Source organism: Salvia splendens, chromosome 4, assembly GCF_004379255.2.
Source record: "Salvia splendens isolate huo1 chromosome 4, SspV2, whole genome shotgun sequence".
Taxonomy (NCBI): domain Eukaryota; kingdom Viridiplantae; phylum Streptophyta; class Magnoliopsida; order Lamiales; family Lamiaceae; genus Salvia; species Salvia splendens.
This window is the reverse complement of record NC_056035.1, coordinates 3,293,135-3,435,190: the sequence shown is the minus strand read 5'-3', so window position 1 is coordinate 3,435,190 and position 142,056 is coordinate 3,293,135. Positions and strand designations below refer to the sequence as shown.

Sequence of the window (142,056 nt, the reverse complement as noted above, 5' to 3'; positions counted from 1 at the left end):
GGCACACAATTTAAGAAAAATGTGTGAAGTGAGTTAAACACAGGAAGAGTAAAGTAGGAAAGGAAGAATAAAGTAGCAAATGAAAAAAGTAGACAGATGAAGAGATAGTAAAGTAAGTGAGAAGAAATGTTTGACTTTTACTAAAAGGGGAAATGACTCCACTATTATGGAATGTACCAAAATGGTAAAATGACTCAACTACTATGGAACGGAGGGAGTACTATTTAGTTATTCCTATCATCCACATTCAAGAAAACAAATTAACTGTTCAACAAGACGAGACAAGAAGCTTCTTCATAGATCAAAATGCAAAATAGAATCATCTTAAATATGATGGAGATGAGACTTTTGTGAATATTGTTGACATCCAAGGTAATAATGCCACGAAGAAGAAGCATTTCACCTGCAAATGTTAGATAATTCGCACTATAATAATTGACATAGACAATGGAGATAAAATGCTGATCAGTTTACTCAAAATGCAATATTTTCCTAAATGTTAGTATAAGAACTGAAAGTAGCCAATACAGTAGGGGAACTATTAGGAAGCCTAATGGCATAAACTATGGGTGTCTGGCTAGCAAGATAATTTTCCTACCTTATTACCTTTATGCAAAAATGGCAACGATTTATAGCTGTGTGGTTGTCAGCTTAGGCTGAGGGACAAGATTTGCATCTTGTTTGAGATCATTCATGGCTTTTGTGGTTTTTTCAACTCTTTCAAATTATTAAAACTAGCTCTATCAGTATCAACCGAAAGTATTGGTGCAAGGAAGGAAGGAAGGAAGGAGTTTATGCTATATAAGACCATATGAACATTTTAAAGTATCAATATCCTTCACTACTAACATTTTAAAGTATCAATATCCTTCACTACTATGGTAGAATAGAGCTTCTCCTGGTTGGTTCATACTTCATCGGAGGACACAGCTAACAAAGAAATACAATTACGGAAGTCCTTGTAAAGTATCAGATGATAGTGGAGTAGACGAGTAGTGAGGACAGCCAAATAAGAGGATTAAAAGGGTATGATCTTTCAAACTTCAAAGGTCAATTTTTTATTTTCTAGTCTTAGGGACAACACTAGTTTTCTGGTAGACCACGAAGATAAAGATACAAAAGGAACCAAAACCTGGACAGTCAACTCAAGCCGCAAGAAGAAACTAAGGGGAATAAATTGGGTTAGTATAATAATTTAGGAGATCTTATTACCATGATATTGGGATCTTTCATTAGTTGAATAGTAAGATTTTAATAAGCATGAGGCATGGCCTCATGGATCTGTGGTAAGCAATACTTATACAGTCATACCCTGAATGCACAAGGTGACATATAGTTATTTATATCTCTGTGATTATTAGCTTAGTGGAGAGTGTACTTTGCAGCTCTTATCCAACTCCTTCAAAATATCAATACAATCTTTCATATACTCTCTCTTGACTCCAAACTCTACCCGTCTTAACACGATACCACAACTTAACATAGTATAAACATTGTTACAGAACATAGACTTGTAAGAAGATGGAAATCAATCAAGAAAATGAAATGGTGAATCCTCAAATCCTAAAGGAAGATAGTTTTTTACTGTTAATTCATGGAAGGACAGTAAAACAGGAAGGCATTTCTACACAGTCCAACTCTCAAGGTGCAATTCACCAAATGCAGTGGAATTCACACATAGAATCATGTAATGTGCCTTTTGTATTAGGCCTCGTTTTTGTTTATGGCTAAACACAACCATCAATGTATGGGAAAAAGCTACTATGAACAGATGGAATTGAATTCCGCTTCACGAATTCAGAGCCAAAATGGGCATAATACGAAATGAGCCGTCATTATCAGAACAAAAACAACTTCAACTCATCCCTCGATCCAAGGCAGGTTCATTCCAGAAAAATTAACAAGATTGCAAATTTACAGCTTTAAAAATTTAACACTCCCAAACCTCTCGAACAGTAGTAATCAACTCATGTAAAAAGTACTCGCCAGTGAACATGAAACAGAGTAGAATTTTGCCATACTACCTCAGAGGGCGGGGAGTGATCAAGCTCGTACTGGATTTCGTTCCGAATGAGGCGAACTATGTTGCCCTCAAACGCCGATTTTCGCATATCGGTGGCGTAATTTCTGGTTGAAGATGTGAGAAATTGGTTGAGGGGTTTTGGGAATTGGTGAAAGACAAGAGTTCTCACGGCCCCTCGCAATCCGCGAACAATGCGATGAGCCATTTTCGTATAGATTGATGCAGAAGATGTGAACTGCAAATTCCTCTAGGGTTTATGGAGGGTTTTGGGGAAAATCGGGTTTATGGGGCACTTTACACTAAAGATTACGTAAATGTACCCATTTTGTTATCTATTCCAAAAATGGGAAAAACGCCAACCACATTGGCGTTTCTATTAGTAAAAACGCCAACCTCATTGGCGTTTATCTTCGCGTCGTATTGGAGGTGTATTTTCGCCAAATACAGCGGCGGGAAAAAACGCCAATGAAGTTGGCGTGTTTTAAGGTAAAACGCCAGTGTAGTTGGCGTGTTTAATTAATAAAAACGCCACTGAGGTTGGCGTGTTATGCTTAAAAACGCCAATTTGAGCGGCGTGTTTCTGTTGAACCATATCCTTATCAGATCTCCCCCAACATCGCGACCCTAAACACTTTCCCTCCCCAAAACGCGAAAACCCTTCCCAAACGCATAAAAACCTTTCGCTCGGGTCGACCCGGTGGTGGATTTAAGCGTGGATATTTTGAATTTGGCTAATTCTTTCAACCATTAGTCCTTCTAATCGGTTAGTATATCAAATTTTAGACTCATTCTTCTAAACATTAGTCTTCCAATATTTGATTGATTGTTGTGATAATATATATTGTAGTGTAATTAATATAATAGTTTGACCAATTATTATGGGTACACTAATATTTTGATGGATTATTATGATAGTATATATTTTAATGGAAATATTTTGACCAATTGTTATGCTATTATATGTTATAGTATATTTTATGGATTGTTATGATAATACATATTGTAGTGTATTTAATAGAATTATTTTGTCAATTTTTTGGCTGACTCTACATAATGATGAATGTAAAAATAATACATATTTATTTGTGTTTTACATTATTGCAGATAGTATGACGTGGTGTGTCAATTTATATTGGGGTGGAAAGATAATTCCCGGAGCAGTTATTTCGTATGATCCTCCTTTTGCTAAAGGATTCATTATGTTGGATGAAACAATTTCGTACGATGACCTTGTGGAAAAAATTTGTGAAAGGATGGGGATAAGCATATATGAAAACAATATTCAAATAATATGGAAACGTACTATATGCTTTGGATCCGGAGTCACGTTTATAGGTGTTCAACTAGAAGAAGTATGCATGCAACTAATGTTTAGTGAGAGTATGGTTATTGGAGGTGTAATTGAATTATATGTTGAGTATTCGGCAATTACTCAACATCATAGTCATCATGTCATAAGTTATGATGCTGGTACGTCAACGAGAGCCCAAGAACCATATTTTGCTGCAACACAAGATTTTGATGTTGGTACGTCTACGAGAGCCGAAGAACCATATTTAGCTGCAACACAAGATTTTGAAGCTGGAGGCGTGCATTTAGGGGATCGTGACAATTGTGATGTGGTGGAGGACATAATAGGTCCTGATAAAGCCGACTTTCTTGATCCACAATCACCTTATAATTCTGAAGATTCCGACACGGTTAGTACAGACTCAGATGGTGATCCGTCGGATGATGAACAATTTGTTGCTTCAAGACCATCCATTCCACTTGGAGAAACAGCAGTTGGAGAAACATCAGTTGGTGGAAGGGCAGTTGGAGGAAGAGTAGTTCCACAGTTCCCACAGCCTGGAATCAACTACTTTCGCACCTTACCATGTCCATATGATAGTTTTGATCCCAAAAACTTTGAGCGTGATGATCCCAGTGTGCATTATTGGAGTGAAAAGGATCCTACCAATGTCGGTTTGCATACTAAATTTAGAACGAAGTTGGAATTGAAGGCAGCTGTGACTCATTGGCATTTGGAAAAAATCCGACAATATACAGTTGTTGAAAGTAAAGGAAAGAGATGGCATGCAGTTTGTAAGTGGCCACAGGGAAATCCGAAAGATAAGTCCTTACCGCCATGTTTGTGGGAGTGCCGAGCAACACTGAGGAAGCATGATGAACACTGGCAAATTAGAGTGTTCAGCACTGCTCATACTTGCATGGGGGATCGTAACTATAATGGCCACGCTAATCTTTCGTCGGGTATGATAGCGTTGAGTGTTCGCCATCAGATAGAAAACGATCCTTGCTACAAGGTAAAAGCAATTGTGGCGGATATTGAAAATAGATTTCATGTCAAAGTTAGTTACAAGAAAGCATGGTATGCTCGGAGGACAGCGATTGAGCTTGTATACGGTGGATGGGAGTGGTCGTTCAAAGTTTTACCAGCTTATTTGAATGAAGTGCAAAGACAAAATCCTGGCACAATTGTGGAATGGATGCACGATGACATATTAAGCAATGGTATGAACAAGGTATTCAAGTACGTATTCTGGGCTTTTGGACCAGCTGTGGAGGCTTTTCAACTATGCAAACCAGTTTTAACGGTTGATGGAACTCATCTACGTGGACGATGTCGAGGTAAAATTCTTATTGCCGTTGGATTTGATGCTAATAAGAAATGTTTGCCTGTTGCATATGCCATTGTTGATGAGGAAACCAAAGAAAGTTGGAATTGGTTTATGGAACGCATTAGACTTCATGTAGCAAAGCATGAAATATGTGTCATATCTGATAGGCATGTGGGAATCATAGATGCAATGAATTCTCCCATATGGAAAGAAGAACCCAATGTGGGTCATCACCGATTTTGCTTGGTACATGTTAGAAAGAATGTTTTGCAGAATCACAAAGGTATCATGGTCAAAAGACTTGTTTGGAAAATTGGTATTGCTACCAAGAAGCGCAAGTTTAAGATCAGACGTCGTTTACTTCGAAACGTCAACAACGAGGCTTTGCAGTACCTTGATGCCGTGGAGTTAGAAAAATGGAATCTGGCGTATGACAAACACAAAAGATGGGGTGAGGTTTCCACTAATATGGTGGAATCTTACAACAATGTGTTGAGAGGCGCAAGACAACTCCCAATTAAAGCTTGCATTGATATGATATTCTGGAGGACAATAGAATGGTTCAATGACCGGTCAATTGCATCAACACAGTGTGCCACACCACTTACCCCGTGGGCACATGAAAAGGTGTGCAAAAATGATGCAAAAGGTCAATTGCATAATGTGAGAGCACCCAACACAATTGCAGGGCATTATGTGGTTCGAACAAAGCGTCGAATTGGTGGAAAGGGCGCTAATAAGTGGAAGGTAAAGTACTTGGACTCGCACTGCAAATGTCAAAAGTGGCAGATGTGGAGACTTCCATGTTCACATGCAGCGGCAGTTGCGCGTTTTAGAAACGACAACATGCTGTCGCTTGTTGATCCCGTATACCGCACAAGTGTTTGGGTACACCAATATTCTACGGTGTTCAATCCACCCAGACACCAAGATTATTGGGCCGTGCCTGAATGGACTTTGCAATGTTCACGAGCTCAGTTAATGCCTAAAAGTCGCGGTCGATACCGTACTACTAGGATTCCTAATCAGATGGATGTCCGTGAAGCTGACCAGCCACGAGCCCGACGCCGATGTAAACATTGCCGTCAACCAGGTCACGACAGGCGCAACTGCCCGAATGCTCATTCAAGGATGGATACTCAGTTGGTAGATGATGCCGCTGACGATTTTTTGCATCCACCTCCACCAAGGATGGATACTCAGTTGATAGATGATGCCGCTGACGATTCTTTGCCTCCACCTCCACCAAGATATGCAGTTCGAGGTCGTCATTCTGTCAGTCACACTGATGATGTCGATCACGATTTTATGCCTCCACCTCCACCAAGATCTGCAGTTCGAGGTCGTCACTCTGTCAGCCACACTGGTGGTACAGGCGAACACATCGGTCTCAGTGATGTCCCACATTCTCCACCTCGGTCTTCTGTGCGAGACGAATATTTTGGGGTTGATTTAGAGAATGTCGTTGTGCGAGAGACTCCTCCGTCTAGACTCTCAACCGCCAGAATCGGGAAGGGGATCCGTAGCTTTTTTACGCGGAAAAGGCGAGACAATTGAACGTATGCATTGTGTAATATTGGATTTCTGTATTTAGCAAGATTTGGACTAATGTATAGGGTAATATTTGTATGTACTTATATATTGAATAATGATGAAATGATTAAAAACTCTTAACTGTGGGAGCGTTTTTTTATAGGACACGCCGATGTGAGTGGCGTGTTTAAAGAGACGCCTACTTAATTGGCGTCTTTTCACTTTAAAACGCCAACGTGAATGGCGTGTTATTACTGAAACACGCCAACGGGACTGGCGTGTTTGTTCAGAATGTCCGCTTTCGGCGTAGAAAAAACGAGCAACGAAAAAACTAACTTAAAAACGCCAATGGCGTTGGCGTTTTTAAATAACACGCCAACGGGAATGGCGTCTTATTAAAAACGCCAACGGGAATGGCGTGTTTGTTCAGAATGTCCGCATTCGTCGTAGACAAAACGGGCAAAATATAAACTAACTTAAAAACGCCAATAGCGTTGGCGTTTTTAAATAACACGCCAACGGGAATGGCGTCTTATTAAAAACGCCAACGGGAATGGCGTGTTTGTTCAGAATGTCCGCATTCGTTGTAGAAAAAACGGGCAAAATATAAACTAACTTAAAAACGCCAATAGCATTGGCGTTTTTCACAAAGACTTACATTCACAAAAACGCCAATATCTCTTTATTTGCCTGTTTTCATTTTCATTTCTACTAGGAAATAATAATTCAGACATCCAAATACTTAATCATAAAGACTTAAAATCAATGAGTTCAAATCAAATGAAAAACATCAATATCAAATTACAGTAATATCAAGAGTTCAAATTAGTTCAATCGTCACGACGTTTCCGCATAAACAGACGCCGTATCCCCTTCCCAATAGTAGATGTAGATCTAGGGATCCTTGAGGGAGGAGTATCTTGAACAACAGCGTTCTCAAGATCCTCCTGCACAGACGACCGCGGTGGAGAAGCGGGGACATCACTGAGGCCAATATCTTCTCCGGTACCACCGGTATGGCTAATAGAATGACGGCCTCGAAGTGCAGAGCTCGGTGGAGGTGGGTCCTCAAAATCGTCATCGGAGTCGTGTACGAACTGAGATGACGACTCTCCGCGGACGGTTTTCTGCTTGGTTCGTCGTTTTGCCTTTTGCCTTATGGGTACGTCCACGTCCATTGCAGAGCGCTGCGAAGGAGGGTAGTCCATCAGCTGAGGCTCCCCGGATATCTGCAGTCCTTCTTCAACCATCCTCGAAATGGTTTCCATATCCGGACAGAAATGTCCTGTCGCAGCTCGGCCACTTAGATAGTGACGTATTTTGTGAAGCGTCTCCACCTACAATTTTTCAAAGTTAAGTACATATCATAATATGAATTTGAATAAGTAATCAGGGTTTAGTTAAGTATAAATAATGTACCGTAAAGTTATGAGAAGATGCGGTTTCGTGGAATCCCTCTTCAGCATGCACGCCGGGTTTGGTTAAATACACCACAGTGATCTGGCGAAACCAATTCATATATTCTTCCGTTGCAACAGGCTCAGTACTGTCCTCCAGATCAGTCCATATCGTAAAGTGTCTGTTGTCCCACTCCTGTATATAATTGGCGTGCCATTGAACCCAATTCCGACCAGCTTTTCCACGGCGATCCTGTTTCAAAAAATCAGAACCGTGGAACCGGGGGAGATCCGGGATATACGGTTGGACAATCCCGAATTGGCGCAACACTCGGTGTGGCAGGTGTGGCTCAGCCAGATTCCAACAAATAAGCGTTGTGATCGACATCCATATAGGACGACCGGCATCACAACTTTCCGGCAACTCCCGGTGGAGATAAGGCCTCCAAATAAACTACATGTGATACAAATTTTTCAAAATAATTTCCATAAAAACAAAAAACAAAAAACCAAAAACATTTTATAAATATATGAAGTACCTGATTAGGATGCATCATGGAGAACTGATCTCGGAAATTTTCAACACAATGTCCGGGTGCTTTTACATATGACGCCGGGCCATTCCATCTAAAAAATTTAAATTATGAGCGAAGAACACGAAAATTGATGAACATTAAGTTTAAAAACGCAATTAATGAACAACTTACGCGCTTGCACATGGTAGATAGTCTGTATGCACGGGATCTAGCATCCTCGGTCTAATATTTGGGATTCTCTCCCAAGCCCAAAGTTGTAATAGAGTTAAGGCTCCCCCTACATCCGTCCTCTGACCAACGGCCGCTTCACACAAATTGTGGTACAAGCAAGCAAGCGTCGCCCCACCCCAGCTATATGTAGAACACCGTTCTATATCCATGAAAAAGTGTAGGTAGAAGAACGGAATTTTATTTCCGGTGGCGTTGGGGATCATCAGACCACCAAGTAATAGCAGACAATAGATACGAGCCCGCTGAGCATATATGTAGTGTTCGTGGTCATTAGACAGCTCAATCCTCAATTGGCGCGATAAGCTCGTCTGCTTAAAAGCCATTTCCTTCAACTCGGATGCTTCCGGTATGAATCCTAGAAAATCCATACACCTGTCCGTCCAATATCCCGCGTCCGTCGGGGGGATGTAAGTTGTCAGAGCCTCTCCATCAACTTTCAGGCCCCATAAGACCTCCACGTCTTCCAGTGTCACAGTCGCTTCACCGACTGGAAAGTGAAACGTGTGAGTCTCTGGCCTCCAACGTTCAATCAGAGCTGTGATAAGATGGTGGTCAATTTCTTTTGGTTTACCACACCTTAACATACCCCCAAACCCCATCTGGTCCACTATTGTCAAGACATGTTGCTGGATGGGAACATCCCAAATTTTTCCTTCAAATCGTCGGCAGCGTACATCTTCGGATGGAACTCCTGCCCATATGTTGTTAGAGACGTGTTGTCTCTGAAAATATAATACAGATGGATCCGCAGGACCACATGCAAGCCGACGACGAGAGGTTGAAGATGATGCCATAATTTACCTACATAATTCAAATTCAACAATAACCAACCATAACATTTAATCCAATTTCATAAACCAAATTCAACAATAACCAACCATAAACCATTTCAATAATTAGATACAATTTAATCCAATATCACAAAATTGAACACCAACATCAAATAAGCAAGTTACACAACATTGCACATTCAAAATCATAAACCAATTCACCTACACAAAATTAACAATTTCAATTAACAATTCGCCCAACCTACCAATTTCAATTTTGCCTAACCTAAACAAATTTAACAATCTAAACTAATCAACCAAAACCCACATAAATCAAAACAATTTGCCCAATTTTTTAGCTATAAAAACCCTAGGGTTTAGGCTTATAATCAAATTTATACACAAATTAACTTAAACCCAACACAATCCAACATAATAATCAACAATAATATCATTCAACCAATCCAAAATGCATAATATTTCTACTCAATTCACAACCCATTACAAACCCTAGCTATCCACCAATTACTATAATTATGTAAAAGGTAAGCATACTAACCGAATAAAATAGATGAATTTGGGGGAGAATAGCACCGATTGATGAATGTAGGCCGAAATCACGGAGAGAAGGCGCGCAGCTGGAGAAATCGCGAAGGCTGTGTGTTGTGAGGTTTTCGCGATTTGGGGGAGGAACGCCTGGTATATCAGTCTGATTAAACACGCCACTCAGAATGGCGTTTTTCATGATTAAGTAAATACGCCACTCCGGTTGGCGTCTTTTACAAAACGTCAATATGTTCGGCGTTTCAACAAAGAAAACACGCCATTTACAAATGCGTTTTTTTATTTATACACGCCAACCAAGTTGGCGTGTTTAATCGTAATTACAATCCGAGAGCATACACCCAAAATACGGCACAAGTATAAAACGCCATCATCGTTGGCGTATTTACCTTAAAACACGCCAATGACGTTGGCGTATTTACTAATAAAAACGCCAATGTGGTTGGCGTTTTTCCCATTTGTGGAATAGATAACAAAATGGGTACATTTACGTAATATTTAGTGTAAACTCCCCCATAAACCCGATTTTCCCTCTTATTTTTACCATTCTAATATTTTCTATTTCATTTTTTTATCAAAATTAAAAACACAAACTTTCCCACCCCAAAATATGACTCCACCCATTTCGCCACAAAATCTAAGCAAACAAATATTTTTATTAATTTACTTTGTTTAACAATTGTCTCTTAATAATTTTATATTCGTATAAACAAATTTGTAATATATATAAGTATCACTTCAACTTGGATTTATTTAACACTCTCAAGCTCAAGACAGAAATGTTAAAAAAGTATTAATACTTTATATAAATAATAAGTTATATTGGGAATAATATAGCTAGGGAATAAATATATGGTGTGGCTAAACTGTTGTAATTAACATTTAAATCCATTTTTAAAGAAGAAAGGAATTAATGTGACAATATTTGGTGACGACTTTTCATCAAGGTATATATGCAATTATTGTAAATTTTCTCATTCCTACCCTCAATTTTTTGTCGGGCAAATTTGCAGCGATTCACAGCTTCATCAATCACAGTTCCACCCAAATAAAACCTTTCAGTTTTAAAGAAGAGTTGATCACAACCATCGTTGCTAACCCTAATCGGAGCATATCTACATAATATTCCTATGATTTAGTATACTATTGATTTACAATATCTTTATATTTCTTGATCGACGAGGCTTGGTTTCCTCGTGACTTTCTTCTATCTTTCGACTTGATAAGGGGTTCGACCTTTATCAATTGATGCTCTCAGTGGCGCTACCTGGTAGCAACTGGCGCAAAACTGGTCCTTCGACCATCTAGAATGTTCCACCTGACTGGGTGATTTATGGTTCAACATCCACCCGGTCGTGTGAGTTCAACTAACTATGGATTCGGTCATTTTTAGTCCACTTTAGGCCTCTTATGCTTTTTTTCATTTAAGTATAAATAATAATTTTGGCTAATTCTAGAATAACCTCGAGTTTAGTAAAATTACATGTATTCGCACCTTTCAAAAATTGTTGTTAGTTCTTGTCAAGCTAGAAATTTCCATTTTTATAAGTTCTTGTCAAGCTAGAGTTTTCAATTTTTACATGTTTCAACTTTATTGTAAATTAATTATAATTTTAGTTTTTCTAGTTTTATATCAGCTTTAAGTTTTGAATAATTTGAACTACATAGTTTAGGAAATATTACTCAAACTAACTCTTATAAGTTCGATTTTAACTGTTATTTTAATATTGTTTTTTGCGGTTAATAATATTTTTAGGGTAATCTGAATATTTGTGTATTGATTCTTGTTCAACAACCAACTGAAAAAGAAATATTCAATACTGCTTCTATAATTAATTATTGAGACAACATTGTACTCCTCACGTTCCCAAAAAGTATGAACATTTAGTTTGACACAGATTTTAATGCATAATTGGTAAAGCAAGAGAAAAATAAATAAAAAAGGTTTTTAAAGTATTGTTAATGAAGAATGAATCTCACCTCATTAGAGAGAAAATAGTTTCTAAAATTAGAATGTTCATATTTTTAAGGGACGGACTATAATAAAAGGAGTTCATACTTTTCAATGACATAAAGGGTAGGCTAAGAGCATCTCCAATGGCGGACGTCCGGTCGGACGTCGCGACGGGCGACTGGGACGTCCGCCATTGTGGCGTTTAGGGTCGGATACGGACGTCCCGTGAGGACGTCGGGTGTCCTCGGACGTCGGCGCGACGGGCGGGCGGACGTCCGCCATTGTGGCGTCCGGTCGGACGTCCCGTTTTTTAATTTTTTTTTTTTTTTTAAACTCTATATATACGGCTCGTCGAATTTTATTTCATTCGCACCACTTGGACCAACGAAGATGATACGGGTGCAGGTCCAAGTCACGGCGTGGCCACCGCGAATGTGAATATGGGGGTACCTCATGGAGAGGTCGCGCGGCTGCGTGCATTTTCCGACATGCGGCAAACAGATGCCCATGTTCGACTTCAGCAGGATATCATCGAAGAGGTTTGGACTCGGAGGGGTTGACGTGATAATGTATGAAGTTTTTTTTATTAGTATGCAATTTTTTTTTTCGAATCATATATGTTTTTTCCGATGAAGTTGTTAATTTTTCCGATGAAGTTGTTAATTTTTCCCGTAATTTTTTTGAATAATGTATGAGGTTTGGACTCGGAGGGGTTGACGTCAAATTTTATTTCCGTAAATGTAAATTGTTTTATTTGTAAATGTATGATTTTTTTTATTGCGGGATGTCCTAGTGGGAAGGGCGATGGGAAGGGCGGACATAGGAGGGGATGTCCTAGTGACGTGGCAGTGGGATGGGAAGTCCTAGTGACGTGGCAGGAGGTGTTTTTGGGATGTCCTAGTGGATGTCCTAGTGGGATGTCTGCCCACTGGAGATGCTCTAAAATGTAATTATCATTCCGTTATTCAATGGAAAAGAAATTAATAGTAACTAATCATAGAGACCATCAACGCAGTCAGCGCCGGTCCTGAGGTTCCAAAGACCCGGGGCGAGACTAAAAGTTGAGGCCCTATTTATATATTTTTTCCTTCCATTTTATAATAAGTTTCATCCAGCAAAAAACTAATAGCATATCAAAAGAAATTCACTTCCAATAATTATTACATATTACCTTCAAAAATTTCTTCTAACATTTCTTGATGCGAAGTCGTTGATGATGGTGTTGCTGTCAACCTCGTCTAATAATTTCTTCTCAATACATAAAGTGGCAAGCCCGTTCAGCCGTTGTTGAGACATCGTAGATCTTAAATAATTCTTCAACAGTTTCAACTTTGAAAAGCTTCTTTCTGCCGATGCCACAGTCACAGGCATAGTAAATAATATGCGATAAGCAATTGAGATATTTGGATAAGAATCCATTTTTCTAACATACTCAAAAATGTCCATAGAAGACATTGGCCTTTCCGGCACACTTAGCTTCAAAACCTTCAACTCAGATATTAGATCATTTACCTCCACATCAGATGTGTCATGCGAAGAGAATGTTTTCGCAAATTTGGTGCAACAATCTTCTAATTCAGTATCATTTAGTGACTTCAAAGTTGTTGAGCTAAGTAAAAACCCAAATATACTTTTGAATGTTTGTAGTTCTTCAAATCTACTTTTCAATGAGGTGTTTGCCATATCAACCACGACCAAGAAGTAATTGACCTCAAAAGCCTTCTCAGCTTGTAGAATTTCTTCATTGGTGTCAATTTCATCAAAATGTTTCTTCCTTTGAGCCTTGCGCTTCACTGAAAATGATGGCTCTACACCCATTTCAGATGCAATACTTTTGGCAATGGTCATACTAGAAGCAAATCCTTCATTCCTGTAATTGTTGGTGATCGATCAAACAAATCAAAATACAACAAAAAAGAAGAGTTTTGCTGGTGCAAATAACGGGGGAAAGGACCACAATTCCACAAACGAGCTCAAATAAATCAAAAGAGAATCGAATGAAGAAAAAATCGAATTTCAATTGCATACCGACGACATGGCGACATGACTCTTGAGCGAGAGATATTCCAAAGCATAAAATTAGTTGAGGAGCGAATTGTAGAGAGAGAAAGGTAGAAAAGGATATATGGGTTTAAATATAATATATATATATATATATATATATATATATATATATATATATATATATATATATATATATATATATATATATATACACCTGAGGCTAGGGAGGGCCCCTGCAAATTTGGGGGCCCAGGGGGGCCGCTCCACTTGCCCCCCCTCAGGTCCGGCCCTGAACGCAGTGTAAGTAAATTCGCCGAGCCCTGAACCGAACTTCTTCTTGATCAATTTTGCAGATTCGTTAATCATATCAATATTGAAACAAATGCCTGCCTGGAAGATGATACTGAATTTGATCACAACAGTCAATGCTCATTTTTATTTTATGTACAGATACATGGAAAATATTGGTAACCTTTATAGTACATTGATAAAGGTTACATAAATAAATATCACGCATTCAATACATTAGTTAAAACCCATTAAATACGATGTCTTAATAGAATAAAGATACAATAAATTTATTCAAGCCGTTACGATATTACATAACAAGATATTAACTTAATCACTCCAAATAAAGGACGGTGTTATAATTAAAATACATGCATAACTTGGTGTTCATTTTATTCTTTAATTTTTTTCCCAGGAAATCTCTCACGATCTATTTTTTTTATTAAAAAGGGAATTTAATTATTAGAATTACGTAGTCCAGAAAACTAATTACATTGAATTAACCATTCAGGAAATTATTCAATCCTGAAAGCAATTAATTAGTTGGTCCGGAAATTAATTAATCAGGCTCGTTAATTAATTAACTCTGTCCTAAATCTTTAAAACAGGGCCATCCAAAGTAAGCTGGCCTAAGTCAAATTTTAATACAATTAGCCCAAATTCCCATTATTGAATCGAAAACCATTCTTCATCAACCATTGTTGTACTTAAGCAGTGGGGTGGGTCCAACTTCTTTTCGAACCTCCTCACACAAACTTTCATCTTGACACTCTCGTTCCATAGGTCTATAACATTTCTCACCAAATTCAAATTTAAGAATAAGACTTCATTCACTAACACAAAAAACTTAATCTTAATCATCATCTTTGATTTAGAGTCTCTACTCATTTTTTTTTTTGTGGTGAGTACTTAGTTTGAAGCTTGGTAACCTTTGTTTTTTTTTTGGTTAAATGAACATAAATTTAAAGGCCGCGACATGTAGGACTCGAAACTGAGACTTTTGGCCTCAGACATAAATATTGATGAAGGTTACATAAATAAAATTGTGATGGTATTATATATACATGGATGTCAATCCAACCCTAAACTCTTGTGTTGAGCCAAGTAACCTGATAATATTGTAGGGTGACAAACACAGATTTTGCATGTTTTTAAGGACTAGATTTGACTTGTTTTAAATGTCAAGCATGCAAATTATGTTCTTAAATTGCATATGTTATACATTTTGTATTTTTGACGTGTTTGTTGATAAATGATAGAAAAAGATAGAAAAAGGTGAAAAAATGCCAAAGTGCAGCAGCCTCTGTTCGAGCCCATTCTGCCAGCGATTTTGAAGTCCAGTCAGTGCTTACTACATTCATTCTCTTCTTCTTCGAAAGAGCTTCGCGTGGATATCTTGCATGTCTCAATCGAAGTTCTGTGGAGAAAGTTATGACAATTCTACGAACGTTACGCAGTGTAGTCAAAGCTGGCGGGAATTTATGCGGAAATTCACGGAAGAAAAGAAATTATTATATTTTGAAGCCAAATCTCTCCTATTTCTTGTAGGGCACGAAATTTATCAAAAATAAACCTTTTTCCAGCCTATAAATACCTCTAAACCTAATTCATAATCTTTATCTCAGAACCTCCAATCCTTCTCCCTCTCTACACTTCTTCCATTCCATATTCCACCCTTAAATTCATCCATCTTCCATTGGAGCGGAGTTCTGCAGATCCAGGCAAGAGAAGACTGAAGATTGAAGATTCAGCCTTGGGTTTTATCAATTTCTTTCATGTCTCGTACTTTATTTGTAGTTTTTACTTGTCTATGAGTTAAACATCAATTGTGGAATTTTTGGTGAAGATATTCGATTGATTTTCCTTGTTAGCTCTTGTAGTTATTTGATTTATCCTTGCGCTTTCTATATTCAATTGATTAGCTACCTCTTGAATACATGTTAGAGTTGATTAGAGTACTCGGGAGACGAAATAGTTGACTTGAAAAATGGATAATTCACACTTTAATTCAATAGAACTCGGGAGAGTTGAGGTTTCACGTGAGGTCATTGGTCTTAACGATCTTTTAGGGGTTCGATGTTAGAGATTTAAAGGGGACTTTGATTTCAACACCTAATCTACGGATTTCTCACCTCGGGAGAGGGTTTAATCCAATTAAGTGACCGACTTAATAACTCTAGAGACTGTAATTCAAGAAAGTCGATTGTGTTTTGAATCCTAATATTCTACATTCCTATGCCGACTTTGTATCATTGTTTATATGCTTTCTTTTTATTTGTTTATTTATTTTTCAGTCTAGTTTAATAAAATCAAACCAAAAAAAACATATGTGTCTTTAAATAGTATATGATAGTCAATTGCAATCTTATTCCTTGTGTTCGATATCCTGGTACTGACCTTTAGCTATACTAAATCTACCCTGTAAACTTGCAAGTATTTTTTTTAAAAAATATAAGGTTTCTTATGCACTTCAAATTTATACTATTTCTTTGTTATAATATATGCTTAATTTGTCTATGTAACTACTATATTATTTAGCTTCTTATCAAAATTGTTACCTATCCAGATATTATAGGTTAACTTAGTACGTAGCATGAATTTAAAAATGAAAGTTCGTGTTATTTTAAAATAAATCGATTAATTTACAAAATTTATAACATGAAAAATAATTTTAAAATATCAAAATAAAATAAAAATACTAATAATATTAGAATGATGCTTAATTACGAATTAAGTTTATTAGAAAATGTAAATTATTTGCATGTTAAAAATTTGTTATAGTTCAATGAATTTTTTATTTTTTTTATTATAATAACTTCTCGGTTGAGGCCCACTACATAAATTCTCCTGGGCCAGACCGGCCTGATCAGGCCCAATTTAAGGTCACTAATAAAATAAAATTTTGGAACACTAAATATGTCTAGAACATCCTTTTTTTCTAAGTTTGAGTAATACTAATTTTTTTCTTTTGAAGAAAATAGCGATAGTTACTCTTTCCTTTAAAACCAAAACAAATAATTATGATTAATATGAAATAGATAATTAAGAAAACTATGGCATGTGCTTATATAGTAGTAATTTATTAAATTTATTGTTAGATAACTTAGAGCATCCACAACCGTGCTCTTGCCAGCGGCACGGTTGTGGGCCCGACCCCACTTTTTCTGCATGCTCTCTGGCAAGAGCACAACACCCACAGCTGTGCTCTTCCGCAAGGACGAACACAATTAATTTAAAATTCAATTACACAAAAACATTTCCATAATACTAAAATTCATTAAAAACACAATAAATATTACAAATAAAATAAAAAAGACATAATTAAAATCCTAAAAATTAAAAATTACATAATTAAAATCATAAAAATTAAAATTACATAATTAAAAAACTAAAAATTAAAAATTACATAATTAAACTCCTAAAAATTAAAAATTACATGATTATTGGCAAATCTTGGGTGAGAGGAGGGGCCGAATAGTCCGTTTCCGGACTAGGAAACGGTTGTGAACCGAACCATTCGGGGTTCCAACCGTGGGAGCCCGTAGGATTATCGTCTTGGCCGGACATAGTGATTTGTAGTGTATGAGAGAATGAAGATGAAAATGGATATGAGAGATTGAAGATGAAAATGGATATGAGAGAATGAAGATGAGAATTGTGTAGTTTGATGTGAATTTTTGGGAGTGAAATTAGGGGTATTTATTGATGAAAGTGTGTATTTTTGGGGTAAAAAATGAAAAAAAAATAAAAAGTGGAAAAAAAACGGTTATAAACAGATATATTTTTTTTGGGAAGTGAATTTTTTTTTTATTTTTATCGGTTTTTTTTAATTAAAAACCGATTTTTTAATTAAAAAAAATTTAAACACAACGGCTATGCCGTTGACGAATCCCAGCGCGCCACGTCAGCTGCTCGCTGGCACGGCGCTGCTCGATGCATCGAGCAGCGCCGTGCCAGCGGTGCGAGCGCAGCGACGGCGGGTAGCGTCCGTGCCAGCGGCGGACGGCGGTGGCGACGGACGCCACCGTTGTGGATTCGAGCAGCGCCGTGCCAGCGGTGCGAGCGCAGCGACGGCGGGTAGCGTCCGTGCCAGCGGCGGACGGCGGTGGCGACGGACGCCACCGTTGTGGATGCTCTTAGGTTGGTAATTTTGAAAATATGAAAGTTAAGATAAATAGAGAGATTAGGTCCACCAAATAACAATGCACCCTAGCAATATTCATCCCTCTTTTTCAACCTAATCACAAATCATTATTCCATGAGACACTATTTTAATCAACTTAATAATTAAAGTGGCCCATCAGAATCACAGGCTCCAACACACTATACCATAAAGTTATGCTATGCACAAAAGAAGCATTATAATTGTACCATATATTAAAAAAATGCATTCTCTTATTCCAATAAACCAACCCACTTCACCTCATCATGAGCTTTTAATGTTATCCCCTTCTCCCCATTCTTTGCCAAAAAATCAAAATAAAATACTCCAATAATCTCAATAATGAATAACACAAGTTTTAATATAAAATTGATAAATATATAAATTAAAAATTATTAATGAAATTGTTAATAAAGGATTAAATATAAAAAATGACTAGGATGATATAAAATCGAAAAACAAGACTAGCAGCCGGTACACCTCATGACTTTCCCCCACGCATTTAAATATAAAAATTGATTATCTCTCTTTCTTTCTTTCTTTCTTTCTTGATTATCAACTCTTTCAAATTTGAATTAATTCCATCATCTCTGTCTGTCTGTGGCAATGTTATGCCGGAAAAGTTCAGTGAAAAGTAGGAGTGGATCGGTGGCTGTGAATCTAAATGTGTATGATCTGACCTCAATGAATGGCTATGGCTATGGCTATGGCTATGGCTATTGGCTTGGACTTGGGGTCTACCATTCTGGTGTTCAAGGTCAGTTCATTTATTAGCATCAATTTAGTTAATTAAGAGATATGAAATAAAAGTGTGGCAGTTGATGGAGTGGAGTGGAGAGCTCATGAATATCCAACAACAGGGAGGAGATGTGAAGGCTTCACATTTAGGAAATCTATTTTGATAGGTTACACTAAGATGAGTCATGGGAAGGTGAGATCAGTGATTGAGGATGATTTCTCTTCCAAATACAAAGGCAATGCTTACAATCTCATCTCCATGAATTGCAACCATTTTTGCAACCACGCTTGTCGAAGAAGAAGAAGAAGCCGGTCGAATAGGTTCTCTCTAATTCCTCCTCCAATTCGAATTCTTCCTCATCGTCGTCTTCGCCGGCCCAGAAGCTCTCTGAGCTGAAGAAGAAGAAGGAGGAGGTTCAATCATTTCAATTCCTCAACAAAATTAAATACAGTACTGTAATAAAATATGCCAAAACACCAAAACTCATAAATAAAGGAAATTCCCCCATCTAATTATAATAAAATAGATTTATATACTATATACTCTCTTTGTTCTTAAAAACAATTTCCTTTTTGGTCCGTCCCCTGAAAATAGAAATTTTCAATTTTAAAAAAAAATCTTTCTATTGAAGTGTGACTCATTTTTCACTAATATATTAGTTTTATCTCTCTCTATTACTTTACCAAGTTTTTACTCTCTCCATCCCACTGAAGATGACTCACTTTTCTTTTTAGTTTGTCTCAATCAAGATGATCCGCTACTAAAAAAAGAATCTCTTTTATCTCTACTTTATTTCATCTCTCTTACTTTACTCTCTCCACTTAACACACAAAATAAAGATGTATAAAATCTCATACCACCCAAGGAAGAGGTCATCTTTCTTGGGACGGAGGGAGTATTTAAAGAGACGGAGAGCGCAAATAGTATAGAAAATGAAATTTTGTTCCTATTTCTAGCTAGTCTGTATTAATCCCGTGAAGTGCGGCTAAATTATTAATTTTCCCAAATGACAATCCTTCTATTTGTTTAAAGAGTGAACTACATCAAAAGTCCCTAAGTTTTCGGTTGGAGACACTGCAGGTCCCAAACAAAAAAAAATATCGTCAGATGAACCTAACGTTAAACATAATCACGAATCATGTTTTTTAGCCACTTTTCGGATGAAAATGCTCAAATGGCTTGAAGGGCATTTTTGACAATCCCTAAATTTGCTGACATATGAATTCTGTCACATTTATGTCAGCAACTTCTTATGTGATATTCTAATAAGTTATGATACTTTATACGTGATTAAAGTTTTGTCAATATGATTTACTAATGACTTCCACCTCTATTCACAAAAGGAAAAGATTAAAAGAAAAAGTTTTATTATTACGAAACAGTCCATAAAAAACGAAATGGTACTCATTGATAAAGGGGAAATTTATAAAGTCACCTTTTACCTTTCTTGCAGCTGTAACGTTGTCCATCATTCCTCTTTTGCTATAACCTATTCAAAAGCAACAACTTTTTTCTTTTTACAATGAAAAATGGGTTCCTTTCATTTCCAAGAAAGGCACATAACACATAATCGGTTTATTACACCACTATATAATTTAAAATTTGAAGTTTTCAGTAATTTCAACAAAAAGGAAGGAGTATTACAGAAAAGTTCAAAAAAATATAAAACTGAAGAGGCTAATCTACAAACAGGATACTTCAATTGTCATGTCAAAGCTATTAATCAAGGATTCTGGAAAACAAAGAAACAGCCCAGATGCCCGAGTAAAAGCAAGAACATACACTGAGGCTTGAAGAGCTTAGAATCGTCGAGTTGCAGAAGTTGAATCAGAAAGAAATGCTTCCAGTGGGGAAATTATTGTGCTAGTTCAGAAAGATGACAAGTGAAAAGTGAAACAGCATCCTGTAAATGATATGAGCGGAGGTCTTCCGGCATGGGTGCCCTAAAAACAGTTTCGAAGCAGATCAGCTGATCCTCGCCTGTCGAACCCTCGCCGCTATCAGAAAGAAGCAGACTGGAGATCTCTTCTGCCATCTTTGAGAACACGACTCTGCAAGATAAAACCATAGAAAAATCCAGGCCTTAGGAAACATGTATGCTAGATTTTGAAAATACAGCAAGGCATTAATAATATGCTTCTTATAATAGTGAAATTCATATGTAGAAATAAATAAACAGAAGAGTTGAGAAGACCAAGCCATGGACTAGCCTAAGGTGTCCAATGGGATAGATATGAGTACCTTGCTTCAACTGATAATTTATTTGCCCGAACTGCCAGAGACTTGTTCAAACGGCTAATAAAGTCAGCACATGCATCATTCTTCTTCTCAAGAGTGTCCTGCCAAATGATCCATCAATATGATTGTGTTAGAAACAATGTCTACTGAATATCGGAATAGATATATGTAACCCATCATTCTTTTGGTCACCTATACAGTTTCTCAAACAAAGAAATATCATTTTCATTGGGATCCACAAAAACATAAGGAACAAGACGAAGAAAATAGAAAAACAGAACAAAGAAAGCCCGTTTCCATTTTTCAATCTTGCTTTCAATAGTTTAAGAAGCATAAGAAATCCATTTTATTCATCAAGGAGTGCCATAGTCGGGAAACACCGTAACAGTGGCTCATATATAACTTCAAGAAACTTCACATAACACCTATTAGTCACCTTCTACACGCTGTTTGTTGATATTACACACGAAAAGTACTAAAAATCAGCACTTTGAGCATGTTTGGAAAGTGAAGCTAAAAATTGCAGGAAAGACAACCAACTCTTTGAATAATGCAAGTGCTCTTTGAACAAAGCAGAACTAAGGAACATCCATTCCAAGCTCAATCAGTATTACGACAGATTAATCAAGCAGAATAAGTATTGAGTATTACAATTATTGCGCAATTCCATAACTGGACCAGTGATCAAGCCAGTCTTTTTAATAGTCATTCAACTAGTGCAGCCAAAACTGTTTATATCTCTTATCACCTAAAGTGATATGTAGCTACTAACTGGCCACTTACTATAACCTAGATCTTGAATTTCGGAGAAAAAGACAAGTAATAAACCAAATAAAGTCCAACTCTAACACAAAGTTAAATATAATCAAATGTCATTTTAAACTTCCTGTAAACAAAATCGATAGAAATGAAATGAGAAGTAGAGTAAAAACTCGTCAAACCATATCTAACATAGTATTTGATCATTCCAGCTAGGTCAATCCAATTTTAAACAATGCATGCAGCCCTGCAGTCATAGACATAGACATAGACATAGACATTACCAGTTCAGTCATGGTGCTATTGTCTTCCTGCATGGAATTCTTCAATATATAGAATGAAATATAAATTCCTCCCCCAAGGTCCCAATCTTCAATCTCCGACTTGTAGTCCTCCATGGATGTTGCTAGCTCCCATATTTCTGCATGCTTTGCTGCATCAAAAAAATAAAAATTACTACTACTTATGGCAAAAGGAAGACCAGAAGAATCACTTTGTTAAATTTTCAAACTAAAAATCCAAAAGAAAAGAATTCCATAGACGAAATCAATGCTCAGGAGTCAGGATAGTTGTTTCATTGTTTGTTAAACAACAGGATGCTAGAGAGCTGCGATCTCTAGCCCGGAAAGAGAGTCTCACCAGAAACATACATATTAATTAAACCAAACTTAAATGGATTCAATCAGATTATACACCAAAAAAACAATCTTTACCTGACAAAAACAAAGACGGAGCAACTGAAGTTAAGAAAATAGAGTGTGCTTTCTGCCAGTTTGCACATGCAAGATAGTGACCTAGAGCCTTTGGAAGGTCCCCAGTGTAACTGTGAAATATTGCCTGTATGAAAAGAAGTGGAGGATATGAGCAGTGAGAAAGAAAGAAACACAGAGTTGCTAACATCAAGGGAAGCTATATAGAGCTACTGCAGTTTTTCTCACAATTAACTACCCATAGCCTACAGAACCCATGATCCAATGGAGACATATGGTCTCATAAGGTACCAGAAACAATGTGAGAGAAAAATTCCAGAACAGGATCATAGAGAGATAAGGCAAAGGCCAAACTTGAATGATCAATATGTGCAAAATAACAGGTTGAAGGAGGGAAAAAACTCACCAAAGCTTCATGCAACCATGCTAAAGGAATGCCTAGACTTTCAATGAATTTCCATTGTGAGTCACTAGTACTCCAAACTTCACAATATTGAAAGAGGATTTCCCTGATAACTGTAGCTTGAAGATAAGGATAATCTTCACGGTGAGGCATATGAAGTACCACATAGATGGCCCAATGACATTGCCCAAGGCAGAGCAACTGAGAAACATATGCCATGTCAAGGACATGTAGATCATTAGAACTAAAAGTGCCAATGGCCTCTAAAACTGCACGCTGATGCCAAATCATGTGATAGTCAAGAGGGTCATATGATGAAGCGGAGGCACTGAACATGGTCTTTAAAGCACCAAAATCATTTTCTTCTCGGGCGTGAAGAAGCATAAGATAATAAGCTAGGTCAAAACGGTTATTCAAAATCCATTTGCTCACATCTTCTATAGGTCCTTCATCTATGTAAACTGGAACAGGGTATGGAGCATCTCCCTCATTCAGAAGCTTCTGGTAAGTGTTAAAAACAACAGGTAATGAAATGTCGGGTGGAAGTTTATACCACATCAACAGTCCTAGGAACCTTTTCCAGTCAATTTTTACACCATGTAAGGCCCTATGAATGTTGCCAGCGAGCAATTCAAGAAGCCTCACCCTATCATCCTCGATAAAACTAAAATCCAGTCCATTCTTTCTCCAAAGATCAAGCTGATGAGCAATATCAGCACGATTGGTTGTGGACCCACCAGCCTGGCTTAAGAGACAAGATAGTCGTACATCCCCTCTAGAAGCAGCAAGCTCTACAGCAGCATCCATCTGTCTTCCAGAAAGAAGCAAAAATATGTGTTCTAGACCACTCAGCTCATATAGCGAACTGATATCTTCTTGTACACGGTGGTGAACGCTCTCTTGCAGCCAATAGCTGAAAGCAGCTCTTCTAATAAGTGGAAGTGCTTCCTGGTCAACATCTGGATAACTTTCCCTCACATCTGGAATCATATCCTCCTCATCCTCTTCAATGAGCTTCAGTTGCCCACCCATTTTCCTTGTTGAAAAGAGAACTTTAATTAATTCCCAAACCAACACTTGGTGCATCAGTAGGACACGAGTATCAGATGATAAGCTTGGAACCTCTAGTTGCTTCTCAATTATGTCTATATAACTCCGACAAATATCTGGAAGAGTCAAGCGGTCGCAAATGAGCTTTTGAAGTTTGAGACTAAAGGTTCCTAGTTCAACTTTTTTTGTTTCACGACTCAAATCCTTGTGAATATTGAGGGGGGAGCTGAAACAAAAGTCAGTAAGTTCCTCCTTAACTCTGTTGCTGTCATCTCTTGTCACTTTGTCAAGTGCAACCTTTTCAATATTTATCACAGAGGATAATACAGCTCGGGAATTTTCACTACCAACAGGCATACCAGAATGCACAAGTATGCCATTTGGGCCCCAACCTACTCGAAAGGATCTTCCCATAAATAGTGCTGCATCAACTATATTACAAGAATGACTGCCAGTTACTGGTGTTTTCTTTGTAAGCTCCAGCTCGAAGCCTTCAGATTTTCTCGTGGTTAGATGCAAACCTTTATTTTGTTGGGACAATAAAATGGCTCCAGAGGAAGTAGAGCTAAAACCACCAGGGTTAAACTCTTTTAAAGCTAATGGAGTCTTGCGAAAGGAAGGGGTATTTGAATTGTGAACTGTCTTCCTCGATGAATGATGCAAAGGAGATCTTGAGGAATCTTTAGCAATAGGTGGATTTTCATATGGATGCCTGCTAGTAAGAGCCTCTACCTCATCTTCCTTGGCAGGAAACCACAACATCCTCATGTCTTGCATTCTGACAGGATCAAGACCAAGATGAGCAGGAAGAGAATGTGAAAGAAGACTCATGTCTGGTGAACCATTGTCCTCATCATCTGATACCTCATCACCATTCATATCTTCAGGATCTTGAGCTCCAGGGGACACATCATCCATTGGAACATCATCTTCATCTTCATCTTCATCAACCAGGCCAAATCTGCTAAAATGTTGTACCAAAAATTTCCATTCACGGTTATCGGGATTAAATGAAATGAATTGTGCCCCTTGACTTTCTGTCTTGCACTTCAATTTTTCCACAATTTTTGCTAACTGCGCCTCATTTAGATTACTCAATGGCTTTGTTTGAACTAGTAGAGTTACTTCAGCTGGCTTGTTAAGACCATGCCCAACCAACGGCTTAGAACTGTCATCTTCGTATATAACAATCTCGCAGTTTCTGAACTTGACAATGGAGTCCAAATCCAAGCGTCTAACATCTGTTTCCCCGATAAACTTAACACATCCATAACCAATTCTTCCAATGACAAAATCTTCAACTCTACTGCAATAACCAGGGTTTGAGAGCTCACGAATAGCCAACTCACTTAAGCATGGTTTTGTGTAGTAATCAGAACAACGGAGGGTTGGTAATGAATTTTTAGCATCATGTAAGACCTGACAGGAGAGAGAAGTATCTGAACCATTTAAAGAAACTCTTCTTCTTTTGTACTGAGACTCATGAATCGAAGTAGGCTTTAGCACAGCTAAATTAACTTCCATATTTAAGCTCAAAAGAATTTCAGCAGCTGAGCTGCAATCCTTGAAACTGTGCTCCAAGCCACTGGTTACAGCACATACTAGTCAAGTTAGCAAGATGGACATACGATCAACATAGTAAAGACACGCCTATACTCCGCACAAGCTAATATAAAACAGAGAAGTTCAATTGACAGAAACAACTTGAAAATTTATTGATACGAACTTTCGATTCAAGAATAATTCACCACACAACAACATATTCAAATCAAGAGGTCAATCTACAAACCCCAATTAAGAAATCGGAGCCCTTTTCAGGAAAACCCTAAAATTAGATCACCAACAATAGCATTCATGCTTTTAAATATTCACAACACACATTGCCAGCAATAACAAAATGAAAAGAAGCAAAATCCGAAAAAAATACCGGAGCTGTATCTAAGAGTTGAAATTGAAGAGGACCTACCGATTTGAACTGGAGCTGTGATTTAGCAAAGTGCAGGAAAATAGCAGTGAGCAACTCTCACTGGGCGGGAGGGGAAATGGGAAAAGAGGGTTTTAGTTTTTGGGTTTTGACAGTAAAGGCGCGGTTTAGGTTGTGAATTTCTCCTGCAGATTCCATGGAAAACGTTTTTACCCCCATTTTTTTTCTTTTTCTTTCTCTCTTTACAAATATAGTTTGATTGGACTTTATTTCTTTCTCCTTTTGAAGTATTTGTTAATTGCAGCAAAAAAGGCAATTTCCCTAGCGGCCCCTATACTCCGGCCCGACATCATATGAAGGGGTTAAATCAGGGCATGCAGTAGCCCGTTAAGGAGGAGGCATTAACTCACTGGTTGTCAGAAGCTCATGTCCCAAACCCTCACACTTGTGCCGAATACTCAGGCCCGACATCATGTGAGGGGTTAAATCAGTGTACGCAGTAGCCCTTTAAGGGGGCCTTAACCTACTGACTGGGAGAAGCCCATCTTCCAAGGCCTCACACTTGTGAGGACATCATGTGAGGGGTTAAATCAAGGTACACAGTAGCCCATTAAGGGGAAAGCCTTTGTGAAATTTAAACTCAGTCTCATTGCAGCAAGATCTGCCCCTCCGTTGCGCTAAGCCTATGCGGGCGAAGTATTTGATAATTTATAATAATTCTAACCGCCTTCAAAATATTGGGCCACCTACCAGATGATTTATGGGCCTTGGGCCTTGGGCCTTTTAAGAATGAAAATATTAGAACTTCAATTTTTAATCCCCAATAACAGATACTCCCATCAGACAACCCATTTTTGTCATCTCAGTTCATACGCCAAATGTGTCTCATTTCATGTTTGTTATAAATATAAGTATATCTCACAATTGAATAACTAATTGCACTCACATTTATTATAAAATTAATACATTAAGATAATATTCATATTTTATCAACTTTTCAACTCATATTTTTTTATATTTCTTAATCTATATCGAAAAAAGATAGACTCCTACTTGTGAATAGAGGAAGGGTACATGCTTAGGAATAGTGAAATAAGGAAGATAGAAGAAATACGTAACGAAAAATAAAAAATAGTAAAAGAAGGAATAAAGATTAAATAATTAAATATATTATTCCTATAATAGATTATTAATGCAATTTAAATTATTTTAGTGGATATCAATTCGGTTTATTATATGGTGAAGTTCAGTAAATGATTTGGAAAATATTGGATTTCCATCTGTTCGAACAAAAATAAAGATGTTGAAGATCTAATGATATCAATAGGCCCTCTTCAAATTGAGTAAATATGGAATAAGGGAACACATTTATTTATTCATCTTATCTTTGTAATTTGCCTCGCACGCGCAATCATCCTTTTACCTTTTTTATGTCGCATACATTTAATTTCTTGAGCCGTGCGTGCTCCGGTGCGAGCTCACGCACAGTGTGCACGGTTGAATTGGTTGGATCCAGTCTGATCCTGTTCTATATATCTTTATTCGGGTTTTCTTTAAATATTAGTATAACTTTTATTAAGAACAATCATCATTTTGCAACAATTATTTGTAATCACAATGAGAATAAAGACAAATCAATCATGATTTTTATTCATACAAGGAATCAATTGTATTCACAAGAGTCAGTTCAGCTGTATAACCTTTTGACATGGGTCAGTAATTGTTAAAAAATACTTGTAAAATTATAGCAACACATTGGACATCACATGACACCAGTCAATTTATTTGTTTTAGCAGTACGAATATGCTATTATTTGCATTATGTTATACTCCTATAATCGAGAGCAACGTAGTATAAATGTATAATACAACATTTACTAATAATTAAGTAGCAACAAATAATTTCCTTGTGGTGGGGTATTCTGGTGCTTTAATAATTATAATACGAAAAAATAAATGAGCAAATTATTTTGCACGAATCTTGTCACGTATTTACTGATGAACAATCATTTCTAATAGAACGAAAAACAATTAATTACATGGTCTACCTTAAAGAAACAAGATTGCTAGCCCCTTTTTTGAAAACAAACTGCGCAAATTTTAGAATAAATTAACTTATATTCATTCGCAAGTATGGTCAGTTAATTAGTGAAAATAACCGGTTTACCGAGTTTAAACAGAATTATAAGAAATACATAATTTTAGAAAAAAGGCTAGGAAATGAACTTTATTAAAGGGAAGACCATTTTTACAAAACATGGCCCCGAGATTCATTTTAGGGTCATATTTATTTGATAGAACAAGATTCATAGTATTCAATCTTATCAAATTTATTACACGAACATCACCTTAGTTCATGAGCAAATTTTAGATTATTTCATTATCTTGCAATCCTGATCAATACCTTAGACGCAGCACAATAATTTACTATATTTCTATTTTAATTTGATATAAATCAGATACATACTAATAATAGAAAACATTTTAATGATTTTAGGAAGGAAACATTTGTTATTGGTTCCTCAAAGTGACACATGAATTTCCTCAATCACGCAGTACTTGTTCAAGTTTCCAAGACTTGATGATATATCAAAGCTCCAACGTCATGCTTTACCAAGATATAATAGTTTTTTTTTGGAGTATAATTTAGTTAATCGATCTAAATCTAATTAAGTCTTCGAGGGTCACATACCTACAGTTAAGATATATATATTTATATACCGCATATACGTATGTCGGTATGTAGATGATTAGTTCTATTAATAGAGTTAATTGTATTTACTTCACATATACTACATGACATGACACCACAATATATGGTATATATATTATTGTACGTTTAAATTATTTTCAGTTCAAGATCTGCTGGTCATGCTGGAAACATATAATATTTGAGGAATTAATCTATAAGTTTGATGTTTATAATACCAAATTGAAATTACTTATATGAGATAAAATTGGATGGAGGATGATGTTTAAGAGTTGACCAAATAATGTTAACTAAAACAAATATTTCACTTCCGCACTCATCAAAAATCTAGAATCACCCACTATAAAGGCAAGTGGAAATTAATAAGAGATGCATATGACCAATCCCAGAACCAGGTGAGGTCGGGTGATCGACCGCCCCCGACCCACTATAAAACAAATATGCATAGAGATGCATATTTGCTAGAAAACTCCACTAAATTCAGCATTTGAAAATGCAACACACCTCATGGTGTGACAACTTACGGGATTAGGGTTCGATTCCATTCTTCGTCTGCCATCCATTATTGTAGACAACGTTGTCGCACCACTTTAGCCTTCCGGCCAATGACATTCTTCTTCAATTGTGTCCAACCTCATGAATTATGTTTTATGGATCTATGATCATATGTGACTAGATACATATGCTCTACGAAGTTCAATATTTTGAATTAGATATATATAGGAAACATGTTAGGGTGACATAATCTTAGGAGTGAATGAAGGGTGGGCGAAGAATCAATATGTTTTGTCGCACTCTTGGATTTTGTGCAATCTAGCATCGAAATAACGGTCAAAAATAGCAGCCATAACCCAACAAACCCACCATTCTGTGAATTCTAGAGAGAGAGGGGCACATGGGCAAGCCCTTTCCTATGTTTAGCATTTTTTATGTGATCTATCACATATGGATTGTCTTCACTTTTTCCTATTCACACTTAAATATCTCACTTATTTAACTCTTTTGTTCCATATACAAATGGAAAGGCCATTCCCCCTTGTTAATGTAATTAGTTAGGAAAAAATACATTTCATCTAATCTTCATTGAAAATCATTGTCATATGCATGTCACCTACTAAATGAACTATCTTCCTAATTATGGAGTATATTCAATGTTACACACTCCAATTTGCCTCCTAACATTGGCCCATGTCGTCATTTTCGAAGAAATTGACACTTATACAAAAGATTGACTCTTCAACGGTAATTTTACTTTTTATTTAAACACATTAAATATTAAAGTAACTTCCTAAAATCTCACGTGATTCAACTTATCATTTCGTGCTATTCAACATATGGTATGTAAAAAACAGATTTTACTAGACACCACAATAGCAAATATTATGTAACTAGAATCCTCTATATCCGAGAAAGACGTGGGATTTCCACAACATAGAAGTATCCTTAAACAAATTAAAGATTCAGAATAATTGTGTAACTATATTCCATTGGAAAAATGAAAGATGAAGATCGAAGAGTGTGGAAAGTCTTGTAGGCCCTACTCCCCTATTTATCTCTCTCTGAAGGCCGCAAAGTTTCCCTACAAAAACACACCACACCCTACACACTCTTCCCCTGCCTCCCCTTCTCCTCTGCTGCTGCTCTCTCTCTCTCTCCCGACACTCCACCAGCCACCTCTTGCTCCACAAAGCCATGGCTCGACCGCAGCAGCGCTTCCGCGGCGTCCGCCAGCGCCACTGGGGATCTTGGGTCTCCGAAATCCGCCACCCATTGCTGTAAGCTCTCATTTCTCCTCATTTTTCTCACTACGTCAGTCCACTTCTAATAATTCTATAAACGATACGAGCTTTAATACAAAATTAAAATAATAGTAAGAAAAACTCAAATATGATGTAAAACAGAACTATTGAGTGTGGACCGAGTTAGAAATGCATGCTACATTCATTTATTAAATATAAATATACAGAAGGGATAATTGTCATTTAAACCAATTTTTTTTGTTGACTTCGGGTAAATATTTATCCTTCCATTTATGACGTCACTGACCATGCAAAAAACTAAAATATTTATTTCAGAAAGACTCGAATATGGCTAGGCACGTTCGAGACGGCAGAGGACGCGGCGAGGGCGTACGACGCCGCAGCCAGGATGATGTGCGGGTCGCGCGCCCGCACGAACTTCGAGTACGGCCCTAGCGAGCCGTACTCGAAGCTGCTGTCGGCGACGCTGATGGCGAAGCTGCAGAAGTGCCACATGACGTCACTCAAGATGTCTAGCAACAAAGCGGTTGGCAGCAAAACAGAGCAACATCAGCAGCAGCCCCACAATCGGACGGCGCAGAATTGTTTGGATGAGAATGGACGGCAGCAGATGATGATCAAGACCGTTGAAGATGATCAGATAGAGCAGATGATTCAAGAGCTGCTTGATTATAGCTCGATTGAGTTATCCTCTGTTATGGACAGCTAATTGCGTCACATTAATTGTAATTTTAGTTTTTCTTTTTTACTTTTTTTTCTACTATGTTATTTACTTCCACATATTTCTTGGCTGTCACTTGTTGTTCAACCCGACATGGCTCTATGTAATTAGATGTGCCCCAAAATGTTAGCAATAAAATTATTTTGTCTAAGCACTCTCTTGAGCACTTACCGACATGCTCGATGGCTGAAGCATGGCATTGCGGGTTGTTGAGCACGCCGTGCTCTCACCCTGCAGTCTATAAGAGCACAACACTCCTTTACCGGCCATCAAAGTTCAGAGTTTGACATTATTTTATTTCTTTCATTTTTTAATAATACTAACTATATTTTTTATTTTATGACAATCAACAAACTTAATTTCCGATTTAGTCGTTCACAAAAATTATTATCTTTCTATTTCGGTAAGTTCCTATTTATATTAAAGCGAGCCACAATCTGCTCTAATAAACTTCAAATCCATTTTTTTCATTCTTTACCAATTCTTTAATCATATACATATTTTAATACGCAAGAATTGCTAGTACTATTCAAAATAGGTGAATGCTGTGTTTTTAATACTCAACATTGCCCTCTACATAATAGTGATACTAACATCTAAATTTTAAAAAAAAACATCTAACTATAGTGGTAGTTTTCTTTCACGTGAATGACACTAGAAAATGTCATGTCAAATTAAAACGGAGCAAGAAATTAATGTCATTTTCTCCTCTTTGGGTTGAGTAGTAATTGATGACATTCCAAATTTAATGATATTGTTATGATAATAAACACCAATTATAAATTAATTATATATGTGAGAATGTATAGACTTATTGTGAAGTCCCACTTATAACTGAAAGCATTTGTAATAACACCTGAAAACAGCTGCTCCTCACTATCAATGCTTTACTAGTTTATTTTTCTCACTTTTTGACTCTTACACAGAGACGAGACGGCAATATTATTATGAATCTAAACCTTTGTGTTTTTCCAAAATGAGACAATATATTATATCTAGGTTTGATATTGTCGCAAAAGCCAAATAAGGTGGAACCTTAATCACGCGCATTCATAATTCATTTTGACTATTTTTAATCCCTACAACTTCGTTTTTGCTTTACCTCGCCATTAATTTCAAGTTTATGTCTCATCAATGTTCCCTAATTCTCTCCACACCACAAAGGGATCGAATTTTAATATTCCATGTTTTCCCCTCTCTATACAGCAATCAGGGGCAAACACACAGTTTTTTTATAGAGACTTTATTTTTTTTTTTTAATTTGGTAGTAGTATTTAAAATGTCAAAGAAGAATTTTCATATGATTTGTATTATTTTATTCGGTAACAGGATTTTTTGCACGATATATATAATATAAAATATTTATTAATACCCCTATTAAAAAAAATTGAAAAAAAGGCAGAGTCCCCCTTGAGGCTTCCATTTGCGCCTGCAAATACTATCTTAATTACTTGTACATAAATATTCAAAATCCAAACAATGTTCACACAATAAACAACACAATCATCTACAAAACCAAGCAACCGAAGAAAAGTACGATAATGATAAATAACAAAAATCTCTACGAAAATAAATAAGTTATTAAAGCCTTGAATGGGATATTATTATTTTGATCTTTTTGTTGGGTATCGGTGGTGCACACCCGAACTCCACATTAATATGATATTGTCCGCTTTGGGCAAAGCCCTCACGGTTTTGCTCTTGGGGTACTCCCCAAAAGGCCTCATACTAATGGAGTTGGGATAGCCCATTTATATGCTTGCAACTCTTGTCTATTCTCCGATGTGGGATATGGTTTGCTTCACCACAATCCTCCCCTCAAACCAAGACCACCAAACCAAGACCACCAGACCAAGACCACATGTTACAGGTCACCAGGTCACCACAAGTCTTGGTCGAGCTCACGGAGAGACATCGGAGAACTTGCAAGCGCAACCCACCGAACCCCGAGCCACACAGGCCCAGCCCCTGAACCAGGGCTCTGATACCACTGTTGGGTCCCGGTGGTGCACACCCGAACTTCACATTAGTATGATATTGTCCCCTTTGGGCAAAGCCCTCACGGTTTTGCTCTTGGGGTACTCCCCAAAAGGCCTCATACTAATGGAGTTGGGATAGCCCATTTATATGCTTGCAACTCTTGTTCATTCTCCGATGTGGGATATGGTTTGCTTCACCACAATCCTCCCCTCAAACCAAGACTACCAGACCAAGACCATATGTCTGTGCCCCCATGTTATAGGTCACCAGGTCACCACAAGTCTTGGTCGAGCTCACGGAGAGACATCGGAGAACTTACAAGCGCAACCCACCGAACCCCGAGCCACACAGGCCCAGCCCCTGAACCAGGGCTCTGATACCACTGTTGGGTTCCCGGTGGTGCACACCCGAACTCCACATTAGTATGATATTGTCCGCTTTGGGCAAAGCCCTCACGGTTTTGCTCTTGAGGTACTCCCCAAAAGGCCTCATACTAATGGAGTTGGGGTTAGCCCATTTATATGCTTGCAACTCTTGTCCATTCTCCGATGTGGGATATGGTTTGCTTCACCACAATCCTCCTCTCAAACCAAGACCACATGTCTGTGCCCCATGTTACAGGTCACCAGGTCACCATAGGTCTTGGTCGAGCTCACGGAGAGACACCTGGTGACCTGTAACATGGGGGCACAGACATGTGGTCTTGGTCTGGTGGTCTTGGTTTGAGTGGAGGATTGTGGTGAATCAAACCATATCCCACATCGGAGAATGAACAAGAGTTGCAAGCATATAAATGGGCTATCCCAACTCCATTAGTATGAGGCCTTTTGGGGAGTACCCCAAGAGCAAAACCGTGAGGGCTTTGCCCAAAGCGGACAATATCATACTAATGTGGAGTTCGGGTGTGCACCACCGGGAGCCAACAGTGGTATCAGAGCCCTGGTTCAGGGGCTGGGCCTGTGTGGCTCGGGGTTCGGTGGGTTGCGCTTGCAAGTTCTCCGATGTCTCTCCGTGAGCTCGACCAAGACTTGTGGTGACCTGTAACATGTGGTCTTGGTCTGGTGGTCTTGGTTTGAGAGGAGGATTGTGGTGAAGCAAACCATATCCCACATCGGAGAATGAACAAGAGGTGCAAGCATATAAATGGGCTATCCCAACTCCATTAGTATGAGGCCTTTTGGGGAGTACCCCAAGAACAAAACCGTGAAGGCTTTGCCCAAAGCGGACAATATCATACTAATGTGGAGTTCGGGTGTGCACCACCGATACCCAACACTTTTCATATCCTCTAGAGAAACATTCATCAAATCTACATGACTACAACTGTAATTATACCATAATTACTAATTCAAACCTCGATATAATATTTTCACATGATAGCACTGTTTTCAATGATTTAAATCTCACACGCTATTTTCTGTAATGTAAATTGGGACTTCACGTAGACTATATTTTCATCCTATCAATATCACAACTCCAGCTTCCCACCGTGAAATTTTCCCCAAAATAGATACAGGGTGCTTGACTTTTACAACTATGATTTTGACTAAAGATGATACATAGCCGCAATTTTAGGATTTTTGACTGGTTTTAGTTTTAGCTGCTTCAGTTATCGGTCTTTCGATCGCTCAAGATTAAATTATCTCGAGACTGAATTGATTCGAAATCATTCGAAATTAGTATTGTTATATGAGAAAAATCAAAACTTATTAGTCAAGATTAGTTTCGAGATTAAGTACAAATCATATTTAATCAATCTAACTGTCAAATTTTCGTAATGAGTAGTAGTAAATATTTTTTTTAATTATTATTATTTTTTTATTTTTATTATATACAATACTCCGTATATATATAATAAAAATAATTTTATTTTATAACAAGTAATATTAAAACTCCCCAGAAGCATATTGCCAACTTGATTGGACTAAGTTGAATTTAAAATCGTGAGTCCATAATAAATGGATTACATTTTAAATTTAAAGTGTACAATACGTCCAAATTGAACATGAAGCAATTAATAGATACTACTACAATACTTATTTATTGGTGGGCGCCTTTATTAATAATTTAATATATTCCTCGCTAGAGACATGCCAAATTGCCAATACCACTTGAATTGCAAAAAAATTACCATGTCCTGAATTGGAAAGGGGTCCTTGGTCACCTGTATAAAAAATAAAAAACTAATTGATTAATGTAGTATTATTACTCATTAAAATAAATAATAGTATATTTATGTGTTTACTTGGAGTAGGTGACAGTTTACTTTATAACTCTATAGTCAGGGGCGTAGCTAGCCTATGTCTAGATGGTGCAATTGCCCCTCCTCACCCCCACTCATCCTTCTATATTTTGGTACAAATTTCCAAATATATATCAACTTCTTCACTAAATATCCCTTATTAAAATTCATAAAATTACATTGGATATAATTTTGCCCCCTATGGCATGATATTCTGGCTACGCCCTTGTCTATAGTCAATATTATTTTTACTCCCATGATTTATGCATGTTACTAGTGAGGCCATCCTATGATTTGGGGGAGTTTTGAATTATAACTTATACATTTGCAGTATGATAAATTAAATACTATTTGAAAGATTAAATATACTATGATTCAACAAAATTCAAGATCCTTTATTTCATCAAGCTACATACAAAATATATATCATCCAATGATCCAGAGCGTATATCATATTGTACTTTATAACATACTATTTGTGTCTATTATTTAAAATACTTATTGAGTACATCAATAGAGTAACAAAGTTATACTCCCTATAATTAATGAAGGTGATATAAAATGAAAACGCTTAGACACTTCACTTCTAATCAACAGTCGAAATTCCAGTTATATGTGGTTAATAGATTATATTTATGTCTTGTTTCGTCTTTATGCTTCGATCTAATGCGATTTAACCATTCATTGATCACATTAGATGAAAGCATAAAGAAAAATCAACACTCGATTCAAAATCACTAAACCTCTACGAAATCGAAACATTCATTGCATAAGGCATGTTTATGTTATTTTCAAGCAAAATACCCATTGCTTCGTCACTTGTGTATGACATGTGATAGCAAATATTTGAGGGTGCAAAACCATGTTACTCGTAGACTTTCCCACACAGTTTTGGATTTTATTGGCCTTGAAATGGGGCTTGATGAGTCGGCGAATTTTTGGTGTTTGTAAAATGCTGGTAGAGAAAGCAGATCACGACACGGTGGATTTACGTGGTTCGATTTACTGAGGTAAATCTACATCCACGGGAAGAAAAGAGGGCAGAGTTGTATTGCTTGATCTGTTTTCTACAGCTTACAATACAGACTTGCTATTTTGTATTTTTCTCTCGAGATTGAGAGAATGTCTAGAAGCCAACCCTATCTATCTGATCTAGGTTCTATTTATACAAAGGACCAAGATCGTGGCATGCAGCTATTTACTAGGTAGTGGATGTCGTGGAGATCGTGGCGATCTTGCATGGGTCCACTATCCTGCATGAGTTAATGACTGCTTGACACCACTAAATAGATCGTGGGTGTAGTGGAGGTCGTGGAGGTTCTGCATGAGTCCACTATCTCCCAGTTCGGTCGAATACTGAGACCGAACTGCTGAATTATTGCCGAGCAGCTTTTGCCGATCTGAGAGTAGAGCTTGATGCCGACCTGAGAGCAGAGTTTGATTAGTTGGCTTTTACCGAGCTGTAGGCTGGGGCCGAACTCTTTGGTTGTGCCGAACTGAACTCTTTAGTCATGCCGGACTGATACTCTTTGGTTGTGCCGAACTGAACTCTTTCTTGGGCCTTAGGCTGATGGGTTTTACTGCTGTTGGGCTTGTTTAGTACGTACTCCATCATCTACCATCCTTTGATAAGTGGCTCCGGCATTCTTTAAACCGAATGGCATCTTTTTATAAGCGAAAATGCCGAAATCGGTAATGAAAGCTGTTTTCGGAGCGTCACTCTCATCCATCAACACTTGGTGATATCCTTTGTACAAATCAAGAAAACAGAAAATTTCGAAGCCGATCAAAGCTTCTACTTTTTTATCTATATTCGGAAGGGGATAGCAATCTTTAGGACAGTGCTTGTTTAGATCGGTAAAATCTATGCACATCCGCCATCCTCCTTCTTTTTTCTTGATCATCACAGGATTGGCCACCCAGGAAGGATATTTCACCTCGAATAGTACATCCGCTTTTAGTAATTGGCGGACTTCGTCATGGATGACTTGGCTTCTTTCTGCCGCAAAGAGTCTTTGCTTCTGTTTTATCGGCCGGACTGAAGGATCAATATTTAACCGATGAGTGATTACCTCGGGGGGCACTCCGGTCATGTCCAACGGAGACCATGCAAAGACGTCTTTATACTCCTTGAGGAGCTGGATGGTTTTTTCCCGGAGTAGAGGCGTTCCTGCGAAGCCGATCTTGACCGTTCTGGATGGATCCTCTTCGTATAACTGAACGGTCATTGAGTCCGGCTCTGAAGTGACTTCGGTCATCTCGCTTGCTTCTGACTCCGGTTGCTGTGATTGCTATGCTTGATGGTGCCGAACTGAATGCTCGGCACTTTTAAGCGCAATCTGCAAACATTCTTTTGCTCTCTTTTGATCACCTCGGATGACCGCTATCCCACCTTTAGTGGGGATCTTGATGGTGAGGTGATAAGTAGAGCAAACGGCCCGAACTGTGTTGAGCCAGTCTCTCCCCAGGATGATGTTGTACGGGGACCGAGCTTTCACCACAAAGAACTCGATCATCGTATTGGAGCTTGTAGGCGCTTTTCCCACCGTGATCGGAAGGCTGATAATACCTTCAGGGCGGGTGTCCTCCTGGGCGAAACTTTTCAGAGGAAGTGGAGCCGGACTGAGCCGAGCTGGATCCACTTCCATTTTATCGAAACATTCTTTAAAAAGAATGCTGACTGACGCTCCTGTATCCACAAATACTCTGTGGATCAGTTTGTTTGCCACTCCGGCTTGAATGACAATAGCGTCTTGGTGAGGAGAGATGGCTGGGACGGGATCGGCATCTGAAAATGTAATCACTTCGTCTTTCTTCAGCCTTTTATGTGTTGGCTCCTCTTGATTGGAACCTCTGCGTTCTGCTTTTAGGGACGACTTAGTCTTCCCGGCAGGGAGAGCATCAATAGTCAGGATTACTCCATCATATTGCGGCTCGTCGTCGTCTTCGGGATCCTCATGCCTTTTCGGATCCTGAGGATTGCAGTTCGCACCTCTCTGCCTTTTGTTCTTTTTCGGCTGCTTGCTTTGGTATTTTTTTAACGTTCCCGTTTTCACAAGAACATCAATACCTGCAGCCAAATCTCGGCACTCCTCGGTATCGTGACCGTGGGTTTGATGGAAGGAGCAATATCGATCCTGAAGTCGCCGCGCGGCTGATTTCGTCATCCGCTTTGGTCTTTCGAACATATCGGAATGTAGTTCGAAAATTTCCGCTCTTGACTTGTTTAATGGTACGAGCTGAGCGGGCGGCTTCTCAGGATTGAGACGGGGTCCTAATCTGTCTTGCACCGGAGCCCTTTGAATTCTTTCAAATGGAGTCCGGCGAGGATGCCCCTGGTCGCTATGATCGGGCTTCCTTCTGTCTTCTCGGGACGATGAGCTGTCTAACGACCGTTTGCGACGGTCTGCCTCATCGGCCCGGGAGTACTGGTCCGCAATGTCCCACATTTCTTGAGCTGTTTGCGGACCGCACTCCACTAGCTTTCTGTAGAGAGCTCCGGGCAGGATTCCATTTTGGAATGCCGAAATGACAAGTAGATCATTGAGATTATCTACTTGTAGGCATTCCTTATGGAATCTCGTCAGGAAGTCGCTGATCTTTTCGTCGCGACCTTGACGTATAGAAAGCAGCTGAGCCGAAGTGATCCGGGCTTCCGCTTTCTGAAAGAACCTCCTGTGGAAAGCATCCATTAGATCTCGGTAGGATCTAATGCTGCCTTGAGGAAGGCTGTCGAACCACCTTCTAGCGTTCCCGATGAGCAGCTCGGGGAACAGTTTGCACATATGGACCTCATTGAGACCCTGGTTCGCCATATTATATTGATAGCGTCCCAAGAAGTCATGAGGATCCTCTAGCCCGTCATAAGTCATTGACGGTGTCCGGTAGTTCCGCGGCAAAGGAGTTCGGGTGATGTCGTCCGAGAACGGAGTCTTTAATGCTCCGTACATGGCGAACCCGACATCTCTTCGGTACGGAGGAGATGGAGTTCTCCTGTGGTTCCGGTACCGAGGAGGAACATGTCGGGGTTGAGGATTCTTTCTCCTGGAAGACACGTCACTACTGCGGTAGTGACTTTCATGTCTGGATGAGGAGGGAGAATCCGCCGTTGTCTTCTCCGACTGTTGGCTCTTCTGCAGGAAGGTTAAGAACTCCTCCTGCTTCTCGGCCAAGAACAGCTTGACAGCCTCGTTCAAATCAGGCTGCTGGGAAGACTCGGTGTGTGGACCTTTCGAGCGGCTTGCTCCTTCTCCGTGAGAACTGGAAGTAGATTTTTCACGAGGCTGCTTTCCAGGCCTATGGGCTGCTGGATTAGCTTCCTCATGGTTATCACGGACGGAGGCACGGGTGTTATGTGATCTGGTATGCATTTTTTTTTTTTTTTTGTAGAAGAGGATCAAAAACTCGCTTTATCACAAATTTGGTTCTCTGGTTCCCACAGACGGCGCCAGTGATGAGTCGGCGAATTTTTGGTGTTTGTAAAATGCTGGTAGAGAAAGCAGATCACGACACGGTGGATTTACGTGGTTCGATTTACTGAGGTAAATCTACATCCCAACAGCAGTAAAACCCATCAGCCTAAGGCCCAAGAAAGAGTTCAGTTCGGCACAACCAAAGAGTATCAGTCCGGCATGACTAAAGAGTTCAGTTCGGCACAACCAAAGAGTTCGGCCCCAGCCTACAGCTCGGTAAAAGCCAACTAATCAAACTCTGCTCTCAGGTCGGCATCAAGCTCTACTCTCAGATCGGCAAAAGCTGCTCGGCAATAATTCAGCAGTTCGGTCTCAGTATTCGACCGAACTGGGAGATAGTGGACTCATGCAGAACCTCCACGACCTCCACTACACCCACGATCTATTTAGTGGTGTCAAGCAGTCATTAACTCATGCAGGATAGTGGACCCATGCAAGATCGCCACGATCTCCACGACATCCACTACCTAGTAAATAGCTGCATGCCACGATCTTGGTCCTTTGTATAAATAGAACCTAGATCAGATAGATAGGGTTGGCTTCTAGACATTCTCTCGATCTCGAGAGAAAAATACAAAATAGCAAGTCTGTATTGTAAGCTGTAGAAAACAGATCAAGCAATACAACTCTGCCCTCTTTTCTTCCCGTGGATGTAGATTTACCTCAGTAAATCGAACCACGTAAATCCACCGTGTCGTGATCTGCTTTCTCTACCAGCATTTTACAAACACCAAAAATTCGCCGACTCATCAGGGCTCCATTTTGTGCACGATTGCATGCACATGGATCTAATCTTTTATTTTAAATTTATTACAATAAATTAAAAGGCCAACAGACAAAGATACTTGAACAACTATATCTCCCTACTTATAGCTCTCAACTAACCAACGGTCTTTGGGATTTCTAGTTATATTACCACATGTGACTGAAATCATGTAGACACTTCCAACTCTCACATCTTCATAATTAGATGATCATGTTATTTAATTTAGTTTGATTTTTGCTCTTTTCGCGGAATTGGATTGTTATATGCTATTTTCGCGGAATTGGATTGTATATATAACGACCCAGATTTCAACTTGACGATTGTCCCCACATACCAATACAAATATTTTCAGTGTGTTTTGTTCTCTCTTACGTGTTCCATGAGAAACTTCGCAGGGGTCACCTTCTTAGAAATGTCAGAGATTCACATGCTGTGCACGCTTATCTTAAAGTTTTTCTTATATGAACAACATAAAAGAAGATGCAACTTGCCCGTACGATCTAGTATTTAAGTTGTCGTGGAACATACAATGCCATGTGTACATACTCTCGGAAATCCATTCTCGTGCCAAATATTTTGACCACTTATTGAAAGGATATGGGCTAGATTAGATTAATATGGATTAAATAATTATAGTTGGGCTACAATTATAATTAGTCCATAAGCCCAACAATCATGAAACCCTAATGACCTTTTGTCTATATAATGGTTATTTATTCTCCATTGTGGGTGATGAGAAATAGCGTAACATTAGAGAGAAAATACGTAAAGCTTTGTAGAGAATTCCTAGCTTTCTCTATAGAGCGATTGTACCGAGGAATTGTTCCTGCATCGGATCAGAATACACGTGGACCTCGATAGTAGTGGATTCAACTTGCATGACACAATCGTAGAAGAAAACAACACAACAAGTAAGATTTAGATCCGTTGTGTATTACGTGCTCAACTTGCAATATGATTATGAATCTAGATCTGTTATTCTTGTCTGCAATTTCCGCTACGCTCATTAGATGAACACAAGAATTACTAACAGTGGTATCAGAGCTCAGGGCTCGATTCATAATTAATTGTGTTTCCTAATTAATTTGTGGATGATTTTGGAAATCAAAATTATGAAATAAGATTTCAAAATTCTTGCAATCGAATCCGATTTGATTTGATTCATTCAAAATTGAAAATTTCATGAAAAACAATCGAAAGAAGTGAGGGAGAAGGAAATGAGTTGTATGAAATTAGCTTTCGAGAAATTAGATTTCAACTAATAAATTATTATTTTATCATTATTTTGAATATTAATAGTAAAACTAGCTTTCGAGAAATTAGATTTCAAACTAATAAATTATTATTTTATCATTGTTTTGAATATTAATAGTAAATGTGTTTTAAATATTATTTTAGAATTAATATTAAATATCTGTTTATATTGGTTTGGAATTGATATAGATCAGATGATAAATTTATTAATTGGATTAATGGATGAATGAGCAAGAATTTGTTAATATTATTATTTTGGAATAATAAATAATATATGTGTGCTTGATGATGATTTGGAGTTATTACTTGATTTACAAATTTATTAATTTAGAATTAATATAGATTGAATTAATTTCGTTAATTAGATTAACAAATTGGGTCATAGTTATCATCTGGAAATGATAATATATACTCCACAGCACAATATTAATTTGGAATTAGCATTAAATATGCATAATTATATTAATTTAGAATTAATATAATTAAATCCACATTTAATTAGAGAATAAAATTTGATTTTATTCGTTGAGCATTATTTGATATCCTATGTGATAAGCATGTTATTTGATTTATGCTTATTTATTTTAACTATAGTAGTTAGAGACCGTTTTATTGTCTGGGTAGGCGGCGCCTAGTATGTGTAGTCCGTGTTATACTATGTCTGGGTAGGCGGCGCCCAGTATTTGTAGTCCGTGTTATACTATGTCTGGGTAGGCGGCGCCCAGTAATTGTTTGAAATTTAATATTGGATATTATATTCACAAAACTAGTATCACACTCTTCCCCACAAAATATAAGTCTTGTTTTTGAAATAAACGCGTCGTCCATCACAATTGTTTGATGCTCCTAGCCTTTTCGACCACGAGTTTTACGCCCTCGCGTTTACTCTAAATCTACAAGGTTTAGGCTCATTCATAGATGCATGGTTGGCATCGTGTGATGGGGTTGACTTGCTTAAATTATTTTGAGTAGCCCTCGCAGCCAGAATAATTTATGGACGTATATTAATTAGATTAATAAACCAAGAATTGTAAAATTGTTGTTACAATTGGCTTGGAGGCCTACCTGGTGATATTATTGTAGTCATCAGCCCTCGCAGAGGCTGCAATAATATAGACTTGGATCTTGGACCACTAAAATTTATATTAGATATAAATTCGTATTTTATGTTTGGGGGACATAATATATGTTAAAATTAGTGGGAGCTAATCAATACAATAAACCCTTGTTTGATTAGTGATGCGATTGTGATCTTTGTATGCTTTTCTAATTTACTTTTCGTTTTATTTTCTGTTCAGATAATATGTCAAACTTATCTTATGAGTGTATGATGGAAACAAACAAATTGACTAGGTCAAATTTCACGGAGTGGCAGAGAGACTGCCCAAAACTCAAGGCACAAGGTGCAATGAGTGGGAGCTCAGCTATGTTTGTCATTGAGATAAATATGTCTATGAATAACTCACAATCCTGGGTATTGGATACCGCTTGTGGTTCACACATTTGTAATAATGTGCAAGGTTTAATTGACAGCATGAAAGTGAGGCCTGGGGAAGTAGACCTACGTGTTGGAAATGGAGCAAAAGTTGATGCCGAACGCGTGGGAACTTATAGATTAGATCTTCCATCAGGACATAGACTAGATTTACATAATTGTTATTTTGTTCCAGTTATTTCAAAGAATATTATTTCCATTCCGATGTTGGACATCGAAGGTTTTTCCTTCCATTTTGCAAACAGCAGGTGCTCGTTTTCTAATAATGGATTGTTTTATGGAAATGCCTCTTTAGAGAATGGATTATATATGCTTGAATGCAAACGGGATATTCTCAATGTGCAAAATAAAAGACTTAAGCTATATAATACGAATAATGCTACTTATCTTTGGCATTGTAGACTTGGTCATATCAATGAGAAAAGGATAGCGAGATTGAGAAAGTTAGACTATCTAAATTCATTTGATTTTGAATCATATGGTGCTTGTGAATTATGTCTCAAAGGAAAAATGACAAGTAAACCACTTTCTGGGAAAGGGGTGCGTGCTAATGATGTGCTAGAGTTGATCCACACAGATGTGTGCGGACCGTTTCCAACTCAAGCAAAAGGTGGTTATTCGTACTTCATTACTTTCACTGATGATTTGACAAGGTATGGATATGTGTATCTTATGAAACACAAATCTGAGGCCTTTGAGAAATTTATAGAGTTTAAGTGTGAAGTTGAGAAACAACTTGGGAAAAGTATAAAAACTTTTCGATCAGATCGAGGAGGGGAATACTTGAGCCGAGAATTTCTTGATTACTTGAAATCGCATGGAATTCAGTCGGACTGGACACCTCCTGGTACACCACAAATGAATGGAGTATCTGAAAGGAGAAACCGAACATTATTAGATATGGTTCGATCCATGATGAGTTTAGCTAGTCTTCCTTTATTTCTCTGGGGTCATGCTTTATTGACTGCTATTTACATTCTGAATAGAGTTCCATCTAAATCAGTTGAGAAAACACCATATGAGTTATGGTATGGCAAAAAGCCCTGTCTTAACTATATGCGGACCTGGGGTTGTCCAGCTTTTGTTAAGAAACAAATGACTGATAAGTTGGAATCTAAAAGTGAGAAGTGTTACTTTGTGGGATATCCTAAACAAACTAGGAGATACGATTTCTACTGTCCTGAAAATCACAAGGTGATAACATCAAGGAATGTGACGTTCCTTGAAGACAGTTATGTCTGCAAGGAACAAGGTCAAAATACAGTAGATCTTGAAGAAATTCAAGAACCACAAGTTAACAATGAGGATGATGTATTGTCAAATGGTTTGAACAATAACTCAGTGGGAGTTTTTGATGATCTATTGGGAGGGGAAAATACTATTAGAGGAGACCTTAGAGGGACTCTTGAAGAACCTCCTCAAGACAATGAGATGCATCAAATACAAGATGATACAATAGTTGCATCACCTCTACCTCAAGAAGATCATAGTGATATTCCTGGGCATACTGACAATCAGAATGAACAGCCCGAGCCGGAAGGAAACCAACTCAATAGGCCTAGAAGGATTCGTTTTGCACCTGAGAGACTGAATCTAATGGTTGAGAACCAAGATGATGAAGTTGATTTAGATGATGATGAGCCTAAGACCTATACCGAGGCGGTGTCGGACACCGATCGAGAGAAGTGGCTTGAAGCCTTGATATCTGAAATGGACTCGATGTACTTCAACTTAGTCTGGGAACTAGTTGACTTGCCAGATGGGGTTTACCCCATAGGTTGCAAATGGATCTTCAAAAAGAAGAGAGATGCAAATGGCAAAGTACAAACCTACAAGGCTAGGTTAGTGGCAAAGGGTTATAGTCAGCGCGAAGGCATTGACTATGATGAAACGTTTTCGCTAGTTGCTAAGATCAAGTCCATTAGGATATTACTTGCAATTGCTGCATACTACAATTTCGACATTTGGCAAATGGATGTCAAAACCGCATTTCTCAATGGAGAATTAGAAGGCGATGTCTATATGACACAGCCAGAAGGTTTTGTATCGAAAGAAAGGCCGAATGCAGTGTGCAAGTTAAAGAAGTCCATCTATGGACTTAAGCAAGCTTCGAGGAGTTGGAATATTTGTTTTGACAGAACAATCAAATCGTTTGGTTTTGTCAGAAGCAAAGAGGACCCATGTGTTTATAGTAAACGCGAGAATGGAAACGTTGTCTTCATCATCATATATGTTGATGACATCTTGATTATGGGAAGCGATCGTTCCATGATGCAATCCGTGAAAGAATGGTTGTCTAGTTCCTTTATGATGAAGGATCTGGGTGATGCTTCCTACATCCTTGGAATCAAGATCTATCGAGATAGACCGAATAGGATGTTGGGATTATCACAATCCACTTACATAGACAAGTTGCTAAGGCGCTTCTCAATGGAGAATTCTAAGAAAGGTTTTCTTCCTATGGGACATGGCATTGTATTGTCAAAGAAGGATTGTCCTTCTAATGACAAAGAAAGAGACAACATGAAAAAGGATCCCGTATGCTTCGGCGATAGGATCTATTATGTATGCCATGATTTCTACTAGGCCAGATGTGGCCTATGCGCTTAGCATGACAGGCAGATTTCAGCAAAATCCCGGTGAGGAACATTGGAAAACTGTTAAGACTATTCTTAAGTACCTTAGAAGGACTAAAGAATATTTCTTAGTCTATGGTGGACAACCAGAGTTATCAGTTACTGGGTACACTGATGCTAGTTTCCAAACAGACCATGACGACTATAAGTCTCAGTCTGGATATGTTTTTGTCCTCAATGGTGGAGCAGTGAGTTGGAATAGTTCTAAACAAGGTACAACTGTCGATTCCACCACTGAAGCCGAGTATATTGCTGCATCTGAAGCTGCCAAAGAAGCTGTTACTTTGTTAGAGTTCGTTAAAGAACTGGGTGTCATTCCGAGTGCCAATAGTGCAATACCTTTGTATTGTGACAACACTGGTGTTGTTGCGCAAGCAAAAGAACCCAGAGCTACGAACAGGAACAAGCATGTTCCCAGAAGATATCATCTGATCAGAGAAATAATTGAAAGAGGCGACATAAAATTAGAAAGAGTACCCACTGATGATAACTTGGCTGATCCTTTCACCAAACCGTTATGTATAGCAAAACACAACAAGCACTTTGAGAGCTTAGGTGTTATGCATGTTGGTAGATGACTTTGAATCAGTGGGAGTTACAGTTTTATATGTCTTAGAAACATTTTGTGTTGAGACAATATTACTTGATCACATTATATGAAAATTTTATTTCCAATGGGTTTTGTGCACTTATTGGAATAATTATTTTAAATGTTTGATTTTATTCTAAATATTTGTTCCCTTGAATTATGACTGTTGTTAATGGTGTGAGACATTAATGATATAGTATAATTCTAAAATAGCCCTAACCAATGATCATCAAGAATGGGATATTGGTGATATGTTATAGGTTAGCATGGGGTTTGCATCACATTCTTCGAGAATGTAGTTGTTCTCACAACTATGAGATATTAGATACTCGTGATGGACACATGGTATACTTTGGAGAGTATTGGTATACCCTACTATTAAACTGTTTTGTTGAGTGTCTACAGTTTATTAGTACATGAAGTATGTAATAGTCCTTGGATCTGAGGTCATTACACATTTTGTTTGTTGAGTGGTGTGCTTTGACCTTGTACAACGCTTTGCCTCCCCTCGGAGGATTAAGACACGGACTTGTGTTGGGTACATCATAAGATAAATGGAAATGGTAGTTGAGCCAAGAATGAGATTCATTCCTCGATTAGAATTTCGAGAGAACACTCAAATTCTCTATATTACTTGATCATTAAGTCATTGGCCAATGCAAAGACATATTCAATTAAAGTAATTGAATATGATCGAATGGGTCATTTAATAAAGATGGGATAAAGTGATTGAGCTATTTGGATGACACATGACAAATCTTAGGCTCAATCGGGTGGTTCGTGAAAGAAAGGATGCTACTATAAACTTTGTGTAAAGGTTTGTTTACCGAATTCACGTAAACGTCCTTCATATATCGAGCTACGCTGCCAACGCAGTCTAGGAGTTTTGTGCAGACTTCGATTAGATCGTCGTCGATAATGAGGGCCTAAAGGGTCACACTATAAGTGTATTTTGATCCGTTCAAGGGTACAAAGTTGGAACTGCGTATTATATCTAATGCTAGTCCAAGTGGGAGATTGAAAGGATATGAGCTAGATTAGATTAATATGGATTAAATAATTATAGTTGGGCTACAATTATAATTAGTCCATAAGCCCAACAATCATGAAACCCTAATGACCTTTTGTCTATATAATGGTTATTTATTCTCCATTGTGGGTGATGAGAAATAGTGTAACATTAGAGAGAAAATACGTAAAGCTTTGTAGAGAATTCCTAGCTTTCTCTATAGAGCGATTGTACCGAGGAATTGTTCCTGCATCGGATCAGAATACACGTGGACCTCGATAGTAATGGATTCAACTTGCAGGACACAATCGTAGAAGAAAACAACACAACAAGTAAGATTTAGTTTCGTTGTGTATTACGTGATCAACTTGCAATATGATTATGAATCTAGATCTGTTATTCTTGTCTGCAATTTCCGCTGCGCTCATTAGATGAACACAAGAATTACTAACACTTATAAATTATAATCTGACAATCTGTCTCTTAAAAGTTAAAACATGCATCTTATAAAGCATTGATTGGAGTTGATAAAATGTCCAAACTAAACTTAGCCAAACACCTACTAGATCATTGCTTTTTTTTTTGTTGTCTTAAAACCAGTAATCACAAAATGAGAAATGAATGTGAGAAAGTGACCAGTTGAAGTAGTTTTGACATTATCCAAAATATAAAAAAAACACACACATAAAAGAATGTGTGGGCTATTGACATAGAGGTCGGTGAAGTAACATGGACGCATGTGAGTTTGCTTGATTTCGGCAGTAAAACTATTTAAGACCTTCCACTCATTCTATCTTGGACGTATATTGCTAAGATCATCCAAAATAATTATATACGAGTATTATATATTTCTTCTCTCTTGAGATTTTATCTCACTTTTACTCAATTTATTTAGGTTCTCGAATATTTTTAGTGGTTTATAGACAAATAGACAACACTTTCGAAACAAATTACTAAATTCTACTAGAACATTCTAGAAGCAAACAATATACTGATCATCATATAAATTTGAGTCGAACATTCGTATTCAAACTTTTATTAATGGTATATCTATAATTTGGTTCGTGATGTATCGTGTTTGGGTCAAATATCGACCTATATTAGTATGAATTTTAACGTGTTAGATGGTTTCACCAAACAAAGCAACGTATCATGTAGGGGTGATGGGTCCGAGGTGATTTCTTGTGCAAGAACTGTCCCCATCGAGTTAGAAAATGGTTCGCACGTTTATTATGAGGTGAAGACAAGTGAAGAGATTTGGGAATCCTTGTAGAAAAATATAGGACCCAAGATGTCCGGATGAAGATATTCATTGATCTTCAAAAATTTGTAGGACCAAGGTTACATAAGGATATGTAATTCCCATATAACTTTATAGATATAGTATATAAGAATCTTTTGTAAAATAGGAAGTACAAAACTACAAACCATGAATTTTATACGAAATCTTCAAATTTAGGCACTTTTAGTAATAAAAAAAATAGCTACCTTAAAGTTCTTCCAAGCTCCCAATTAAGTATCCTGTTTTAGTGAGCAAGCTTGTGATACTCTAATTTGTAGTATCTTCACATATTTCCCCTTCACCATGTGTTTACAATCTCGAATTAATTTGGACACTAATCTGTCATTAGTTACTTGTATATTGGACTATATTCAATATTTTGACCAGAAAATTAGCAGTGATAATGAGTCTTCAACCAGGAAATTAAATCAATCACAATCATGCATTAACCAATGCTTTGCGGGAGTGTGCTAGTATTATTTATTTTTTGGGGCTATAGTCAGAAATGTGATAAATTTAGATAGCAAAAAGGCCCAATTGCCCAAGTCGAGACGTATTTTGGATGGCCTGAACTAATTATACTAAAACAATATTCTAAAAAGAACTTTTTAGCATACATTAGATTAAAAATATCAGTTCAATTATTTTACAAATGGGCTTCTGTTTGGAGACTAATAATTGTTTAATTTCATTTGATAAGAAGAAAATGTACTACTACACTATTTATGAATTCTTAGCAAACCACCATGAACTAGCAAACCTTCAAAGAAAAGTGTTGTCGTGCTGAGTTATTTTTTTATTATTGAGAAGGAATTGAGTAAAAAATTGATCTCAAGAATTAGCTTATAATCAACTAATATCCCATTAAATTGCACTCACTCAAACCAATCTCTACCAATCTGCCTTCGACACACGACACAATTCCATTGGTGTAGTTAATAGATTTGTTGTTTAGATAGCATATTTAAATTTTGGAGTACTCCTACTAAAAATGCTAAAAATCATTTGGTTGGAGTACTAAAAATGCCACGGACATTGAAGTGTAAATAACATAGATAAAAAGACAGATTATTAACATTTTAGTATTTTTACCAAAATCATATGAATGCTAACAGCCTAACATATAGTATAGACGAAGTTGTGCAAAATTGCAAAACATCATACTGGAAAGAAGTAGTACTCCTATAAGACAATTAATTTTCTAACAACATTAAACACATTATTTGCCACAAAACACAATTAGCATGAAAATCTGCTCAATCCCAAATCTAATTTCCTTAAAAAAGACCTCAGTTTCAGACATGATCCAAAGAACATGTGCTCATTATTCAAGTTTTTGGGATCCTACAATCAAACACTACAGTTAATGCATAGGATTTCTAACTAAACCATAATAGTTAATTTTCAAGATTTGGATCCCACAATCATACATTCATTGCTTCATCAGATGGTCATATGTTTCAAGCACCAGAGCGCCCCCTCGGCTGCATCCTCTGCCGCGGCTTTCTTGGTCGACCGAGCATGGCTATAACTCTCAAGGATCACAAACCCTACTTCAGACAGAATACTGACCTTGAAGGTGAACCTATATGCAAAGCATTTATACATCAAAATTTGATCAAATACAACACACACTAAAATATGCCTAGACTTCATGATTTTATTCCTTAATTACCTCACCCAGTATATAATTTGAAGAAAATTTGGATTCTACTTGTTTTAGCATTGTATTTACAAGTCATATACAAACCAATCTATCATCAGTAATAGATTTCAATTTTATTTTTCAATTTGCGAGGGAGGGCTACCTTTTCACACCTAAAATATATCCAGCAACAGTACTGCTATAGTACTCCATATAAATTCAAATTAATCAAACTGTCACAAAATTAAAAAATAATAATAATAAATTACAAATATACTTGACTCACAGTTTGATGTGAGGAGGACCTTCCTCATTGCAGCATTCAAAGAGGGGTTGTTTCCAGTGTTTCGCAGTGCACAGGAGATGCAGATACGCCTTCGCCGACCCTTTTACAAAATCTGGAAAAATTCAACACAAAATCCTTCCAATTTCAAGCCAGGATAAGTAATTCCTCACTCTAGTTGAAACGAACTTGCGAATTCAAGTAAACAGAGCAGTATTTTTCAGACTCCTAAATCAGGCATCGGTTGATTAAATGTGAAGAAGAGTGAATTGATTATTGATTATTAAATAAAAAGGGGGAAATGATGATTTCTTTACCTGATTGATTGTTTGAGTTAACCGAAACAGTAGAAGATGTTGGGTTGGAGAAATTAGGGCTAGGGTTTCTGCACTCTTGGCTCAGCATTGTAGTTTTAGGAAAGAGAAAATGGGATAATAATTTTTATAGCGAGTTTAGAGTGGGAATTAATGATATTAATTTTACCTGGATAAATGAATCAAGTATAGTAGATTCGTTCAAAATAACCAATTTTCCATAAGTAAAATGAAATATTATCCACTTCAATGAAAATATGTAATAAAATATTTAGGGATGTATTCATTTCCTTTTTGTATCTTTTGTTCTTTGTTTTTTTTAATCTCACCCTCACGATTTTGTCATCCGACGGTTAGATTGGTGCCACGTGTCATTTAATAATGCAGATTTTCAGTTGAATAATGCACCCCGACTAATAATGCACCATTATACTGTAATAATGCAGATTTTCAGTTGAATAATGCACACCGACTAATAATGCACCATTATAGTGTAATAATGCAGATCATCTAAACCGTTGATGAATGAGATCTAACGGCACATATTAAGAAGAATAAAGGATCTTAGGGATGAATAGGAGAATAACGCTCCCAAAAATATTTAGGAGTCGTTCGGTGTGGCGGATTTCTCCAGATATCTGATTTATTTCTGTTCATTTATGTTGTTCGGTGTGTGTGTTTCTTGCGGCTTGCCCCACATAAATGAGGCTGTCGGCACTGTATGTCTCTTAAATGAGACTAATAAAGTCTAATGAACAGGAGTGATCTCTATTTTTGAACAAGAAATATACCAAAAAATGAGAAGTGTCCCTTCCCAAATTACCCCTCTCAGCTAATTTTTCCCACTTTCCCGTCACTCATTCGAACCTTCCAGATTTTGGAGCAATCCCTAACCCTAATCTCTCATCCCGTTTCCAAGATTTATTCACGCCGTCAACACAAGGTGATCGGAATCTCTCATCCCGTTTCCAAGCTTTGATTCTGTGTTTGGTTGAATTTGGGTACCAACCCGCCCCTGTCTACCGGCAAAGACCCAATTTCAGCAAAGCACGTCCATTTCTTGAAGCCGTGTTCTTCACTAACAGAAACGAAGAAGTCACAGCAATGCTTCCCAAGGCTACCAACACAACTCCACACAGCCTGAAGAGATTATTGAACGTAAACCCCAGGAGTGAGAATGGTGTGAATAAGGACGGTGATGCACTAGCTCCTTTCTCTCCCTCCTCAATCTACCGCTGATTTTGGAGCTCGGCGTAGGTGGTGGAGATGGTGGCGAAGAGCTTCGCGACAAAAGGCTTCCATGGCGGTGCGGGTTTTGTACTCCTCCATGGATTCCTCAGCGTCTTCCTTCTCGAATTGATGCGACACGTAGCATCGGAGCTTTTCCTTTTTTTAAATGAATAAATGATTAAATAAACCAAACCAAACGTTTACATCAAAACCAAACGCCAATTGACATTTGCGTTTGCCGGGAGCATCGGAGCTTTTCCTGATGGAAGAAGAGGCAAAAAGCCTGGGTTGTTGGAGCGGATTTTGGAGCTCGATTTGAGACTTATTACTCTTGAAAACATTTTGGTGATGCTGCAGTGGGGCTGAATTTGGCTTAATTGATCAATTCATGGAAAAGGGGAGAAGAAGATGAAAATGTATTTGGATTTGGCTAAGGGGGATGTTGGGCTGTTGGGGGTGAGCTTGAATCGAAAATTAGAGCCGCTCGACGCCGTAGAAGGCGTGATGTGGGGCTGAATGACCACAGCGGCGTCCGAATGATGAAGGGAATGCTGAGTTCTGGCTTCAAAGAAACAACTTCAAAGGAGGAAGAAGGAAGAAGGAGGAAGGGTCTTTTGGTCTATACATACAAATATAGAAAAACAATTAGAAGAAGAAAATGTCAAATAAGACTTACCGAATGCTCAGATTTATTTAAGTATTGATAGGCCCCACAACATTCAATTCTATCCAGTTTTATCTCTCTTCAGCTCAATTAATAAACACCGAACACGCCCTTATATTTAAGTGATGTAAGAAAACAGTTATTCGATATTTAATTGCTTTAATTGGACATCGATATTGTAAATTTTGTGTCTAACGCATTCGTCAATTAAGTAATTGAGTTAATAATTTACTCGATTTAATTTCGATCTTCCTATATTTCAATTCGTAACTCTAGACCTAAAAAACATTATATAAATATTACATCCACAATAGTACAATGTGTGATGTGTACTGTCCGCGTAGCGCAACTAGGACAAGCTGCGTTGGTATGATAGCACGTCGAGTTAGGAAAAGCCTAAACCCTAAACCCTAAACCATCACGCCACACACGCGACCATCTCGAGTCCCGACAAATAGAAAAGAGCGGAAGGATTCAAGTTGAGTGATTGTTTTCCGACCAAGAATTCTTTAGAAAAGAAGCTGATCAACCACTACAAATTTCCAAATTCTACTCCTTAATGCTCTCCAAACCAGGCTGCCAATGATCAACATGTGCAAGGGACAATCGTGTCGTCCGTCCATTCTGTTTCTGATCATTTGATTGCAAAGACGAGTACTTGAGCTGGAGCCTCGTGATCGTGTGAACCGGGACGACATAGTACTTCTTGCCGAGGGCAAGGGTGGTGGAAGGCGAAACCACAACATACGGCTGGTGGAACACATTGGGGTGCACCACACAGCACTTGGGGTTGCGGCTGAGGAGCTCCGCTGCTAGGATAGGCCGGTCGTGTATCTCAACACGACCGCCCTGATGAACTATCTTCACGAACATGTTCTTGCTGCTTTTGGTGCAAATCCAGCTAGAAATAAAATACATAGTTTTGATGCTTGAGAAATTTATATCTTCCAAAGTAGGAGTGTTTTTATAGTGATTAGTACATTTAATTAGTGGCTGTGGATTTTGGTGGTTAGCATTTAGCTATATTTCTGAGATTCAGGTAGCTTTAATTTTTATTGACTTTGGTAATATCACATTTTGTGTTTTTAATGTTTGGATGGAACGGCAAATTGTTTCTTTGTTTGGTGTAATTTTCATAGTTCAGCTAACAAATTTGGAAATTGGGGTGACATCAAAGTTTTGGCAGGAATTGATGGATTTTTAGGTAGGGTTTGATTTAGGTAACATTTTATGTGGCTCAATGTAAACAACTTTTATTTAAAGTTTTGATGTGAAGTTAGAGACACGCAAAATATGGAGGGTAGGTACATTTTGCTGGTAGATCTCCTACTTCAACAAATATAAATTCGAGTCGAGTCGACAGCCGGTTCGAGACTGTTACTGCAGTTTCGAGTCGAGCCATAACCAGAAGTGAAAACTAGATGGCCCGGTTTCAATTTCAAAAATTAGAACCGCTAACTGGCAAAAACAGCCAGTTTCTGCAGAAATTCATCCAGTTTTCAGCCGAAACTTTATTTTTATTTTGTAAAAAATTCAAATACAACAAATAAACAAAAGAATTAATAACGAAATAGTTGAAAACATGAAAAACCGCCTGTTTTGAACCATAATCAGAACCCCTTGACCTTCTCGAGCCAATTTTGGTTCCACCTTCCACGAAGAAGCACAAACTATTACATGCTCGAGACACCTCAAATTGTTCGTGTGCCAAGCCAAACTAAAGTCAGGCCAGACCGGTCATTTTTCGACAGCTCTAGCGACATAAGATTAGCTCAAGATGCAAAGTTGAACCTTTGTTAGCAATATGCAAAACTTTGTTACTCCAATTTCATAATCTCTTGAATCAAAGTTAGTATATATACGTTGCAACAATCAAATTTGAGGCTACTTATAATAGAAAGATCTCAACAAAAAGATGACTGCAACTCAGTTCTCAGAGCCTCCATGAATAGAATCCCTATATATACACAAACACAAAGGCCAAGTAACTTACACGACTCAGCTTGCAGAGCTGCTCATATGAGACGCGATAGAGCAATGAAATTCTTCATCTTTACATGCTGTACAAGCCGAACCAAAATTCCTTCCTGCTGATACAAATCCTGAATCTGGAGAATCAAGACTTCTTCACTTAGCTCTGTGGATAAAAAATGTAGCTATGCACAGGTCGAGACAGCAGAATCCGTCAGTCTCAGTGATCCACCAAGATCAACAGGCACGAGGGGTATGAATGAATGCAGGACATCTGTTATCAGTGGTCTATAACTCGGTTCTGGTTGCACACATAGCACAGCTATGGCAGCCACCTGCTCGTGCAATGATAAAACAACGCGTATACAGCCAGAATTAGGATAGATGGCAAAAAAGTTTGAGGTGTTGATTGATTCTTAGTAATAACTTTACTTGATATAAATGCTTCAAGTCCATAGTGTTTACTATGGCCGGATCAACGATATTTGGGAGCTTCAGTCTGTCGGTAAGCTGAGGCATCGCCTGCTCGTTTAACAAGGTGAAATATATAAGAATAGTGCGTCATGAACATATATGTAGCAAATTTAACGAAGACGCTTACCCAGGTGACTATCGATTGACATTGAGCTTCAGCCACTCTCTCGACCGGCCTTCTTCCTATCAAAAGCTCCAATAGAACCACACCAAATGCGTACACATCACTCTTGTCCGTAAGCTTGCCTGAGAGATTGTTGCAAGAACTTTGTAGCGTCAACATTTCAAACTTTATTCATGGAAAAAGTTGTGCCAGAAGAGCTTACAACGTATAGACTTTTTAAGTATTGCAATATGAAGTTTGAAATCGAAGCAGAGGTCACTTTTTGGTATAATGTACATGACCAAATATCATACTTCTTGTTCATGCATTTACATTTTACAACGGTGAGACGGATTCAAACTTTGCAAAAACTATTTCGACATGGAAAACTAACGTCTACACCGTCACAACTTGTTTATAACAAAATGTTAACCAATTTCATCTCTCATCAGTAGGACCTTCTTCTAAAGGAATGTTTTCTCTTCCTTTCATTTAAAGCAGAAGAATACAGCAGTTTCTAGTATGCAGTATGCTTTTAATGGTAAATTTGTCATTGATTTTCTGAAGGAAACAGTTGTAGGAGTAACATTCCAACCAAGTGTTGCCCCAATGGTCTAGTAGGGGACATAACAGCAGCACTAAAACGGTATACGAATCAAAACAGATGAAAAATGAACCTTACTAATATTATGCCATACAGATTGAGAGAATCGAAAATGGTCCTTACCATCCAGCAAGTATTCAGGAGCTACATAACCCAAAGTTCCGGAAAGCTTGATGTTGGCTTTGTTCGAATTCCCTCCCGTAACAGCAAGGCCAAAATCAGAAAGCTGGACCAAAATGGGAATCAGTTACTGAATTATAAGCTTCCACTGTATGAGTAAGCATACAACCAAACCACATTACACAATCAAGTTACCTTGGCATGGAAGTTAGAATCCAGAAGAATATTCGAGGATTTGAGATCTCTGTGGATCACGGGAGGGTTGCATCGCTCATGGAGGTACTCTAATCCTCTAGATAAATAACAAAGTTCGCTAGAATCAGAAGACTGAAGAGGAAAAGCAAATATTTTGCAAAACCAAAATGAATACCTAGCAACATCCAGAGCAATTTTCATCCTCAGATGCCAAGTCAATCTTGATTTATTAGGTCCTGAAGAAATATTTAAGATCATTTCAATAAAGTGAATCGGGAATAAACCAAAGTGATGCTTCACATGGACAAACGTACTTCCGAAAAACAAAGATTACCGTGCAAGTGGAGTTCCAGAGATCCATTCTCCATCATTTCATAAACCAAAAAACGCGCTTCGCCATGTATACAATATCCTAAAAGAGACACTATGTTCTGATGCTGAATTTTACTCAGTGACTCAACCTCATTCTGTAATAAAAAGGAGATATATGAGCAACAACGGACACCTTCCAATCATATTCAAACTCCGTAAAAGTCTATCAGCACAACACTAGGATACAAGTATACCTCAAATTCTCTTTCGGCTTCGAGCCCACCAGCATATATTTTCTTGACAGCTGCATGGAAGTGGTCATTGAAATGAGCTTTGTAAACACGGCCTAACCCACCTTCGCCTAGAATATTGGCTTCATCGAAGTTGTTAGTAGCAGTCACTAACAACGGGTACTCTATTGCAGCAATGGAGACCTTCTTGCCCCCGATTCTCATAGAAGGGAACTTGTCCAGAATCGTACCAAATGAAACGCCATACGCAGCATCTGCTAATGCATAGTTAAAAAACTAGTATGATAAAAGCTTCACAGAAACCTAATGGGACTTCAATTCAAGTGATAAGAAACCTGATTTTTTGTGGCTTTTTGCATTGGCTTTCTTCCTTAGTCTGAAGATCCAGAAACAAGATAACAGCAGCAAAATCACACCAAGAAGAGATGAAGAGACAACGAGGGCAACAAGTATCTTCTTGTTTAAATCCTGGTGGTGAACTAGATTCACTTCTGCAACTTCTGATTCCATGAACAGATGAATTATAGAATCAAACAAGAAATATACTACTCCACTAACAATAGCAAAAAAAAAAAGCTCATATAAAACCATCACCACCACACTCTAACTCCAAATATGCCCCAAAAAAATGCTTTACTAAAAGAAAGAAAAAGAAAAAAGGGGGAGAGTAATCAAACTAAATCCCAATTACTCCGCAATTAAGCTTTATAACACCTTTCTTGGAAAGCTGCACAATGCCACAAAATAAGCATAAAAATAGTCTTCAGATGCAAACATGATTACCTAATCTAGCTGTCCAAACTTCCAAACATAAACTCAGCAGCACAATTCCTCAAACACAAGAAAGAAAAACACTCCAAAAAAAAAGCAGGGGAAATGAGTACCTGGAGAGTGTGCTCCCAGATCAGAAGAGTTCTTAAAAAACGGATCTTTTTCAGTGGGAATAACCGGGTCGGAGGCAGGAGGGTCGGGCTTCACATCGAGTGGAACAGAAAGCGCAGGAGAACTCAAAACCCAAATTGGTATCAGCAGCAGAAACAAAAGATTCATTCTTTTTACCTATTTTGGGCTTGTTCTTGCAACAAGTGATACAGAAAATGGGGGGATTCAAATTTGAAAAGCTTTAAAGGTGGAAGTGTTTAAATGGTTTGAGAGTGCATTCTTTAAATGTGAGAAGGGACAAAAGATTAGTCAGGAAAAAGCAATGAGGTTCCTTTGTTTTTGCTGCCCAGAAAAAGAACCAATTGCACTATAAATCATGTGGCAGTTATTTAAGATATGAATGAACCCCTCTCCTTCCTCTCTCTCTCTCTAGATAAAGGTGGTCACGTTCTTTAAGGTGCCAAAGCAAAAGAAAATGGAGGCAAGATGTGTGTGCTTGTGTGTGAGGGAGAAAGAGAGGGGTTAGTGGGGTCCAGATTTATTTTCCCTCTTGTTTAATTGTTTCAAACATGACTTTATTTAGGTAAGAGAGGGCAGTTGAATAAAAGTTTAAGAAGAAAAAGGTGACATTTCTTAAATAAGTTAAGAGTTGAGAGAGAGGAAGTTAAACTATAAATAAGGTTTAATAGTCATTTAAATTATAAAGATTAGTTAAATTCTGGTATTATCATTTTTAACATCACAAAATGATGTTGATTTATGCATGAACGAGATAATTAAAAAAAAATTAAAACTTTGTAATTTAATATTTTCTAATTTCAAAATTAATGAAACAAACTAAAATTTGATCAAACTTTGTGATTTAAAAGACTATTATATTTATAAATAACTATATTTGCTTCCTCATATTGACAAAAAGATTCTACATAAATATATCAATTATTAAAATTTTGGGTTAGTCAAAGTTTGGACCTAGAGAGTAAGTAAGCTAGATCAGTGTTAGTTTAAAAATTATATATGCATTATAATTTCTTAAGCTAATTCCTACATGCATTATTTATTCCTCCTTGATTTGGGATATAGATTATCTAAACTTTTGTCACTTATTTTGAATTGGGTAATGAAAATATGACTCAAACAGAGTACAATGTTTGATGAAACCACACCCACCAGCTTCGAATTTTCCATTATAAAGTATTTGCTGAGAGGAAGGTTGCAAAAAGTGGATATTTTCTTGTTTTCCACCAATTTATGAAAAGTGTAATCATTCATTCCACGTACCTTTTTATCATGATTTACATTTTCATTTTCAACTACAATATCATTCATCGATTCACCTAATCACGTAGAGTGATCACTTTTATGCTTTGATTACTTTGAATTATGATTACATTATGAAATTCTTTCATAGGTAACTAATCACAAAAAATTAAGTTGAGATCACTATGTGGATCAAGATTTATAAGATTGAATCTACTTTTTGATTTAAATTTATTTTTGTAGCTACTTAAAATGACAGAAGAACATTCTATAATTAAGTAAAATAAAACGAGTGATGTACTTCAAAGTTTTAACCTGTTTTTAATTAAGAATACATAACATTTATTTTTGGGACAAATATTATTTTTTAAATTTAATAATCCAGAAAAAATTAGGTTGTCAAAGCTTTATTTCCGATATCCATATGATGCAACTTAAAAAAATAATACTCCAATGAAATGACATGAAGAAAAGAAAACGTTGCACAAGTTGGGAATAAGGAAGGTTATCCAACAAAATTAGTTGAAAAAAATAGGGCTTTATTGTTTTGTGTGAACAAAGATAACATGACTTGTATGGCATGGGGACCCAATTTGCATGGATCACATTAATAATTAAATGCACCGACACAATTTAAAGTGGCAGAGATATTTCTTTTTTAAGTACTTAGTATATAGGGAAATATTTTTCATTTAATGATACGAAGTAGTAACATCAGAGACAAACATAGTATTTCCTATACTAATTTTTAAAATCAAATTTGCATGTGAATTTCATATTTCTGATTAAATATTTCAATTTAATTAAAATATAGAAGTAGTAATAAAAGAAATACTGATATACTTCATGAATTAAGAAAAATAAAGAGGTGGCCCATAAATAGTGGAAGGGGGTGATTGATTTGATTCATTGAATGCATATATAATATAGTAAGAGATATGTTTGTGAATGTTAATTATCAAAATTTATCTATTACTATAATCTAAACAATTTAAAGTATTTATGTAAGACTGAAAATAATGTAATTCGACAGAGGTTATATTTAAATGATGGTATCTGAAGTTTCAATAATATATTTTGAATGTTTTCAATGAAACATTAATCAACTTGCACCACAATAGGTAGATTTGGATATCTATAAGAATATCAATCTAGGAGCATGGATTTGTAAGCATAAGGCAGATTTGGATGTATGTGGAAAAGACTTAAAAGGCAAGTTGTTGAAATCATACATAAAAAGCTAAGTTGTTGAGATTATTTAACCATATAAGAAGGCTAAAAATTATGGCAATTCAACAATTTTATGTTTGGGAAGCACTTGATGCTGTCATTTTCAATATCATTTGTGACAATAAATCTAATTATTTGGTGCCGACTTGGATCACATAATGTGATATTTTCTCCTTTTTTGTTTGTTATTTGATAGTTAGATTGTATTTCTAAGTATCATGTCACACTCGCTATTTTTGAGCATGAGTTTTTTTTTCTTATAAAAAAACAAGCAAGGCTATTAATAGATTCGTCACAAATCAACTATCACATTGAAATTAATTGTCTATATTATTGGAAAAAAATAATGATTATTCAACAGTCCAAAGAAATGGGCATGTGGTTGAACTCTCGACAATGGAGTAAGATTTTGGTGGATATGTACTAAACTCTTCTTTATAAAGTGAAAAGTGGTTGAAACTGAAGCATCTAGGTCTAGGGCACTCAAATTTCCTTATACAAGTAGTTTAGACGGTACAATCACATGAATATGACCATAATTTAACTTTAACTTTTATTCAATACAAATATTCTTTTTGGAAATAACTAAAATGTGAAAAATAAATACTACTAGTTCTTCTAAAAAATAATCAAGAATTTATGCATATTTAATGTTCTTGGTTATATATGCATTTAGGTATTTTTCAAATACGTAACGCAATTATCCGTTTTTCTACAAACCTTACTTTTTTATTCAATAAATTGACAACTTGAATATAGTAGTAGTAGTAGTATGATTTATAATTCGTACTTGACGATACTGAAAAGCATGCATGTGGAGGAAAAATGTCCACAATTAAATCAACAAAAAGAAGAAATATAAACTAGTACTCCGTAGTATTATATTATATCAAGTACGAAATTATATGTATATTAGTAATTTATATGATCCACATATTTAGGTCAATAATGTGAGCGACAACATAGTGTGATTATTGATTTTGACCATAAGTCTTAGGGCTGGATTATATTGTATTATAATATGCACCATAAGATTGTAACTGGTTTCCACTAAAGGACAAGGATTATTTGAAAAATATCATGTAGTACCACTACAATAAAAAAAATCGATTAAAGATGCTTTTTAATTCTATTAAGGACACTAATTTATATATCTAATTCTATTAAGGACACTAATTTATATATCTAATCACTAACTAATATTTCATAAAGTGTCCTTTTTGTTATTATCCCAACAAAAAATAGGGGCACAAATGAGAGTATCCTATACAAGCAAAAAATTAAGATAATTTACCATACACTCATGACGCTTTCTTTTGCATCCTAAAACATGGTTATTTTTAAAAATTTCCAAATGCTAATAATTGTGTCTCAATTTTTTGTCCCTAAAGGATACATAAAATTTTTTTTAGCAAGTAGTACCTATCTTATACTAGTAATATACTATCAGTGAGCATTATTTTTGTTTAGTGATCTGTATTAGTAGTACTTATTTGTTTTATACATATATATGCTAAGAGCATCCACATTCGTGCTCTTGCCAGCGAGCACGGATGTAGGCCCAGCCCCATTTTTTCTGCCTGCTCTTAGGCAAGAGCACAACACCCACATTCGTGCTCTTCCGCAAGGACGAGCACAATAGTCCCACCATTCTATTATTCAATTTAAATAAAAACATTTCCACAAAATTAAAATTCATTAAAAATACCCTGAATAATATTACAAATTACAATAAAACTAAAAATTATATAATTAAATTCCTAAAAAATAAAAATTACATAATTAAAATCCTAAAAAATAAAAATACATAATTAAAATTACATAATTAAACTACTAAAAAATAAAAATTACACAATTTAAGCGTAAAAATTACATCCGGGGAAGACTAGTCATCATCCTGCAATACCCCCAACGTTCTTTGGAGACCCCGTATCATCGCCACATGCGATCGAAGTTGCTCGGGGGTCGTATTTGACCTATCGGCCAAATTGAGTTGGGCCAAACCCCCCCACAACGAGTTGGTGGGGGGTTGAGGTGGCACATAGGGAGCGGGAGCGGGTTCGGGATCAGGGGCGGATGGATGCGACGGCGGTTGGCCGCCGCCTTCTTCCTTCCTTGTGGTCGACGTTGGGAACCGCTCGGGCCGGCGTCGGGGCTACTCAAGTTAGCTTTGGCAAGTTGGTTAGCCACGTCTTCGGAGCCGACGTCGGATAGGGATACCGACTTTGACCGTTTGGAGGAGCCGCTAGAGGAGGATGTTACGCTTCCCCTATACTACGGATGCGACCGCGTCTCCTGTCAAATGTTGAGGTACTTGAACGGCTTGTAGTTCATGGATTGGTAGGTCGACAAGGCGGAACTGATGATATCGACCTCGCTCCGGCCGCTCCCCGCCGACCGCTCTTCCTGGAGGTAATACCACTGGAACTTTTGGATTTCTTCGTTGGCTCTGTATATGGCGTTGCGCACCATACTCTCGTTGCGCTCGATTGTTCCAGTCGGTCGGTTTTCATTGTACCGGCGATAGATGCGGCACCAATAATGACCTCCGGATTTTCGGAGATTGACAAGAACGCTTTGAACAATTGCTCCATCTCCGCCGAAGTGTACGATGTGCGGACACCGCGAGTAGGAGGAGTCAGAGTTTGGGAGGGGCCGCTCGACCTCGCTCTAGGCTCGGGTGTCCACCCGTATTGCCCTTCGGGGGCATCTTGGTCGTCGATCGGGTGAGGCCGGTAGCCACCCGGAACTTCCGAACCTTGGGTTTAAGGAGTGGTCGAATATTCCGTTTCCGGACTAGGAAACGGTTGTGAACCGAACCACTCGGGGTTCCAACTGTGGGAGCCGAGGGGTGATCGTTGTGGCCGGACATTGTTATGTTGTAGGAGTGGAAGAAAGATTGAGAATTGAGAATGGAAATGAGAGAATGTAGATGGTAATTGTGTAGTGTGGTGTGAATTTTTGGGTGTGAAAGTGAGAGTATTTATAGATGAAAATGTGTATTTTTGGGGGAAAAAATTGAAAAATAAATTAAAAGTGGGTAGAAAACGGATATAATTTTTTGGGAAGTGAGAATTATTTTTATTTTTAATCGGATTTTTTAATTAGAATCCGATTTAAAAAAATCATATTGCCAACGACTATGCCTTTGGCCAATCACCGCCTGCCACGTATGCTGCTCGCTGGCACGGACGTGCTCGATGCATCGAGCAGCGTCGTACCAGCGACAAGAGCACAACGGCAGACAGCGGTGCCGCGCCGCTGACACGGACGGACGAGCTGCAACTCGCCGATGTGGATGCTCTAACGTTTAAACAAGAACAATGCTTCGATAATGATCACATAAAATATGTAATGTGTTCTCTAATAATTAATACTAGTACTATTATTTTTTGATAAATATGTCTACTACTAGTAGATACATTTTCATCGCATTGACGTCTTTGATTTACACCTCTTTTTGGATAAACGTCCCAAAAATGCAAATTAATCGGAAATTAAATTTGTGAGGCCTTACAAAAATTGGATCTATTGTATTTTATATTTTATATAACAAAATGCAAACACTTGTGACTTCTTTTAATTCTCCATAGTCAACAGTAGCTTTTTTTGCGTGATGTTAACAAAGCATGGATGCTTTTTAGAATGCAAGGGAATTAGGAAAAGTGAAAAGCACATATGAAAAAAAAGCAAAAGAGATTGTCATTATCACACTTCAAAAGTTGATAAAGAAAACTTTTTTAAAGTTGGAAACATGGGTCGATCCATTAGAATATGGGAAAAGATAGGTAATAATGGCTATTGCATATATATAATTTTCTGCATGATTGAGAAACCTATAAATAATTAAATGCAGACATACAGTCAAATTATGGGGCATTAGTTTTCTTTAAGAGAATCAAATTTACTTGGAAAAGATGAAATAATTTGATAAATATATTAGAAATGAAAAGTGCCAAAGAAGAGATCTTCGTCTCTTGTGAAATGTGTAGAAACAAGATTTGTGTTATCCCAGTGTCAGAATAAGACAACACCACCACATTGACTTTTAATATAATGGACAAAATGTTATTTTAATATTCATATTTTTCAAAATCACAAATGATACTAGGGTGTCCACTATAGGAGGACAGCCGCCTTCCACCGCCACCCCCTTCTCGCAGGACCGTTTCATAGCCGCGGCTCACCGTTCCCACGCAATAGGGCGCCGCAGCCCTCGCCCCACCCCTTCTTCCTCAGACGTGTCCTCGGCGACTCGGCGCCGAACGCCATTCCGCCCCCGATTTTTTGTTCACTTCGAGGCGGACGCCCTGCCCACTATAGACAGGCGCGGCTTAGCCGCTTCCGGGGCGGCCGGCACGCCGCCCCTATATTGAACACTCTTAACTGTATTTGTCCTAATGGAATCATCATCACTAATCTGTATATTTTACTACATATGATAATTAAACATGGTTGTAGAAGTTGACTCGTTCGATAAAACAATGAGACAATAAACACACAATACGAGAAGGAAAAGTAAATATATCATGAAATACTAAAAAAATATTAGACCACAATGACATTATGACAAAAATTAATTACATGCGTACTTAGTTTTGATTAAATTTTTGTTAAGCCTTATACTAGGTGTAAACTGATAAATAAGTATACAAATTAAAGTATGACATGAAACAAAGAATCATATTGAATAGCCTTCCCAAATTTGGTGCCCAACAAGTAGGACAATAGCAGAGAGCCCAAATGCAAAGCCCATTAAATATAGCAACTGGGCCCCTACTTTCAACAACCATACCCACATTTACAGCCCAATATCGTTATTGTTTGAGGAACTATTATTTCAAATTATTTCTAATAATTAAACTTACACGGTCCAATGGATCCTTTTGATCCACTCGGTCGGGCAGTCCATACGGGGAAACATGGTTCCATCATATCAAGCCCTAGAGAAGGTGACCATGGTCTATGTGGCGACTAGGTCTTGAGAGATCATGTCGGGATGATTGTAGTAGTTAATTAGGGTAGGAATGCAACGACCGCGATCTATGGTTTGTTTACTCTGATTATCTAGAACAACTCGAACGATAAAATATCCATTTACCATGATTTTATTACTATTACTTACTTCGCCAATAGTTTATGTTTATTATGCACGTTATTCTCAACTAATTACTGACTTGAGCATCATATCTCCTTTCGTCGACACCTCCAATGGATTCATAAACATCGAGAAACAATAAATTGACCGGCATTGAGTATAGCTGGATTATGATAGCAATCGAGCTTGCTTTTTTACTATCTCATCAACCAAACACCCAACTAATCGATTTATCAAACATTTTCATAAATGATGTAAACTGAGATTAAAAAATAAATTTTGGTGTGAATTTGCATGGAATTTAATTTATGTATGAAGTGATGAGCATGGGAGTTAAATGCAGTGGGATAGAGGTGAAGAAATGGCACGTATTATTATATGCATCTTCCCAAATGTTTCTCTGCAAATTCAACTTAACATTTAACTCTATTGATTTTCGCACCATTTTTATTGCATTCAAAGAGCATTGCACGGACGTCCCACTCGGACATCCACTAGGACTTCCCAAAAACATATCCTGCCACGTCACTAGGACTTACCATCCCACTGCCACGTCACTAGGACTTCCCCTGCACAATCTGCCCTTCCCACTGGGACTTCCTGCAATAAAAAAAATCACAAATTCACAAATAAAACAATTTACGTTTACGGAAATAAAATTTCAACACGAATACGAACGGGAAAAATTAACAACTTCATTAAAAAAAACATACATGATTCGAAAAAAATTTTACATAGTTTTAAAATTACATAGTTTTAAAACATACATACACGAATACGAACGGGAAAAATTACGAATGAAATGAATACCGGACGTCCGACCCACGCCACAATGGCGGACGTCCGCCCGCCCGTCGCCCGGACGTCCGAGGACATCCGACGTCCTTACGGGACGTCCGTATCCGAGTTGCTTCGTTACAATGGCGGACGCCCCGGTCGCCCGTCGCGGATGTCCGACCGGACGTCCGCCATTGGAGATGCTCTAACTCCGATATGTGTCGCACGCATTTCTAAAGTAGTGTCACTACCATGATATATAATTTCACAAATTAATTCTGTTATAGTAATAATTGCTGTCCATTTATTTCCAAACCACCCTCCCTATTTAAGATGGTGTGCGTATACACATGAAAACTCATCAAAGAATAATTCACGAGTATATGAAAACTTGTGTAGTAGTTGTAGTAGTAATACTAATAGTACTCCTCTTTGTTAGTATTTCTGAATCAAGAAGCATCACTAACCAAAACAACACTAAATTCGATGATGCAAAACAGAGAAGACGAAGCGGCAGCAGAGGCAGACCCATCGGCGGAGGTAGAAATTGTGACCCCTTATATTCATATCTATTCGGAAACTGCGGCCAATGGCCTTTCCGCCGCAACTCCCCCAATAATCCCTTTCTCCCCCGCCGCGATCGCCTTTAATCCCCCTGCCGCCGCCGGTCTCATCCTCTCCACCGGTAGTAAACCCGCCACCCGCAACACCATCTCCCTTAATACCCCTCCCTCCCCCAGTCGCTCTTTCCGCCGCGCCGCCGCCGACATCACCATCCCCGCCGCCTGCAGTAGAGCCCATAATATACCTGCCGCCGCTGTTTCCATGGCTGACGCCGCCGACCGCGGGAACAGACACTCCGCCGCTGCCTGGAATTGTTTTCCCGCCACCGCTGGTGCCGGACAATCCTCCCGCGTTTTCATTCCCGCCGGACTTGTTTCTGACGCCGCCGCAAATGCCGGTGGCGGGTGGGGGTACGGGTCTTCCGGTGCCTCAGTTTCTTTCCGCCGCCGCTGGTTGGTGATCCAATACCGTTTGCGACTGCGCCGCCGGCGGTGGAAGAGCAGCCGCCGCTTCCTTTCTTCCCTTATTATACTAATATTCCACAATTTTTTAAATTATACTAATATTTGCATCATTTTTCTTTCTTTTTTTCTCTCCAAATTCTACAATGTGGGTTCATAAAAAAACGTTATATTTTTAAAAAGGAATAAAGAGTTGCTTTAAAAAACGAAATGACGTTATTGATGCATTACATACTTTGTGGAGTATGAAACTAGTAATATATCTTGATTTTTGAGGTGATTTATTAAACCAAATAGTATGCATATTATCAAGATTTCAAAAAAATGTCCGACTCACGAGTGTCACTAAGAAATTAAATCATTCAAATACATATAATCAATAGTAGCTTTCCATACAAAGTGACATACTTTCAAATTTCAATCTTAAGCACATTAAACAAAAGGTGCATAATGTGCATTTATACATTGAAATATCAAAATTTATTATATGAAAATTTCTCACGAATCATAATTACAAATAGTTAAAATTAAGATCAAACACACTAAAGCACTAATATTTTTTACGAATATATACCCAAATTATTGTAAAATTTTATGCCGCTTTAACAAAAGCCAAAGTAAAGTTGGAAACTTAGAAATTTAAGGGGTTATGAAATAAATTGTCCATAGTTTAGGGGTTTGAAATGCAAGCAACATGAAAATTAAGAATGTCAACATGTGTGTACAAAATTTTACTTTCAAAAAAGGGTTAATAGTAGTAGTAATAAAGAATCGCCTCATCATCATTGGAGCCATATTTAGAGTGCATATTCGAATTACCCATCACGAGCACAAAGCATGCTGCTGCGTGTTTAACTGCTAAGCACTACGCTGCACTGCCAAACAATGCACCATCTATGCGAACATGCGCGCAAAAAAATTAAAAAAATTAGAAAAAACCCAAACGGTCATAAAGTTTTATTTTTAAATGTTTTTCATAATATCAAATATAAGGACATAAAATTAGTTAAATTGATGGGAACAATGTTATTTCAAGTCTACTAAATGGAACATTCTGTAATAAAGTTATGGTTTAAAAATTATATGATTGAAATAAAATTATAATTTAAATGACTAGTTTTCATTTTAATAATTATAGCTGAGATGGTTCTGGCACAAACTTAAGATTTTTAATATTATTCACTGATGATAAATTATTCACAGCTACGCTCCAACTTTTAGTAAATGAGGTCTACTTCTGTTATTCATCCACCATCCATTGTTTATGAAGATCTTTCATACTGCTGCACACCGACGAAAACCTTTATGCATTGTGTGTGTGACACTACATGCTATGTTTCATAGATATGCAGTTAGATCTAGTATGCATTCAAAGGCTATAAAATTAGTATAGTATTCAATATTAAACCAATAATACTACAAAATTAATTCTACAACTAAAAGCTCATAAAAAATCAATACTCGCGTTTGAATATACCATGAATAACCTCATATGTGAAAAAATGAAACCATACTTATACAAGTACTACAAATGTACAAGTGTAGTTTTCATGCCACATCTTTCCCATGGGCCCCACCCCATCCCTTATTCTCTTATCAATTTCTATCCAAAATATTAATCTTAAAAATAAAACTAAAATAAATAAAAACCCATTTACACGCGCACACAACACACGGAAGGGATGGGATCCCCTGCTGTGCTCTCCACCACAGCAGGGGCTGCTGCCTCTCCCATCCCAATTTTATATATTAAATTTTTTTTTTTTAATAATTCAAATATATTATTAAAAAATTAAGATGGGTGAGGCAGCAGCCCCTGCTGTGGTGGAGAGCACAGCAGGGGATCCCATCCCCACACGGAATTGTCTTCTCCACACACAAATATAGATATAGAGATGTTGTATGTATAACAGACAGTCATGTCATACCTCTCCCATTTATTATTATAACTATAAATAATTCCCAACTCACAACGCTCACAACATTTCTTTGCCAACACACCACCATTCCACCTTCCCTTTTCATACATACCTTCCCACACATAAACCCTTCTCTCTCTAAAACTGAACGACAGCAATACCGATGGGTGGCGCCGACGAGGACTGGGTCAACGCCGCCATCACAGACGCCGCGATGGTCGCCGAGCTCCTCTTGCGCCTGCACCGCTCTCCGCTCCCGCCTCCGCCCAAGCCGGCTGCCTTTCGGCTGGAATGGACCGTGCGTCAGCGGAGGACAAAAGCGGCGACGCCGGTCAACAACAAGCCGAGGAAACCCGGCCGCGGCCACAGAGCCAGCCCTACCACTCCGCTGACGTGGAGCGATGCCACCACCTCCTTCAGCGGCCGCTCCGATGAGTCTACCCGGCCTATAGCCTTCAATCCCTCCGCCTCAACGAGATCTAAGGTATCTATATGTGTGTGTTTGTTTCTCACTGTTTACGTGTGTATCCATCTTCTACACACGTACACGTACGGATATCTAATTTTCTGGACGCGAGTCGCAATTTTCCATATCAGTTCTGAATTCGGATCGGATTCCGCCATTGGAGGCCGGCGTCGGTGTGTGATTCTTCTTCCTTCTGCTCACTTTTTTTTAAAACAGAGTAGAGTATTTATTTTTTCAAAACGGTTTTTCGGTTTCGAAGTGACAATAATACCCTCCCCGCCTGCATGGACGGTGTCCGAAATCGGAGGAGTTCAGCGTCACATCGCCGATCTGATTCCGGCGCCGGTCTATTGACCGTGATGCTCCGCCACGCCTCCGTCTTCCGCAATTTTGAAATTTTGTTTCTAGATTTTGTGAAAAAATAAAATAAAAAAAGGAATAAAATAGCTCTTGACTTTGTTTCAACGCATATATTGGTCAGAAGCGGCACACGAGAGTGGATGACTCTAATCACGTTTTTTTCCCCACCTCGCCTAACCCTATTTCTGTGCTCCTTGTGGCCACACATGAATTGACGGAAATATCCCTCGATTCTAGGGGCTGCGTCGTCAATTCCGTCACTATCTCGGCAATTATCTGTTTTTTACCAAATTTCTCAAACAGAGTTTTGAATGGAATATTTTTGTAGATGGTTTAAAAGGGGTAGTTTGGGGAAATGGAGGAGTGCCCTGTTGAAGCGGTGGGGTGTGGGTTTGGTGGAGCGTAACGAGTGGTGGTTTAATTAGTGATCAATTAATAAGGAAGGGGGGGGGGGGAGGGAGGGAGGGATCCCGTGTGGTGGGGCTGTTTCTACGCCATCATCTCCTTGTCCTTTTCCTCCAACCACGGAATGCCATCTGTCAACAACACTTGGCGTGAACTCCGAGGCACATATAAGCAAGCTGTACTGCCTTGTATTCGTCTCTCTCTCTCAATCTAGATCCGACATGCATACACGGACACGCTGGTGGGGGGGGGGGGAGGCAGGGTGACTGGCTAGCTGTGGGGTTTTCATTGTATGAGTAGGACAAAAATTAGTTAAGATGGACTATGGAATGTGACAGCTTCATCACCACCATGTATTTCTAAAGAGGTGTGCAGAGTAATTGGGGATTGTAATTTAATCGAGTGGAAAGTCGAAAGGAGTTGTTTAGATTTGGGTGTAATTTTCTTGCATGACAGTGGGTTAACGTGGGCTGTTGCTGTTACTGTAATTAAATAATCCATCTGTTTTGTTACTTCAAGAAAGGTTGAATTTTTTTCAGAGGAATAAAATAATGTGTTGATGATAGGGGGTTTGAAAATGCCATTTGTAGGAAAGTGTTTCGGTTGCCACATCAACTTCTTCAACTAATTGAATATTTATTGTGGAGTTGGTTTTTTGTTGAATCCTTATTAAGGATTTGTGTGGATATATATGTTTTAGGGATTATTACGGCTGCGAATTTGATTCAAGTATGTTGTCGTCGATGTTGAATATGCCTGACTCTGTTCTGTTCTAATTTTCTGCTGCAGAATAATGTGGATGGTGAAAAGACCAACTCCAAGAGGTCAAGAAAGAAGAAGGTGAATATATTTAGTTTACTTAGTTCATAAGGAAATGGTAGCCTGTTAAATTCGTTTCTGTGCGCGATATCATTGTGAATACTACGAATTGTCTTTTGAAATGGATTTGGGAGTTGCATATGTTTTGGCAACCTCTGTTTGCATCTAAGGAGTGATAATGCTGAAGATCTTCTTCATTGTTTATTTTTTTCCTGAAATACAGGAAGTTCTTTCACTAAAACAATCCATTTCCTTATAAAGCCAGGGACATCATCATTTAGAGTTATCTAGAATAATAGTCAGATATTTGTGTTAATCAACATCTAGCGTGAGCCAAGCTAATGTGTTCCACTTTTGTGTATTTACAGACTTTGGCAGAGCTCAAAGATGAAGAGAGCTCACTGCTGAAGGAAAGAAGAGAGCTAAAAAGGGTACATTCCATATTTCATCTACTAGACTGTACTAACGAATTTTGCGGCTATTAGTCCATAACTTCTTATCATTACCGATGTCCTTTCCTCAGGAAATGTCAACCTTGCGAATGAATTTGGAGAGAGAAAGGGCTACACATGAGAAATTAAAGCGGATGAAGGTAATTAGTGCAGACTTGATCTTTTCTTTTTTCATGTGCATTCTGTTGAGTTTATATAAATAATTTGCTGTGTTTTCTATGATTTTTTTACCTTAATACTCCTCATCTTCAACTGAATTTGAAGCACTTATTATTTGACTTTCCAACCTACTGCCATCCTCTATGTCATGGCCTTTTCTGATCTAACATGACTTTGTTTGTGCTTTAAAAACCAGTAACTTTGAAATTACTGATTTGAATCTTGTGGCACCGTTCTTATGTACTAAAATATTACATTTCCAAGTCTTACCTGGCACTGCTTCTTTATATTTGTGTCTCTGCTGTTGCATAGATCTTTGAAGCCTTCTTGATAGCAACACTGCTAAATAAGCCTTTTCGATTACATCAGTCATAAAATATGCCCAAATTTACTTAACATTTTATTTGATTGAAAAGGTTTTTCTGGATCATTTGATTTCCTTATTGCACTTTGAGAATCTTTATGTTGCTTTCAATTATCTCCAACAATAACATTCTCCTCTGTACAGATTGATCTGCAGCCTTCTCCAGCATCAACATCCGCACTTGAGGAATCCGTCTCTGGTCAACTTCAAATGAAACCAACAGCTCCTGATCCTACTACGACTTCTACAACTACTAGTCTCACGATGCCAGTTGTCTCAGGCAGCAATGTCCTAGAATTGTCTGCGACAAATGCTCATAGCAACGGGAATGCAGATGAAGAATCTGATTCGAAGTTCATCCTCCCTGATCTTAACATTCCATTCAATGAGCCCTGCTGCAGTGCTACACTTATGGTATCAGCTAGCTAGACCATCAATGCTGCACCTGTTCTCGACTAAGGCACAACAGGTACGGCAAATGATACCTATACTTGATAAAGACTAACCTCTTTTAGAACAAAGTACACTCTAGTTAGATGGTAGAACGAGCTACCTCCTACACGGCCCGATGAAACTGCCTGTGGTTGGGATCTATTCTTTTTGTTTAGTTATTACCAGTGGGTTAGATTTGAAATCTTAACGTGTTAGATGAAGTCAAATATTTTTTTTTTCTTACATTGTTTTTGCTGGAGATTTTTATAGGTGATAATGTAAACTATCTTGTGTAATCCTTCATAAATTCAAACTATTACATTTGTCATTTTCCAAATCAAAGTCAATTCATCTCTAAGAGTATCCACATCCGTGCTTGTTGGCAAGAGCACGGATGTGGACTCGGACCCACTTTTACTCCTTTCTCTTAGGCAAGAGCACAACACCCACATTTGTGCTCTTCCGCAAGGACATGCTCAAGGGTCCTACCATTCTATTATTCAATTTAAATAAAAACATTTTCATAATATTAAAATGCATTAAAAATAATCGGAATAATATTACAAATTACAAAAAAAATAAAAATTACATAATTAAAATTCTAAAAATTAAAATTTTCTTCAATAAAGTCATAAAAATTAAAAAGTACATAATTTAAATCCTAAAAATTAAAAATTACATAATTAAATTCATAAAATTAAAAAAATCCACTACTCGTGGCCGAATTTCGCCCAAATGTGTGTATTTATAGATGATTTTGGGATTAATTTTTTTTTAAAATTTCAAAAAAATAGTAATAAAATCTGTATATTTTTGGGAATCCAAAAATATATATATATATATTTTAATTTTTGGTATTATTTTCATTTTTTTAAAAAAAGAAAATGCCAACGGCCAATAGAAACGCGTCACGTTGCCCTGCTCGCTGGCACGGACATGCTCTTAGCTAAGAGCAGCGTCGTGCCAGCGGCAAGAGCGCAGCGGCGGACAGCGGTGCCGTGCCGCTGGCATGGACGGACGGACAGCGATGTGCTCTCCGTTGTGGATGCTCTAAATATTCAAAATCGAAAATGTTTGGTCCCAGATTTTGGCCCCTTTGATCAGGATTCAAGACTAAATTGGATTTGAGTATTTTATTAAAATATTCACCCCAATAAAGAAAGTATAGTACTACTAGTGTTTGTTTCAATATGAATAATACTCCTTCTGTCTTGGCTAAGACGACACATTTTTTAGTTCGCATGAGATTTTAGCAGTTGTTGGTTAATGTATTCAATTGAAGATAAAAAAGGTAGGTGTAAATATTAAATGGAGAGTGAAAGAGATTTAAATATTTAATCCGAGAAAGAAAAAGTGGTTGAGTGTATTAATTAAGGAGACTAAGTTACCAAGAATAGAAAATTTTCATTTTGATTGGAACAAATTAAAAAAAAGTGTGTAATCTTAGTTGGGAGAGAGTAGTAGTAAAATGTACTCCCTCTGTCCCCACAACAATAGTAATTATGTACATATGTGAGTAGCCCACACACATTGATTACTGCTGATAGATGATATAAGTGATTACTGGTGATAGATGATAAGAACTCTAGTTATTCAATAATTTATTTGGTGGCGTTACAAATTATATATATCATGATTATGAATTCATTAGATTTGGTGAATAAAACTTGCTGGCTATGTATATAGGCAGGGTATGATGGTCAAAGTTACCGTCATAACAGTAAATTATGGACAAAATCTAGATCGCTAGATTTATCAAAATGGTCATAATATATATATATATATATATATATATATATATATATATATATATATATAGGTGAGGGGCTGAGCTGCGGGCCCATATCCAATAATAATATATGTTCCCAAAAAATTAATCACATTCTACTTTCGATAAGTTTCTCACTTAATGGGTCTTAATTTCCACACTTTACAAAAATGCGTCTTAATTTCCAATAATAATATATGTTCCGATTATTTTTTGCACCTCTCTATTTTTAGCATATTAAACTCATGTCATCCGCTATAAGAGCATTAGCAATGGGGCGCCCTGGGCGCGCCACGTCAGCAGTTTTATCCTCCTACCTCCCCACCTGCAGTGGGGCGCCCTAAGGCGCGCCGTAAGGTCCGCCTTATGGCGCGCCACATCATCATTTTATTGTTTTGTTTAATTAATTTAACTGTTTTCAAATAACAAGTAACGAGTAAATAAAAAACGGTCTAAATAACAAACAGCGAAAGTTTTAATAAAAAAAAGTTACATAATTGAACTAATAATAAAAAAAAAACTAAGTAGGACCAATTCCCAACTTCCGACGTAGGGTTGGTCCTACTTTGTTAGTGTCGAACGTGTTGAACTAATAATAAAAAAAAGTTACATAATCGTCCTTGCCATCGGCAACTTCTGCGCCCGCTGCCGGTTCCGCTTCTTTCTGGCTGGGGCGGAAGCGGTCGCGGCGGGGTCGGGATCGGCCGCTGCGGTTGGGCGGTGCGGAGACGACTCCATGTCAGACAACCCATACGATTCCGTACTGAAATCGGGATCGTAATGGGCGTTGGTGTCGAACGAACGATAATCGTCGGGTTCTGTACCCGGCCAATGCGCCCCTGCGCTAAACGTAGGACTATTGGGGCTTGAATCCATTTCGTAGTAATTATGTAATTGTAAGTTTTGAAAATGAAATCGAGTGAAATGAAATGTTACAAATGAACGGTATTTATAAAAAAACGGAACCGCGTGCCATCGTCCGCGGTTGATCGTCCGCGACAGCCGCAATGGGGCGGACTATGGCGCGGACGATGGCCATCGTCCGCGCTATCCTCCGCGACCGAAGTATAAGGCGCGACTATCGTCCGCGCCCTATGGCGCGCACCCGCAATGGGTGCGGACGATGGATGTCGCGGATAATGCGCGCCATCGGGCGTGCCATCGTCCGCCCATTGCGGATGCCCTAAAGTATATTGACGATGGACGTATGGATGGGATGGTGTGTATAGAATTGCAATTCATTTCCCAAATAAATATTTGTATTATACTTTTCAGATTCCATGTAAAACTGATGGCACGTAAAATACTAGTTATTTTTTTTTGTGATGAAAACGTAAAATACTAAATTAACCCTTAGTTTCAAATTTTGCATGCATACCCCTCATATTTTCCACGAAATAAAAAAAAAGAGGAGATTTTTTACTTTTTTAATGGTGGTGACACTTGTTAGAGGGAGTCGAGGTATATTACAACAAAATATAACTTCCACTATCAATTCAAAACTCCTTTGCCATTACTCAAATGATCATAATCACTTTCAATATCTAGAATTAATGAGCCTCTAATTTGTAGTTGAGTTTGACACAATTGGTTTACATATTGAAATAATGAATATAAAAATATCTCACATCGGTGTACACAAAGAGCTTAATCTACTATATAAGTCCCATGGCTCTCCTCCTATCAACAATTGGTTTTAAGATGAAATTCATGGATTTCTATCATGGTATCAGAGCGGGTCGCCGACTGTGAGTCATATTTAACTAATCTGGGCTGAAACCGAAAAATATAATATAACAAAATATCTCACATCGGTGTACACAAGGAGCTTAATCCACTATCAAACTTAATTAGCTCCTATATATAGATATATTTTCTTCATAACCTTTACAGAGAATGAGAGAATTGCTTCGAAGTTCCAAGTCATAAAATTTGATAAAAATAAAATATCATGACAGCTTTTGGACTTGGGTTGGGTAGATTAGAAAAGAGAATATCCCCCCATGAAAAAGGGGGTTACTTTCTTGTTAATCATTTAATTTAATCTGCTGCACTGAATTTACATCTGACTACACCATAGTGTTCTGATTAATTACAGTTTTCAGACTAGAAACTAATTATGTCCAATTTAGCAGAATAGATTATGGACTACTAGTTTATTAATGAAAAGGTGCGTCGATGTCTGCTTTATTTTTCAGTTACTACTCTTTATCTGTTCTTCTAATCACTTATTTTTCATTAATTAACTGTTGGAAGCAAATAATTTTGGACTTACATAGTAGCTGACAACTACAGTAGTGTTTTGTCAATTTGTATCAGTCTTCTAATTAATTTCTTGGCATGCTGCATTGTTTCGATTAGTCTCTTCGATTTTGAACCTTTGAATTGGGAACCACAAACTTGTGGATTGATTGTACCCTTTTTTTGTCTAACTAAAAGCTTAAATGATTTATTTTATTTCTTGTTTGACATGATTTGTTCTTACAATACTTTATAACAAAGGGGAAAAAACAAACGTACTATTCACTTGATATATAGCATCATTAAATTTTACGTACATTTGCTAAAAAACTACAGCATCCATGCATTACTAAAATACAGAGTTTACCAAAGAAATTCTAAAATATCCGTTGGTAATGTCATAAATATCATGCATCGTAGAAACATTGTCGTTAAATTCTATTATAGACGGATTCCCAACTGTCAGTATACCGATTGTGTTTTTGGCGAAAATCGCTCACGCCAAGATCCACCAATGTTTCATCGATGAGCTAACATTGTATTTGTTGGCCTTGTGTATATATGTTTTGTTAATTTGAAACAATGCCTTGTGTCTGGATAATTTCTTCGGTAATAGGTTTTGATGATACAAATTGAAGTAGTCGTAGTAGTTTTAATGGTAGTACAAAAACAGTGTGACAAGATATTGAATCATAAGTCGAGGTTGATAGGGACGAGTGTCTTTCGCCTGAAATGCAGCAAAACGTACAAGGCCCCCCAATAGGCCTTAATTTATTCTTCCTAATTTCATCATTAAACATGAAAAATTACTAGAAATCACAAATTAGTAGTGGTGGCAAATGGGATGTAACAAGATGCAAGCCCCACCAAAACCCTAAATAACTGAAAACACATTACGCATAGTCACATACTACTACTAATTAATTAAACTCATACTGCTCATACTTAAATATACAAATTTCATTAATTGACCAACTCATCTTCAAAGCTAGCCTCGCCGTCATCCGCCGGATTCCGCCCAAACAGGTGCGCCGCCGACGTCACAACCGAGCACTTCCGCACAGCCTTTCCTCCACCGGAAACCCTCTTCCTCTTCTTCCTGATCTCCGGCGACGACGGTGCCGGAAGGACGGAAGGAACGTGGAAATTGGTCCTGGCCTTGGAGCCACGCAGCCTCCTCGCGGCGGCGTCGTAGGCGCGCGCCGCCTCCTCCGCCGTGTCGAAGGTGCCGAGCCAGTGGCGGCACCGCCCTATGCGGTCGCGGATCTCCGCCGACCACCGCCCCCACGGCCGCTTCCGCACGCCCCTGTAGCTCCTCGGCGGGCCATCGGCGTTGGCGTTTTCAGCGGCGCCGAAGAGGACGCGCTCGCCGACGACGGCGGCGATTCCCTCGAGGGCGGGGGGGTTTTGACGGAAGTACAACTGGTGGTGATGGTTTTCTTGTTTTGGGAAGAAAGGGACGTTTTCTTGCATTTCCACATTGCTGTCTTCCATTGTTTTCACAATTTGCACATAACACGGCGCTCTATTTAAATGTTACTACTTCATAGTCCATCCGTCTGCTATTAAAGATCTTATTTAAGTTCAGCACGAATTTTAAAAAATATAAAAGAAAATGAGTGAAAAAAGAACGTGAAATGTGAGATTGTAGGGTCTACGGACATACTTAGCTACCATTTATAGTAAAAAGTGAACATAGACTTATAATAACGGACGAACTAACTAAATAGCAAAATGGGACTACTAATGGCAGACAGAGACAGAGACAGAAGAAGTAGCATTTCTTGGGTGTTCATAAACCACTTTTGGAAATCACCTCTTTTTATATCCAGTTTTTCTATTACTAACGGAAAAAGGTTTAATTATTGGATTATATGTACTCCTTCTCATCCTCATTAAAAGTCTTACCCCAACTAAAATCGATATGTGTGGTTGTAGTACTATGCTAATATTTTCACAATAAATTGTATATAATAAATTGAATAAAGAAGTTTAAAAAAGTTAAATAATACTACTAAAACAGACTTCATGAACTCGCGTGATTGAGGTATGACTTCATGTGCATCACATTCACATGCAGTGAAACATCCATGATTTCGATATTGAGAGTCCAAATCATATTAATAATTCTGCGTAATTTCCCATTGCTGGAACGGAAGTAGCTGCACCATGAGTGATAGGAAATTGCAAATATATGAGTGACGACAGCTAAATAACAAGAGGATAAGTAGTAGCTAAAAACCAGAGATACATTTTGTGGTTCTTAGAAACAACGTAAGACGACAATGAAATTTAATCTTGATGATAAAAATAAATAATACTAGTAGTAGTAGTAGTAGTAGATTTTTTAAACAAAATACATAATTTTAAAATGAAAATTACTGATATTCAAATGTTAACATTATAAAAGTCCATGAATATTTCAATCAATTATACAAATATTTGTTAAAATAGACAAAAATTGCAAATTAAGCGAATCATCACGAATCATGAATAAAATAATGTTTATTCGATTAATTTGAATCTAGAACGGTTAATTTCTGATATAGAAGTCCCAATTTATTTGCGTTTTTTACATTATCGACAAAAAGATCCATAGAAGTGATGGGAATATACAAAACGGTTATTTGCTTTTAATTAGTACTAATAATAATAAATGACGTGTGTTAGTAAATAAAATAGTAATATCAAATCAAATACTCCGTATTTATGTAATCACATAGGACAAGACCAGAATCCATATTTATCACCGTTTTACATCACCTACTAAATTTCATTGTTCCCATCATTTAATCCTCGATAATTTTAAATATAGTGAGCTATAGAATTTCAAAAATTGGAAATCAGTAAGAAAACGGAGAAAGTAGTGTGCTCTACAAAGCTTCAAGAAATTACTAAAAGAGGGGGAGATTAAGTGATTAACCATAGGATTAATATGAATTGATCTTGTAGCTGTGCAGCCGTTGGATTAGGTGAGGTGTTCGACGGTAAACGTCACCGTTACGTAAATTATGAGGCAATAAATGCCTATTACTTGCACACCGTTTAACCGAGCTATGTTCGGGTGGTATTGGGTGCACCGCTCAAATCCACCGTGTAAAGACCAGGTTTCTGACAACCAAGATCCGTGCATGGCATAATCAACGGTTGCGATCATCTCTCAGTCGTAGCCTCCAAATTTCTTGTTATTTTGGGTGAAACTGGAAGGGACCTTTGATGGTTAACTTTGCTTGTAATTTTTGTTGTTTGGGAACGCAAATTTATTACTTTTAATTTTAATACTCTATATAAAGTCAATTTCTTGTTATTGCTTTTCTTAAAAACCCTTTCTATATGGAGTGCATTACATTTGAACGAAAAAGTCACGAGCCTCTTTTTTTTGGGGGGATAATATCTATTTAAACTACTCCATGAAATTTAATCCAATTATGATCAAGTTTATAATGTTTAAAAAAGAATATGAAATCATGAAGTTAAAATTTCGAACACAACTTAAAATTTACTTAAGTCAATTAACACTTGTAATAGCTAGTAGTATGTATTCTTGGCCAAAAAGAATAACACAAACTTTTCAATAAACTGCAATTGACCTTCAACTACTTGTACATTTATATCCATTTATTTGATTACGTCAAGTCCCAAGAAACGAATAAATGAGATATAAAGGTAAAGATGTTGTCAACCACAACAAGTTAGCTCATTGCAAACTTCCACACACAAAAAATCCACAATCTTTTCATGTGGCAATGCAAATAAAATTGTTTGCTTGTTTTGGGCACTTTCCCAATGAGGGATCGAAAATGGGATTGATCCAAATTTTGAATATACCAACAACATTTCACATGGAACAAAAAGGAATGTCTGTCTACGAAGACCATTGCCTAATGGTGCCTACTACTAAACTTATTTCTAATATTCTCTGAGAATTGAAAATAACAAAATAATTAGATGATAAAAATATGAAAGTTGGTTTCCCAAGAGAAACAAACAGTCTTTGGACTGGGAGATTTTATGCTTGTTTTTGTTATATTGGGTTGCGAAAGTTTCGGGCGTCGAAAAATAGAAAATCCAATCCCAATACACAATTGGAGTAAACACAATTTACCAACTATATTAAGTTTATTCGTAATAATGTTGATAGTTTATTTCGATTGATTTATCTAATCTTATTTATATTAGTATTTTCTTATAGTGGCTTTGATGAATTCGAATTTTGTCGTCCTAGTTTTAGATTCTCCCACACTATGAAAAATGGAATCAGAGGGGCTTAGGAGACCTCAAATCCATTATAAACGTGACTATAATCAACATATCATCAAAGAGTAGAACAATTAAACATATTGATACATCCAAAGGTAGTTTGCATGGATATTATAGACAAATATTTAGGTAATTAAGATACATGAATACTTTGCATTTATAAATAAAAGAAAAAAGGACAAGTGTTTGTTGTTGATTTAAAGGTGTTCCAAGAAAAAAGTTATATGCAGACATTTATCTACATAATTTGATTGGAACTGGGCTTTGAGAATAATGTAATCTCATCTACCATCTTATATGCTAGAGTTTTAATTTCTAAGGTATAGAACGAAATATACACTAATAATGATCTCTTATAAGCTATAAATCCAATAAAGTGAGCCATTGTATTTAAAAATTCTGGACTCAAATAATTGCTCCTAAGCTAACCAACAGAAATGTACTATGATGTGTCTCAATGGTAACTAACTCTCTATGCTTGCATATGCCTCCTTGAAGAATGATAAACCTCAGTTATCCTTTCTTGTATGAGTAGAATGGGGCGGGGACTGTGACTGGACAGAATCGAGCCTCTGTGTGGGTCCGGCAGAGCGTCTGGTGGCACTAGGGGATTCTGACAAGAGGGGTTCATATACAGAGTCAGTGGGAATATCTTTGTCCAAGGAGGATCTGGACTTAGGCTCTATGATTCCCGATGACAGGATAGGCCCTCCCAAACGTTCAGACTGCTGGAGCAAGTTGATTCTGCTCGGCCTATACGTATATCTTAAGTACTTCAGTGCCAGAACAGGGCACATTCCTGTTGCTACGATGAGCTGAAATAGAAATTAGGCATTCGGTTAGCATATATGAGAGAGTTCAGGCAATCTGACAAAATAACACAATTGGTTATTGAAGATTAGCATGCAAAATGGTATGTGAAATAGTGTTTAGGCGCATTGTAAAATTGTAGTCTATATTTTTAACAGCAGTAAAGAAACACTAGAATGTAGAAGATGACTCACAATCATTGTAATCCAGTAAGACGGCTGCTCGCACAAGCGAAACATTATTGTGTACATTCCTGATGTTGGGATGGAACTAACAATCCAGTTGATGGCATAAAAACCAACAAGATTGCCCCAGATTGCCAGGTGTTGGAAAATTGTAAAAGAACTATAACAACCAGAGAGAATTTGGGTCAGTCAAAGCTCAAATATAGTCAGTGTCAGTTAGCATGATGGTAATTTACAAACTATACAGCCAATTTTTTGGTTAGACAACTTAAAATTGGAAATGGTCAACTCTACAAGCTTGCTTAGCAGGGAAAGAAAATAAAGTGTAAGTATGTGTGTGGGGTGGGGGGATAGTAAGGTCAGTGAAGAACGCAGAATTTTTTTTCATGCTCACTATCAGCACAGTTTTTTGTAAGTACGCATAAACAAGAGCAAGAGAAATAAACTGCTCACTTGGTCTCCAAAGCAACGACAAATGCTTGCAACCAAATGCATCCAGAAACTGCAACCATTGCTACCTCCTCCATCACACTTTTCTCAAAAGCATAGGAATGTATGGTGATGACGAAAACGACAATTGCCTAGAGAATCATATAGTATCAAGTACTCATTATTAAGCAAAGATGAAACTTCCGCATACTAATGTATAGGTTAGAAAACAGATATATTTCATAAGGCGAGTAGTTGGTCTAATAGTACTCATCATTATATAAGAAAAAGAAGAGGGAAAAGACATCAAATTCAAAAGAAACTCACATGGAAAAGGGACCGCCCAAACCATCCAGCAAATGTGCTTGGGTTAAGAAGTCTGTTTCAGTTTTAGTTCGGTCAGCCAAGGTACAAGAAGCAAGCAATGTTAAAACAGAAAATTCAGAAGTCATTTAACTGCAAGTGCAATTGGAAACAAATGGAATATCTTTTAAGATAGTAATGAAGCGAACCTTCCTGACTGGCAATCAAATAGTATCTGGGGATGCTGCATTACAGTTCTTTCACTAAGATCTTTGTCGAGAACACTGAACAGAACTGGAACACTAGTGTAAAACACATTATAAGCCATCAAGCTGACTGTGTTGAAAAGACTGGTTCCTGAGACGCCTGAAATGAAAGAGAAACTGGAAGATTGTACTGTTAGCACACAAGTAAATCATATACTCATATGCTCCTCAATTGAGTGTATGTGAGGAAGTTAAACAACTTACAAAATCTGGATGAAACATATCAGAAACGACTTGTAGAAAGAATATTGGGAAAGAAATGCAGTTCGGTTGTATGAATAGCGCCCATGCACAAGTATCAGTCTTTTCAAAAATCTGAATTCTGCACGTGAAGAATATGGGGGGTATAACAAATTATAGTAAGAACATATATTAATTACTGTGAGTGACGTAAGTCCACAAAGATAAAAATTTATGAAGTATTACTAGAATGAAAGTACAGAAACATAACTTTCGATCCGAATTCAAGCAAAAGCACAATTGATTCTTAAAGGAAAGACAACTCAATTTCTGAAGAGCAAAGATTTGAAATATTTTAGAAGTACAATGCACGAGTACATTTGAGTAGCATAACCCAGATTATGAACAAAACATATAGTCTAATTACACTTTAGAGCTATATCAGGACGTGCTTATTAAAAGGATTCTGCAAAAGCCAAATAGATTTTGTTTCAGTACTGACAAACATACGTGGAGGTCTCATATGTTTAAAAGTAAGTCAGAGTAGAAGGGCAAAAAGATACACCTAGCTCTCATCAGAAAATACAATATTGGCTCAGTAAATCATGTACTAGCTATGTTATTTAACCCATCAAACAAATGCAGGAAATATATTAACAAATATCTTACTTCCAATGCTATAATCAGCTGCTCTGGCTGCCTGCAGTCCTTCTCTTCCACTTATGCCAACCCCTATGTCAGCTTGTTGAATCATCCTCACATCATTCCCACCATCCCCAATGGCCAGAGTTCTGTAATCACATAACTTCAAAAGTTCCACAAGCTGAAAAAAATGAATTTCAGTGATACATATAAGGGATATGTATGTACAGCCAAATGGTTCTTCCAGTTAGAAAGAAAAACTAATCTTAAGGGAAATGTTTGTACAGAATATTAGATGACCAAATAAAAACTCCCCCCTGTGTCAACTGAAAACCAACCTGTACAAATGATTTTTGTCTGCTCTACGACTGTCATAAAAATAAGCAGTAATGTAATACAGTAGTAAATGAAAACCATGAACATGAAATAAGCATGAATAATGTAAAGAAAGCATTAATGTATGTGAATGATACACAAATAAGCATGGTTAATAATTTATATGGGGGAAAAATGTTATTATAACCACCCCTTATATACATTATATTTCTTTCTCAGGGTTCGAAAAATGGACGGAAAAGCAGCACACTTTTTGTATATTCACAAGGGATACGTAGCACACAATAAACAAGACGACAGACACCAACGTTTGCCATTTATAGCAACAGCATATAGGTTCTAATACTTTCTAAGACTATTAAAACTACATTGTTAGACAGAGCTTTCTTGCCCAGAACATAATTTTGGGAAAGTATGGAAATTCCAGAATAATCACTAGCGATAGAGGCTTGGAGATGCCCTTTCCATGGTATTTCATGTATTCCATGTCATAAAAGAATCCAAGCATATAGTTAACCATAATATTATCCTCCAGATGCAGAAACTAGCTACAAGAGTTAAGTCAGACACCTGTGCCTTTTGTGATGGAGTAACACGACAGCAAATAGCTGTCCTTGACAAAATTGCAAGTTCTGTGAATGGTTTACGATAATGCTTGAGGGCAATTTCAAGAGCCCAGCCATCAACAACAAAAGCTACATCCTGCTACAATAAAAACTAAGTGGTCAAAGATTGCAGTTAATCTAGTTTCAGAAAAAATGGAAAAATCGTACCTTGGATTCAGACTCTGTTATTCTCGTAGTTAGCAAAACTCTGTCCAAGCTCCTACATACTTCATCCTCAGTTTTCCCATCAATAATCAGAATCTGACCTTTAGGCTCTGTTAATGATGCACAAAAGTAGTTTGAAACACGATTTAGTAGAATAACAAAAAAAAAGCTATAGTTATAGAAGCATCAGGTACAAAAGGTCCAGCAGAAGGCTGAGACAACAAACGAATTCTTAAGAGAATACTATTAATGTGAACTCTTGGATATGAAGCATCAGATTCAGAAGGTCTACATGTCTCAGAAGAACAACAGATGCTAGTTAAGCGAGTAAAGTTGAAGAGCCATTTGGTGCTTGTTAATCACAAGCAGAAGCAATTTAGTCCACTGCATAGTTCTTTTTCTATATGTTGTTGTACTGTAACTGCTTCCCTCAAGTATAACCTCAGAAAACATGAATGACCTATCAGGCAAGACTAATTTTCTTAATCAAATCACTAAGTGTCTTTTACACACTCCCTGAAAGGAAAAAATGTATTAAAAGGATAAAAGAAAGATTCCTGGTATCAGAGATGCTATAACCTTTATTGTTCTCCTATGACTAATTCATGCAGAATTAAAAACTTATCCTTTAATGGTTTATGATAAGCAAAGTACACAGGAATACTTTTGTTCTAACTCTTGGTACATAACTGAAAAAGGGATGAGAGTTCCTATAATCTCCATTTCAGAAGGTAACCAAGAGAAACAAAGGAGAAGAACAAGAAGGCTCATTTGTTTTCTAAAGGGTGTCGAAAATTCCAAACAAAAGTCCAAAAAGTTAATTAACAACTCTGGTGTAAAAATTGGCAGAATCAGAGGGATATAAAGTTCTTCCTACTATCTTTTAGAAGCAAGTTGCTTCTTCTTAAGCCCAAAGAAATAGACATGATGTGTGCAGTATAGAAAAAAATGTGTTTGTAATTGGCAATCTGTAAATACTAGAAAGGGGTTACTGATACGATTTATGCATATGAATTTTGTGTCAGATGGACAATTGAGATAATGTTGTATGAGTTTGCTCAAGTTTTCTTTGCATATATTAACCATAGCAAGAATGAATCAATGCCGAATTGGAGAACTCCACAGACAGCCAATAGGCCTCTAGGAATATCAATATTTATAGTAACCTCTAACATATTTCCAGAAGGTCTCCGCCAGTTTTAACAATTCCTGCAATAACCTTAAGTATACCCCTGATTTTTTCCCAAACTTCAGAGAGTTGTCTTTGCATAGCTCACATGATCTATCTGTTGAACTGTTCATAATAAACCATATCACGGTAGAAATATGTGAAGATCTGAAAAAAGATAACCTGGGGACACAAAATTGCAAGAAAGAGCAATTTGTATAGCTGTGCTCATCTTGTCCCCAGTCAGCATCCAAAAATTTATTCCAGCTTTCCTAAGAATTTCTATTGTCTCGGGAACACCCTCCTGCATCATTATCAAAAAGTGCAGGTAAAACATCTTGTTCAACGGAGTAGATAGGTTTGTGGAAAATGGAAATACATATATGACCCTTAAATTGTAAGGGGTCAAGAGCAGACATTGTCACCTGTAGACGATCCTCTATGGCAGCTACACCAAGGATCTCAAAATCACGCTCTAATCTTTGGCAGACTTCAGCTACTCTTCGCTGCAAAATAGAGTAAAAATAGACAATTGACTTAACGTAGAACGTCGGAAATCGTGAGCAAAAATAGGAACCTAAGAAAATGAAAAAGGAAAACTGAAAGTAGTGTCTAGTTTTACCTCTCTATCTACTAGAGTACTATTAGCCTCTTTAAACATTGAGGTCCACTCTTGATATTCATCCTCCTCTAATTTGCGCCAAGCAAGGCACAATGTTCTCAGACCCATTTGAGCATACTGTTCTACAGCTTCGGCAAAAGTCCTAACCTGTTGCCCTGACACAATCTGTCTGTCAGTATTAAATAAGATTCCTTCCTCCTGAAAAAATAAATAAATTAAACATGGACCATGGGCAATGCCAAAATCTAAGATGTCCATGGGAGAAAGACTATAAATTGGAAGATACAGATCAAATGAATCCAACATATAGTGCAGATATGCCAAGAAGCTTATAGAACGGTAAAAGAGAGCAAACCAATCTTAGCGTGCGAGCAATATGATGGATATTTACAGAAAATTAAGAAACAGAGATCGATTAGAGATGAAAAGTACTCGGTTCATGTTGAAAGAAACATGTTTTTTTATAACTTCCATTATTTATATTAAATGCCCATAACCGCTTTCACAGATTTATACACTGTATCTGGACCAGGTTCCTATAGCCAAAGCCATCAAGACACGGAAATGAACCTTTTACATGAATATAGCCTTGAATACAGATCAAATGAATCCGTTCTTGGTATCAGTTCTATCAAGAAGATCGATATAAGTCAGTATGATAAAATAATAGGGAGATTGTAGAAATTTTAAATTATTGTGAGAAGATGGCTATTCTAAACTTTTTGTAAAGAATGGGAAACTAAGCACTGATATAAATTCTATGCATAATTTCAGCGCTAAAAGGGCTGGAATTCCTATACCAAGAAACACAAAGTTTCCCCCAGCAATACTGTAGCCAATAGAACCGAAATAGTACCCATGGAAGTAAGAATGAGATTACCAGAATAGGTAAGAGGAAGAATAGTTTCATCTGCTCCTTTTGACAAGATGAAAAGTTCCCCGCTTTGGCATTCCCTAACCACCACAGACATTCTTTTCCTGTCAGATGTGAACTCCAGAGTGTCAAGTACTTCATATTGCATTGGAGATGCATTGAAGTTAATATCTGCAGTCAAGAAAGTTTATAAGCGTCTCATACACAAATTAAGTTTATAGGTTTTGACAACTGTAGTACATCAATCCAATTGAGTTTTAATTTAAAATAGGAAATATAATCAACTCATGTTCAAGTTCAACTGTCCCAATAATCTCTTACAAATTGTACACTGGAAGTAGAATGCAACCACTTTCCTGACCTCAAGGTGACTACATAACAAGGTTCAAAAAACATAATTTTTCTTAAATGTGTGTTCACTACGGCTAAAGTAAATTTGATATATACATAATATGCATATATATGTGTGTGTGTATCAGTACGTGTCTACATGTTTGCTACAGATGATCATGGAGGCCAGGTAGCAGGCCCTTCAAGCCCGTCACCCATCCATCCCCTGATATCATCTAAGCTTACCAAGAATATTTCCGTTTTTATTCTCCAAAACCATGCGCAAACGAGCAGAAGCACATACAAGGGCTTCTTCATCTTGGGATAGTGCCTTGTATGAAATTGTCCCACTTTTGCTGTACAGAGTCGCAGAAAAAAGTAGGCCAGATATCACTAGAGGATAAAATAATTCTTCATACCAGATAAAAAAAGAAATAGTTGTTCTTTTTTGTGTGTGTATCATTCCAGCAAGAATTAACATATAAATTGCAATTGCTACCTTCGTACAGGAATTACAGTATTGCATATTGCCATAACTTTGAGAAATAGAATGACATCAGCAGACCCAGTGGATGCAGCATTAAGCAGCTGTGCATCTGTATAGCACAGGATCTGGGTATAAATATAAGCTACATTATGAATTAAACTAGTGAAACACCAGGCATCAGCCAATTAAGATGTTTGCTTTAGCTGACACTACGGAATCATGAATCTCTCTTACATTTTTTTGTTATGGAACTAAACCTGGATACACATTATGATGGCATCTCAAGACTTATCCATCTATTTTAGTAATCCTTAATCCAAGATAATGTATTCCAAATGAGTTATGATTAATGCATGAGGAGATTTGCAAGACTGACCTGTCAAGGCATCCCCACTCTCATTCCCATAGAATCTCCCACTTATGCAGCATCTTTTGAAGATCATTTTGTTTTCAGTAAGAGTTCCTGTCTTATCTGTCAATATATACTCAACTTGTCCCAAGTCCTCACTGATTGCTTGGCTGTCAACAATAAGAAAACAATAAGTAAATGAGACTTGCATGCAGTGTACAATCAGGCAACAGTAGTTATGAGAGAATTCTCAGTTTCTTACTTAGCTGCATTGGACCGAATCCCTGTTTCTGGATCAACCATCTCGACATCCCAATCGATAAATTTGGCATACAAGCTTTTAGCTAGATCTAAGGACACCTGCAACAAAGGCCATTCAACATTCCTCATATATGTTATCGAGACATGCAACACATGTAGAAATTCACATAATGAAACACATTTATTCTTTCTAGTTCCTTTCAAGCATAAGCTTTAGACATAAGCATCCCTGAGGAATAAGTTTAACTGCACGACATCAGAAAACTGATCGGAAGACATGGAAATAAGATGCGATGACCAGATAACTCAAAAGCTTACCTTTATGGATATAGGAATCATGATGGAGCAAAGTAATTCAAATCGAAGCGGGATGACCAGAAGCTCATACCAAGGACCTTCTTTTGGATATTGGACGTACCATAGCTACAAGGGATGGATCAAAAGATGTTTACATCAGATGCAAAAAAGAACCAAAGCATGTCAAAGGAACAGATTTAAGCACACTATAACAAACTATTAATTCTCATAGTTATATAGATACAATTACTTGAACAAAGCTTCACCAACGCAGATAAATTCTAGTATAACATTATTATAAAACAAAACTTCACCCTAAAACATATTACTACTATAATATTTGCTTCCACAAAGACATTCTTGCAGGATTCCCATTAACGTTAACATTCTCTTGCACATTGAACTAATAAATTAAGATCAGGAGCAAGAATGAATTGACAAGCTTTATAGAGATATACCTTCCTCCCTTGTTTGTCCTTAAAAACATTTCCAGCTATGCCCAGAACAATGACGACAACTATCTGGAAAACGAAAACTGCTCCAGTCAATTTGTCAATCATGGCATCTACAGCTGTAAGCTTTGGTTCAGCTATACCCCTACACATGCCCAGCTTGGTTTGATTGCCTGAAATAAAAAAATAGATGGAGCATTGCAGCTTGCAAAAAAAATGTACAGGAAAGAACTTAAGAGCTATGACCTTGGAACATACTATAATACTAGTGAAAGTTCAGGTTTGTGCCCAGAGAAGAACAATGAAAACAAAGCATAAGTGAATCACAAATCTAAAAAATGTGTATTTATTTAGAAGTATGCAGAAGCTCCCTTCTCGCCATTGGCAAAGCCGAAGAGATGTTGAAATTTTATGTACAGTGTACCAAAAGCATGTCATGTCATCTTTTAAAATATGGGGCCAGTCAACGCCACTAGACCCAAGGAACCCACTATATTTGCATATACTTTCGGGAATTTTAACTGTTTATCTTCAATATTGATAGACTTGATAAGATTTAAAAACAAAGACAGAGACTTTATAGCCAAAAACATTACTCAAGTAAACAAAAGTTGACATAAAAATGTTCCTTGAATTGTAAAATACTAGTTTTCTAGCATGTCCTTGTAAAGATGTTTAAGTCATAATAAAGAGGAAAGACTCTAGAAAACTGCTCAATGGACTACAGTAATGAACACTAACCATAGCTACTTCAGCTATGTTTTATCAGTTCCAATGATGTCACCAGAAAGACGACCTTTTGTACTATTTGTCATCAATAGAGAAAGGGTATAATTCAAGAAAATGAAACAAGTATAAGAATATTGGCTTTAGGATTAGATGCATGAAGGTTTACAAACTTACCGGTGTATACAGCAACTCCACATGCCCACTCTGTGTTCCTTAAGTAGCATGATTGAAGAAGTGTGTTTTTTATTGTCAAGGGAAAAATATCATTATCGAGAAATGGAGGAAACAGTCGCATGTTTGCATCAAACCTCCTAATATCTTTATTGGGACTGGGACACTCAATTACACCCTGGCACATTAACAAGAATAAAATTATGTGTACGATATTGTAAATAAACAATTCAAAACATACAAATGTCTTGCCTTGATCTTGTGCAACAAGTCAACATCTATTCCCATGCAAGCAGAAGGTATTGATCGTGTCTTTAGGTCAGTTTCACCATCTAGTGCTGCTGTCTAGAAGACAAACACATCATTATCATCTACACATTAGGTGAACATACACATTCTGTCCTCAGACTGATGAACATCATCATTTATTATAACTTAGACAATAAATCCAAACACCTCATGATAAACAAATTAATCTAAATGTAGAGAGGGGGGTTACCTCCACATAGCAAAACCCTTGTGGATCAGCCGTGCCAAGTAACAAAAGATCACAAGGAACTTCGTCATTTTCACGGAGCCATACTATGTTTCCGATACAAATGTCTTGAGCTTGAATCTAAGGAAACAAAAAAAATCACCAAAATGAGAAAGTCGGAGGGATAAAGACAGAAAACGAAAAGACAATCATATAAGTTGAGAAATCAAGAAGCAACAGTGACCTCTAAAAATTCATGTTATACATGACCGCCGAGACCTGTTGGACACATGATATGAATTGACTGCAAGCAGTTTCTACAAGTAATTGCATAATAAAAACACTAAATGTTTTACGCCAACATGGCATGACCAGAGCACTCTTAATGTTGCCTAATGCTTTTATGTATATGCATAATGTTGAACAGGTATTCTCCATATACATTACAAACATTTCTGGTGTGATAAGTATACTATAACCAACAAGAGCGCTGCAATACTGAGGATGTGAACAGCCCACTACCCCCCGGTTTTAAAAAAAACCATCCACCCGTTTAACATTCCTGATAAAACCATATTTTGGAGATCTAGAATGAGCACCCACCTCACTCAATTCAAAACAAATTCTAGATAGAACTGTACAATAATACCATAGTAGAACAGAAAAGCAAATCAGATGGCAGTTTACGCACCAGCTTTCTGATTCCCTGCCTTACAATCCAAATTTCTTTTTCATTTGCTTTCTTATCCAAGAGATATCTATTGTAATCATCCCATGCTTCTTTACTTGAAGAGACTGCAAATATCAATATAAGAGGACCCCAAGTACTTGCAGGATTCACAGGAGTGATGAGGGACCAGAGTTGAAGGCAAGCAATCAACAGAAAGTATTGATTCATAAAGCGGCTGCAAATAAAAGATAGAGCTCACATTATGGATTAAAGAATACAACACTTAATACAGATGCTGGTGCTGCCAATAGAGATGATTGTACACATTGAGTCCACAAAGATAAATCCATGAACGTGGTCTCAGTTGGTCAGGACTTGCTGATTATAGCCAATAAAACATAGCAGGAAAAGAAAAGGAAAAAGAAAAATATAGTTCTTAGCAGTGACTGAAATACTACATAACCGGCTAAGAATTATACATGTTCATGCCGGGGTTTGACCTCTCCACACTAAAGACCAATAATAGATCAAGTTGAAAGCAGTAGTACACAGATTTTATAGAGGCGATATAAATGCTAACCTGAATTGTTCCCATAGATTTTTGGGGAGAAAATTTAATATGGTATACTTTCTATTTGATATACGATTGTCACAGTAGATATCTTTTGCTAGGTTGTCATCATTTATGTATACATATCGCTTCATGATCAACTTAATTGCAGGTGTCAAAGTAACACCGGCTCACAGCAACCCAGGCATTAACCACAGGGACACTCAGTGTGCAGTGATTGTGCTATGAATTTCAGAAATTTGTACACCCTGCAATATGTTTAAACTCTTATTAGCACTAGCACAATAAGTCTACTAAAAACATAACGCATATGGATGAAAATAAATCAGCACAAACAACCGAATATTGCTTAGAAAAAGTTGAGGATCCAGATAAGTCCTCCCAAAACGATTGAATGATCATGATATGGACAGAGCAGGGTCAATAAACATGATTAGCCTAAATAAAATTCACTATCTGTAGATGCCTAACTGTGTTAAAAACGTGTTTGTCTGGACAGTTAGATGCCCAAACATTGGAAAATTCTTCAAAATCGCAAATTGCTTGAGCGAGGCTCGAATTAAACGAATTTAGAGGATCGCATTCACTAAAATAAAAGAACAAAAGAAAGATTAAATATGTCAATGCTCGATCGTTTAACCAATAGAAAGGAGTGAAATCTGACGACGCATTCGCTATTTCCACTTAATCAACGCGGCGGGGAAGAAGGTGTGCCGATGAAAGGGGATCAACGGTGGGTATATACTCGTATAAATCAAGCAATTGAGTGATATAGGGTTCTTACCTGTTTCGAACTGTATTAAGAAAGCAGAAACTCTGTTCAGCTCTGAATGCTCTCCTCTTTTCTACCGTTGGAAAAATCAATAGAAGCTAACGAAGAGGAATTCATTCGTTTCAGAGAAATGAGGAAGAAGACGATGTTCCAGAATGATGATGAATATTTTGCTTGCATTAGATTACGTGAAAAATGGAATATACGAATTTTGAGAACAAATATACTCATTAATAGAAAAATGTGTAAAATTGGAGAAGCAGTTTAATAATGTGTAGATTAAGGCAAGTCTCAATGTTTTTCGATAGTTATTTTTTGGAACAAATAACTCTTGATGTTTTTTGTTAATATTTTTTGAAATAAGTCTTGATATTAATTTATTGACATGCATGCCCTTGTATCAGCTCAATTTTCTTTTATTTTGATTTGAAGCACTCAATTTTCTACCTTTATTTTGTTTTACAAAAATGTCAGAAGCATTAATTACTTTGATTATTACTACTACTATTATTATACATTTTGCTTTATCTTAACTTCTTTATAATAATTTTTTTTAACTTTTATTTTTATAAAGATTGAATCTACTCTGCCTTACCAGTCAGCCAAAATTTTCTAGTAAATTTATCTTTCTGCGAGAAATGTTTAATTTTCTACTAATAATATCAGTTTTCTTTTCTATCTCACACTTTACCGTACAAACTATTTTTCATGAACGAAAATAATAAAACTGATTTTATAATTTGTCATTCAATTTGACTATGTTTTTTCGTTTTGGCTGGAATTTTAATTACTCCATATCGATAGAAATTCTTCTTTAGAAAATGGAGTAGAAGTTAGTTGAAGAATGTAGTAACCATCGCATTTGAATAGCTACAAAACGTCCACATTTAAACAAAATACAACAATACATGTTACTACAATTGATAATTTAAGACCACACTCTTATTCCAACAATTATCCTTTCTGCTACAGTTTAATATCGCCTCAGTTTAAATCTCTAGAAAATAGAAAGAAAAACCCTCAAATTGCATAAGAGTTCCATGGAAATGGCGAGATAAGACGGTCCGTTCAAGGGTTATCTGGCCAAGACGACTTCTCATACGGGAGTGGCGACTTTACTATCTATCGACTTCATAACTTGTTCACCCATCTCCTTGCAACCCACCAGTTTCTGGAATCGAAAGAATTCGAGAGTCATGAACAGGAAAGATTAAACTCTCAATGATCACTTGGTTAAGTTTTTTGCATTTTCAGTAGTAAGAATGTAAAACCAGAGGCAATACAGAATTAAAAAAAAAAAAAAACTGAACTCCATCAAAGAGATGTACCTGTCCAGCTGAGTATATATCACCCGTACGATATCCTCTGTCTAGAGTGTCTAAGACAGCAGCCTCAATCCTACGGGCAGCCTTCTCCTCTCCAAGACCATATCTCAAAAGCATGGCTGCACTCAACACTGTTGCCAATGGATTTGCTTTGTCCTGAAATATTTTACGGTTAACCCCAGATAACAATAAAAGATAAGGTACGGTAGTCTTATCACGGAAGCTATGACAAACCTGCCCAGCAATATCAGGAGCAGAACCATGTATTGGTTCGAACAACCCAGGTCCCTACATATCAAGTTTACAAATGTTAAATGTATAAAAAGAGGAAACACAGTTTGCTTTTACTAATATTGTTAGTTATTTAATGAAGGAAGATCATTTATCTCATACCGATTCACCTATGCTTGCGGATGGAAGCATCCCTATGCTACCAGTGATCATTGATGCTTCATCAGATAAAATATCGCCAAATATGTTATTTGTAACAATAGTGTCAAACTGCAATGACAATGTAGGCTTATATTAAGGGTTTATTATCGTCTTCTGATAATCATAAATCTAACACAGGGAAATCCAAAGATGTGGACCTGCTTTGGGTTTCGGACAAGCTGCATGGCTGCATTGTCAACATACATGTGTGAGAGTTCAACATCCGGGTATTCTGAGGATAAGGCCGTGACTCTTTTTCTCCATAGCATGGAAGCCTGGCCATTACAAAATTACACAGGCACATTGAATATATATGAAGCACAGTTGAAACCAAAGCAATAATTTTCATGAAGTGATGCATGTTTATTACAACGAAAATTTCAAGATTTAGCGAAGCACGTTGATTTCATGTAGAAGCATTGGTAGGAGCTGGAACACAAAGCATGTGACTGAAAAACATGTTAACCCACCAACTGACCGATAAAGAGATCAGGCGTAATAAAAAATTTCTCTGGTTGGTACCAGTGCATGATCATACTCCACTAGACAACTAGTTTCTCTTCTCTAAGCATGTGAAATATTGAATCAAAACGAGTCAATTACCTCCAAAACGTTAGCTTTATCAACAGAACAAAGTTTTCCACTACGTTTTCGAGCAGTTTCAAATGCAACCCGAGCAATGCGATCAATCTGAAAAATAGCATTCATATAGCAGAAAGATTAGTTATATTCTGAATTAAAAAAGAATTACTCAATATAAATCGCACAATGTTGTAAATATTCATTGAAATAAGTAGTAGTCAAGTTTCAGAAAGTGAATACTAATGGGAGTAATAGAAAATGTATTCTGAAGGAAGTACAAGATATGTTGTTGCCAGCAGCGGATGTTTCATCATTCACTTTAACCGTGTCAACTAAGGTTCCTTAGAAGACTACCTCATGACTGCTGTACACCTCAGTGTTGAATCCAATGTCTTCACCATTTTCATTTGTACTAAAACCCCTTGGCTTGCCAAAATAAATGCCTAATCAAATGATATACAATGAAAATAACTGTACCATCAAAATGATATCAAAGAAATATATTTCATAATCAAGTAGTATTAAGACCATTCGACAACTAACCTCCAGTAAGTTCCCTTACCACCATCAAATCCACACCCTCAGCAACATCTTTCTTCAAAGTTGAAGCATCCACTAACTGATACACAAGCAAAGTTGACCATTAAATAAACTCCCAATACAGAGAAACATCAAATTAAATGTAGTAACATTGTAACAATATGGCCCAAGAAAATTGCAGCATATCCATTTTCTTGCTTCCAATTCAATTTGTGGTTGGTTTGTTTTTCTTTCTTTTTTCAGCCCAAAATTACAACTTAAGCATGTTAAAGAAACCATAACCTTGAAACTTGCCATAGAAATGAAGCCCAATCACAGCACATAAACTCGACAGAATACATCCTACATCCATCTAACCTTGTCTGTGTAGCTTAGTCATCAATAATAATCATCGCGAAACTACCAGAAATCTCAAATTTATTCAGAATAGTAAAGTAAAACCATCAGCCTCGGCTCGAACATTTTACCTGAGGCAAAACAGTAGCTGGCCTCAAGTTCGCAAAAACCTTAAGACCCGCCCGAAGCTGAAGCAGCCCTGTCTCAGGCTTCAAATGCTTCTCATTGTTATCCCATTTATACCTTCACATCAAGTTCACAAAATTAAGCAATTCAAAACCATAACTAAAAATAACAGATAACCCAAGTTCAAAATCATCGTAGCTTCTCATCTTCACTAAAATAATAATCATAACGTTTTTACCCTCCAATAGCCCCAAGAAGAACAGCATCAGAATCCTTTGCAGTCGAAAGGGTCTCTTCCGGCAAGGGCGCTCCGGTCAAATCCAAGGCGGCGCCGCCAACCGGAACCTCCTTGAACTTAAACTCGAATCCTGCCATTAAGTTCTTCTCAGTACCAAATTAATTTGAGAGGGAGAGATGACTCATTTCAATTGAACTCGGTTGCAATTTTGTTTTCGACCTTCAAGGGAGGCGACGAGCTGGAGGGCACTCTTAGCAACGGAGATGACTTCAGGGCCAATGCCGTCGCCGGAGAGGAGGGTGATGTTGTAGCTCTTGGATGGCGCGGCAGCGGAGCAGCGGACAGTGGAGAATCTAGGGACACGTTTGGAGGCGGGCTTGGAGTGAAGCAGCAGAGGAGCGAAGGGTTTGCAGTTTAGTTGCAGAGAAGCCGCCATGATTGAGAGTGAGATTGAAGAGGAATGAATGGGTTTTAGGGGAAAATCGGGTTTATGGGGGAGTTTACACTAAATATTACGTAAATGTACCCATTTTGTTATCTATTCCACAAATGGGAAAAACGCCAACCACATTGGCGTTTTTATTAGTAAATACGCCAACGTCATTGGCGTGTTTTAAGGTAAATACGCCAACGATGATGGCGTTTTATACTTGTGCCGTATTTTGGGTGTATGCTCTCGGATTGTAATTACGATTAAACACGCCAACTTGGTTGGCGTGTATAAATAAAAAAACGCATTTGTAAATGGCGTGTTTTCTTTGTTGAAACGCCGAACATATTGACGTTTTGTAAAAGACGCCAACCGGAGTGGCGTATTTACTTAATCATGAAAAACGCCATTCTGAGTGGCGTGTTTAATCAGACTGATATACCAGGCGTTCCTCCCCCAAATCGCGAAAACCTCACAACACACAGCCTTCGCGATTTCTCCAGCTGCGCGCCTTCTCTCCGTGATTTCGGCCTACATTAATCAATCGGTGCTATTCTCCCCCAAATTCATCTATTTTATTCGGTTAGTATGCTTACCTTTTACATAATTATAGTAATTGGTGGATAGCTAGGGTTTGTAATGGGTTGTGAATTGAGTAGAAATATTATGCATTTTGGATTGGTTGAATGATATTATTGTTGATTATTATGTTGGATTGTGTTGGGTTTAAGTTAATTTGTGTATAAATTTGATTATAAGCCTAAACCCTAGGGTTTTTATAGCTAAAAAATTGGGCAAATTGTTTTGATTTATGTGGGTTTTGGTTGATTAGTTTAGATTGTTAAATTTGTTTAGGTTAGGCAAAATTGAAATTGGTAGGTTGGGCGAATTGTTAATTGAAATTGTTAATTTTGTGTAGGTGAATTGGTTTATGATTTTGAATGTGCAATGTTGTGTAACTTGCTTATTTGATGTTGGTGTTCAATTTTGTGATATTGGATTAAATTGTATCTAATTATTGAAATGGTTTATGGTTGGTTATTGTTGAATTTGGTTTATGAAATTGGATTAAATGTTATGGTTGGTTATTGTTGAATTTGAATTATGTAGGTAAATTATGGCATCATCTTCAACCTCTCGTCGTCGGCTTGCATGTGGTCCTGCGGATCCATCTGTATTATATTTTCAGAGACAACACGTCTCTAACAACATATGGGCAGGAGTTCCATCCGAAGATGTACGCTGCCGACGATTTGAAGGAAAAATTTGGGATGTTCCCATCCAGCAACATGTCTTGACAATAGTGGACCAGATGGGGTTTGGGGGTATGTTAAGGTGTGGTAAACCAAAAGAAATTGACCACCATCTTATCACAGCTCTGATTGAACGTTGGAGGCCAGAGACTCACACGTTTCACTTTCCAGTCGGTGAAGCGACTGTGACACTGGAAGACGTGGAGGTCTTATGGGGCCTGAAAGTTGATGGAGAGGCTCTGACAACTTACATCCCCCCGACGGACGCGGGATATTGGACGGACAGGTGTATGGATTTTCTAGGATTCATACCGGAAGCATCCGAGTTGAAGGAAATGGCTTTTAAGCAGACGAGCTTATCGACCAATTGAGGATTGAGCTGTCTAATGACCACGAACACTACATATATGCTCAGCGGGCTCGTATCTATTGTCTGCTATTACTTGGTGGTCTGATGATCCCCAACGCCACCGGAAATAAAATTCCGTTCTTCTACCTACACTTTTTCATGGATATAGAACGGTGTTCTACATATAGCTGGGGTGGGGCGACGCTTGCTTGCTTGTACCACAATTTGTGTGAAGCGGCCGTTGGTCAGAGGACGGATGTAGGGGGAGCCTTAACTCTATTACAACTTTGGGCTTGGGAGAGAATCCCAAATATTAGACCGAGGATGCTAGATCCCGTGCATACAGACTATCTACCATGTGCAAGCGCGTAAGTTGTTCATTAATTGCGTTTTTAAACTTAATGTTCATCAATTTTCGTGTTCTTCGCTCATAATTTAAATTTTTTAGATGGAATGGCCCGACGTCATATGTAAAAGCACCCGGACATTGTGTTGAAAATTTCCGAGATCAGTTCTCCATGATGCATCCTAATCAGGTACTTCATATATTTATAAAATGTTTTTGGTTTTTTGTTTTTTGTTTTTATGGAAATTATTTTGAAAAATTTGTATCACATGTAGTTTATTTGGAGGCCTTATCTCCACCGGGAGTTGCCGGAAAGTTGTGATGCCGGTCGTCCTATATGGATGTCGATCACAACGCTTATTTGTTGGAATCTGGCTGAGCCACACCTGCCACACCGAGTGTTGCGCCAATTCGGGATTGTCCAACCGTATATCCCGGATCTCCCCCGGTTCCACGGTTCTGATTTTTTGAAACAGGATCGCCGTGGAAAAGCTGGTCGGAATTGGGTTCAATGGCACGCCAATTATATACAGGAGTGGGACAACAGACACTTTACGATATGGACTGATCTGGAGGACAGTACTGAGCCTGTTGCAACGGAAGAATATATGAATTGGTTTCGCCAGATCACTGTGGTGTATTTAACCAAACCCGGCGTGCATGCTGAAGAGGGATTCCACGAAACCGCATCTTCTCATAACTTTACGGTACATTATTTATACTTAACTAAACCCTGATTACTTATTCAAATTCATATTATGATATGTACTTAACTTTGAAAAATTGTAGGTGGAGACGCTTCACAAAATACGTCACTATCTAAGTGGCCGAGCTGCGACAGGACATTTCTGTCCGGATATGGAAACCATTTCGAGGATGGTTGAAGAAGGACTGCAGATATCCGGGGAGCCTCAGCTGATGGACTACCCTCCTTCGCAGCGCTCTGCAATGGACGTGGACGTACCCATAAGGCAAAAGGCAAAACGACGAACCAAGCAGAAAACCGTCCGCGGAGAGTCGTCATCTCAGTTCGTACACGACTCCGATGACGATTTTGAGGACCCACCTCCACCGAGCTCTGCACTTCGAGGCCGTCATTCTATTAGCCATACCGGTGGTACCGGAGAAGATATTGGCCTCAGTGATGTCCCCGCTTCTCCACCGCGGTCGTCTGTGCAGGAGGATCTTGAGAACGCTGTTGTTCAAGATACTCCTCCCTCAAGGATCCCTAGATCTACATCTACTATTGGGAAGGGGATACGGCGTCTGTTTATGCGGAAACGTCGTGACGATTGAACTAATTTGAACTCTTGATATTACTGTAATTTGATATTGATGTTTTTTCATTTGATTTGAACTCATTGATTTTAAGTCTTTATGATTAAGTATTTGGATGTCTGAATTATTATTTCCTAGTAGAAATGAAAATGAAAACAGGCAAATAAAGAGATATTGGCGTTTTTGTGAATGTAAGTCTTTGTGAAAAACGCCAATGCTATTGGCGTTTTTAAGTTAGTTTATATTTTGCCCGTTTTTTCTACAACGAATGCGGACATTCTGAACAAACACGCCATTCCCGTTGGCGTTTTTAATAAGACGCCATTCCCGTTGGCGTGTTATTTAAAAACGCCAACGCTATTGGCGTTTTTAAGTTAGTTTATATTTTGCCCGTTTTGTCTACGACGAATGCGGACATTCTGAACAAACACGCCATTCCCGTTGGCGTTTTTAATAAGACGCCATTCCCGTTGGCGTGTTATTTAAAAACGCCAACGCCATTAGCGTTTTTAAGTTAGTTTTTTCGTTGCTCGTTTTTTCTACGCCGAAAGCGGACATTCTGAACAAACACGCCAGTCCCGTTGGCGTGTTTCAGTAATAACACGCCATTCACGTTGGCGTTTTAAAGTGAAAAGACGCCAATTAAGTAGGCGTCTCTTTAAACACGCCACTCACATCGGCGTGTCCTATAAAAAAACGCTCCCACAGTTAAGAGTTTTTAATCATTTCATCATTATTCAAACTGCATGCCATCTCAGTGTTCATCATGCTTCCTCAGTGTTGCTCGGCACTCCCACAAACATGGCGGTAAGGACTTATCTTTCGGATTTCCCTGTGGCCACTTACAAACTGCATGCCATCTCTTTCCTTTACTTTCAACAACTGTATATTGTCGGATTTTTTCCAAATGCCAATGAGTCACAGCTGCCTTCAATTCCAACTTCGTTCTAAATTTAGTATGCAAACCGACATTGGTAGGATCCTTTTCACTCCAATAATGCACACTGGGATCATCACGCTCAAAGTTTTTGGGATCAAAACTATCATATGGACCTGGTAAGGTGCGAAAGTAGTTGATTCCAGGCTGTGGGAACTGTGGAACTACTCTTCCTCCAACTGCCCTTCCACCAACTGATGTTTCTCCAACTGCTGTTTCTCCAAGTGGAATGGATGGTCTTGAAGCAACAAATTGTTCATCATCCGACGGATCACCATCTGAGTCTGTACTAACCATGTCGGAATCTTCAGAATTATAAGGTGATTGTGGATCAAGAAAGTCGGCTTTATCAGGACCTATTATGTCCTCCACCACATCACAATTGTCACGATCCCCTAAATGCACGCCTCCAGCTTCAAAATCTTGTGTTGCAGCTAAATATGGTTCTTCGGCTCTCGTAGACGTACCAACATCAAAATCTTGTGTTGCAGCAAAATATGGTTCTTGGGCTCTCGTTGACGTACCAGCATCATAACTTATGACATGATGACTATGATGTTGAGTAATTGCCGAATACTCAACATATAATTCAATTACACCTCCAATAACCATACTCTCACTAAACATTAGTTGCATGCATACTTCTTCTAGTTGAACACCTATAAACGTGACTCCGGATCCAAAGCATATAGTACGTTTCCATATTATTTGAATATTGTTTTCATATATGCTTATCCCCATCCTTTCACAAATTTTTTCCACAAGGTCATCGTACGAAATTGTTTCATCCAACATAATGAATCCTTTAGCAAAAGGAGGATCATACGAAATAACTGCTCCGGGAATTATCTTTCCACCCCAATATAAATTGACACACCACGTCATACTATCTGCAATAATGTAAAACACAAATAAATATGTATTATTTTTACATTCATCATTATGTAGAGTCAGCCAAAAAATTGACAAAATAATTCTATTAAATACACTACAATATGTATTATCATAACAATCCATAAAATATACTATAACATATAATAGCATAACAATTGGTCAAAATATTTCCATTAAAATATATACTATCATAATAATCCATCAAAATATTAGTGTACCCATAATAATTGGTCAAACTATTATATTAATTACACTACAATATATATTATCACAACAATCAATCAAATATTGGAAGACTAATGTTTAGAAGAATGAGTCTAAAATTTGATATACTAACCGATTAGAAGGACTAATGGTTGAAAGAATTAGCCAAATTCAAAATATCCACGCTTAAATCCACCACCGGGTCGACCCGAGCGAAAGGTTTTTATGCGTTTGGGAAGGGTTTTCGCGTTTTGGGGAGGGAAAGTGTTTAGGGTCGCGATGTTGGGGGAGATCTGATAAGGATATGGTTCAACAGAAACACGCCGCTCAAATTGGCGTTTTTAAGCATAACACGCCAACCTCAGTGGCGTTTTTATTAATTAAACACGCCAACTACATTGGCGTTTTACCTTAAAACACGCCAACTTCATTGGCGTTTTTTCCCGCCGCTGTATTTGGCGAAAATACACCTCCAATACGACGCGAAGATAAACGCCAATGAGGTTGGCGTTTTTACTAATAGAAACGCCAATGTGGTTGGCGTTTTTCCCATTTTTGGAATAGATAACAAAATGGGTACATTTACGTAATCTTTAGTGTAAAGTGCCCCATAAACCCGATTTTCCCGGGTTTTAGCTTCTAAGCAATTTGGGGATTTTTTTTTATATATTTATACTTTTAATTTGTAATTTAAAATACTAACACCAACAGAAGCTCTGCCCTAGCGCGACTTGCAGACATTTTCGATCGTCAACCTTAAATCATGCTTCCTTCAATCATCTCAAAACTACATTATTTCCGCTCACACCGCTCTATTCTTCTCTCGAAGCTTCAAATTCTCCTCCTTTATCATACTTCTCCGCGCTCAAATCCTCAATTTCCTCACAGAGTGTCGCTGCATCCTTCTCGAACCCAACCGACAACCAGCTTCCCGGGCAACCCGTCTCCGACCCACTTCGAAAAATCGATTTTTGAAACGGAAACAGTTCTTGAAACTCTCAATTCTTATGCCAATGACTGGAAGCTCGCGCTGGAGTTCTTCAACTGGGTTGAAAGCGAGTGTGAGTTCCGGCACACAGCTCACACACTCAATCGGATTGTGGACATTCTTGGTAAGTTTTTCGAGTTCGAAATCGCCTGGGAGCTTATTGAAAGAATGCGGATAAATGGGTGCTGTTTGCCTGATCACACGACTTTTAGGGTGTTGTTTAACCGTTATGTATCGGCTCACCTTATTAAAGAAGCAATTGATGCTTTTGTTAGATCGAATGATTATAATTTGAGGGATGAAGTTTCGTTTTCGAATTTGATTGATGCTTTGTGCGAGTACAAGCATGTGATAGAGGCTGAAGAACTATGCTTCAAGAAAAGTTGGGGCGACCAATATCGTGACGTTTTGCTTTGTTTTAATGTGGAAAATACAAAAATTTATAACATGATTCTACGCGGTTGGTTTAAAATGGAGTGGTGGAGGAAGTGTAGGGAGTTTTGGGAGGAGATGGATAAGAGGGGTGTGGAGAAAGACTTGTATTCGTACTCGATATATATGGACATCCAAAACAAAAGTGGGAAGCCGTGGAAGGCTGTGAAGCTGTACAAGGAGATGAGGAAGAAGGGTATTGAACTGGATGTGGTGGCATACAACACAGTGATTCGTGGTATTGGGATTTCAGAAGGGGTTGATGTGGCAGTGAGGCTCTACAAAGAGATGGCTGAATTAGGTTGTTCACCAAATGTTGTAACTTTCAACACGATTCTAAAGCTTTTGTGCGAGAATGGAAGGTATAGAGAAGCACATAGGGTGCTTGATCTCATGACTAGAAAAGGTTGTCCGCCGAATATAGTTACATACCACTGCTTCTTCACGTGCCTTGAGAAGCCTCGCGAGATTCTTAGATATTTTGATGGGATGTTAGATAGTGGTGTCCGGCCAAGGATGGACACGTATGTCATGCTCATGAGGAAGTTTGGAAGATGGGGTTTCCTTCGTCCTGTTTTTATTCTCTGGGATAAGATGGCCTTACATGGGCTGAGCCCGAATGAGTGTGCTTATAATGCTCTGATTGATGTTTTGCTGCAGAAGGGTTTGGTTGACATGGCTCGAAAATATGATGAAGAGATGTTTTCGAAAGGGCTTTCGCCTAAGCCAAGGGCTGAATTGCAGACAAAAATGGCTGATGAAGGATCTGGAGATGGGTAATTTTTAATCCTGTTTTAAACAATTTTGAATGTATTCTCATTCATGCCATAGCCATAGCATGAAAATGAAGTCATCTTGTCCTTCTCATTGAAACATATACGCGATTCATATAGAGACTCTTCCTTGTGATTTTCAATTCTTTGGTTTCTGCATGGGAATTCATTTACAGCTTTGTGCTATCTGTTATTCCAAAGAAATTTTCCATTCAATTAATACGAAATCTGAAATTTTATCGTCAGATTTCTGTCTTCTAGCTGGTTATAAACAACTCCAATACTTCTATTGTACAAATATTTTCCCCAAATTAGATCTTCCAATTTTAGAGGAACCTAAATGATTTGGAAATCTGTTCAATAAGTATAATAGTAAGTTTTTAGTTTGATAACTTTGAAACAACAGTTGTAGGATACCAGAACTGGCTTCTTGCTATATGATTGGTTCATGCAGCTCATATTTGGCTTTTGTTTCACTCATGTTTTTAATGAGGTTGGTGGTTTTATTTGTTTTTAAAAGATCACAGCTTTAACCTTTTCTAGTTTCTAAAATTTGAAGATCTGGTGTAGTATTTACGATTCAGATGTCTTTATGAAATTTAACTTTCGTGGTGCACAAATTTCATTTCATGATGCTTTAGCTTTCTTCCTATTGCTTTACCTTTCTTGGTTTTTTGCAACTTTTGAGTCAATATTCTAAAATCAAGAATCCCATCTGCAGTTAGCTAGTTGCCTGTTTTTGGAATTGTTACATACAGAGGCTTGATGCGAATGGTAGAGCCCCTTGGAGCACTGATATCCCCTCCATTAATGGTGAGACGAAGATAAGTTTTTAGGCATGTATAAGGCTCATTTCATATGGTAGCAGCAGAGACTGTGAGGCATGGGGTTTGGGGTTTGCGAGTATCGGGTATTAACCGATTAAGTTAAAAGCCCTATTTTAAGTTACAAAACACGCAAGTTGTATAGAAACAGAACATAGGGAAAGAGACGAGACAGTTCTAATTTTTCTGTATCTAGTTTTCAGCTTTGAACTCTCGTGTAAGTATTTTTTATCCAGTTTCAGCTGACCTAATCTTTTTTCTGCTTCCTAGACATGTCTGCAGATGATGTTTCGGTTAACTGTGGCTCGAGTGGCGCTCCACATTGCACAACAGAAGGGAATGGCTCGGTGATGATGTACATCCCAAAATCTAATCCTTGCTGCACATAAAGGGAACATCAACTGCCCCAAGTGTGTTGGGCAAGTTGATTTCCATAGACGATCCGTTCCCAGATCGAACAGCGCATGTTTCTCGTTCTCAGTTCTCTTATTCGTTTCAAGTGAGCCCAAGTAAGAAAATTCTCCTCTTTCACTTCAACCCCTTTGTGTGCATAGGCTTCAAAGATTTTGATTTGTTTATGGTTGAAGGCTTGAAGCCAATTTTTTTACCCTTTTCAAAAAAAGTTATTTTTTCTGTTACTGCTCATGTGCTTGGCTTGAGTTATTTAGTCAAAGGAATATTGTAGTATAAGCATAGAAGAAAATCGAGATTAGTTTTTTTTTTATACAAGTGAATAGAAATTTAAAGGTCGTGTCATGAATCACGATATACTAGAACTCTGACATTTGACCTCATGCATTAACCACGCACACAAATCGAGATTAGTCTTCTCCCCTATTGATAAGAGGTATAGCACGTATGCTTTTTGCAAACGACAATGAATTTTATTCACAAATTGGGCGCCTACCCGCAAGCATCGGCTGCAGATAATCCAAGATCGTTAATCTTTAAACGTAGTTTGCTAATTTACTGAAATACCACTCCTTATCTCCCTTTTAAATTTGTTTTTTTTAATAAAATGATTAATAATGTCACCCCCATTTACACCTTATCCTATGAAATAATAATAACAAAAGTTATGTGAGTTGGCTAAGCTATATAGAGGTAATGTCTGAGGTCAAAGGTCTCGGTTTCGAGTTCTCAGTAGGGTGGCCTTTATATTTATATTCATTTATCCATGAAAAATAACAAAACAATTACAATTCAAATTTAGATATTTATACAAAAATAATGAAATAAAAAAACCACTACAATTCAAATGTTAATGTTTAGCCAAAAATATACAAATGCTAAAAATGACAAAATAATTAAGTACATGTCAAGTTTAATATTTATATTTTCCTATCGGCGACAATGGTTGCGTAGATGATAAAAATACCAAGGATGAGTTTTTCCATGAAAATCGCCGTATCTATTTTTCAAATATATCACATACTAAAACATTTTAATTTTTATCTCCTTACTTCTTTCATCCGCAACCATGGTTGTCCCTCTCTCCGGCCACCACCGGCCATAATTGCAATCTCCATAGACCTGATCGTTGGCACAATCACATAAACAATTTATATTACATTCGTCCACAAAATAGTTTTGTTTTTTTCTATTGTCAATATTTCAATCATTTTTTCACTTGTATCATTAAAATATAGGGATATTGGCACCTAATATCATGGAACTTTAAAAAAATTTGGTTTTTCCCGCGAACTTTACCCGAGCTTGTTATTTCTCACAAATGAAAAAATTCTGGCAAATAATATTATGATACGGATTTTTTCCCGTCATTTCTCGACAACAATTTCGAGAGCTTCAAGTTTTTCAATCTTTGAAGATAGATTTTCTTGAAGCACACCCTCTAAAATTGTTCTTCAATCTATTAATATAGCCTTCTTTTTTTTCATTGGTGGGAAATAACAAATTTTAAGGTAAAGTTTGTGATATTATTTGTCAATTTTAAAATTCGTGGGAAAACCAATGATATTAGGGGTCAATATCCCTAAAATATACTACTAGTACATGAAATACCTGGCATTCCTAGAAACTACGTATATACATCATAAAAACCATGCATATGGTGAGAGTCGTGAGACAAAACATGTTTTGTTTTGTATTTATTAGTTATATTTCTGTTTTATTCGGAACTTATAAATCCCAAAAAAGGAAGAAAATACTCGGAACCAATTAAAATGGGATAAGGTGTGAAAACGATAAAAAAAATTATTGAGACGTGTAATTTTAATTGCATTTGTAAAATGGTCCTAACGATGGCGTTCCTGTAAAATGGTCCCTTTACATCAATTTATGATATAATGAGGAGAATAATAGAACCAACAATGAACAATACATCGTCACGTGAAATATAAACTGCATGGTAACAATTATGTAAAAACTTCAATAAAAATTAGATAATGGAGTAATACCATGCTTGATTAAGCTTTGTTCGTTTAGTTAAAGAGTGACTCGGTTCATTAACGTCCCTAATTATACATACAGTATATAATTAATGCGTTTGTTTATCCATCTCAAACGTAAATCATCAATCATGCAATTTCAACTTGTTTTTGCAAACGTATAATATTGATAGACTTTGTTTTCCATAAATTGATCGTTTGTCAAGAAATATAGATCAAGACAATTTTTCTATATATATACAGCACCATGCCAGATCAATGGCAATGGCATGGTCCTTCATCCATCTTTCCCTCTCTCTCTTTAAATGATTAATTTACTTTTACTAAACGTGAAACATATTTATAACTTAATTGTAGTTTTATTTTGGAGTGAATGATAAGATTTGAGTGTATCCCATTGATTCAATGTATTTGACCATCTACAACTAACTCACTTTCATCTTCTTTACATATTTTATTTCCCTATAAATACTTAACTCCCCACTCCACTTCACATACACCAAATTCAAGCATCAACCATGTCCTTCTTCCAACCAAACATCCTAACCACCCCAGGCTGTAAATTTGACGAAGCCCAATGGGTGGCGAAAATCCGAAAAACCCTAGATGAAGAACTCGATGAAGCAATCGAAATCCCGGTCACAATCTTCGGAGTTCCAAAACCCCTAAAGATGTGTGATCCGGACTCCTATATCCCACAACAGGTACCATTGGTGGAAACACTACCAATCTATTTTTCAAATTTTATTATATTATGAAAAGTGTCTGTCTAGCCCCTACTGAAAAAAATTCCTGTGGGCACAGGTGTCGATGGGGCCGTACCACCGCCTCCGCATCGAGCTGTACGACACGGAGCGGTACAAGGTCGAGGCGGCCAAGCGTATCCAGCAGGTCCTCCCAAACGTGAACCTCGAAACCCTAGTAGACCGCCTCATGAAACGCGACCACCACGTCCGCGCCTGCTACCACCGCCCGGTCAACTTCGGGCGCGAGGCCCTGGCCTGGATAATGGCCCTGGACGCGTGCTTCACCTTCGAGTTCACCCACGCCTGCGGCCTCAAGTACGGGAAGATCCTGAAGAAGGTCCCGTCCGGCCTCTCCCACATCATCGATGCCTCCGGGAAGAAGATGGCCCACAACTCCATCCTCAGAGACATGCTCATGCTGGAGAATCAAATCCCACTGTTCGTCATGAGGACGCTTCTCGAGCTCCATTTCTGTTCAAAAGAGACGGCGGATCAGAAGCTGCTCACGATTCTGACGTCGATGAGCAGAGATCTGTCGCCTTTCAAGGCGGCCGAGAAGGCAGAGATGGCCGCGGTGAGGGAGTACGCGCACGTGCTCGACTTTCTGTACCACTTCATCGTGCCAGAAGCCGACATGTCTTATTCGAAGAAGGAGAAGGAGAAGAAGAGGAAGAAGGAAGAGGTGACCGAGGCGGAGGCGGAGCCCACAAAACTGTGTAAGCTGGTTTATACAGTATGGGAACTACTATCCAAACTAATATTAGGGCTTATCCGTGTGATCAAATGCATCATGTTCTGGAAACCCTTGAAAATACTGGTGAAGATTCCCTGGGCGATTCTGATGAAAATCCCCATATTCAGAATTCTGAAAGCCCAATTCGAACACGTGAGCGAAAGCCTACACACGGAGAAGGACGAAGACGAAGAAAGCAACCACGAGAAGCCTCCGCTGATGGAGGAAATCGCGATCCCCTCCGTTACACAGCTAGTGAAGGTCGGGGTGAAGTTCGCAGCGACGAGCGGAGGAATCTCGAGCATCAGATTCGACAAAAAAACCCTAACCCTACACATGCCGGTGATAAAGCTGGACGCGAACTCGGGGGTGGTGCTGAGGAATCTGGTGGCGTACGAGGCGTGTACGGCGCCAGGGCCGCTGGTCCTGGCGCGGTACATGGAGATGATGAACGGGATAATCGACACGGACGGGGACGCCAAGTATCTATGCGGGAAGGGGATAATAGTGAATTATATGAAGAGCGAGAAGGAGGTGGCGGAGATGTGGAATGGGATGTGCAACTCGGTGAGATTGACGAAAGTGCCCTTGCTGGATAAAGCGATAGTGGATGTGAATAAGTTTTACAACGGCAAGTGGAGGGTTAGGATGGGGAGGTTCATGAGGGATTATGTGTTCGGGTCGTGGAAGATTCTGACGTTTGTGGCTGCGATAGCGATACTGTTGTTGGTGTGTATTCAGGATTTCTGTGAGATTTATTCATGTAGTAGGATTTTCCCCAGGATTGAAGCTCTAGAGCCCCTCCAGCCAAACCTTGATTAATAGTAAGATTTATGTTATGTTTATGCATACATGAGATGAAATTTAATTGTACAAATATGTAGCCCGCAAGCTTATGTACGAATATATGTTTATGTCTACTTGAGATTAATTTTAAGTGTACAAATATGCAGCCAGCAAAATTTGTACTGATTTTATGTTACTAGGACACAATAAATGTTCATATTTTCGATCGGTGGCGGGACTTTTATTAATGGAGAAAATGTTAGTAATATGTGCATCTTACATTTATGGGTTAATAGTTAATTAAATCATGAAGTCTGGTCAAATTCTGGTTTATCCCACAAAGTTTAAAGTTGGAATAATAAATCATGAAGTTTCAATTTTTCTCTAATGTGTCATTCATGTACATGTTATCTTTTGATGATATTCAAAAATTAACTTTTTCATTAAAATAAGAAAATAAAAGATAAAGAAACATAATTAAAAGAAAAAATATACTTATTTTCGTAAAACACGTCATTTCGAATATCATTTAAAGATGAAATTTTGCATATAGATGGGATAATTGAGAAAAATTGAAACTTTATGATTTAATATTTCAATTTTAAACTTCGTGAGACGGAGCAGAATTCGACCAAACTTTGTGATTTAATTGGCTATTAACCCTACTTTTATTTATATTAATTTTATAATTAAATATAAGTGAAATATCAAAAATAGTTCAAATGCATTAGTGACTACTAGTAGTAATAAAGTTATAGAAAAGAATTAGGCTAGCTGTCTGACAAGTTTTTTTTTCTTTTTTAGTTTTTTGTTTGTATTTTCTAAGATTATTAAAAAAATATTTTTTATTTTCTAAAGGCTCATAAGTATTTTGACTTCAATTAGAGATGTTTCGATATAATCCCTAAATGCTCAATATTTTGTTTGACTAGCGGTCTTCATCTTTGATATTTAAGCCATGAAACCCAAAAGTTAGAATGGCCCATTTTATTTTGGGCTAACAAGAACTTTTAATTCCTATCCTTTTTTAATATTTACTCATTTTAAACTTTTTTTATATAAAGTAGTATTTATATATGGAGTATAATATAATTTCAACTAATGTTCAACCGATATGACTAACTGAATCATTAACAAACTTTATTAAATCGCTTGTTGCTCCGATTTTTAATATTGGCTAAAAGAATCCTGAATCGTGATTCTCTTTTCCTTTCTTAATACCCCAATTAAATATTGAACTGCATATTTTAGTGGTTTAGCATCACCTTCAATTGATTAGTTTGATTAAAACTAAGTAACTTTAATTGTTCAAATATATATATGCTGAATTAAATGTATTATTATAGTACTATTAATTAGCATCCAATCATTGTGTTTGTAAGCACAAAGAGCCCAATGTATATTTAAAAAAAGATATATAGTTGTTTTTTTATTCACTCCATATAATTATAAAAAGAACTGTTGATTGTCATATGATTGGTTTTAGTTATTCATTCTTATACTATAATATAAATTATATAATCTAGATCCATTCAGAATCTCTTATTAATTAGTTTGGACCAGCTTAATTTGCAATTAATTAAAATTACACCACATATTTAGTTGCATCTTAGCTTACCTTTTGTTGGGAATTAAGTTCTTGATTGATCGAAACGATATCTTTCAGCATCTTGACTTTCAGCATCAAATGTATTCTATATTAATAGGGAAAAATCAGAACGTGAAAGTAATGGTTCAACAATATGGCCCATTTCACCAAGAAATGCAACCTGGCATTACTTACCATCATTAACTAATTGATGGCAATGCCATAAAAAAAATTGAACAATTTTGACACAAATATGCCCATGTTCCACTTTTGTTTCTTTATCTTACACAATTATTACTTTGATGCTTCGTTTACAAACATTAAATTAAGCTCATTAAAGCTTTCTTTTTGACCTGTATAATCAGAAAATCAGAAAAATAAAGAATAAGATTTAAAGAGAAGACAGAGAAATGTCAAGTATGAGAAATGTCTAAATTAGCCCTCGAGGTTGGAAGAGTTTTTTTAGTAGTACTAAATTAGGACGAATTGTGAAAAACTATTTTATGCCATATTAAAGGATTGCAGAAAATATATTTTTTTTCATTAATTGGGATTGACAAGGATGGTTGCCATACCGCAATAGAGTATATATAGCTAGGTATTTTTATGTTCACTCAAAGCGATGAGCACAATAATTGCTCAGTCATTATCTAAAGCATTTGAGTTATTTATTGTGTTGATTTGCCTTGGTTGTGAATTAATTAAACTAATTACTACAGCGTTCCCACCACTCCAATAAATTACTCCTACATACCAGTGACAACATAGCAGCATAACAAAAAAAGCTATAGTGAGTCATCGCTCCTCAGATAATAATATAATCCATCTCAAGGTAATTGATGCAATTTTTTTAATATGGGATTTAAGAAATTGAAATGTTAAAGATGAAAGCGAAAAGAATAAAGTAAAAGAGTGAATAAAGTAAGAGAGAAAAATATTTAAAAAAATAAAGTTTTTGCAAAAAAAAATGATTCAACAACTACCTTAGAATAATTAGAAAAAATACAACTCAACTGCCTTGAGACGAAGATAATAATATATTACTACATAATACATAATAAAATACTACTATTAGAGCTAATATTTTCTTTTTCTTTACTAATACAGTATATAGTAGATGAACAGACTTGGTTTCTTTTTGTTTTAGGGGAGAATGTAATTGGTTTTGTTCATTTTCTACTATGTTTTCGAAATATATATATATATATATATGGATGTATTCATTTTCTTTTTTCATATTTTCTCCTATTTCCTTCTTGATCTCAGCCCCACAATTTTGTCATCCGACGGTTAGATTGATGTCACGTGTCATTTAATAATGCAGATTTTCAGTTGAATAATGCACACAACTAATAATGCACCATTATAGTTCAATAATGCAGATTTTCAGTTGAATAATGTACACCGACTAATAATGCACCATTATAGTGTAATAATGCAGATCATCTGGACCGTTGATGAATGAGATCTAACGGCTCATATTAAAAAGAATAAAGGATCTATGGTATGAATAGGAGAATAACGCTCCTATATATATATATATGGGATGTCCACAAGCACTGTTTATTAGTTTAACGTTACGAATAACTGAGACAAATAATAGCTAGATGTATTTTTTATTATAAATTAATTGTTTATGAAGAAGAAATCGATCTAGATATCATTTTCTATATGACGACGCACAGAAATTGACAAATTATTATTAAAAGACAGACAGACCAAAAACAGTATATATACGACAAGATGTGGACCATTTTTAATTTTTAAAAAAATATACTTCAATTAGAGGAAAAGTTAGTTCACCCTTCACACCTCATGATGTTCCTACATTTCATCTTTACCACACGTTTTAAACCTTACAAGTTAGTTCCTTTGCTCAATCATTTAAGACCATCCACTCGCGCCGGGCTCGCGTCTCGTCTCGGAGAGACGAGACCCCCGCGAGACGCATTGCAGCGCCCATCTCGTCTCCAGCTCGCGACCGTCTCGTCGCGTAGCTCGTCTCGGAGAGACACGAGACGAGCTGTCTCGCCACGCGCCAGGGACACGTGGCACGTCCCCATGCGTGCGTGACGCCCACTCGCTGGCCCGCGAGTGGGCGTCGTCACTGATGACGCAATAATTCATTTTTTTTAAAAAAAAATCGATTTTTAATAAAAAATTTTTTTTTTCCAAACGGTAATATTACCGTTAAATATTTATTTTCATTTTTTAAACGGTAATATTACGGTAATATTACCCGGCTCGTTCGTGGTTCATGGAGAGCATGGTCGACATCATGTATACGTGCATAATCTTGCACAACATGATTGTCCGAGACGAAGGACCCGATGCCGGAAATTGGTTCGACCCCGAATCCCCCGGAAGCTCAACCGCAAGTAGTCGCCGCGAAGTGGAGCGCATCCATCTATACAAGAACGGTTGGCTATTCGGGCAAGGACACGCGACTCTAGCGCCCACACCCAACTCCAAGAGGATCTAATTGAGCACATTTGGGAAAACTTTGGCGGAGAAGATTAAATTATGCCATTTTTATTTTTTTAGAATTTTAATTATGTCTTCGTTTTTTTTAATGTTAAGTTGTAATATTGTTTTAATTTTAATAAAGTGTGTTTGTTTAAATTGAATTGGGTTTTAAAAAAAATTATAAATTAAATTGAATGAATAGTAATTAAGAGACGGTATAGAGACGGTTAAGAGACGGAGCGTTGCAGGTTCCGTCTCTTAGTTAAGAGATGGAGGAAAAAAGGACAGTGGGCCCTCAAATAGTGCTCAAATAGTAGTTAAGAGACGGTTTAAGAGACGGTATAGAGACAGCGTTGTGGATGGCCTAAAACACCATTAAAAAAATAATTCGGTTTTAGCCCACTAATTTAAAGTTTGATCATATGCCCAATATTTGGGCTGTAATTATTCCTTTACTTACTTCTCTGAGAAATTTGAAATGTATAACTAATTAAGCACTTATAAATATATCTCAATACGAAACTGGATCCGTTAAAAGACAATAGGTTGGCATTCTATCCCACCTTAATTAATTTGTTGATCATATAAAACTATACATTCCAAAACATTTCCAACGAATTTTAGGTGTTTTTTTTATAAATCATTGTGAAAAAAACTAAATATCAACACAATGAAACATAAGAAAATTTTATTTTCATATTCCAAACTTTAAATTTAAAAGGTATACTAAAAAAAATTATCCACCGGTATGTAAGCCACCCTTATTTCAATTTCTCATAAATACACACCTAGTATAGATGAGTAGTGATAAAATGCAAACTCTAAATATTGTATAAACTTCAAACTATGATCTGGACCGTTAGAAAATGTCAACAGATAATAATAGTAACACAAAATGTCAACACAATTTCAACACAACAACAACCGTTGACATTGTGTTGACATTTTTTATTGCTATTATTTTGTCATCTATTGATAATTTGTAACGATCAAGATCATAATTTGGAGTTTGTACAATATTTAGAATTTACATTTAATTACATTCCTAGTAATATAGAGTATTTAAATAATACCAGAGATATTAATATATATGACGCGTGACCTGAAACTTCAGGGGAATGGATCCCCTGCTGTGCTCCCACCACAGCAGGGAGTGCTGCCCCTCACAGCCCAATTAAAAAATAAATTTTAATTAATATTTTAATATTTTATTTTACTAATAAAATATTGTGATGTTAGAGGGACAGCACTGTGGTGGGAGCACAGCAGGGGATCCATTCCCAAACTTCAGTGGGAAATCTGACACCCAATCAATTTACTATTGATGCAAATATCTACTACTAGTCTACTAGTACTATACATATTTCCCTCATTTTTAATGGTTTCATTTTTGGAAACGTGAAACACATAGAGTGAGTCACAACGAACTTTCCACTATAACCAAACTCATTTACGTCCTTTTTTACATATTTACTCACCCTCTAAATACTACTCCCTCCGTCCCCAAAATTCTTCACCATTTGACCCGACACGGATTTTAAGAAATATAATAGAAAGTGGGTTGAAAAAGTTGGTGGCATGTGGGTTCTACTTTTATATATTAGTTTTATAATAAAATGTGAGTGTGAATGAGTTAGTGGAATGTAGGGTCCATTAGTGGAATGTAGTTTTATAATAAAAGTGAAAGGTGACAAATTTTTAGGGATGGACGAAAAAGGAAATAGGTGACAAATTTTCAGGGACTGAGGGAGTACAACTCAACCATAAACTCCACACTCCAATTCACACACACACACCAAACCAAGCCTGAACAACCATGTCCTTCTTCCAACAAAGCATCCTAACAAACCCCGGCTCCAAATTCGACGAAACTCTATGGGTCGCCAAAATCCGAAAAACCCTAGACGAAGAGCTCGAAGAAGAAATCGAAATCCCAGTCACAATCTTAGGAGTCCCAAAGCCCCTATTGATGTGTGATCCAAACTCATACATCCCGCAGCAGGTGGCGTTCAAATTAATTTCATATAACATTAATCGAATTTTATAAATTGAAACAAATTTGTGTGGCAGGTGGCGATCGGGCCGTACCACCACCTCCGCCTGGAGCTCTACGACATGGAGCGTTACAAGGTGGCCGCGGCCAAGCGGATCCAGCGAGAGCTCCAAAACGTGAAGCTCCAAACCCTCGCCGACCGCCTCATAAAACACGACCACCGTATCCGCGCCTGCTACCACCGCCCTCTCAACTACGGCCCCGAGGCCCTCGCCTGGATGATGGCCGTCGACGTCTGCTTCGTCTTCGAGTTCATCCGCGTCTGCGGCATCAAGCAGGGGAAGATCCTCGGCAAGATCCCCTCCGGCCTCTGCCACCTCATCGACGTATCCGGCAACAAAACCGCCCACAACTCCATCCTCCGAGATCTCCTCATGCTCGAGAATCAGATCCCGTTCTTCGTCATGCGAATGCTCTTCGACCTCCAGTTCTCTTCCAAAGAGACCGCCGATTTCAAGCTGCTCGCGATCATGACGTCTCTCAGCACCGACCTGTCGCCGTTCAAGGCTGCCGAAAAGTCGGAGACAGCGCCGGTTAGAGAGCACGCGCATTTACTCGACTTTTTGTACCACTTCATCGTCCCCAAAACCGATACTACTACGTCGTTTCACACTCACGAAATCGAATTCCAAGGCGGCGGAAACAAGGAGGAAGGGAAGACGACGGAGGAGGAGGCGACGTTCGCGGAGCCGAGCCACCTCCGGAATCTGACAAATCTAGTGTGGAGGATGCTGTCGAAGCTAAAACGAGGGCCGATGGAGCTGATGAAGCGCGTGATCTTATCAAAACCCTTGAAACTAGTCGTGAAACTGCCGTGGACGATTCTAACCAAAATCCCCATAGTGAAAATGCTGAAAGAGCCGATTGAAAACGCGTTCCAGACGTTCCACAAGGGGAAGAAGGAAGACGGGGAAGGAGACGAAGAGGCCGGAGCCAGCCAGAAGCCTCCGCTCCTCGAAGAGATCGAGATCCCCTCCGTGACGCAGCTGGCCGAGGCCGGAGTCCAGTTCGTTACAGCGAACGAAGGAATCTCCGGCATCAGATTCGACAGCAAAACCCTGACCTTCCACGTCCCAGTGATAAACCTGGATGTGAACTCGGAGGTCGTGCTGAGGAATCTGGTGGCGTACGAGGCGTGTAGCGCGCCAGGACCGCTGGTCCTGGCGCGGTACGTAGAGCTGATGAACGGGATCGTCGACACGGACGTAGACGCGAAGTTTTTATGCGGGAAGGGGATTATTGTGAACCATCTGAAGAGCGAGAAGGAGGTGGCGGAGCTGTGGAATGGGATGAGCAAGTCGGTGAGATTGACGAAAGTGCCGTCGCTGGATAAGGTGATAGCGGATGTGAATAAGTTTTACAGCGAGAGGTGGAGGGTTAGAATAGGGAAGTTTATGAAGGATTATGTGTTTGGGTCGTGGAAGATTCTGACGTTTTTGGCTGCGATAGCGATGTTGTTTCTGATGTTTATGCAGGCGTTTTGCCAGGTTTATTCATGCAGTCGGATTATACCGATTGAAGCTCTTGAGCCACTTGATCCCAATGTCAATAAGTAGAAAATATGGTAGGGTTTTAGAGTAACTTTTTTGTTGGGGTGTTTATGTGTGGTTATTGTGAGTGGATGTAACTTTACATTATTTGTTACGCTTGTTTATTGAGGGAACACCACAACCTGGTTGTAAATATTCTGCTTTTTTGGTTTGCCATATGATAAAAGGTTTTCTTTTAAAGGTGTAAATATATCCTCCTTGTCTAGATCCGAATACTTTTGAAATGTACTTTCTTTGTCAAATATTAAATGTCTCTTTTGATTCAATGCGAATTTTAAGATATGTAAATGGGGGTGGGTGATGATCCTTAAGTTAGTTGAATAAAATGGAGTAATGAATAGTAATAAAATCAAAACCTTACATTTAAAAGTTAACATCTCAAAATGACAATATGAAACAGATAAAATAAATAATTGTAACTTAAATATTTAATTTAAATTTATCTTTTACAGAATTGGACATATCAATCCAACATGTGTGTGGATGCAATTAATTGGGTTGTCGTTGAAAAGTAAGTTAATTTCAACGATGGGTCTAACTAGGTAAAATAACAGCTAGCTAAATGTTACTAATGGATATTTCAAGCTTGCAAATAAACCACTTACTATATTAATAAGGAAAGTTAACAACCGTAAGTATATCTCTTACACATCATTAAACTGAATAATACTCCATCCGTCCCACATAATTTGACCCAGTTTTCCATTTTGGGTCGTCCCACATAATTTGACTCATTTCACTTTTACCATTTTTGGTAGTGGACCCCACATTCCACTAACTCATTCCTACTCACATTTAATTATAAAACTAATATATAAAAGTGGGACCCACATTCCACTAACTTTTTCAACTCACCTTTCATTACATTTTTTAAAACCCGTGCCCGGTTAAAGTGTCTCAAATTATGTGGGACGGAGGGAGTAATGGATATTTGTAATTTCAAACTTGTCTTATACAGTACTCCATATAATTAAATATTGGATTGCGTTTGGAAAAGTGAAGATCACAGTGCGCAACAGTGTAGGCTATGTAGCTTAGAAATGTTTTGCATGCCTATTATTTAATCACCACAAAAGCATGTGATGTTTGGGTTTAATAATTTGGGTGAGATAATGTTTCTTTTTTTAATTGGTAGTCTATCTTATCATAATAAATCATAAGAAAATACTAGTAAATTAATTATAAAGACGACAAAAGAAGCATTTGGTAGTCCCTCAATTCATTGTGTATTTATGTATGTTATGGAGTGTGGGGTATCTTAAACTTTGATTTGCATCAAATATTTCTAATGTTGATCATTGATGGTAAAAATATGAACGATTCAGATCGTGTCCCAAAAGGACCCAAAGATTCTGAACTTAAATAAGTAGATTTTTTAGTAGAATATGAGATTGCTTAAACATTGAAATAAATAAATTGAAGAATAAGAGAGGAGAGATGTGGTTAACAGTTAACACAGACAGCTATATCCTTATATATACACCACCTAAAAAATTGTTGAGCTGTGATACGAAATCTATTTGACAGTCAAGTATTTTGAATGCCAGATAATAGCACCTCAAATTTGTTTTGGCTGCACTTTTATATACTCAAGTGGTGTGGTGTGGTGTGGTGTGGTGTTTGTTTTACATATATATGAGTAATAAGAACTCATTAGCTACTAGAAATAGTCTTTTTATTTTATATATTCACCATAATTAGTTTCATCTAATTATGATATGTTCTCTCTGATGAAATGAGTCATATTTTCTTAACAATGCTCCAACAACATTTTTCTATCTATCATCAACTTATTTTTCTTGGTGGGTGGAAAGAGTATACGAGTATAATGCTAGAGACTCGATATATATCCAATTTTATTAATCGTGATTGGGAATCTTTGAAATAGAAAATGAGCGAATTTTTTTTAAAGGACCAATTTATCCTCAATTTTATTTTCTTAAGTCTTGTCACACTATGCTGACGCAACCCCATATATAAGGAGCTTTAGAGCATCCACAATCGTGCTCTTGCCAACGAGCACCGATGTGGGCCCGACCTCACTTTTTCTGTCTGCTCTTAGGCAAGAGCACAACACTCACATCCATACTCTTCCGCAAGGACGAGCACAAGGGTCACACCATTCCATTATTCAATTTAAATAAAAACATTTCCACAAAATTAAAATACATTAAAAATACCCAGAATAATATAACAAAATACATTAAAAATTAAAAATTACATAATTAAAATCCTAAAAAATAAAAATTACATATTAAAATCCTAAAAATTAAAAATTACATAAATAAACTCCTAATCAATAAAAAATACATAATTCAACTCCTAAAATAAAAACCACTATCGCGCATTGTGTGCCTTATTTCGATCCCCTCACCCACCGTCGTATGCACACCTCGGCGTGGGGGAGACCTCGCGCTTGAGCTTCCGGCTTCATCCTCGTCGTAAAAGCTAGCCGCCCTCGGTCATTCGTCGGCTATAATCATGTTGTGTAAGATAATACACGTGTACATGATATCGGCGATATTTTTCACGTACCACAGCTGAGACGGGGCCTTCACAATGTTGAATCGGGCTTGAAGGACCCCAAAGGCTCTTTCGACGTCTTTCCGCGAGGACTCTTGACGCTGCATAAAAAGAACCCATCTCGGATCTTCGGGTTGCTGAGCGTCTTCACGAAAGTCGACCACCTTGGGTAGATATCATCGGTGAGATAGTAACACATGTGGTACACATTTCCGTTGACGGTGAAGTCGATCGCTGGTGCTACACCATTCAACACATCATTGAAGAGGGGTGAAGAATAGAGCACGTTCAAGTCGTTGTTGGATCCGGCAACACCGAAATATGCATGTCAAATCCATAGGCGGTAGTCGGCGACCGCTTCAAGGATAAGTGTTGGGCCGCCGCCTTTGTGGCCGCTTAAGTGTTGCCCTCTCCAAGCAGTCGGACAATTCTAGTACCTCCAATGCATGCAGTCAATGCTGCCAAGCATACCGGGAAAGCCATGGACTGTTTCGTGAAGACGAAGCAACCGTTGGCAATCATCGGTGGTGGGTGCCCGAAGGAATTCATCACCGAAAGCTGTACGAACGTCCTCGCAAAAAATTTTAAGACAAAGGATTCCAGTGGACTCATAGACATTTAAATACTCGTCGAAGAGGTCGGCCGTTTACCCAGTGGCGAGTTATCGGATGGCACACATACACTTCTGCAACGCCGAGAGACTTTGCCGACAGGCTGCATCTGGACCTGTTTGGAAGAATTCAACACGGGCGGACAATGTGTTGACAATACGCATAAACAAGAGCTTTGACATGCGAAAACGGCGCCTAAAGTAATCTTCAGGAAACCGCGGCGGGTCGGCAAAATAGTCGGCAACGAGCCTTTCGTGGGCTCCCTCCCGGTCACGATGGATGTAGCGGCGAGTTGATCTAGTTGGTTGAGGAGGATGGGTGGGGGTATTCGCTGCGACATATGCTTCATAAGCGGCACAATGTTGTTCGTAGTATTCTTATTTTTCGCGCTCCGCTTCTGCAATGAGATGGGTGAAATCCTATTGAGGTTTTGAGTGAGAGATGAAGGTGTAGATATCAAGTTGTATGAAAAATATGAATGAGAGATTAATGAGAGATGATTTGATGTGAAAAATGGATGATGAATGTGTGTATTTATAGATAATTTTGGAGGAAAAATAAAAAAAATCAAAAAAATACAGAAAAAGGGCAAAAAACGGCCATTTTTTTGGGATTGCGAAAATATTTTTTTTTTGGTATTATTTTCGATTTTTAAATAAAATACAAAAAATGATTTTCCAACGGATATGCCGTTGGCCAATCACATGCTGTCACGTCGCCTGCTCGCTGGCACGGACGTGCTCGATGAATCGAGCAGCGCCGTGCCAGCGGTAAGAGCGCAACGGCGGACAACTCCTCCACGCCGCTGGCACGGACGGACGAGCACATGCTCTCCGTTGTGGATGCTCTTGTATATAATCGCAATCAATAACATATTTTTATTGATACGAAACGAAAAGATTGGATTCTCTAGCCAATGAGGAAGTTGTGCACTTGTGTTTACGCAGTTCTGCATCCTATGAATTGTGATTGGTTTACTCCTAATTTTATACTAGTAGGAGCCGTTCGGTTTGCCCGATTAGCCCAAGATTCTATCTCATGATGCCTCAATCTACTGTTCGGTTGCCGAGACATAGATAATCTCGGCCCGTAAGGCCTGCTTCAAGCCCGTCGCGGCTGACATAGATAATCTCACATTGTAGTGTTCAGGTCCGATTATTTAATCGCACCACATACCCTGCGATTATTTCTATCTCACGCCTCTCTCTTCTCTGTCTCACTTCCCCTCCCATCCTTTGCTCCACAGCCTCCACTTCCACCCCTCGTGACTTTCACCCTCTCCATCTCTCTTCATGATTTACCGAAGTTAGTTGATTTTCTGCAATTTTGTTGGAGAGATTGATTGATGCAGGTTTTTTGGATATGGTAATTGTTATGATATCGCTTTTTTGTTAAATTTAGATTAGTGATCAATTTGGGGAGAATTTTGTTCATGAATACAAAATTTGGAGGAGCAGATTCGAAGAATTAATATGATGAGTTCATGAACAAAAATTGGGAATGAGGTGGAGATGGGTTGGTTGGGCCGTTGTGGGCGTTGGTGTGGGAATATTAGTCTTGTTATTAATATTGTCAACCAAACATCAATATAAAATTTAGTAATACTAATTTAGTCCAAGACAAGGCCCATCTTATTTTATCCTATATTGAATCTCATTATTATTTTATCTTTCCTACCGAACGCCACCGTAGTATATAAATATATCGGGAGTTAAATTGTTATTCAACTGGAGCTAACACTTAAATTAAATTTTAAGGAGAAATAACTACTCTTATTTTTACGATCTTTTTTATATGTATTTACAGCATAAAAATATCAAAATAACCGTATTAATAGTGTAACAGTTTTAGAGCATGTAGTAGTTTTAGAGCCCACTACGCTGTCCCTTCACCGTCCCTTAAACTACTATTTGAGGTCCCCACTGTACTTTTTTACTCCATCCCTTAACTAAGGGACGGAACCTGCAACGCTCCGTCCCTTAACCGTCCCTTAAACCATCCCTTAAATTACTATTCATTCAAGTTCATTTTTTATTTTTATTTCCAACCCAATTCAATTAAAACAAACACACTTCATTAAAAAACACACAACATAAAAAAAAGTACAACTTAAAATTAAAAAAAAACACACAATTAAAATCCTAAAAAATTAAACGGTTGCATAATTTAAAATACAAATTTAAAGAAAATAAAAAAAATACTCCGCCGGCGAATCATCCCCTGAAGACGGTCGAGGTGGAGGGGGAGTCGGAAGGCCAAGTTGTGCTGCCATATGCACAATTCCGTTCCACCAGGCCGCGTATTGGGAGGGCAAGTAGCGGGAAACGTCCGCCATTGTGGCGGTCATGTACACCGCCATAAGTGTGTCCGAGCCTCCCCACGAGCCCGATCCTGAGCTCGCCTGGCTTGATTCGCCTCGGCCCTTCCTCGCTCTAGCCGCTTTTGTCCCTTGCGGCCGACGGCGCCCACGGCTGGATCCCCCGGCATCGCCGGCCGTACCCGCAAACTTCTGCGAGGCAGCCTCTAGTGCGTCGCTGCCCTCACAGGTGTCACCAGACAAGTATTGGCCACTCGCTGTGTGCTTCGTGCGCTTCGAGGTTGAGCCCGAGTTGGAGCGGGCACCGCCGGCCCACCGTTCCTCGTCCTTGATAGCCTGCCAAACATCAACAAATTTGAATTGTTTGTCGGTGTCCTGGTTGTAGGCGCGCAAAGCCGCCCTCAGAATGTCGGCTCCCAAAGCGCCGCTTTGGTAGTGCGCCGCTTCGGTCGAGTAGATGCCGCAGAATTTTTTGACCTGTCTGTCGATTCGATCAAAATGAGAGCGAAGCATTTTAAATGTGCGCTTGCGGGAGCCTTTCGGCTTCATCTGGTGGTAGAGCCCGCAGACCTTTTCCCAGAAACACTTCTGGGGTTGTTGATTCCCGACGATGGGATCGTACGAGACGGTAACCCAGGCGTTGTACACCGCCAGCGTTTCGAGTTTGCTGTACGGATGCCGGCCTAGTTCCTCTTCCTCTTCCCCTTCCTCCTCCTCCACCGCCTCGGCCACCTCCACCACCTCGGCCTACTCCTGGCGTGGGATGAACGGGAAAATTCTCCTGAATCTGGGATAATTCCTGCGAATACCGCGGGGCGGAGGGACGGGCATAAGCATCAACGTCAAAATTGGGTGGTTGGTACCCCTCCGGCGTCGCCGAACCCTGGGTCCCCGACGTCGACGAACTGGAACCTCCCAGTGTGTTGATCATGGTCTCCCAATCGCCGAACGCGTTGAGATCCCACCCGCCGGAGCCGGAACCGACGTAGTTGCCGTCGCCGGACATCTTGGAGAAGAGTTGTTAGATGAAAATTGGAGAGGAAATTGAGATGATTTAGGAAGAATAGATGAGTAGTTGGGTGTGAAATGATGATGATTTAGGAGTATTTATAGAGTAAAAAAATTAATTAAAAAATATAAACAAAAAACGGTATTATTACCCTTAGAATTTTTTTTTCCTTTTATTTTTATTTTTTTTAAAAAAATATTTATTGCGTCAGCACGTGACGGCGCCCACTCGCTGGCCGGCGAGTGGGCGTCACGCACGACGCCGGGTCGCGCCACGTCGCCGAGGCGCGTGGCGAGACGGTCCGTCGCTTGTCTCGGAGACACGGGACGCGGGACGGGTCGGCGCACTGCAACGCGTCGCAGGACGCTGGCGCGCCGCGTAGTGGATGCTCTTAACTTTTAACCCTAGAAGGGATAGCTTGATATAATCGGTTTGAATTCATATTTGATCCACTATAATTTCATCCGCAATGGTACTATTTTAGAGTATAAATATTAAAAATGAGTTCTAAAAGTAACTTATTAACGTGACTTTTCTTAGGACCACTGTTCACAATGCTTGTTTCTTGACTTTTGTGTACCTACTATTCGTGAGGCTTGTTTTCCTGAAATTTGTTCTACGCTTCTAAAGGGTTCAAATAAGAATATTTTATCGTAGAGATTGAGAATAGTTTTAGCTACTCCGAATGCAACTTCCTTTTGGATAAATACAAACTTGAGTTTATAATCGAAGGGGGCGAATTTTTTATTCCAACGCAATTAATTTCTGTTACGAAACTTTTATATTTATGCTCAATACAAAAGTACAAACGTTCACACTTTTCAACAATAACTAGGTTTTATTTTGGTCTATTCTACTAATATACGGAGTACTACTACATTTTACACGTACGATATAGTGATAAAAGAATATTTATAAGAAAGTGACTTATTTGATCCCTCTAATGTATAGGAAAAGATTTATTTATTGATTGATTCACTAATATCCTATTGAATTATAGATAGAATCTGAAATCATGTAATAACATTTATGTAGCATTTGAAATTATAAAAATAAAATAGACTTAAGTTAACCTCAGTCCATGTCATATGAAAGTGAAGCAAAGCCTACTTGTGTGTAGATTAATATAACAATTAAATGAATTATTTGATCTAAACTGATACGCATCAACAACGAAGCATCGGAGTTTCATTGTCACATCATCCATAATTAATCAATAATCACACATGCAAGAACACATGGTTAATTTTTAATTAATATTTCATATTGGACTTTTCTCTTCACATTTTATCTAGCCACTCGAATCTCCCCTGTGAATGCGTTGTTCTTAACATTAAAATTAATATACAAACCATTCAAGAACCTCAATTATTGACTTAGATCGCCACATTACAACTTTTAATTATACATTCACATTCAATTATCCGATATTCAATTCCAATAATTCACCATGCAAAACTCATTACAAATAAGCAGGCACTCCTATTTAAACCCACTACTCTTAATTCACAAATTGTTCATTCAAAAACCCTAATTATTTCCATTTCTTGATACAATATTGTCAATGCAGCAAAGGCCGCACTTCGACGAATCCCTATGGGTGAAGCGCATCCAGCAATCCATCGACAACGATCTCGACGAGGATAGCAAGATCCCGGTGACTATCTTCGCCGTCCCTAAAATCCTGATGGCGACCGATCCGGATTCATACATCCCGCAACAAGTGGCGATCGGGCCGTACCACCATCTCCGTGCCGAACTCTACGACATGGAGCGCTACAAAGTCGCCGCTGCCAAAAGGTACCAGAATTCGCCAATTAAAATTTTAGCTCACAGTCAGCGACTCGCTCTAATACTTATATACTAATTTCATTATTTTTTTCATTAAAAGGAACCAAGAGGAACTAGACAACGTGAAGCTGAGGCACCTCGCCGATCATCTCATGAAGATGGAGCTCCGAATCAAGGCCAGCTACCACCGCCCCCTCGGAATCAGGGTGGAAACCCTAGCTTGGATGATGGCGGTCGACGTCTCCTTCCTGTTCGAGTTTATGCAGGTCTGCGCCGTGAAGGAGGGGAAGCTGATCACCAGAAATCCGTCGAGAATGGATTATCTCATCAATTTGGAGCGGAGAAAAACCGCTCACAACGCGATTCTCAGAGACATCGTGATGCTCGAGAATCAGATCCCGCTGTTTGTGATGAGGAAGCTTCTGGAGCTTCAATTCTCGTCTCTGGAGATGGCGGACGAGAGACTTCACACGATGCTCGCCGCCTTCTGCAAGGATCTCTCCCCATTTCAGATGGCGGAGTCCTGCCAACGCGTTGTGGTGAGCGATTGCGCTCACTTGCTCGAGTTTCTCTACAATTACGTCGTTCCGAGCACGGACCGGGAGAAGCTGGCGTCGATCGAGATCGACGTGGCTGAGAAGGACGGCAAGGGCGCGGAGGACGGAGATGAGGAGATGGTGGAGACGACGCACGTGAAGCAGCTGCGCGTGGTGGTGTGGCGCGTGATATACACCTCCGTGAGGAAGCCTGCGCATTTCGTGAAAAGGGTAATTTTGTCAAAACCGATGATATTGGCGGTAAAATTGCCGTGGAAGGTGATTTCCAAGATCCCTCTTATGAAGACGCTCACGCAGCCGATTGAGAGCATGTTCTCCGACTACGGGGATAAGAAGGACGACGGTGAAGGCGGATATGATGACGATAAGCCGCCGCGGCAGGAGGAGATCGTGATCCCCTCCGTCACACAGCTTCTCGACGCAGGGGTGAATTTCGTGCCGACGGAGAAGGGGATCTCGGGATTCAGTTTCGATTCGAAAACCCTAACATTGACGATTCCGGTGGTGAAGCTGGATCTGAATTCGGAGGTAGTGCTGAGGAACCTGGTGGCGTACGAGGCGTGCGTGAAGTCGGGGCCGATGGTGATGGCTCGGTACACGGAGCTGATGAACGGGATCGTCGACACGGAGGCGGACGCGGCGGTGCTGTGCCGTAAGGGGATAATCGTGAACCACCTGAAGAGCGAGAGGGAGGTGGCGGATCTGTGGAACGGGATGAGCAAGTCGATCAGGTTGACGAGAGTGCAGTCGCTGGATTGTGTGATCGCGGATGTGAATAAATTCTTCAGCGATCGGTGGAAGGTGAAATTGACCAAGTTCATGAGGGAGTATGTGTTCGGATCGTGGAAGGTACTGACGTTTCTAGCGGCGGTGGTGATGGTGGCGCTCATGTGTTTGCAGGCGTTTTGCCAGGTGTATAGCTGCCACCGGATTCTGCGCATCAAAGCGCTTGAGCCTGATGGCACTGAATGATTAATTACAATTTTTTTACTAGTTTGCCAAGTTGTGTACTGTAATTGTGACTACTTTTTTATTGTTTTTTTCTATGTTAGCATCGTTGGATTTTAACTTGATGGTCGGTTTGGTTTATAATAAGATCTTCATTTTCAATTTTGAAACCGTAACCAGAACCGGAATCGGCACATCAGTTATCGGTATGGTTTCCATCCTAACACATTCTAAGTGCGAATCAACGATTAATTGGTGATTTCGATGCGGCTTTTGCTCAAATTAGGGGAAAATGTCAAATATTCGTCGGTTTTCGATTCTAAAAGCGATCAAGGTTCTATTACGGTTCCATTCTCGTTGAAACCGGGGGCAACCCTCTTCCAAGTGTGAGGGGTGATTCGTATTTGTGAATTTTGTAGTATAATATTAATGCATTAGTATTATATTGTTGACAAGATGGCGGGAATTTTATATTCTTGGTAACTTTGTTTTTTGGCTCCAATTTTATACACACAAGACAAATTTGGAATCAAATTATTGTAGGAGTTGGCCCTACCACAAACATTATCTGTAAATATGAAGCCATGATTATGGTTGTTGAAGTTTAATTGTGTTATATGCTAGCACGTTATTGGAGTATTATTAAAATAATTTTTTGGATCAACTTAAGATTACTGGAGATCATGTGCTTTAATCCGATCAGTTAAATTTAATAAAAATAGATACACTCTCATTCATTAAAGCGCATGTAAGGGATAAATCAATCAAATTATAATTAGAGAAATGATTTTTAGACATAATGGCAATGCCATAATGAGGTTAAAATAGTAATTATATATTAAATTTTATTTTTAATTAAATTTATATTTTGCATTTATACCTTTTTGCCCCTACATAAAAAATCGGCTATGTGCACGTAATGAAGTATTAATTGTGAACTTAAATAAGGATGACTTAATTTATGGAATATAAAAAGTAATAACAAGCTCTTAACTCACTGATTTAATATTTTTTTATATTTATAAATAATAATTGATTTTATAATTTTGATTAAAATTCTTTATTTAAAAAAAATTAATTGTTATAAATTTTAAAATTTTATAACATTACAGTTGAACCTTTATAAAATATAATCACATGTCCTTATCTTATCTATTTAATATTTTAAAACTATATATATAATATTTAATATTTAATATTTTTTGAATAAAATATTAGAGTTCTTAGATTAATAAATAAATTAAAATTTGATATATGAAATACTAATTAAATTTAAATCTTTTACGTTTAACAAATTCATAATTTTGATTTTTATTATTTACTTTCCAAAACATATTCTAAATTTCTAATATCTAATAAATAAAATACAAATGACAACTTGAATGTTCATAATATATATCATAACATTAAAAATATTACTAGAAATTAAGATAACAAAATAAAATGCAAACTATCTATTGGTATCTAAAAAATATAAAAATTAAAAAAAATCAAAATCATACAAAATCTATTAAGAATAGAATTAAACAGCTAGCTACCCAAAATGGAGTTGGGGTGTTGTCGGATTGGAGCTCAAATTGCGCAGTGCATAAATATATGGTAGAATTGAGTATATGATAGGATATGGTGGAATTGAGGACATAATAGGCAAAATATAAACTATAGTTAGGGCAAAAAAATACAAGGGAGACATTATATCTCTAAATCACTACCTTATAATTAATACTTTTCATTCCAAAATAATTAATGATAAAAAGAGTAACTTACGAAGTACTACAATTTAAGTTGATTTTTTTTACTTCATGTTTTTATCGTACTTATCTTTGGGAGCATGAAGTTGACTTTAATTAGAACTTTGTAAATATTTTGAAAAGTTCAACTATCCACGTTCTACAAACATTACTTAAAAGAGCTTAATATTGAAGAATACATATGAATGATGCTCATCAAATTCACAAATCATGTTTGTAATTTTTTTTAGTGTTTAGTTGCATTTCTAGCTGGATCTTGACTAGATTTGACCCATAAGAATCTCCTAATCAATGTGGATAATGTTTAAGTAGGCTTATGTATACAATTGGGCATTTAAGAGAAAATGCAACTTTTAGCTTAACTGCACTTTGGGCTTTGAAGTACATGAACTAAAATTCGATTTTATTTATATTTGAACAGAGTACAAAATAAGAGAACTATATTTATCTTTTTTCCATTACTTAAGTAATTGACTCATGTATTCACTACTGTAAGAATTATTTTTTGGACTTTAGAGGGTATAATTACGTTTAATAGGATATGGAGAGAATTTAAGTAACAAAAAACTTAAGAGTTCTTTAAAGAACAAACAACTTAAACTAGTATTCCCTCCGTCCCAAGTCCCAAGTCTCAAGTCTGAATTAAGTTGGGATAAAACTTTTGAACACGAAAATTAAGAAATTGTATTAAAAAGTAGGAGAGATAGAAAGTAGGAAAGATAAAAAAAATGAGTAAAGTAGGTGATTGGATAAAATAAGAGGGATTGAATGTTTAATTTTTTGTCAATAAAAAGGAAATGGCTCAATTTATATGGAGCATTCGAAAAGGAAATATGACTCAAATCTATCAATATCTAAAGTGAGAGTTTTTTGGATGCCAATGTGGCACATTTTTGAGCGGGAAAACAATTTATTGGGCAAACAAAAGACAGATATTATTGAGTAAAAATTGGTCCAATAAAAAAATGGCTTCACCAAGAAGTTTATACAATAGCTGCAGCTTTGCAGTCTAAGAGTATAGACATGGGGATGGAGTACATGACAATCTTGAAGCAAAATCTCTATATATACCAATACAAAACAAATCACAATACTTCAATTCAAATAAGCTCTATTTTGACAGATCTGTGCAAAAAAAAAGCACTAAGGCTCAATGTTTTCTGCCTTTTTACTTGCCCAAGATAAAATCGGTCGGAGCACACAAGACGGCAGGGAAGGTGAAGCAGGATGGAAAGAACCCGGCGAAGCAAGCGGTGGAGCGACGTGCAGGGCCGTAGGCGCGCGTGGCGGCGTGGTGGCGAGGCAAGGCGTGTTCAGCCGCTGGAGAGGGGACAGCGCCGACGGAGGCGGTTGCTGCCTCGACGCGACGCTGAGGCTACCGTAGGCGGCGAGGTCGCGACCACCGAGGCGACATCTCAGCCTCATCGGCGACTCAGCCGCGAAATGAAGAGGAACGCCGCTGCCTCAATAAGCCAGACCCTGGTTTTTCCGTTCTAGGACGGAGAAGGCGAGGGATCGACGGACGATTGGCGTTGATTCGCCGTAGACGACGGAGGCAAATGGCGGCGGAAAAACGAAAAAATCGGAGAGAGATTGAGAGAGGGAAACGTTGCCGGTGCATAACGACGGCGGCACCGGCCGAACGCGAGCAAGGATTCGCCGCGACGGGAGAGATGGCGAGACTAGGGTTGGGGATTTGGGGAAGAATGGAGAGAAGATATGAGGGAGAGAGAGGAAGCAGCAGCGACGGATGGGAGTTTGTTTTTGGCCACTGAATGTTAATTGATTTAGGCCATTAAAACTTTAATTTTGGACTATGAATTTTAATTAATTTGGGGCCATGAAATTTAATTCCTTGGACCATGAATTTTAATTGACTTGGGCCATTAAATAATTTCCTTTGGGCCTCTGATTTATGTTGGGCATTTTAATACTTGGACCAACAACTAATTAGTTTTGACCTTACTAATTAAATCTCATTTTATATTTAATCCAAGAGAATTAAATTGAGGATGATATCATTATATTTATGTTTTAAAAATTAGGTTTTAATTTTGAACTATTAATTTATTGGACTTTGTATAAATATTTTTTAATTTAAATTCATCTTTGTAATTAAGTTTATGTATTCTTATTTTGCCTTTTATTTGAGTTAAAATTGGAATGGTGCTAAAGAGTTTAAAATTGGAATGGTGCTAAAGAGTTTAATTTACCTTCTATTTGGGTTAAAATTAAAATTTTATTCATCATTGTAATAATTTCTTCTCTGAATTAATCTATAAACTAAATGGCAACACAAATATATAATTTAATTTTCATGCTATATTTATTTAATTAAAATATTTAATATTCCTCATAAAGAGTTTAATTTTCCTTCTATTTGGTTGTGTCGTATGCAATGACCATTAACAAGAATCAGGGTCAATCACTCTCTCATGTTGGATTATTTTTGAGAAAACCTGTTTTCAATCATGGACAGCTGTATGTTGCTATATCAAGAGTCACAAGTCGTGAAGGTTTGAAGATTTTGGTGTGTAAAGATGAAGGCAATGGTGATTCTACTGTTACCATTGTTTATAAAGAAGTTTTTCAAAACTTATGAACTATTGTATTGTTGATATTTGCGTAAATTCCTATTTGTGAATATTTGTGTTTTTTTACATATTTTTTCAAAACTTATGAACTATTGGATTGTTGATATTTGCGTAAGTTCCTATTTGTGAATATTTGTGAGGCGGTGACCGTGGCGGGAGAGGTGGCGGAACAGACGGACAACCGCCGAGGCTGTGTGGAAGGAGATCCTGCGAGGAAGAAGGAGCTGTGCTCTGGCCGAAAAGATTATTTCGCCGCCGATTAGAGAGGAGAAAGAGAGAGAGAGAGAGAGGAAGAAAGATGGAGGCGTTGGCTGCATTTAGGGTTTGAGGAATATTAACGTACATTGTTTGGACTTTAGTGTAATATTTAGTGGGCTTTTTGGAGTATAATTTTGATTTCATTGTATAAAATTATGCAATTTAGAGTAATCTTTCTTAATTGAATAGAGTTTTAATTTGAGTGTTGTACTCTATTATTATATTTATGCTAAGTTTTAATTTGAAATTTTAATTTATTGGACTTTATAAAATATGTATGTTTTTTGAATTAATTTTTTATTTACTCATAGTTCTATTCTTTTTACTTTTCAAATTTTTGAAATTCTCCTATATTTATATTGAATTTAAATGTAGCTAGACTAAATAGTAATTATGAAACACCAATAAATAATGATATAAAGTGAAACTAAATTAATGTCATTATAAAAAACAATATTGCATAACATTAATTGTTGCTGTGTATAATTGTATACAATTTTATATGTAAATATATTAGTTTAAGCAAATATGTTCAAATTACTTATAAATATATATTTATATTCAAGATATAAAATTTATAAATATATTTATATTTAAATTACTAAAAGTACACAATTATAATTGAGTTGATTTTAATTTATTCTACTACTAGATAAGATAATTTTGTTTATGACTTTGAGTTCTATTTCTTCTTTGCAATTTCAAGAGTGAGTCCATGAATGATTAAAGGTTTTAGTCTATACTGAGGGGTAATTACACCATACATACAAAATGTACTAATATTTTAAATTTGTAAAAAAGTTTTAAGTTAGCATATATCAGACAGAAAGAGTAAAATGAGATCATTATATATGGACGAAGCGAAAAGGAAATAAAATAATAATTCTTCGCTGACAAAGGAAGTATTGCGGACACCAAGACTAAAATTTGATAGTTTTTTATTTAATTTTTGTTTTTATTCATAGTTTCCACTCTATAAATATACCATATTTTATCTTCATTTTTCATGTCTTCCAATCTCTTTCCCCAACTCACTTTCCATCGGAGAAATCTGGTCATGTAATTGTTGAAATTGTATTTTTTAGTATTGCGCTTTATACTATTTCGAGTTAAAAAGAGGTGCTACAAAAATGGTGTCGAGCGTGAGAGAGGAGAAAGAGAGAAGGGACGCCACTACTTTTAGGATGAGGGTTTATTAATTTATGTATTCCATAATTTTTGGGCTTTATTATGGGTAATAATGTACTACTTGGGTATTATATTCAGATTTAAATATATATTTAATACTTAAAGGTTTCAATTTGGGTGTTTTGCTCGATTATGTCTTAAATTAGTAGGTTCTAATTTAGTATACATAATTCTAATTGAGTTTATTTTATTTTATATATTTAAGTAATTACTATGTATTTAGTCTTTGGCCATACATTATAAGTTATGCCAAGTCATTAAAACCTATAGTGTTAACGATCCATTTGATACTTACTATTATAATATTTGTTGCAATTTAATTATTTTTTTATTGAGACATTTAGTTTTTTTATAAGTTATTATTAAGATAGTATAACTACATAAAATTTCATTATAATTTTATTTTGGATGAAAGAAAAACAAATTCTCTAAACTTGCATTGTACATATATTCAAGAAATGTTAAAATTTTAATTAAGTAAAATGATAGTGTTTGGGTGATGATATTCATAGGATGAGATTGTGACAAAATAATTTGCGTAATGAGATCAGATTGTGGACACTAAAGGTAATATGAAAAGCTACAATTTATTTGATTTTGATTTCTTTTATGAGATAAGATTTTGTTCTTTATAACTTTGATTTCTATTTCTCTTTTATGATTCTTAAAATATTATATTTATGTACATTACTCTCTTCGTTCAATAAAAATATAGGCATATAATATGCTATGGAAATTAAGATAAAATTTGTAAAGTACGAGAGGAGGGGAAGAGTAGTTGAAGTAATGTTTTAATAGTGGTATAAGTTATAAATAACTTGGTGTATATGAGTAATAAATTGGGATAAGTTTCTATAAATGAAAATGACCATATTTTTATGCGACGAACGAAAATGGAAAGTAAATATATTTTTATGGGACGGATGGAGTATTAAAGTTTGATAAAAAAAATCTTAAACTTATCAATGTTGCTCACGATTCTCATCGTTGCAACATTGGAAACTTTTTTCAAAAAGTTTGAAAAAAACTACTACTATCTCATACTATCAACCAAGCCATTCAATATTTTCAGTTTAAATAATAAAAACTATTACTATGTGCATTTGGTCAATTTAGATACTTTATATTATGATTCTAAATTCTTTTAAAGATCAAACTCTACAACCATTCAATAAGAAGCACTACCTTCTCTAATTTGTTTTCATTTTTTTATTTCTAATTAGCTCTACAAGTTTATTGGTAGTAAGACTATTCCATTTAAAAAAGTTGCATTGGCCCACCGGATATTTAATTAAAGAAAGAAATAGGGAAAAAACAATGAGAGAAATGGAATTAGAGTACTACGTGTTTAAAATTCTACCATCCTATTGCTTTTCATATGATAGTGGTTACGTTTAACCATAGCAACCCCCGTTATGTTATAGTATAAAACAGCAGAGGATCCTCCCCATCTTACAAGTGTGTTTTTATTGAAGTGTCTTTGTTATCTATCTCTCATAAAACGTCTATTAAATTTAGATGTTTGTGTAGTGTTTTTTATCATTTGTCACTTTGTGTGTATTTGTGCATTTTGTATATGCACTTTATTTTCGTGCGTACTAATGTAATTGTTGGGTGTAAGATATAGTCATACATGGTTTATGGTTTTATATATTCACTTTTTCTCCCATCTTCATAATTTACCTACTTATTCTCCTCATCTCTCTTACCTTATCAATTTCTCATTAGAACTTGTGCCGTCCACAAAGCTAATATTACTATTTTCTGTGGACAAAGGGAGTATTAATTTATTTTTATTTTTATGTATAGTATTCTTTGAAATAGCAGTTTATGATTATATGTACATTGAGCAAATGTAAAACAGTCATAAGTATTGAGGGATGCTCATTATTAATACATTTTTCTGTTAGTTTACAACTTTAGTCTTTAGTTCTAGACATCATGTAAACCTTTTTTATAATGTTTTTTATTCGACATTTATTCTTTGTCAGCAAGCATAATTATATACCATTTTTATCATCTAATTTTTTTTTGTTCATTTATTTTAGAGTTCTCTGAAAGTTTTATGGCCTGTGCATAGCACGGGTGGTAAAACTAGTTAGTTAAAATTGGGGAGTATATGTTAATTTTAATGCAACTTGGGCTTCTGATTCAACAAATGGTGATAAGTTTTATCCAATTTTTTTTTTAAATTGTTAAATTCGCCATACGAACTTATACTTTTATGGACAAGCATACGTTTAACAGTGATGTTTCACTAACTTCGAGTGGTCTAATTGATTAAATTATACAACTTGCCACTTGGGCTATATATAAATAAGCATACTATTAAAGCCATTTTCCATTAGTAAATTGGTAACTGCAGCAGCCAGGAGTTGTTTCAACACGTAACAACTTCAAATATATTTATGTAATGAAATCACTCATTATAATGCAGATGGTTTTTCAATATTCTAATAAACATCTTGAAACTCTATATCCAAATACAAAATCTCTTTCCTTTTGAAGCCTGGCAAAATTCAATTTCTCAATTTCTACTAATGGAAGATTAATACTCCTGGTATGATGAATTGGGATAAATAATCATGCATGTACATATTTATTTATAGTTGTTCAAACTCTTTGTCAGGCTATATCTATTTCCCAATCATGAAAAATAATACTACTACTCCATTAAAATTGCATACGGAAATCAATCGTCTCCAATTGGTATAACCGGCCAATATCGCCTAAATAAATAATCTCATATACTCCTAAATTGAACGGTTGAGTTTTTCTTAAATACTAACTAATACTATATGCATTGGAAAATCCTTTTTATATAAATTAAGTCTAAATAACCATTACTCCCTCTGTCCCGCTTTACGAGTCCCGATTGGGGTAAACTAATAAAAAATGCTTACAATTCAATTTAAAATGGGTTAAAAGTGGGTCTCAATATCCACTGTAACATTTATTTATTAGAGTGAACTTCAAAAACAGTCCCTGGACTATGCGTTTATCTCGCCCTCAATCCCCGGACTTTCAGAATATCCCCAGACAGCCCTGAACTAAGTGTTTATCTCGAAAATGGTCTATTTTCACAGTTTTGGGTGGAAAATACCCTTTTAGGGGTTTGAGAAATTCCGTCATTTCCAAAATTTGACTTTTTCGGATTGTCAGCACATTTATTGATATGTGCAGGTTGTCTGATTTTTTATATTTCTCTCTCTCACACTTCTCTCCTCTATTAAATACACTCTCCTTCTCTCACACTTTCTCTCGTCCATCTCTCTTCCCTTCTTCATCCCCTTCCTTCTGCAAAAGTCGACGCAAAATAGGTATCAAATGGATTGCTGCGAGAAAAGGTTTATTTTTGGTGGTGTTATCCGAATTATGTGGATTTTGACTTGGTTGGGCAGATTCGGCGCGAAGGTGGGGTTGGAGTAGAGGACGAAGTTGAGAAGTTGATTTGTTTCATTTGGTGGGTTTCCGTTGTTTGTTTCATTTGTAGCCATTATCGTGGGTTTGAGCGAGTAGGTTTGATAGATACATTGCAGTTTGTGAGTTTTGGGGAAATTTGTGATTGGCGTGAATTTTACTTGATTATTCGTGGTAGCGGCGGCGGATGCGGATGCCAACGACGAGCCACAATGACGGATCTAGGTGGGGTCGGAGGGGGTCGGCCGACCCCACCGCCGGCCAACGCGGGCCAAGAAACTCCATTAGTTCCGATCTTTGAAATCGCCTTCGACCCCACGGTGTGTCGGGGCGGAGAAGATAGCAGATGCAGTGTTTGGTGTCTATATAAGTTTGACGAGAAACCGAGAGAGAGGAACACCTTGAACATTTCCGATAAGAAATTCGAAAAATGAGTTGCAGAAAGTGAAAAGATGAGTTGAGAAGAAGAAGAGAGGTTTAATGTGGGATCCACTTTTAGTTGGTGGGCTGAAAAAATAAGGCATTTAATATTAGTAGTATTAAATTAATCATTATAAATGTAATTCATATTTTTTTAAAAATACTAATGGATTCGTAGCTATGGATATATCTTATTTTGATGGAAAATAATAAAATAGATTATTGCAAAATATTAAAAAGTAAGTGTAAATTCATAAAACTTTAGTTAGTTATGTGAAGCGATTGGATAATTTGATTTTAGAATTAAATTAAATTTTCAGTGTTAATAAATTTATTTATTTTGTCATTTTTTTAATGGAAAAGACTTCTTATTTATATGATTTTACTTCATTGGAGTTTGGGTTCTTATTGGATAAGGGTAAGATGGGTATTTTTGCAGATGTGTTTAACAAAAACCTTATCCTAATAGTAGCAATTTGTAATTGGGTGAATTGTCGATAAACTCAACTTGGTTTTCCAATTTGTAATTTGCAATTATTCTATATATGATTCATTCGAAAGTCCAAAATCGAGAAAAAAACTGATGGTACCTAGTAAGGAGAAATATAGTGGTTGGGTACTTAAATGGATCTCGTTAGAAATGTTACTCAAATGAAAAAGATGTTGAAATAATATCAGATGTAGTATAAGGCTAAATCAACTACAAAAAATAATATCAAATTGGCTCCCTGATAGTAATATACGATGTAATACAAAAAATAATATCATATCGGGTATTTAAAGAAATATCAGATGTAGTACTTAGCAGAGTATTGGGCATTTTTTACTTATAAAGAGAAGAGAGAAAGTGTTTAAAAGAGAGGCAAGAGAGAGAATTATAAAGTGATAAATCTATGACACAACCTGTACAAAATAAAATAATGAGGTGACACACTGCCACACTCAAAAGTAAAAATATGGAAATGAAGGAATTGCCCAAACCCCTAAGAGGGTATTTTCGACCCAAAACAGTGAAAAATGATCATTTTCGAGATAAACGCTTAGTCCAGGGTTATCTGGGGATATTTTGAAAGTCCAGGGACTTAGGGCGAGATAAACGCATAGTCCATGGACTGTTTTTTAAGTTCACTCTATTTATTATATACTCAAACACTTTCTTAAAACATGTGCTAAAAGTGGGTCCTAATAATCACTACAACATTTATTTATTACACACTCAAACACTTTCTTAAAACATGTGTTCGACTCAATTGGGACTCATAAAGCGGGTCGGAAGGAGTATTAACGGAGCGGATCACCTCTCCCACATCCTAAACCATTTGCTACCCCACCAATAAAATAGTGAGATGTGTTTACTCTCTAAAATATTAAGACACAAGCAAAATCCTATGTGGCATCTTCTTCACAAAACAGTGTATACTATTTTTAGACATTTCATCTTCATTTTCATTGAATTATTATCTCCCCTTTGAACATCAAATTGACGCCCTAAAAAATACAAAGGACCAATCTAGCTGCCATCTTCCCCACAACTCTCTCTAAATCTCCAACCGACCCGGCGGTGCACCAGCGGCGGGGGGCATCAAGCTGCAGTCCGAGCGTCCAATTTCCCGAGAGCAGACCGAAACTTAGGGATTGCGAAGCCGATAGGTCGGGGAGGAAGTCGTAGTTGGTTGCGGCGAGGAGGGCGAGCTTCCTGATGTTGACGACGGACTGGATGGGGATATCTGTGAGATGAGGTGCCGAAAAAATTATCCGAGCAACCAGTCAGGCGGCAATGAGGAAAGTGACTGCTATTTGGTGGAGATCGAATCACCGGTGGCAATTTGCAGGGGATCCAAGAGGTGTTGGAGCTTATCGGCGGGGAGAAGTAAGGGCAACGAGACAGAGAGGCCGAGGTGGCCAGGTGATCGGGGATTCCGGTGGCTAGCAACTAAAAATTCAGTGAAAATTAAGATGAAATGTTCGAAAATAGTATACACTGTTTTGTGAAGAAGATGCCACATATGATTTTTCTTGTTTTTTAATATTTTAAAGAGTAAACATATGTCACTATTTTATTGGTGGGGTAGTAAATGGGGTATCACGTGGGAGGTGATCTCCCGGTATTAAATAGTACTCCTATGATCGCATGAGGCTTTGTTACATTAGAAAGAGAAATACTCCACATGGTGGACAGTTGGAGTAATTGATTTCAATGAGTTACTCCTATCGTTAGTAAATGAATTCGATTAGAATACTAAAACAGATGAGGTATTTTTACGACTAATTGAAATAATAATAAAATATTCATCTTTTATCCTAAGTTTTGGATAAAACGGAAGTTTCTCTCTCTAATCTGCACGTTTTTGCCACTCGTACACTACAGAGATTCTCTCTATAATCAATTCCAACCAGTCCAAAACCTCAATCCAATTCCACCAATTAGAACAGAGCTTCGAACACAGTTATCCATTTACGTTAGCCTCTCACTCACACTTTCAAACCCACATTCCTCCCCAACACCATGACGCCGAGCTTCAGCACCAAAACCACTTCTTTCCTCGCTCTAACAGCCTTAACTCTCCTCCTCTTCACATCCCTCTCTTCACCTGGTATGTTTTATCAACTGGGATATGTCCAAAATCACATCTTTTGCTAACCCTTTTCATATGCCTTGCAGGAGCGGCGGCGGATTCGGCTGTCGGCGGCGTAGTTCCACGCCGCTCTGTTTTGGGAAACGAAACAGTTTTAGTGCTTGCTGAGGAGAGAACGCGTAGGAAGGATCCGCTTGATGACCTCAACTACTACACTGGAGGCTGGAATATCAGCAATGAACATTACTTTGGTGTAAGAGCTTCTTTGTTTTTGTTTTGAAACCTAGATTTAAGAAACCCCTTTTGTTTTTGTCTCCTTTTGCTTACTGTCTTTGTAACAGAGCCTTAGGTTTTGTTGTTGATCAATTTAGTGTTATTTAGTATGATTCATAGTCATGCATATTATTACTAGGGTTGACTAGCTAAAATTGGGGCTCAGTTGTTTGAGAAAATTAATTTTTAGTGCTGCTTCATGGGAGATTACATCAAGTTGAAATTGTTCAAAGAGATTCTTTCTCAGTCTTAGATATGTTGTCTAGAAAATGCTGAGATAGATAAAAATTGGTTCAATTGTCTGTTTTTGTGATGCCTTATACTTGAACTTGGTGAAAAATGATGTTTACTTGTTCGAGTATCTAACTAGCTTCTTAAAGGTTTGAACTTTGTAGCTATTAAATTGAATAAGTTGTATGGCTTGAAATAATTGTTTTTTTTTTGTATTTTGATGCAGTCTGTGCTTTACACTGGCTATACCCTTTTCGTTATTGCTTCAGCCTGGTTTGTGCTATTTGGGATCTTCTTGCTGCTGTCGTGTATGTACTTCTGCTGCTGCAGACGCCGCAGATATGGCTATTCGCGTGTTGCCTATGCTCTCTCACTCATTCTCTTGACATTGTTCACAATTGCGGCTGTGTAAGCCTGCTCCCCATTGAACTTTATGCCATTTCTGCTCGGACTTGATCTAATTCGTATTGCCTTCTCGTGCATCAGAGTTGGTTCTATTGTTCTGTACACCGGCCAAGGGAAGTTCCACGACAGTACAAAAGATACGTTAGTGTTTGTGCTTGGACAAGCAGATTCCACTGTTGACAACCTGAAAAGCTTTTCAAGTTCTCTCACTTCTGCCAAGACGATTGGAGTAGATCAAGTTTTTCTTCCTAAAGACGTGCAGAACAACATTGACAAGGTCAACACGTTGGTCACCTCTGCTGCCGACACTCTTGAGAGTGCAACAAAGAATAATAAGGATGACATATTTAACTATTTGGATGCTGTGTGAGTATATTTTGAGCTAACTGCTTTCTCGTTCGTATTTTCCTCAATATTGAACACTTGTCTTACTCTTATCTTGGTTCCGTTTTACGACTTACAGAGGGTGGATTCTCATTATAGTAGCTGCTGTAATGCTTATCCTTGCATTTCTTGGTTTTGGTACGTTCTGATTCCTTCAATTTGTAGTTTTTGGAATGGTGATTTTCCAAATAAATGAAGTTTGATGATTAGTTGATTTGTGATCTGGTGCAGTGTTATCCGTTTTCGGCCTACAGTTTCTCGTCTACATGTGAGTGAAACTCAAGGATATGTTCCATACATTAACCTTCTGTTAACTTCAGTTTCAAAATTTTCAAAATCCTATTCTATTCTTCGTAGATTGGTCATCGTTGGTTGGATCCTCGTTGCACTCGCTTTCATCTTCTGTGGCGTATTCCTTGTCCTTCACAAGTAAGTGTCGTCTACACGAAGAATCTTTCCTTCTTTCCTGTTGAAATGCTAACTAGCCACATTTGTTATCTGTTAGTGTGATGGGAGATACCTGTGTGGCCATGAGTGATTGGGTTGGTAACCCAACGGCTCACACCGCGTTAGACAAAGTCATCCCCTGTGTGGACACAGCTACCGCTGAAGAAGCACGCTCCCAAAGCAAAGAAGTGACCTTTCAAATGGTTCAGCTCGTGAATGGGGTCATCGCTAATGTATCCAACCGCAATCTACCTCCTATCTTTGGACCTTTGTCGTACAATCAATCCGGCCCTTTGGTGCCTCTTCTCTGCAATCCGTATAATCCCGACAAGACAGACCATAAAACATGCATTCCTGGTGAAGTTGGCTTCACAAATGCAACACAGGTAAGATCAACAAGGTTGAGCCAACTTTACTCAGCTGAGGCTCGTCTAATGTCGAATATGGATGCAGGTTTGGAAGAATTACGAATGCCAAGTTGCGAACAACAAATGCACAACAGTAGGGCGCCTAACGCCTAGTATGTATGATCAAATGAGTGGAGCTGTGAATGTGAGCTACGGGCTGTACCACTACGGGCCGTTCCTGACCAACCTAGTGGACTGCACGTTCGTACGAGACACTTTCGAGGCAATACACAAGGATCACTGCCCGGACTTGAGGCTCTACAGCAGGTGGGTGT

At 37.6% G+C, this 142,056-nt stretch overlaps 15 protein-coding genes across 23 annotated transcripts in view; 7 read left to right on the top strand and 8 right to left on the bottom strand.

Moving 5' to 3' along the window:
- The window catches only part of LOC121800425 (uncharacterized protein At2g39795, mitochondrial-like), a 3,244-nt gene extending 948 nt beyond the window's left edge, over positions 1–2,296 (bottom strand). For both annotated transcript variants that reach the window (XM_042199998.1, XM_042199999.1), the window contains exon 1: positions 2,025–2,296. In XM_042199998.1, the coding sequence (XP_042055932.1) occupies positions 2,025–2,228 (204 nt within the window). In that variant the 5' untranslated portion in view covers positions 2,229–2,296. The remainder of the gene's footprint in view (positions 1–2,024) is intronic.
- A 10,497-nt stretch (positions 2,297–12,793) lies between these two features.
- LOC121800397 lies at positions 12,794–13,722 on the bottom strand. Of its 2 annotated transcripts, none has more exons than XR_006050492.1 (2): positions 13,658–13,722; positions 12,794–12,975 (listed from the first exon to the last, which is right to left on the bottom strand). XR_006050492.1 is itself a non-coding variant. In XM_042199970.1 (2 exons), exons 1-2 carry the CDS (start codon positions 13,475–13,477, stop codon positions 12,955–12,957), a joined length of 357 nt encoding a protein of 118 aa, XP_042055904.1. In that variant the 5' UTR covers positions 13,478–13,535; the 3' UTR covers positions 12,794–12,954. The 2 variants fall into 2 exon arrangements, 1 of the variants encoding a protein (XP_042055904.1); XM_042199970.1 differs by lacking the exon at positions 13,658–13,722 and adding an exon at positions 13,142–13,535.
- A 6,691-nt stretch (positions 13,723–20,413) lies between these two features.
- On the bottom strand, positions 20,414–26,138 carry LOC121797921 (nuclear pore complex protein NUP96-like). The gene is made up of 6 exons (XM_042196701.1): positions 25,949–26,138; positions 22,936–25,567; positions 22,533–22,656; positions 22,104–22,252; positions 21,064–21,161; positions 20,414–20,873 (listed from the first exon to the last, which is right to left on the bottom strand). Exons 2-6 carry the CDS (start codon positions 25,504–25,506, stop codon positions 20,678–20,680), a joined length of 3,138 nt encoding a protein of 1,045 aa, XP_042052635.1. The 5' UTR covers positions 25,507–25,567; positions 25,949–26,138; the 3' UTR covers positions 20,414–20,677.
- Positions 26,139–30,185: 4,047 nt separating this feature from the next.
- LOC121799244 (ethylene-responsive transcription factor ERF003-like) lies at positions 30,186–31,248 on the top strand. Its single transcript, XM_042198571.1, has 2 exons — positions 30,186–30,391; positions 30,692–31,248. The coding sequence occupies exons 1-2, from the start codon at positions 30,309–30,311 to the stop codon at positions 31,083–31,085; spliced, it is 477 nt and encodes a 158-aa protein (XP_042054505.1). The 5' UTR covers positions 30,186–30,308; the 3' UTR covers positions 31,086–31,248.
- An 18,813-nt stretch (positions 31,249–50,061) lies between these two features.
- Positions 50,062–51,225, bottom strand: LOC121799428 (ribonuclease 3-like protein 1). 2 transcript variants are annotated; one of them, XM_042198785.1, is made up of 3 exons: positions 51,068–51,225; positions 50,754–50,865; positions 50,062–50,407 (listed from the first exon to the last, which is right to left on the bottom strand). In XM_042198785.1, exons 1-3 carry the CDS (start codon positions 51,153–51,155, stop codon positions 50,266–50,268), a joined length of 342 nt encoding a protein of 113 aa, XP_042054719.1. In that variant the 5' UTR covers positions 51,156–51,225; the 3' UTR covers positions 50,062–50,265. The 2 variants fall into 2 exon arrangements, with proteins under 2 accessions (XP_042054719.1, XP_042054720.1); XM_042198786.1 differs by having other exon boundaries at positions 50,754–50,853; positions 51,068–51,194.
- A 3,538-nt stretch (positions 51,226–54,763) lies between these two features.
- On the bottom strand, positions 54,764–58,343 carry LOC121801322 (probable receptor-like protein kinase At1g80640). The gene is made up of 10 exons (XM_042200791.1): positions 57,873–58,343; positions 57,324–57,488; positions 56,992–57,242; positions 56,760–56,892; positions 56,601–56,661; positions 56,426–56,522; positions 56,234–56,336; positions 55,531–55,649; positions 55,362–55,451; positions 54,764–55,264 (listed from the first exon to the last, which is right to left on the bottom strand). The coding sequence occupies exons 1-10, from the start codon at positions 58,036–58,038 to the stop codon at positions 55,115–55,117; spliced, it is 1,335 nt and encodes a 444-aa protein (XP_042056725.1). The 5' UTR covers positions 58,039–58,343; the 3' UTR covers positions 54,764–55,114.
- Positions 58,344–69,219: 10,876 nt separating this feature from the next.
- LOC121801500 lies at positions 69,220–72,964 on the top strand. Its single transcript, XM_042201003.1, has 5 exons — positions 69,220–69,663; positions 71,200–71,250; positions 71,598–71,660; positions 71,753–71,821; positions 72,349–72,964. The coding sequence occupies exons 1-5, from the start codon at positions 69,343–69,345 to the stop codon at positions 72,631–72,633; spliced, it is 789 nt and encodes a 262-aa protein (XP_042056937.1). The 5' UTR covers positions 69,220–69,342; the 3' UTR covers positions 72,634–72,964.
- A 4,389-nt stretch (positions 72,965–77,353) lies between these two features.
- On the bottom strand, positions 77,354–78,139 carry LOC121800263 (ethylene-responsive transcription factor ERF084-like). The gene has a single exon (XM_042199835.1). The coding sequence runs from the start codon at positions 78,137–78,139 to the stop codon at positions 77,609–77,611; it is 531 nt and encodes a 176-aa protein (XP_042055769.1). The 3' UTR covers positions 77,354–77,608.
- Positions 78,140–81,038: 2,899 nt separating this feature from the next.
- LOC121797917 (phospholipid-transporting ATPase 2-like) lies at positions 81,039–93,252 on the bottom strand. Of its 5 annotated transcripts, none has more exons than XM_042196694.1 (25): positions 93,067–93,252; positions 92,292–92,530; positions 91,733–91,946; positions 91,066–91,182; positions 90,819–90,911; positions 90,570–90,744; positions 89,673–89,839; positions 89,236–89,340; positions 88,919–89,016; positions 88,684–88,826; positions 88,320–88,416; positions 88,067–88,176; positions 87,497–87,661; positions 86,617–86,771; positions 86,420–86,500; positions 86,178–86,298; positions 84,830–84,936; positions 84,627–84,761; positions 83,748–83,901; positions 83,103–83,220; positions 82,842–83,015; positions 82,657–82,708; positions 82,354–82,481; positions 81,910–82,060; positions 81,039–81,720 (listed from the first exon to the last, which is right to left on the bottom strand). In XM_042196694.1, exons 2-25 carry the CDS (start codon positions 92,414–92,416, stop codon positions 81,415–81,417), a joined length of 3,291 nt encoding a protein of 1,096 aa, XP_042052628.1. In that variant the 5' UTR covers positions 92,417–92,530; positions 93,067–93,252; the 3' UTR covers positions 81,039–81,414. The 5 variants fall into 5 exon arrangements, with proteins under 5 accessions (XP_042052628.1, XP_042052630.1, XP_042052629.1 ...); XM_042196696.1 differs by having other exon boundaries at positions 84,627–84,758; positions 93,067–93,251; XM_042196695.1 differs by lacking the exon at positions 93,067–93,252 and adding an exon at positions 92,622–92,650.
- A 639-nt stretch (positions 93,253–93,891) lies between these two features.
- On the bottom strand, positions 93,892–97,107 carry LOC121801508 (3-isopropylmalate dehydrogenase, chloroplastic-like). The gene is made up of 11 exons (XM_042201011.1): positions 96,853–97,107; positions 96,634–96,763; positions 96,401–96,512; positions 95,937–96,012; positions 95,748–95,836; positions 95,415–95,501; positions 94,970–95,086; positions 94,773–94,880; positions 94,614–94,667; positions 94,383–94,535; positions 93,892–94,225 (listed from the first exon to the last, which is right to left on the bottom strand). The coding sequence occupies exons 1-11, from the start codon at positions 97,067–97,069 to the stop codon at positions 94,151–94,153; spliced, it is 1,218 nt and encodes a 405-aa protein (XP_042056945.1). The 5' UTR covers positions 97,070–97,107; the 3' UTR covers positions 93,892–94,150.
- A 5,932-nt stretch (positions 97,108–103,039) lies between these two features.
- Positions 103,040–105,979, top strand: LOC121801282 (pentatricopeptide repeat-containing protein At1g80550, mitochondrial-like). Of its 2 annotated transcripts, XR_006050575.1 has the most exons (3): positions 103,040–104,520; positions 105,239–105,330; positions 105,612–105,979. XR_006050575.1 is itself a non-coding variant. In XM_042200742.1 (2 exons), exons 1-2 carry the CDS (start codon positions 103,088–103,090, stop codon positions 105,625–105,627), a joined length of 1,449 nt encoding a protein of 482 aa, XP_042056676.1. In that variant the 5' UTR covers positions 103,040–103,087; the 3' UTR covers positions 105,628–105,979. The 2 variants fall into 2 exon arrangements, 1 of the variants encoding a protein (XP_042056676.1); XM_042200742.1 differs by lacking the exon at positions 105,239–105,330.
- A 2,205-nt stretch (positions 105,980–108,184) lies between these two features.
- On the top strand, positions 108,185–110,282 carry LOC121798020 (putative UPF0481 protein At3g02645). Its single transcript, XM_042196838.1, has 2 exons — positions 108,185–108,453; positions 108,554–110,282. The coding sequence occupies exons 1-2, from the start codon at positions 108,268–108,270 to the stop codon at positions 110,048–110,050; spliced, it is 1,683 nt and encodes a 560-aa protein (XP_042052772.1). The 5' UTR covers positions 108,185–108,267; the 3' UTR covers positions 110,051–110,282.
- A 5,474-nt stretch (positions 110,283–115,756) lies between these two features.
- Positions 115,757–117,859, top strand: LOC121801299 (putative UPF0481 protein At3g02645). Its single transcript, XM_042200765.1, has 2 exons — positions 115,757–116,070; positions 116,139–117,859. Exons 1-2 carry the CDS (start codon positions 115,885–115,887, stop codon positions 117,675–117,677), a joined length of 1,725 nt encoding a protein of 574 aa, XP_042056699.1. The 5' UTR covers positions 115,757–115,884; the 3' UTR covers positions 117,678–117,859.
- Positions 117,860–125,461: 7,602 nt separating this feature from the next.
- On the top strand, positions 125,462–127,589 carry LOC121798062 (putative UPF0481 protein At3g02645). The gene is made up of 2 exons (XM_042196888.1): positions 125,462–125,931; positions 126,023–127,589. Exons 1-2 carry the CDS (start codon positions 125,696–125,698, stop codon positions 127,449–127,451), a joined length of 1,665 nt encoding a protein of 554 aa, XP_042052822.1. The 5' UTR covers positions 125,462–125,695; the 3' UTR covers positions 127,452–127,589.
- An 11,811-nt stretch (positions 127,590–139,400) lies between these two features.
- LOC121801250 overlaps positions 139,401–142,056 on the top strand; it is a 2,960-nt gene continuing 304 nt past the window's right edge. The window contains exons 1-9 of the mRNA XM_042200699.1: positions 139,401–139,652; positions 139,721–139,887; positions 140,365–140,546; positions 140,625–140,909; positions 141,007–141,065; positions 141,159–141,195; positions 141,285–141,356; positions 141,433–141,760; positions 141,828–142,056. The exon at positions 141,828–142,056 is cut by the window's right edge and continues 304 nt beyond it. Coding sequence (XP_042056633.1) covers positions 139,565–139,652; positions 139,721–139,887; positions 140,365–140,546; positions 140,625–140,909; positions 141,007–141,065; positions 141,159–141,195; positions 141,285–141,356; positions 141,433–141,760; positions 141,828–142,056 — 1,447 coding nt within the window. The 5' untranslated portion in view covers positions 139,401–139,564. The remainder of the gene's footprint in view (positions 139,653–139,720; positions 139,888–140,364; positions 140,547–140,624; positions 140,910–141,006; positions 141,066–141,158; positions 141,196–141,284; positions 141,357–141,432; positions 141,761–141,827) is intronic.

What these genes read in the sequence shown, in the direction of transcription:
- LOC121800397 (XM_042199970.1), bottom strand. Translation starts at nt 13,477, where the DNA reads ATGACCATTGCCAAAAGTATTGCATCTGAAATGGGTGTAGAGCCATCA. An exon ending in ATGACACATCTGATGTGGAG is followed by an intron (nt 12,976 to 13,141) that starts GTAAATGATCTA and finishes TGGCATCGGCAG; the next exon opens with AAAGAAGCTTTTCAAAGTTG.
- LOC121797921 (XM_042196701.1), bottom strand. Translation starts at nt 25,506, where the DNA reads ATGGAAGTTAATTTAGCTGTGCTAAAGCCTACTTCGATTCATGAGTCT. An exon ending in CATGGTTGCATGAAGCTTTG is followed by an intron (nt 22,657 to 22,935) that starts GTGAGTTTTTTC and finishes CTTTTCATACAG; the next exon opens with GCAATATTTCACAGTTACAC. An exon ending in AAATTATCAGTTGAAGCAAG is followed by an intron (nt 20,874 to 21,063) that starts GTACTCATATCT and finishes TTTATCTTGCAG; the next exon opens with AGTCGTGTTCTCAAAGATGG.
- LOC121799244 (XM_042198571.1), top strand. Translation starts at nt 30,309, where the DNA reads ATGGCTCGACCGCAGCAGCGCTTCCGCGGCGTCCGCCAGCGCCACTGG. An exon ending in GAAATCCGCCACCCATTGCT is followed by an intron (nt 30,392 to 30,691) that starts GTAAGCTCTCAT and finishes TATTTATTTCAG; the next exon opens with AAAGACTCGAATATGGCTAG.
- LOC121799428 (XM_042198785.1), bottom strand. Translation starts at nt 51,155, where the DNA reads ATGCTGAGCCAAGAGTGCAGAAACCCTAGCCCTAATTTCTCCAACCCA. An exon ending in TAACTCAAACAATCAATCAG is followed by an intron (nt 50,866 to 51,067) that starts GTAAAGAAATCA and finishes GAATTTTTCCAG; the next exon opens with ATTTTGTAAAAGGGTCGGCG. An exon ending in GGTCCTCCTCACATCAAACT is followed by an intron (nt 50,408 to 50,753) that starts GTGAGTCAAGTA and finishes CTTTGCATATAG; the next exon opens with GTTCACCTTCAAGGTCAGTA.
- LOC121801322 (XM_042200791.1), bottom strand. Translation starts at nt 58,038, where the DNA reads ATGAATCTTTTGTTTCTGCTGCTGATACCAATTTGGGTTTTGAGTTCT. An exon ending in AAGCCGAAAGAGAATTTGAG is followed by an intron (nt 56,893 to 56,991) that starts GTATACTTGTAT and finishes TTTTTATTACAG; the next exon opens with AATGAGGTTGAGTCACTGAG. An exon ending in ACTTGAAGCATTTATATCAA is followed by an intron (nt 55,265 to 55,361) that starts GTAAAGTTATTA and finishes TTGCACGAGCAG; the next exon opens with GTGGCTGCCATAGCTGTGCT.
- LOC121801500 (XM_042201003.1), top strand. Translation starts at nt 69,343, where the DNA reads ATGGGTGGCGCCGACGAGGACTGGGTCAACGCCGCCATCACAGACGCC. An exon ending in AGAGGTCAAGAAAGAAGAAG is followed by an intron (nt 71,251 to 71,597) that starts GTGAATATATTT and finishes GTGTATTTACAG; the next exon opens with ACTTTGGCAGAGCTCAAAGA. An exon ending in AGAAATTAAAGCGGATGAAG is followed by an intron (nt 71,822 to 72,348) that starts GTAATTAGTGCA and finishes TCCTCTGTACAG; the next exon opens with ATTGATCTGCAGCCTTCTCC.
- LOC121800263 (XM_042199835.1), bottom strand. Translation starts at nt 78,139, where the DNA reads ATGGAAGACAGCAATGTGGAAATGCAAGAAAACGTCCCTTTCTTCCCA.
- LOC121797917 (XM_042196694.1), bottom strand. Translation starts at nt 92,416, where the DNA reads ATGAAGCGATATGTATACATAAATGATGACAACCTAGCAAAAGATATC. An exon ending in TGATTCCTATATCCATAAAG is followed by an intron (nt 89,017 to 89,235) that starts GTAAGCTTTTGA and finishes CCTTTGTTGCAG; the next exon opens with GTGTCCTTAGATCTAGCTAA. An exon ending in ATTCGGTCCAATGCAGCTAA is followed by an intron (nt 88,827 to 88,918) that starts GTAAGAAACTGA and finishes TATTGTTGACAG; the next exon opens with CCAAGCAATCAGTGAGGACT.
- LOC121801508 (XM_042201011.1), bottom strand. Translation starts at nt 97,069, where the DNA reads ATGGCGGCTTCTCTGCAACTAAACTGCAAACCCTTCGCTCCTCTGCTG. An exon ending in CAGCTACTGTTTTGCCTCAG is followed by an intron (nt 96,013 to 96,400) that starts GTAAAATGTTCG and finishes CTTGTGTATCAG; the next exon opens with TTAGTGGATGCTTCAACTTT. An exon ending in ATATATACTCAGCTGGACAG is followed by an intron (nt 94,226 to 94,382) that starts GTACATCTCTTT and finishes TTTCGATTCCAG; the next exon opens with AAACTGGTGGGTTGCAAGGA.
- LOC121801282 (XM_042200742.1), top strand. Translation starts at nt 103,088, where the DNA reads ATGCTTCCTTCAATCATCTCAAAACTACATTATTTCCGCTCACACCGC.
- LOC121798020 (XM_042196838.1), top strand. Translation starts at nt 108,268, where the DNA reads ATGTCCTTCTTCCAACCAAACATCCTAACCACCCCAGGCTGTAAATTT. An exon ending in ACTCCTATATCCCACAACAG is followed by an intron (nt 108,454 to 108,553) that starts GTACCATTGGTG and finishes CTGTGGGCACAG; the next exon opens with GTGTCGATGGGGCCGTACCA.
- LOC121801299 (XM_042200765.1), top strand. Translation starts at nt 115,885, where the DNA reads ATGTCCTTCTTCCAACAAAGCATCCTAACAAACCCCGGCTCCAAATTC. An exon ending in ACTCATACATCCCGCAGCAG is followed by an intron (nt 116,071 to 116,138) that starts GTGGCGTTCAAA and finishes TTTGTGTGGCAG; the next exon opens with GTGGCGATCGGGCCGTACCA.
- LOC121798062 (XM_042196888.1), top strand. Translation starts at nt 125,696, where the DNA reads ATGCAGCAAAGGCCGCACTTCGACGAATCCCTATGGGTGAAGCGCATC. An exon ending in AAAGTCGCCGCTGCCAAAAG is followed by an intron (nt 125,932 to 126,022) that starts GTACCAGAATTC and finishes TTTCATTAAAAG; the next exon opens with GAACCAAGAGGAACTAGACA.